This window comes from Dryobates pubescens, chromosome 34 (genome assembly GCF_014839835.1).
Source record: "Dryobates pubescens isolate bDryPub1 chromosome 34, bDryPub1.pri, whole genome shotgun sequence".
Lineage (NCBI taxonomy): Eukaryota > Metazoa > Chordata > Aves > Piciformes > Picidae > Dryobates > Dryobates pubescens.
This window is the reverse complement of record NC_071645.1, coordinates 7,013,415-7,153,113: the sequence shown is the minus strand read 5'-3', so window position 1 is coordinate 7,153,113 and position 139,699 is coordinate 7,013,415. Positions and strand designations below refer to the sequence as shown.

Genomic DNA, 139,699 nt, shown 5'->3' with positions numbered 1-139,699 from the left:
CATCCGGCTTGTAGTACCACTCCACCATCGTGGTGGCTGTGACCTCTTCCCTCTTCATGCAGGAGATGCAGAGCAGCTTCATGTCCTTCCCTTGGACAGCCTCTGTCTCTGAAGGGACTTCAACACATACTGCAGAGCAAAAACCAGCTAGGGGAAAGGAGCAGCAGAGAAGAAGCATAAGACAGAATTAGAGAGCCAGCAGTTACCACATCTCAGCATCCAGGATCACAACACCTTCCCCCTGCCTCCATACAAACCATTTGATTCATCCCTAGCACCCTCTGACAACTCCATCTCCAATGTCAGCTTTCACCAAGCTCCTCTCTCTGAGCTCTAAATGATTCACAATAATTAATAGAGGGTGATCACTCCATGCAGATTCACCTCTCCAGCCTCTGCTTTGCCACAGCAGGAGCAGGGAGGTCATTCTGCCCTGTGCTCAGCATGGCTGAGGCTGCACCTTGAGTCCTGTGTCCAGTTCTGGGACACTCAGGTCAAGAAGGACATTGAGAGACTTGGAGGTGTCCAGAGAAGGGCAAGGAGGCTGGGGAGGGGTCTAAAGCACAGCCCTGGGAGGAGAGGTTGAGGGAGCTGGGGTTGCTTAGCCTGCAGAAGAGGAGGCTCAGGGGAGACTCCCTGAAGGGAGGTTGGAGCCAGGTGGGGGATGGGCTCTTCTCCCAGGCAACCTGTGACAGGACACAGTCTTGAGTTGCTCCAGGGGAGATTCAGGCTGGATGTAAGGAAGAAATTCTTCCCAGCAAGAGGAATTGGCCATTGGGATGTGCTGCCCAGGGAGGTGGTGGAGTCACCATCACCTGAGGTGTTTAAAAAGAGCCTGGATGAGGCACTTGGGGCCATGGTTGAGTTGATTAGATGGTGCTGGGTGAGAGGTTGGACTTGATTATCTCTGAGGTCTTTTCCAACCTGCTTAATTCTGTATTCTGTAGCTTTGGTTTCTCCCCCACCTTAATTAATGGCACTTTAGAGGCACTGTTCATCCTCTCCCCATTCCATGCTGAGCAGTTGTAGGAGCAGTTACAATCTGGTGTGAGAGAAAGCCCAGAGTCAGCGTGGAGGAGCAGCTCACTCTGCTAAGTTAAAAGGCCTGGGAGTTTTACTGGAGCTTTACTCCATCAGTGCATTCAAAGCCAGCTGGGAGGACTCAGCACCCTTCCTGTTTCCTGGTTTCAGAAGCAGTATTGGGAATCTGGGGGCTTGGACTGGAGGAAATTTGGCAGCAGGAGGAGGTATTGATTTTGCATGCATTGCTGTTCAAAATGCTTCCAACCAGGTCTGTGCTAACACTGGCAACTCTGAAATGCTGCTCTCCTCCACGGCAGAAACCATTGCCCACGGAGCTCCACGCTCAGTAAGGACAGGGATGCTTCAGCACGACAGCTCTGACTAAATCCCTGCTGACAGTTGTCCCCTGGGCTAAACAATGCTGGCTTCTGCCTGTCCAAATCTGACTCCAAAGCCTGGAGTGGAGCTCACTGGAGATGCTGACTCTGCTGGCTGCTCCCTGCCCCCCAGCCTCTGAGATACCATTAACCCACTCTCTCGAGCACTGGATCATCATGGAACCACAGGATACTTTCAGCTGGAAAAGACTCCCAAGATCTTCGAGGCCAACCTTCAACAAAACCAACACCGTGGCCACTAAACCATGTCCCAGAGTGCCATGGCCACAGGTTTCCTGAACACCTCCAGGCATGGGGACTCCCTGGGCAGCCTGTTCCCATCCCTGACCACTCTTGCAGCAAAGAAATTGCTCCTCGTCTCCAACCCAAAACTCTCCTGGCACAACCTCAGGCCATTTCTTCTGGTCCTACCACTGGATACTAGTGAGAGGAGACTGACCCCCGCCTCATTCCAACCTCCTCTCAGGGAGCTGTGGAGAGCCATGAGGTCTCCCCTCAGCCTCCTCCTCTCCACACTGAACACCCCCAGTTCCCTCAGCCACTCCCCATAAGTCTTGCATGCCAAGACCTATCCTGGAAAGAGCCGGGTCCAATCCTCCCATGGTACCAAGGCAGCACCGTGGAGCCAGGTCGGATCCCAATCTGTGGGCAGCAGCAGCTTTCCAGGAGAGGGAAGAGAGAAGCTCCTGGATGGAGCTTTACTCCAGTTTAAAGGTAGAGGCAGATGTGCACCCACACAGGGAGCTGTGCTACGTGCACAGCAAACGCAGCTGCAGCAGCAGCAGCACCACCACCACCAACCAGCCTCTTCTTGGTGACGGAGGAAAAGCTGTGCTGCCGGTGGAATGATTTCCTCCAGGTTATCCAGGCTGCAGGGGAAACCAGCTCCAAGGTGCACGGCTCCAGGGCTTGCACGTCCTCCCCCCAGGGCAACCCCACGGTAAATTACATTGCAAATTTCAAGCCGGCAGCGAACAGGAAACAGAGAGGAACTTGCATGCGTATGACAGCACACGCCTGCCGCCCCGACTCTACTTCGAGCTGATCTGTCCTCCCTGCTCCTATTCACTCCATCACGCTCCCACCAACTCCTCACCAACCCCACTCCCTGCTCCTGCTGGAAACAAAGAAGCCCCTCGGAAGGCTTGGCTGCTCCTCACGGCAGCCTTAAAGCAGCCTGGCTAGGGCAAGCAGCGCTTTGTGGGGAAGCATCCCGAAGCGGCTCCCCAAAGAAGCATCCCGCAAGAGGCAAGCGGCTGCCTTGGTGGAGACCCTGGCTGAAGACAAGAGGGAACGGAAACACTTACCCCAGAGCACCAAGGCGGCCGAAGAGGCACCGAGCAGCATTGGCAGCGCAGCCATTGTTCCGGGCGCAGCTCTCAGCCTGGGCAGGAGCTCCTTCGGCTTCTCCTCCCGCTGCTGCCTCTGGACTCAGCGCAACAGGGTGCCCGGGGGCCGCCGGCCGCGCTGCCGGCAGGGCTCCGGGAGCGGCGGGCGGGCGGCGGGCGGCGCTGCGAGGGTGCCGGGCGAGGGCAGGGCAGGGCTGGGCGGCAGCACCAGGGACAGGGCCGCGGACAGCTCCGCGCCCCGCTCCGCGCAGGGAGGAGCCGGCGGCAGCAGCAGGTGGCTGCGGGCAGTGCCGCGGCTCAGCCCGGGGCCGGGAGGCGGCGGCAGGCGGCGGCTGCTCCTCTTTGTTCCGCGGCCCGGCCGGGGGCAGCGCGCATCCTGCGCGGGGGCGCAGCTCCCTGCCGTGCGCGGCCGCCGACGTCTGCGCGGAGCCCAGCCTAGCCCGGGCGGGGGGCACGGCCGGCGGCAGGCATGCGCGGCCACCTCCCTCCCTGCCTTCCTGCCTCCCTCCTTCCCTCCCCTGGCCCCGGCGGCCGCCGAGAAGGTGCCCGGGGCTCGGGGTCCCCGACCCGTGCCCGCCGCTCGGCGAGGTGCTCTGGGGAGCCGCCGGGCATCCGCCCCTCCCGGGCAGCACGGAGCCGGCAGCCGGGCTGGGGGAGGCGGGGAGGGGATGCGGGCATCGCAACTCCGAAATAGGGGCGGGGGGAGAGCAGGGAGAGCTGTGCCTGCGGGGTCACCGAAAGGCCTCTCCTGTAATGAGTTTAATGCCGGCGCTTGCCCTGCTCTGAAGGTCACAGTTGGCGGTACTGGGAAATCCTCTGTCCTCATGTTCCAGCCTGATTCCCCCGAGTTTAATGCCAGCAGCAGGCTGGGCTTCCTCCTCTTGGACTGGGGCCACCGTGCCCACAAGGGCTTCTCCAACTCTGAAGGTCACAGTGGACAGAGAGGGGGAAAAAACGCAGCACTTGGTCCACGTGCTGCCTCTTTTGAAAGCATCTGCTCAGTAACCAGCACAAATCTACCCAGCGGAACCTGCCTGAGCCCACCAGGGAACAGCACCTGAGCCAGAGCACATGCAGGGAGACCCCATCCCCAGAGGGGGGGACCTGCAGACGCCAGAGGAGAGCAGCTTCCAGCCCTTCAGCGCCCAACTCTCAGCTGGGCACAGCACTGCCGGTGGTGGGCACTGCCTTGTGGCCTCCCCAGCACTGCCTGGCATGGGGGGCACCCAAAGGCAGTCAGATCCCTACAGTGCCTAAGCGAAGCAGGACAGAACAAAGACACCCAGCACTTTTCCTAGACATCATCTAATCCTGTCTGCATCAGCGAGCTGCGCTCAGCATCTGCCAGCAGCGACTCGCGGCACAACTGCCTGCGCCTCGCCCTGTGTAGCTCCGGTTCATTCCTAGCTAAGGACACCCTCCCTGTTCCTTGTTCTGCTTTATTTCTCTGACCAGACAGCTGACTCTGCCCTGCTCCAGTCTGGAGGTGACCCCTGAGCCCTTTGCAGAAGCAGGGACTGACCAAAGCACAGCAGCCCCTGCACGCTGGCTGTCAGGCTGTGCTCACTGCCCCCTCTCCTCCTAAGCTCCTCTGGGTGGCTGTGCCTCCTACCAGCACACTACTCGAGGAAACAGCCCTTTCACGAGCCTTCAGGAGCCAGGGGGGATTATGGAGACCAACAGCTTGTGAGTCAGTGGCCTGCACATGCCACAAACACACTTCCAGTTCCCCCCCTTAGAAGCCATCCCTCACAGAGCCATAGAATGGGTTGGGTTGGAAGGGACCTTAAAGATCATCCAATTCCAGCCCCCTGCCATGGGCAGGGACACCTCCCCCCAGAACAGGTTGCTTAAGGCCTCATCCAGCCTGGCCTTGAACACCTCCAGGGAGGGGACATCCACAGCCTCCCTGGGCAACCTGTGCCAGTCTCTCCCCACCCTCTCTGCAAAGAATTTCCTCCTCATCTCCAGTCTCAATCTCCCCTCTCCCAGCTCAAAGCCATTGCCTCTCATCCTGTCACTATAAGCCACTGTCAAAAGTCCCTTCCCAGCTTTCTTGCAGCCCACTTTAGGTTCTGGATCTCTTGGAGAGCCATCTCAAAACCTGACTTTGCTCCACAGGAAGAGGAAATGGCAGCCATGGTACCCAGGGGGGATGGAAGGATGTGGCCTCCCACACCAAGCCATTTGCTTTTCTCCCATTGCCCCTTGCTAGGCTCATAACAACTCAACCAAGGGAAGGGACAGGCCACAGGGTTTGCTCCCAGCTCTTCTGGAACAATCCAGGCTGTGCTGCTGGTGAGTTTTTTATAGACCCAGGAGCCAGTGGACAATGTCCCTGGCTCTCTCATTTGACAACCACCTGTTTCATGAAGGAGAGTGGAAATCACATCTCTGCTCAGGAAGCCAGATTGCTCTGCCAGAACACACAGAGTGTGGATCAGCAGAGCTGTACTCTTTGTGCTGCTCTAATTACATCTATTACAGAGGATCCTGCCAGGGAGGCAGGAGAGGGGCTGACAGGATTAAGCAGTAGCTCTACAACTGTTTTGCTTGGCAGCCACTGACCAACCTTTCCACCTCTTCTACTTCTGCCTTAGCACAGCCCTGCTGTCAGGTGCCTTGGTGCTCCCCCAGGTCCATTTAGGGGTTGAGGGAGGTGATTCTCCCCCTCTACTCTGCTCTGGTGAGACCCCACCCCAGCTCTGGAGCCTCTGTGCCAGGAAGGATCTGGAGGAGCTGGAAGGTGTCCAGAGAAGGACCACGAGGAGGAGCAGAGGGCTGGAGCTGCTCTGCTCTGCAGACAGCCTGAGAGAGTTGGGGTTGTGCAGGCTGGAGAACTGAAAGCTCTGAGGAGACCTTCTGGTGCCCTTCCAGGATCTGCAGGGGGCTGCAAGAAAGCTGGGGAGAGATTTTTGAGGGTGTCAGGGAGGGATAGGACTGGGGGGGATGGAGCAAAAGTAGAAGTGGGGAGACTGAGATTAAATGTTAGGAAGAAGTTGTTGCCCATGAGGGTGGTGAGAGCCTGGCACAGGCTGCCCAGGGAGGTGGTGGAAGCCTCCTGCCTGGAGGTGTTTGCAGCCAGGCTGGAGGTGGCTGTGAGCAACCTGCTGTGGTGTGAGGTGTCCCTGCCCATGGCAGGGGGTTGGGGTTGACTGAGCCTTGAGGTCCCTTCCAACCCTGCCAGTTCTGTGATTCTGTGATTAGGGGACTGGAACATCTGTTTAGAGGGAAGGCTGAGAAGAAGAGCAGCCTGAGGGGGATCTGATCAGTGCTGATCAAGACTTCAGGGGTGGGGGTCAGGAAGATGGGGCCAGGCTGTGTTCAGTGGTGCCCAGTGACAATCAAGGGGCAGTGGGCACAGACTGAACATCAGAAGTTCCATCTAAAGATAAGGAGAAACAGATGGAAGGGTGGCAGAGCCCTGGAGCAGGCTGCCCAGGGAGGTGGTGGAGTCTCCATCCCTGGAGACATCCCAAACCCAGCTGGATGTGTTCCTGGGTGACCTGCTGTGGGTGGCCCTGCCTTAGCAGGGGGGTTGGACTGGATGGTCTCCAGAGGTCCCTTTCCAAGCCCTGCAATGCTATGATTCTGTGAACAGAAGCCTTTTTCTCCTCTAACCCCAGGCACACCAGACCTCTGCTGCCAACCCATTTCACACACAGTGACAAACAAACATCCTAGCAAAGTAATGAGGTGTCCCTCAGAGTCACTCACATGCAGAGCTGTGAGGTGCTCCTCATGCTACATTGCTGTTCTGGCTGCTGTTGGAGGAAGGGAAGCTGGGCCCAGGGGTGAGGAGAATCTCTGCTGAGACTGGGCTGGGGTTGGGGTGGATAGAAACACAAACAGCCACAGGCTGGGGATGCAAATGGAGGTCACAGCCTCTCCCCCCAGCTCTGGAGAGGTTTATTCTTCACCTGGAGCATGCCTTGTACTACAGACTAAACCAAAGGGTGGTTGAAATGAATGCTTGGAGTGAGTCCAGTTCCTCAAACTGCCAGAATTTGGGTTGGGTTTGTGCTTCCTAGGAACTTCTCTGCACTCACTTGGGGCTGCTGTGTGTTGTTCAGAATGGGAGGATAGGATACTTGATTCTTGCTATAGTGCAGGCCTGGCTGGCAACCACTCCAGCCTCTCCACCTGCCTGCTGTGAGCAGGCAGCAAGCACTGCCCTCCTCCAGAAACCTTGCAAACAAAGGGGAGGCCAGGTTGGGACCTGCCTCAGTTTTCAGCCCTGGTGTGCTGGAGAAGAGGTGAGTAGCATCTCTTCAAACCCCATCCCACACACAGGTGCACAGCTGCTCCCTCCTGAACATGAGCCAGCAGTGTGCCCAGCTGGCCAAGAAGCCCAGTGGCATCCTGGCCTGGATCAGGAAGTGTGGCCAGCAGGAGCAGGGAAGTCCTTGTGCCCTGTGCTCAGCACTGCTGAGGCCACCCCTGGAGTCCTGTGTCCAGCTCTGGGCTCCTCAGCTCAAGAAGGACATTGAGAGACTTGAAGGTGTCCAGAGAAGGGCAAGGAGGCTGGGGAGGGGTCTGGAGCACAGCCCTGGGAGGAGAGGCTGAGGGGGCTGGGGTTGCTTAGCCTGCAGAAGAGGAGGCTCAGGGGAGACCTTCTTGCTCTCTGCAACTCCCTGAAGGGAGGTTGGAGCCAGGTGGGGGTTGGGCTCTTCTGCCAGGCAGGCAAGCAGCAGCAGAACAAGAGGACACAGTCTCAAGCTGTGCCAGGGGAGGTTCAGGCTGGAGGTGAGGAGAAAGTTCTTCCCAGCAAGAGGAATTGGCCATTGGGATGTGCTGCCCAGGGAGGTGGTGGAGTCCCCATCCCTGGAGGTGTTCAGGAAAGGCTTGGATGTGGCCCTTGGAGCCATGGTTTAGTTGTCAGGAGCTGTTCAGGATTAGGAGCTAGGTTGGACTTGATGATCTCTGAGGTCTTTTCCAACCTTATTGATTCTATGAGGATTCTATGATGATTCTGTGACTCAGCCCTGATGCCTCCAGTGGACAGGAGGGAGGACAGGAAAGCCCTCAGGCTGCAGGAGGCTCGGCACCAGGAAGCCCTCAGCCATTTCAAGCACTCGCAGGGGAAATGGTGAACGTTGAGGGAGAGGAATCTTGAACGCTGTGAGAAGCAACCCAACTTATCATGTGGGGGTTGCTATGGCAACCCACCCAGTGAATGCTTCACAGGGAAAGGATGGGGAAAAAAAAGAATGAAAAAAATGAAAGGGGGGTGGGAAAAAAAGGAAAAAGAAAGCAAAAAAAACGGCTTCTGCACAGGCACAGAGAGATGAGCAGATAAAAATAGTTCCAGCACCCTGCCCCCACCAATCCCTCACTCCTATGGTCCCCCAGCCAGGCTAGGGGAGTGGGAACACCCAACCTGTGTGCCTGGCCTGCCTGTGGCAGCCTCCTCTGCAATCACAGCAGCTCACTCCGCTGCAGAGGCCTCGCTGGCTGTGGAGCTGAGCACCAGCAAAGCTGCTCCCTCCCACAGCCCCTCCTGCCTGGCAGGAGCCAGCACGCATCCACCCCTGGCATCCACATCCAGCCCAACCTCAAGGCCTCCTCCAGAGCTGTGCAAAACCACCACCCAGCAGCGCTGGAGTCTTCTGTGGAGTCTTCTGTGGAGTCTTCCGCGGAGTCCTCTGCTGCACAGCTGCTGGAAGAAAGAGCATGGAATGGCAGGGAGCAGCCTTCACACTTGCTGACTGCTGCTGCTCCCACCCAGCAGCCCCCAGCCAGAATGAAGGCAGTCTCCAGCCAGAATGAAGGCAGTCTCCAGCCAGAATGAAGGCAGTAAGGGCTTGCAGAAAATCAGGCAGGGAAATGTGGAGCAGTTTTAGAAGTGTTGAATTGAACAGACGCAGGCACCCTGCCCACGCACTGCGAGAGCCACTCCACAGGAATCTGTACCAAGGGAAGGCTTCTCTCAGTCCTTCTGCAGCTGCCTGCAGGGTTATGAGAGCTCATTCACTCTTCTCCTCTTCACATTCAAGTTTTAACATGCATTCTCTGTGCACCTGCCAACATCTGGATTTCCACTGCATGCAGGGACACCTCCCACCAGCCCAGCTTGCTCAAGGCCTCTTCCAGCCTGGCCTTGAACAACTCCAGGGAGAGGTAATCCTCAACCTCCATGGGCAGCCTGTTCCAGAGTCTCCCCACCCTCACTCTCAACAATTTCTTCCTCATCTCCACTCTCAATCTCCCCTCTCCCAGCTCAAAGCCATTGTTCCTCATCCTGGCACCCCCAGTCCTTGTCAAAAGTCCCTGTCCAGCTCTCCTGGAGCCCCTTCAGGTACTGGAAGGCTGCTCTGAGGTCTCCCTAGAGTCTTCTCTTCTCCAGGCTCCCACAACTCTCTCAGCCTGTCCCCACAGGACATCTTCATGGCCTCCTCTGGACCCTTGCCAACAGTTCCATGCTGGGGGCACCAGAACTGGAAGCAGTGCTGCAGATGGGGGCTCAGCAGAGCAGGGCAAAGCAAAGCAGAGCAGAGCAAAGGAGAGCAGAGCAGAGCAAAGCAGAGCATAAGAGAGCAGAGCAAAGCAGAGCATAGGAGAGCAGAGCAAAGCAGAGCAGAGCAGAGCAAAGGAGAGCAGAGCAGAGCAAAGCAGAGCATAGGAGAGCAGAGCAAAGCAGAGCATAGGAGAGCAGAGCAAAGCAGAGCAGAGCAGAGCAAAGGAGAGCAGAGCAGAGCAAAGCAGAGCATAAGAGAACAGAGCAAAGCAGAGCATAGGAGAGCAGAGCAAAGCAGAGCAGAGCAGAGCAAAGGAGAGCAAAGCAGAGCAGAGCAAAGCAGAGCAGAGCAAAGGAGAGCAGAGCAGAGCAGAGCAGAGCAGAGGGGCAGAATCCCTTCCCTGTGCTGCTGCTCACACTTCTCTTGATGCAGCCCAAGGCCTCTCTTCTTCATGGGCAACATTCTGACCCTTTAATGCTGGCTGCTCTCCCTTCCTGCTTTCACTGAGGACCCACAAGGCACAGTCCCTTTGCCATCCTTATCCCCCAGAGGCACCACAGGCTGTTCTGGATGCATTTATTTATCCCTGGCTCTCAGAATTGTTTTCCTTTCAGGACTAAGCATGAGGAGGACTGGATGGGAGCTCGACCAAGCAGTACCTGCCCTGGCAAGCAGGCTGCAGGAGCTGTGTGGGAGCCTTCTGTAGCCCTGTCAGAGAAATGCTCCCCTGAGTAAGCCAAAGCCCTGAGCATGCCTCAGAGACTGGCAGGACCTGGGTCCCTCTGAGCACCAGGGGTGCTCGGGAGGCTGGGTTCAAATCTTCCCCCTTCTCTGTCCTGCACTTTGCTAACACTGTGGTGGCCAGGAACTAAACAAACACCATTTTTGTTTTGCAGGCCTTTACCAGAGGCCATGCTTAGAGGTGTGTTACTGCATGCATCCTGGAAGTTCTAAGCCCTGGTGTTGTTCCAGGTGCTTTGGGGCTGTTGTTTTCTGGGAGTCGATGCCAATTCCATCAAGCAGGGGATGTGCCTAGAGGCAAACCTTTGTGTGCTGGGACTGAAGTGCCTTTTTTTCCTCCTCCTTTATTAATCAGTCTGTGCTCTAATGAGGTGGCACTTTCACAGCTATGCTTTTAGGCCTCTCCCCAGCTCATTCACTTCAGCCCTGGATGAGACTCCATTAGCCTGTCGGAAGGCCGCATGCCCTCATTCACGTTTGCTCACTTAATTTCTCAGCCCTTGCTGTTAGTAAAACACACACACACACACAAGTGCATCAATGATTTTAGCACCACACAATGACTGCATTGCCATAAAGAGAAGCTCCTTCAGCAAGTCTGACCTCAGCTGGAGTGAAGGGCTGGCTGCTGCTGTTCCTCAAGCAGGGAGCCAGGCTGAATCTCCTCCCAGCTGTCAATGAACACCTCTGGGTTGCTTTCCAAGTCCCCCAGAACACAGCTCTGGGCTGCTTCTCAAGGGTGGTTTGTTCTCTACTCTGCCCAGGTGAAACCTCATCTTGAGTGTTGTGTTCAGTTCTGGGCTCCCCAGTTCAAGGGGGACAGGGATCTGCTGGAGAGGCTCCAGCAGAGGGCTGTGAGGATGATTAGGGGACTGCAGCACTGCCTGGGGAGGAGAGGCTGAGGGACCTGGGGCTGTTCAGGCTGGAAAAGAGAAGACTTAGAGGGGGTTTAATAAATGTCTATAAATATCTGAGGGCTGGGGGTCAGGAGGGAGAGGACAGGGACAGGCTCTGCTCAGCTGCACCCTAGGATAGGACAAGGAGCAATGGATGTAAGCTGCAGCACAGGAGGTTCCACCTCAACACAAGGAGGAACTTCTGCACTGTGAGGGTCCCAGAGCCCTGGAGCAGGCTGCCCAGAGAGGTGGTGGAGTGTTTTGATGCAAAAGCCCTCTGAGATCATCAAGTCCACATATCAACCTAAGACCAAAGACCACCATGGCCATTACACCATGTCCTGAAGTGCCATTATCTGCCATAATGGAGTCTTCCACTGTGAAAGAGATTCTTTGTGTGTAGCCTTTGGGTATGTCCTACACTTTCCATTTGTGGGTTTGCAACTCTCTCCTCCTAGCAGCACCATTTTCCTAGCCTTTCATCTGCAAGGCAGATGCACATTGCACATATGCAATGCATTAGACATCAGACAGGTGGGGGGAAAAAAAAACCAGGGAGAAAAAGTGTTCCCAGCTTCAATATGACAGAGTGGAAAAGTTTTATGTCTCCCCCTGATCAAATTCAAAGGTGCTGTGTGAAATAGTGAAAGTTACCTGCAGCTCTGATCTGTAATATGTGACTCTCTCCTTCAAACTCACCATTTTTCAAAGGAAATTCCTCACCATACTCCAACATCTAAGCAGGCAGCTTCAATGGCTGAGGAACTCTGCTGCTGTTTGCTTACTTGGAGTAGTTGTTTTATTAACCTGAAACAAAGAAACAGCTAGGAAAAAAAACCCAAAACCACAAACCCAAGCAAATGTAATTAGATGGAGAGCAGCCCTGCAGAGAAGGCCTTGGGGGTGCTGGTGGGGGAGAAGCTGGACAGGAGCCAGCAATGGGGACTGGCAGCACAGAAAGCCAAGGGAAGCCTGGGCTGCATCCTAAGATGCATGGACAGAGATGGAGAGAGGGATCCTGCCCCTCTGCTCAGCTCTGGGGAGACCTCACCTTCAGGGCTGAGGTTCCATGGAGAGATCCTTGGTTGGAGGAAGGGTATGGGCTGATGGGGAGGAAGGGAGGGAGAGAGAGGGAGAAAGAACACATCTGGGCATGAAGGTCGCTGTCTGAACCATGTGTGCGTTGTGAGCAGGAGGTAAACAGAGAACCACAGAATACATGGGGTTGGAAGGGACCCTCAGAGGTCACCTTGTCCAACCCATCTGAATTGAGCAGGGACACCTCCAACTAGATCAGGTCGCTGGGGGCCCCATGAAGTTTGACCTTGAATGTCTCCAGGGATGGGGCTTCCAGCATCTCTCTGTGAAACCTCTTGCAGGATTTTGGCACCCTGGCTGCGGGGTGCTAGCTGATGCTGTGCAGGGGAGAGGAGAGCTTGCTGGTGTGGTGCTGTGCAGCACTGGAAGTGGCAGCAGGTAGATAGCTCTGGAAGGAACAGCAGATAGTGCTGGAAGCAGCAGCAGGTAGCGCTGGAAGCATCAGCAGGTAGAGCTGGAAGCAGCAGCAGGTAGAGCTGGAAGCATCAGCAGGTAGAGCTGGAAGCATCAGCAGGTAGAGCTGGAAGCATCAGCAGGTAGCGCTGGAAGCATCAGCAGGTAGAGCTGGAAGCATCAGCAGGTAGCGCTGGAAGCATCAGCAGGTAGAGCTGGAAGCGTCAGCAGGTAGAGCTGGAAGCGTCAGCAGGTAGCGCTGGAAGCATCAGCAGGTAGAGCTGGAAGCATCAGCAGGTAGCGCTGGAAGCATCAGCAGGTAGCGCTGGAAGCATCAGCAGGTAGAGCTGGAAGCATCAGCAGGTAGCGCTGGAAGCATCAGCAGGTAGAGCTGGAAGCATCAGCAGGTAGAGCTGGAAGCATCAGCAGGTAGCGCTGGAAGCGTCAGCAGATAGAGCTGGAAGCATCAGCAGGTAGCGCTGGAAGCGTCAGCAGATAGAGCTGGAAGCATCAGCAGGTAGAGCTGGAAGCAGCAGCAGGTAGCGCTGGAAGCATCAGCAGGTAGAGCTGGAAGCATCAGCAGGTAGAGCTGGAAGCATCAGCAGGTAGAGCTGGAAGCAGCAGCAGGTAGAGCTGGAAGCAGCAGCAGGTAGAGCTGGAAGCAGCAGCAGGTAGCGCTGGAAGCAGCAGCAGGTAGCGCTGGAAGCATCAGCAGGTAGCGCTGGAAGCATCAGCAGGTAGCGCTGGAAGCATCAGCAGGTAGAGCTGGAAGCGTCAGCAGGTAGAGCTGGAAGCAGCAGCAGGTAGAGCTGGAAGCATCAGCAGGTAGCGCTGGAAGCATCAGCAGGTAGAGCTGGAAGCATCAGCAGGTAGAGCTGGAAGCATCAGCAGGTAGAGCTGGAAGCATCAGCAGGTAGAGCTGGAAGCAGCAGCAGGTAGAGCTGGAAGCAGCAGCAGGTAGAGCTGGAAGCATCAGCAGATAGAGCTGGAAGCAGCAGCAGGTAGAGCTGGAAGCAGCAGCAGGTAGAGCTGGAAGCGTCAGCAGATAGAGCTGGAAGCATCAGCAGGTAGAGCTGGAGGCAGCAGCAGGTAGAGCTGGAAGCATCAGCAGGTAGAGCTGGAAGCATCAGCAGATAGAGCTGGAAGCAGCAGCAGGTAGAGCTGGAAGCAGCAGCAGGTAGAGCTGGAAGCATCAGCAGGTAGAGCTGGAAGCATCAGCAGGTAGAGCTGGAAGCAGCAGCAGGTAGAGCTGGAAGCAGCAGCAGGTAGAGCTGGAAGCATCAGCAGGTAGAGCTGGAAGCATCAGCAGGTAGCGCTGGAAGCATCAGCAGATAGAGCTGGAAGCAGCAGCAGGTAGAGCTGGAAGCAGCAGCCGATAGCGCTGGAAGCAGCAGCAGGTAGAGCTGGAAGCATCAGCAGATAGAGCTGGAAGCAGCAGCAGGTAGAGCTGGAAGCGTCAGCAGGTAGAGCTGGAAGCATCAGCAGGTAGAGCTGGAAGCAGCAGCAGGTAGAGCTGGAAGCAGCAGCAGATAGCGCTCGAAGCATCAGCAGGTAGAGCTGGAAGCAGCAGCAGGTAGCGCTGGAAGCAGCAGCAGGTAGAGCTGGAAGCAGCAGCAGGTAGAGCTGGAAGCGTCAGCAGGTAGAGCTGGAAGCAGCAGCAGGTAGCGCTGGAAGCGTCAGCAGGTAGAGCTGGAAGCATCAGCAGGTAGAGCTGGAAGCAGCAGCAAGTAGTGCTGGAAGCATCAGCAGGTAGAGCTGGAAGCAGCAGCAGGTAGCGCTGGAAGCAGCAGCAGGTAGCGCTGGAAGCATCAGCAGGTAGAGCTGGAAGCAGCAGCAGGTAGAGCTGGAAGCAGCAGCCGATAGCGCTGGAAGCATCAGCAGGTAGCGCTGGAAGCATCAGCAGATAGAGCTGGAAGCAGCAGCAGGTAGAGCTGGAAGCAGCAGCCGATAGCGCTGGAAGCAGCAGCAGGTAGAGCTGGAAGCATCAGCAGATAGAGCTGGAAGCAGCAGCAGGTAGAGCTGGAAGCGTCAGCAGGTAGAGCTGGAAGCATCAGCAGGTAGAGCTGGAAGCATCAGCAGGTAGAGCTGGAAGCAGCAGCAGGTAGAGCTGGAAGCAGCAGCAGATAGCGCTGGAAGCATCAGCAGGTAGAGCTGGAAGCAGCAGCAGGTAGCGCTGGAAGCAGCAGCAGGTAGAGCTGGAAGCAGCAGCAGGTAGAGCTGGAAGCGTCAGCAGGTAGAGCTGGAAGCAGCAGCAGGTAGCGCTGGAAGCGTCAGCAGGTAGAGCTGGAAGCATCAGCAGGTAGCGCTGGAAGCATCAGCAGGTAGAGCTGGAAGCATCAGCAGATAGAGCTGGAAGCATCAGCAGGTAGAGCTGGAAGCAGCAGCAAGTAGTGCTGGAAGCATCAGCAGGTAGAGCTGGAAGCAGCAGCAGGTAGCGCTGGAAGCAGCAGCAGGTAGAGCTGGAAGCAGCAGCCGATAGCGCTGGAAGCATCAGCAGGTAGCGCTGGAAGCAGCAGCCGATAGCGCCGGAAGCAACAGCAGGTAGCGCTGAAAGCAGCAGCAGGTAGCGCTGGAAGCAGCAGCAGGTAGCGCTGGAAGCAGCAGCAGGTAGCGCTGGAAGCAGCAGCAGGTAGAGCTGGAAGCGTCAGCAGGTAGAGCTGGAAGCATCAGCAGGTAGAGCTGGAAGCAGCAGCAGGTAGAGCTGGAAGCATCAGCAGGTAGAGCTGGAAGCAGCAGCAGGTAGAGCTGGAAGCATCAGCAGGTAGAGCTGGAAGCAGCAGCAGGTAGCGCTGGAAGCAGCAGCAGGTAGCGCTGGAAGCATCAGCAGGTAGCGCTGGAAGCAGCAGCAGGTAGCGCTGGAAGCAGCAGCAGGTAGCGCTGGAAGCATCAGCAGATAGAGCTGGAAGCATCAGCAGGTAGAGCTGGAAGCAGCAGCCGATAGCGCTGGAAGCATCAGCAGATAGAGCTGGAAGCAGCAGCAGGTAGAGCTGGAAGCGTCAGCAGGTAGAGCTGGAAGCATCAGCAGGTAGAGCTGGAAGCATCAGCAGGTAGAGCTGGAAGCAGCAGCAGGTAGAGCTGGAAGCAGCAGCAGATAGCGCTGGAAGCATCAGCAGGTAGAGCTGGAAGCAGCAGCAGGTAGCGCTGGAAGCAGCAGCAGGTAGAGCTGGAAGCAGCAGCAGGTAGAGCTGGAAGCGTCAGCAGGTAGAGCTGGAAGCAGCAGCAGGTAGCGCTGGAAGCGTCAGCAGGTAGAGCTGGAAGCATCAGCAGGTAGCGCTGGAAGCATCAGCAGGTAGAGCTGGAAGCAGCAGCAGGTAGAGCTGGAAGCATCAGCAGGTAGAGCTGGAAGCATCAGCAGGTAGAGCTGGAAGCATCAGCAGGTAGCGCTGGAAGCATCAGCAGGTAGAGCTGGAAGCATCAGCAGGTAGCGCTGGAAGCATCAGCAGGTAGAGCTGGAAGCGTCAGCAGGTAGAGCTGGAAGCGTCAGCAGGTAGCGCTGGAAGCATCAGCAGGTAGAGCTGGAAGCATCAGCAGGTAGCGCTGGAAGCATCAGCAGGTAGCGCTGGAAGCATCAGCAGGTAGAGCTGGAAGCATCAGCAGGTAGCGCTGGAAGCATCAGCAGGTAGAGCTGGAAGCATCAGCAGGTAGAGCTGGAAGCATCAGCAGGTAGCGCTGGAAGCGTCAGCAGATAGAGCTGGAAGCATCAGCAGGTAGCGCTGGAAGCGTCAGCAGATAGAGCTGGAAGCATCAGCAGGTAGAGCTGGAAGCATCAGCAGGTAGCGCTGGAAGCATCAGCAGGTAGAGCTGGAAGCATCAGCAGGTAGAGCTGGAAGCATCAGCAGGTAGAGCTGGAAGCAGCAGCAGGTAGAGCTGGAAGCAGCAGCAGGTAGCGCTGGAAGCAGCAGCAGGTAGCGCTGGAAGCATCAGCAGGTAGCGCTGGAAGCATCAGCAGGTAGCGCTGGAAGCATCAGCAGGTAGAGCTGGAAGCGTCAGCAGGTAGAGCTGGAAGCAGCAGCAGGTAGAGCTGGAAGCATCAGCAGGTAGCGCTGGAAGCATCAGCAGGTAGAGCTGGAAGCAGCAGCAAGTAGTGCTGGAAGCATCAGCAGGTAGAGCTGGAAGCAGCAGCAGGTAGCGCTGGAAGCAGCAGCAGGTAGAGCTGGAAGCAGCAGCCGATAGCGCTGGAAGCATCAGCAGGTAGCGCTGGAAGCAGCAGCCGATAGCGCCGGAAGCAACAGCAGGTAGCGCTGAAAGCAGCAGCAGGTAGCGCTGGAAGCAGCAGCAGGTAGCGCTGGAAGCAGCAGCAGGTAGCGCTGGAAGCAGCAGCAGGTAGAGCTGGAAGCGTCAGCAGGTAGAGCTGGAAGCATCAGCAGGTAGAGCTGGAAGCAGCAGCAGGTAGAGCTGGAAGCATCAGCAGGTAGAGCTGGAAGCAGCAGCAGGTAGAGCTGGAAGCATCAGCAGGTAGAGCTGGAAGCAGCAGCAGGTAGCGCTGGAAGCAGCAGCAGGTAGCGCTGGAAGCATCAGCAGGTAGCGCTGGAAGCAGCAGCAGGTAGCGCTGGAAGCAGCAGCAGGTAGCGCTGGAAGCATCAGCAGGTAGAGCTGGAAGCAGCAGCCAATAGCGCTGGAAGCAGCAGCCGATAGCGCTGGAAGCAGCAGCCGATAGCGCCGGAAGCAACAGCAGGTAGCGCTGGAAGCAACAGCAGGTAGCGCTGGAAGCAGTAGCAGGTAGCGCTGAAAGCAGCAGCCGATAGCGCTGGAAGCATCAGCAGGTAGCGCTGGAAGCAACAGCAGGTAGCGCTGGAAGCAGCAGCCGATAGCGCTGGAAGCAGTAGCAGGTAGCGCTGGAAGCAACAGCAGGTAGCGCTGGAAGCAGTAGCAGGTAGCGCTGAAAGCAGCAGCCGATAGCGCTGGAAGCAACAGCCGATAGCGCTGGAAGCAACAGCAGGTAGCGCTGGAAGCAGCAGCTGATAGCGCTGGAAGCAGTAGCAGGTAGCGCTGAAAGCAGCAGCCGATAGCGCTGGAAGCAACAGCCGATAGCGCTGGAAGCAACAGCAGGTAGCGCTGGAAGCAGCAGCTGATAGCGCTGGAAGCAGTAGCAGGTAGCGCTGGAAGCAACAGCAGGTAGCGCTGGAAGCAGTAGCAGGTAGCGCTGAAAGCAGCAGCCGATAGCGCTGGAAGCAGTAGCAGGTAGCGCTGGAAGCAACAGCAGGTAGCGCTGAAAGCAGCAGCCGATAGCGCTGGAAGCAGTAGCAGGTAGCGCTGGAAGCAACAGCAGGTAGCGCTGGAAGCAGTAGCAGGTAGCGCTGAAAGCAGCAGCCGATAGCGCTGGAAGCAACAGCCGATAGCGCTGGAAGCAACAGCAGGTAGCGCTGGAAGCAGCAGCTGATAGCGCTGGAAGCAACAGCCGATAGCGCTGGAAGCAGCAGCAGGTAGCGCTGGAAGCAGCAGCCGATAGTGCTGGAAGCAGCTGCCGATAGCGCTGGAAGCAACAGCAGGTAGCGCTGTCCCCTCTGTGTCACCGCAGGAGCAGCCGAGCGCCTCTCTCTATCCGGCAGCACAGCTCTCGGCGGTCAGGAGACTGTGTCAGTGTTTTGTGTGCTCTCCTCTCTCACTCCTCTGAGTGTCCCCCGCGCCCGACGCTCCTCCATCAACGCCAGACTAAGAGCTTAGTGTCGCCTTTGTCCCATGGCTTAACGACTTCAGTGTCCCAGCCGGTGGCTGATTGCAGCCATTCCTCGGTGAGATCCCTCTTGAATTTACCTGCCAACAGCCGAAGTGCCTGCAGGGCTTGCACCTTTCCCCCAGTCACTGTCAGACTCCACAGAATTACATCAATTCCTAGGGAAAAAAGAAACCCACCCCAAACCCCAGGGTGCAAACCTACATTGAAGCCTCACTCGGCTCAGCTGCAATCCTTAACCCTTTGTGTGCAAATAACTTCCCTTTCAACCCCGGATTCTGAGGCTCTCTGTTTAGCCAACCCATGGAAAGCCTTCCACAGAAGCTCTTCTGTCGGTGCTGGTCCCCTCCTAAAGGCATTTGCCCCACAGGATGGATGTGGTGCACAGGCTCAGCACAGGCTTCAGGATTAGACCTCTATGACATGGTAAAAGCACAAAGGGTGCAGAAATTCATCTCCAGGCTGAGCCCTGGACTACAGCACCATAGAATCATAGAATTGTTAGGGTTGGAAGGGACCTCAAGGCTCAGCCAGTCCCAACCCCCCTGCCATGGGCAGGGACACCTCACACCACAGCAGGTTGCTCACAGCCACCTCCAGCCTGGCTGCAAACACCTCCAGGCAGGAGGCTTCCACCACCTCCCTGGGCAACCTGGGCCACGCTCTCACCACCCTCATGGGCAACAACTTCTTCCTCACAGCCAATCTCAATCTCCTTACTTCTACTTCTGCTCCATCCCCCCCAGTCCTATCCCTCCCTGGCACCCTCCAAAGTCCCTCCCCAGCTTTCCTGGAGCCCCCTGCAGCTCCTGGAAGGCCACCAGAAGGTCTCCTCAGAGCTTTCACTTCTCCATCCTGCACAACCCCAACTCTCTCAGGCTATCTCCAGAGCAGAGCAGCTCCAGCCCTCTGCTCCTCCTCGTGGTCCTTCTCTGGACACCTTCCAGCTCCCCCAGATCCTTCCTGGAGCAGAGGCTCCAGAACTGGATGCAAGTACTCCAGGTGGGGTCTCACCAGAGTTTAGTAGAGGGGTGCCCCTGGTGCTTGCCTTCCCTCCTTCTCCCTCACCCTTTCTGCTTCACCTCTTGGTGCCCTCTTTGTGTCCTGCCTGACTCCTGCCCCTCCTACAGGACCTTTACTTTCTCCATCTTTCTGCTTTGCCTGTGCCTTGCCAGCTTGTGCAGCATCACCCACAAGCTTTGCCAGCCCTTGGGGCTTCTCACTGCCCACCTGATGGGCACTTAGCCTCTGCTCCGTGGTGGAAGGGTGGTTAGCACCAAGCAGAGAAGACACTACACAAAAATAGCCTCAGTGACTGTCTACAGTGAGTCACTACAGGCTGTATAAGCACTGGCTTGGGCTGTAATTAAAGACCTTTAGGCTCCAAGCAGAATGAATCCACAACTGTTGATACCAGGGACAGATCTGGGTGAGCTCCTGGCAGGTATCAGCCAGCTCATTAAGATAAATAAAATCCAAAGGTGTCTGTGAGGTCAGAGGAGCTGGAAAGCACAGGGAGCACTGCAGTTCCACCATCAGCACAGCACTCTGAGCTCTGCAGCCAGGAGTGCCAGCTGCCCTAGTCATGTAATTGCTGAAAGGTCACAGAGGTTGCTTGTGTCAAGGTCAGCTGAAACTGGGTCATCAGCTCAAGCCTCTGTTTTGGTGAAGACTCAAACCCAGTGCCCAGTGCCAGCAATGCCTGCAGGAGCATTCTTGCTCCTAATGGTCTGGTGCCACTTTTAACCTGCCCATCCTCAAAGCTGACTTTGTGGGTGGTGCTTGCCTTGGAAACAGAATCAGGGTCCTTGTGGTGCTGGAGATGGAGCTGTTCAGCTCCAGAACAGGGTCACAGAATCACAGAGTCCCCTTTCAACCCCAGATTCTGAGGCTCTCTGTTTAGCCAACCCATGGAAAGCCTTCCACAGAAGCTCTTCTGTCGGTGCTGGTCCCCTCCTAAAGGCATTTGCCCCACAGGATGGATGTGGTGCACAGGCTCAGCACAGGCTTCAGGATTAGACCTCTGTGACATGGTAAAAGCACAAAGAGTGCAGAAATTTATCTCCAGGCTGAACCCTGGACTACAGCACCATAGAATCATGGAATTATTAGGGTTGGAAGGGACCTTAAGGCTCATCCAGTTCCAACCCCCCTGCCATGAGCAGGGACACCTCACACCACAGCAGGTTGCTCACAGCCACCTCCAACCTGGCTGCAAACACCTCCAAGGGATGAGGCTTCCACCACCTCCCTGGGCAACCTGTGCCAGGCTCTCACCACCCTCATGAGGAAGAACTTCTTCCTCACATCTAATCTAAATTTAGGGTTCAGTTTATTTAATCAGAAGTGGAGCAAAGGCCACTGCTGATGTAGGCTCCCCAGGCACTCATATCCAGAAGCTGGGCACAGCAGAAGGCTGTTCCTGGGAGCACCACTTCCTCATCAAAGCAAAATCAAAAGGCTGTTTGTTATGGCTGCTGCTTGAGAGAGAAGTTTGCTGAGCTGTTCTGAGAGGAATTTATTTTGCTCTGCAACTTCTGGGACATTTTCCTGGTTGTTACACTTGGGCAAACATTTCAGTCATCCAACCAGGAAACCCCCTGGGCTGTCATCTCTTTTTCTTTCCTATTTGTACAGATTCAGCATCATAGGATCCTTGTCCACCCAGCCACTGAGGTTTGATAAGGAGTCGTGCTGATGGTGTCACCATGCTCATATATTCCACTCAAAGAGGCCCACCCAGAGGCCTCTGTATAAATGTGGTTATCACAGAACCACTGAACTGTTTGGGTTGGAAAAGACCTCCAAGATCATCCCAGTCCAACCATCAACCCAACCCCACCATGGCCATCAAGCCCTGTCCCAAAGTGCCATGGCCACAGGTTTCTGGAACACCTCCAGGGATGGGGACTCCACCACCTCCCTGGGCAGCACATCCCAATCCCTGACCACTCTGGGAGCAAAGAAATTGTTCCTAATGTTGTGCTGGGAGCCATCCACATAGGCACCAATGCTCTGTGTGTTGTCTTATCCTCAAAGCCAAAACGTTGGCTTAGAAGGCTCAGGACTTCCCAGGACTGCCTGCTTGATCTGACTACTGCCATTGTCACCAAGGGGATCTGCTTAGCTCAGGGGCAGCAGGTCCTACTCACATGGGAAGATGACCACAGCTCACCTGGAAGAGCTCACACCAACAGCTCTCAGACAGCCAATTTCTCAAGCCCAGTCTACTCCAGCAGAGCTGGGGCTCAGCAGTGGGAAGCACTGCCTGGCATCTATCAGAGCAGGCAGAGAAGCTCAGAGTCATGGAAGGGGTTGGAAAAGCTCTCTAAGATCATCCAGTTTCAACCACGAGCCCAACACCACCATGGCCTCTAAACCATGTCCCACAGTGCCTTGGCCACAAGTTTCTTGAACACTTCTAGGGATGGGGACTCCACCACCTCCCTGGGCAGCCTGTGCCAATCCCTGACCACTCTTGCAGCAAAGAAATTGTTCCTAATATTATGCTGGAAGCCATCCACATGGTCACAAATGCCCAGTAAGAATGAGGTGAAAGGCTACTGATGTGACCCACTAAGTGGCATGATCATCTGCATTCCAGTGGCACTACACATGGCCACCAGCCCCTAACAGTACAGGAGTCAGTACATTGGGAACACTCAGGATGCTCACAGCACATCCACAGCACTCAGCTAATGCTTTTGTCAGGCAGTGACAACAATCCTTCATTGAAAAGAGTTTTGGAAGCACAGTGTGGGCTGTGAAGCCCCAAAGCATTTGGTTTTATCAAGACAGTCTGGGGGAATTTCTGTGCAGGATCAGCAGAATGAGGGCTGAGAGGCTGAGGGAAGCAGAGGTCCCTCTGAACCCTCTCATGTTTTGAGGAAATGATGTCAGGGATGTCCACTGTCAAAGGCATCTTTGAACAGAGCCTTTGAGGAGGGAGACAAGAAAGAATTTCTTTCTGCAAGACACATCAGCTTTATGTCAGAGATTTCATAGAATCACAGATTTGATTGGGTTGGAAAGGGCCTCCCAAGATCATCCAGGCCAACATCAACCCAGCCCCACCATGGCCACCAAACCATGGCCCCAAGTGCCATGGCTACAGGTTTCTGGAACACCTCCAGGCATGGGGACTCCACCACCTCCCTGGGCAGCCTCTGCCAATCCCTGACCACTCTGGCACCACAGAAATTGTTCCTCATCTCCAACCTAACCCTCCCCTGGCACAGTTTCAGGCCATTGCCTCTCCTATCACCTGAAACTAAGAAGTGCTCAGCCCCCACCTCACTGCAGCCTCCTCTCAGGGAGCTGCAGAGAGCAATGAGGTCTCCCTCAGCCTCCTCTTCTCCAGGCTGAACACCCCCAGCTCCCTCAGCTGCTCCTCCCCAGCCCTCTTCTCCAGACCCTTCCCCAGCTTCCTTGCCTTTCTCTGGACCTGCTCCAACCCCTCGAGGTCCTTGGAGTGAGAGGCCCCAAACTGAACCCAGGATTCCCGGTGCAGCCTCACCCCTGCTGAGCACAGAGGCACCACCACTGCCCTGCTCCTGCTGGCCACACGATCCTCATCCAGGCCAGGCAGTTGGTGGCCTTCCTGGCCACCTGAGCACACTGCTGCCTCATCTTCATCAGCTGTCAGCCAGCACCCCCAGGTCTTTCCACTGCACTCCAAAGCAAAGCTGTGCACTACAAAGCAGAGCCCTGGCAGACGCTCTCATCGGCTGCACTTACACCTACTCCCTGTGCCTGGCAAGGATGATGTTCTCATCTCCTCCATGGAACTGTTCTGCTTGAGCAGCCAGCTCCATGGACAGCCCTGGGGTGCAAGGGGCTCCCTGGGGTTTGGATTTACTGCATCCAGTTCTGGAGCCTCTGCTCCAGGAAGGATCTGGAGATGCTGGAAGGTGTCCAGAGAAGGACCACGAGGAGGAGCAGAGGGCTGGAGCTGCTCTGCTCTGCAGACAGCCTGAGAGAGTTGGGGTTGTGCAGGCTGCAGAGGAGAAGGCTCCCAGGAGACCTTCTGGTGGCCTTCCAGGAGCTGCAGGGGGCTGCAAGCAAGCTGGGGAGGGACTTTGGAGGGTGTCAGGGAGGGGCAGGACTGGGGGGATGAAGCAGAACTAGAAGTGGGGAGCTTGAGATTGGCTGTGAGGAAGAAGTTGTTGCCCAGGAGGGTGGTGAGAGCCTGGCCCAGGCTGCCCAGGGAGGTGGTGGAAGCCTCCTGCCTGGAGGTGTTTGCAGCCAGGCTGGAGGTGGCTGTGAGCAACCTGCTGTGGTGTGAGGTGTCCCTGCCCATGGCAGGGGGGTAGGAGCTGGATGATCTTTGAGGTCCCTTCCAACCCTGACAGTTCTGTGATTGCTCACTGCAGAGGGCAACTTGCTTATGTTTTGACAGAGTCTTTCCTCCTCCACCCATCCTGATGTAAATGATAGCAGGAATGACACTTCCTAAGAGAGAAGTTTGTGCTATAAATAGTCTCTGCCACCTTTCCCAACATGTAAGAGCAGCCACACACAAACAAATATCAACCTTGGCTGTTTCTGCAAGAAATGAAGTGGGGAGAAAAAAATACCCCAAACCATCAACACATCAGTGTGATGTTCTGCAGGCACAAGCAGGAAGCTCTTTCTGAGGCAGAAAAGAAAGTTTCACACATCCTCAACAAAAGCTGGAAGCTTGTTTCAATTTAGAATGAGAGCTGCCTCCTCTAAGCTGCCACAGTGCTGCACTGGAACAGTTTTAGCCATGATTTTTCTCTTCCCAGCTACTGTGGGGTTGGGGAATGTATCTGGGAGATGATGCAGACAAGCAGGGCCAGTTCTGCACCTGCTTCTGATTTTATATCACAGAATGTTGGAAGGGACCTCCAGAGATCATCCATTCCAACCCCCCTGCCAGAGCAGGGGCACCCAGGGGAGGCTGCACAGGAATGCAGCCAGGTGGGGTTGGAATATATCCAGAGGAGACTCCACAACCTCTCTGGGCAGCCTGCTCCAGGGCTCCAGCACCCTCACACCAAGGAAGTTTCTCCTCATGTTGTGGTGAAATGTTCTCTGTTCAAGTTTGCATCCACTGTTCCTTGGCTTATTGCTGTGCACCACCCAAAAGAGCTTGGCCCCCTCCCCTTGTCCCCCAGCCCTCAGCTATTGATAGGCATTGATCAGATCCATCTCAGCCTTCTCCTCTCCAGACTGAACAGCCCCAGGGCTCTCAGTCTCTCTCCACAGGGGAGATGCTCAAGGCCCCTAAGCCTCCTCCTGGCTCTCCCTTGGACTCTCCCCAGCAGGTCTCTGTCTCTCTGGAATTGAGGAGCCCAGCACTGGACACAGGATTGCAGCTGTGGTCTCAGCAGGGCAGAGCAGAGGGGGAGCAGAACCTCCCCAGCCCTGCTGGCCACAAGTACTTGCTACACCCCAGGATGCCACTGGCTGTCTTGGCCACAAGGGCACATCCAGGCACTAATAGAGTCACCAAACATCTGAACCCACCAGGTGTCAAATCCTCCCTCCCAAGAGGAATAGTGGAAACAGAGGGAGATGGAGGTGAAGTGATTTGCCTAAGCCACAGATTAAATCTGGGCTTGAGCTGAGGGCACTTAACTTCCTGTTTCCTGTTGTAATGAGCATGCTGGGGAGCCTCCACCCCGTGGCTGACCCCCATACCTGCATTGCTGCCCCATGATGGCACCTGGCCTCATGGAGCAACATCAGTCTTTCTCCTTACCTTATCCATCTTGCTCAGCAAAACCTCCTCACCTCATTTCCCTTTCTAGGCAAAGCTTTGCAGTCTCTTCCCCATCTTGTGTCATGCTCTTGGAACACAGGAGTGCCAACAGGCAAACAGGAAGCACTTCAGGGCTTGAAAGCCTTTGCCTTTACCTTTTGAGCTTCAGACAGCCCTTGGCTGACTGAGATCCAGTAAAAAGCTAAATAAGTGATGTTTTGTCTTGGTGCTACCTCAGAATTAGCACAGAATCATAGAGTGGCTTGAACTGGAAGGGACCTTAAGGTCATCTAGTTGCAACCCCCTGCTATGGGCAGGGACATCTCCCACCAGCCCAGCTTGCTCAGGGCCTCATCCAGCCTGGCCTTGAACACCTCCAGGCAGGGCACAGCCACAGCCTCCCTGGGCAGCCTGTGCCAGAGTCTCCCCAGCCTCACTCTAAACAATTTCTTCCTCCCCTCCAGTCTCAATCTCCTCTCTCCCAGCTCAAAGCCATTGTTCCTCAGCCTGGCACTGCCAGCCCTTGTCCAAAGTCCCTCCCCAGCTCTCCTGCAGCCCCCTTCAGATCAGCTGCCTCTTCAGCCTGCCAGCTGCTTGGTTATTCCCAGCTGGTTTTACATTTTTCAAAACTCCTCTGCAAAAAATAATACAAATCTCTATGCAGATTCCCTCCTGCCTCTCCCAGCCCAGTGAAGCATTCCTCATTTTGATTCCACCAGCTGCTCTTTCATGGGATGCCATAGAGTCATGGAATTGTTTGGGTTGGAAGAGCCCTCCAAGATCATTGGGCTGCAGCAAGAGAAGTGTGGCCAGCAGGGCCAGGGAGGGGATTCTGTCCCTCTGCTCCACTCTGCTGAGACCACAGCTGCAGCTCTGGGGCCAGCTCTGGAGCCTCTGTGCCAGGAAGGCTCTGGAGGGGCTGGAAGGTGTCCAGAGCAGGGCCAGGAGGAGGAGCAGAGGGCTGGAGCTGCTCTGCAGACAGCCTGAGAGAGTTGGGGTTGTGCAGGCTGCAGAGGAGAAGGCTCCCAGGAGACCTTCTGGTGGCCTTCCAGGAGCTGCAGGGGGCTGCAAGCAAGCTGGGGAGGGACTTTGGAGGGGGTCAGGGAGGGATAGGACTGGGGGGGGATGGAGCAAAACTAGAAGTGGGGAGATTGAGATTGGCTGTGAGGAAGAAGTTGTTGCCCAGGAGGAAGTGGTGTTCCCAGGAACAGCCTTCTGCTGTGCCCAGCTTTTGGATATGAGTGCCTGGGGAGCATACATCAGCAGTGGCCTTTGCTCCACTTCTGATTAAATAAACTGAACCCTAAATTTAGATTAGATGTGAGGAAGAAGTTCTTCCTCATGAGGGTGGTGAGAGCCTGGCACAGGTTGCCCAGGGAGGTGGTGGAAGCCTCCTGCCTGGAGGTGTTTGCAGCCAGGCTGGAGGTGGCTGTGAGCAACCTGCTGTAGTGTGAGGTGTCCCTGCTCATGGCAGGGGGGTTGGGACTGGCTAAGCCTTGAGGCCCCTTCCAACCCTAACAATTCCATGATTCTATAACCACCAGCCCATCCCCACCCTGGCCACCAAACCATGTCCTCAAGTGCCATGGCCACATGGTGGTGGTGATGGTGCTCTGTTGCTGAAAAACCTCCTTGGACACCAAGCTCCAGATTCTTTCCAGCTCAGAATGTAATTAAATGGTGTCCTCATCATCTGTGTGTGTGTGTGTGTCCTACATTGCATCACAGCAGCTGAGCAGCAGCTAAAAGGAAACTTCAGAGGGAAGAATCTTCAGAGAGCAGCAGGCCTGACTGCAGCAGGTTGGAAGAGGTGGCACCAAAATGGTCATCACCAGAGGGGCAATGGTTTGAAACCAGTACAGGGGAGATTCAGGTTGGACACAGGAGAAATTCTTTACTCTGAGGGTGGGGAGGCACTGGAACAGGTTGCCAAGGGAACAGGTTCCCCAGGGAGGTTGGGGATGCATCAAAGAGCAGACCCCAAATACCCACCTCAGCAACAAGGAAGGAATCTTGGGGAGGGAGATGTTTTGCTGCCTGTGTCCTGCTCTAATGAGGCCAACCCAGTCTTGGTTTCAACTGGAATTTCCTACTGCCAGCAGAACAAAGCTTCCCAGCCCTTGCCTGGAGCGCTCTGGAGTGCAGCTCACCTGGGAGAGAGCTGCTGCTGCCTTGGTGCAGCGCTGGGAAGTGGGAAGGAAGCAGCATTCCCCTGCCCTCTGCCCTGCTCCCATGCCCTGCTGGCTGCTGCAGTTCACGTGGCTCAGATGCTTTCCATAAGGAGGCCAGCAAGGGCAAACTGGCAAACAGTGCTGAGGCAGGGCACAAACTCCTGAGAAGCATCGATGTGGAGGTGGCAGAAAACTCCCTGTCAGAGAGGGCTCTGGATACATAAGCTAGGAAGGCCTGGTGCAGTGTGAACATGTAACCCTTCTCATTCCTTCAGTTCTGCAGAGAAATGAATAATTTGGCTTTTCTTCCAGCAAATTGTCACAAGGCATCCTCCTGAGAGGCAGCCTCAGCCACAGGGAGGAAGGGGAGAGTTGGGGCTGGTCAGCCTGGAGAAGAGAACGCTCCAGGGAGACCTCAGAGCAGCCTTCCAGTAGCTGAAGGGGCTCCAGGAGAGCTGGAGCTGGACCTTTGACAAGGGCTGGGAGTGCCAGGATGAGGGACAATGGCTTTGAGCTGGGAGAGGGGAGATTGAGAGTGGAGATAAGGAAGAAATTCTTGAGAGTGAAGGTGGGGAGGCACTGGAACAGGTTGCCCAGGGAGGCTGTGGACTCTCTGTACCTAGAGGTGTTCACAGCCAGGTTGGACGTGGCCTTGAGCAAGCTGGGCTGGTGTGAGGTGTCCCTGCCCATGGCAGGGGGTTGGAACTGGATGATCTTTGAAGTCCCTTCCAGCCCAACCCATTCTGATTCTATGACACCCACCCAGCTCCACTCTTACCAGCCCTGCTTGGCCACCCCATTTCCCATTCCCCAGAGCACTGCTCTCTCTCCCACTGCTTGCAGGCAGGTTTTGCCAGTGTCCTGAACTTGCAGCTGAACCTCTCTACCCTTGGGGCATAACAACCTGTTCAACCCACCTCTTTGTTCAGATCCAGGCTTGTCCTGCAGAGCCAGGAGGAGACAAAAGGGCTGTATGGGAACTCAGTCTGTAGGCATGCCAAGGTCGATGGCAGTGAGACAGTGGCCAGACTGGGGAGGACATAGCCACAGGATTACAGGAGATGTCTGTAAGGCACAGAGGATTCACTGGGAAGCAAACACCTGAGAACTGGGATGGGCTTCCAGGAGGGAGGGAGGTGAGACACTGGAGGAGCACGTCAAAGAATCAGACAGGGAGCTTGACAATTATGAGGTAGCTCGATGGTCTGGGACATGCTCCAAGGCAGTGTCCTGACATGCCCCACGTTGCCAGAAGCCTCTGCTGGAATCAATGCCCAAATCTCCACTCCTCTCACTCCTCAGGAAACAGCCTAGATAAAACCCACAGTGGATGCTTGAGGAGGGAGTCGGCACTGGAGCGCTGAACGGAGCCTGATTGCTGCACTGCCACAGCCCAGGAGGAAGCTCAGCCCAGGAGGAAGCTCAGCCCAGCTGCTGGGAGGCCTGAGGAGCCTCAGGCAGGGAATGATGGCATTTAGTCTTCCCAGACATGCACAGACCAGGAGGCCAAGTTTTGCTGTTCACCACCTTATACTGCAAAGGAGAAAGTAGGTCAGCAAGCAGGATGCCTCCAAAGGGAAGAAAACTACCTTCCAGTCCCTCCTTCCAGGATGGTTTGGAGCAAGGCATGCAGGCATGAGCAGAGCTGAGTTTTACAACCCAGAGCAACTACTTCAGCCCCAAGGCTGCAGTGGACTCCTCCAGACTAAGTCAAGCAGCAGGGCAAGAATTCAGCACTCAGGGAGAGAAGAGGGAGATGCTCACACTTCAGTTCCTGGGGGCCTCAGGCATGTTAGCAGCTCGGAGTGCTGCCACTGCATCAAAAATCAACCCAATGTGCAGCAAAGCAGTGATTAAAACATCAGATTTAGCAGAGGCACACACAGCTTTAAGCTATTCTTCCTTGAGTGTCCTACATAACAAACCCAAACAAATTAAGGCATGAGTAATGAAAAGGTAGGAGGTGGCAAGGCTTGTTTTGGTTCAGGAAAGGATTCCCATCCCTTGCTTGGAATCTAAATTAGATTCAATTGAGATTAGAGTGAGGCAAGGCCAAATTCCCCTGATGAATGAGTTGCTGCAGCAGGTTGCTTGTGTTTTGCAGCCATTCTTGAATCAATGTATTTTTCATCCCCTGCTTCTGCTTTTGCTCCTGGTTTGGGGTTGGTTTCTATTTTTGCCAGCTTCAGGCCATGCCCTCCCCTGTTCCTCTGGCTCAGGGTATCCTTTAGGATCTGTCTTGGTAAGGAAAGGACTAATTTGTTGCCTAGTGAAGAGGGAATGTGTTCTTGGCCTGATAAATGGATTAGCTGCACAAACCTGCTTTCTAATGCAGTGACACTCCCCAGCCTCACAAAAGCAAAGGAATTCATCACAAGGAGTGCTCTGCCAGCCAGAAGTGAAGTCTCCCTCTCCTGCCCAACGTGCTGGAAATTACAGTCAGGGGTTTTGCTAAAGGGGAAAAAATGCAGGGGGAAAAAAGCAGTGTGGCCAGGTGGCCAAGAAGGCCAAGGGCATCCTAGGCTGCATCAGGAAGAGTGTGGCCAGCAGGAGCAAGGAGGTCATTCTGCCCTGTGCTTAGCACTGGTTAGGCCACACCTTGAGTCCTGTGTCCAGTTCTGGGCTCCTCAGCTCAAGAAGGACATTGAGAGACTTGAAGGTGTCCAGAGAAGGACAAGGAGGCTGGGGAGGGGTCTGGAGCACAGCCCTGGGAGGAGAGGCTGAGGGAGCTGGGGTTGCTTAGCCTGCAGAAGACGAGGCTCAGGGGAGACCTTCTTGCTCTCTGCAACTCCCTGAAGGGAGGTTGGAGCCAGGAGAGGGTTGGGATCTTCTGCCAGGCAGACCCCAGCAGCAGAACAAGAGGACACAGTCTCAAGCTGTGCCAGGGGAAGTTTAGGGTGGATGTTAGGAAGAAATTCCCAGACAGAGAGATTGGCCATTGGAATGTGCTGCCCAGGGAGGTGGTGGAGTCCCCATCCCTGGAGGTGTTTAGGAAGAGCCTGGATGAGGCCCTTGGTGCCATGGTTGAGTTGATCAGATGGTGTTGGGTGCCAGGTTGGACTTGATGACCTTGAAGGTCTTTTCCAACCTTATTAATTCTATTCTATTCTATTCCATTCTATTCTATTCCATTCCATTCTATCCTATCCCATCCTATCCTATCCTATCCTATCCTATCCTATCCTATCCTATCCTATCCTATCCTATCCTATTTCTATATAAATGGGTTTCATGCTTGCATTGCCTGCAAAAAGGATCTCTGTGCAGCTAAACAGACTGTGTGGCCACACAGCGCTCACGTGCCCCAGGCAGAGATGGGATTGTGAGCAGCAATTTGTACCCAGGCAGCACTTCCAGGGTTTTGAGAAGCAAATCACACAATATGCAGCTGCAAAGATTCAGAAGCTGCATTCAGAATGTAGCTGACTCCTGCCAGGGCAGTACAGATTGCACTGCACCAGCAGAGCACTTCACAGAATCACAGAATTATTAGGGTTGGAAAGGACCTCAAGGCTCAGCCAGCCCCAACCCCCTGCCATGGGCAGGGACACCTCACACCACAGCAGGTTGCTCACAGCCACCTCCAGCCTGGCTGCAAACACCTCCAGGCAGGAGGCTTCCACCACATCCCTGGGCAGCCTGGGCCAGGCTCTCACCACCCTCCTGGGCAACAACTTCTTCCTCACAGCCAATCTCAAGCTCCCCACTTCTACTTCTGCTCCATCCCCCCCACTCCTATCCCTCCCTGACACCCTCCAAAGTCCCTCCCCAGCTTGCTTGCAGCCCCCTGCAGCTCCTGGAAGGCCACCAGAAGGTCTCCTGGGAGCCTTCTCCTCTGCAGCCTGCACAACCCCAACTCTCTCAGGCTGTCTCCAGAGGAGAGTTGCTCCACCATGATTCCTTGTTGGGATCATGATGTTAATGAGTGCCCTAAATGGTCAACCTCTTCTCCAAGGTCTCTTTCCTTCATGGTATTTCCCATGCAGGTACATCCATCACCCATTTAAACAAGGGCTTTAAATCCAAAGGGATAGTTCCATTTTCACCCCTGTCTTCCATGCATGAACACAGAGGTCCTACAGCACATGCATGGTCCTTGAGTTCCTCAGCTCAGCTCCTCTCCCTGTTGCCCTCTACATCAGAACTATCCACAAACCTATTCTAGAGGTTGTTTACCTAGACAAAATGTCCAGAGATGTAAGTCAAAATGCCTGGTGCTTGAAGGATAAATAAAATAGAATAGAATAGAATGGAATGGAATGGAATGGAATGGAATGGAATAGAATAGAATAGAATGGAATAGAATGGAATGGCTTGGAATGGAATGGAATGGAATGGAATGGAATAGAATAGAATAGAATGGAATGGATTGGAATGGCTTGGAATGGATTGGAATGGAATGGAATGGAATGGAATGGAATGGAATGGAATGGAATGGAATGGAATGGAATAGAATGGAATAGAATAGAATAGAATAGAATGGAATAGAATAGAATGGAATAGATTGGAATGGAATGGAATGGAATAGAATGGAATGGAATGGAATGGAATAGAGTAGAATAGAATGGAATAGAATGGAATAGAATGGAATGGCTTGGAATGGAATGGAATAGAATAGAATGGAATGGAATGGAATAGAATAGAACAGAATGGAATAGATTAGAATGGAATGAAATGGAATGGATTGGAATAGAATAGAATGGAATGGAATGGAATGGAATGGAATAGAATAGAATGGAATGAAATGGAATGGATTGGAATAGAATAGAATGGAATGGAATGGAATGGAATGGAATGGAATAGAATAGAATAGAATGGAATGGAATGGCTTGGAATGGAATGGAATGGATTGGAATGGAATGGAATAGAATAGAATAGAATGGAATGGAATAGAATAGAACAGAATGGAATAGATTAGAATGGAATGGAATGGAATGGATTGGAATAGAATAGAATGGAATGGAATGGAATGGAATAGAATAGAATAGAATAGAATGGAATGGAATGGAATGGAATGGAATAGAATAGAATAGAATAGAATAGAATAGAATAGAATAGAATAGAATAGAATAGAATAGAATGGAATGGAATGGAATGGAATGGAATGGAATGGAATGGAATGGAATAGAATAGAATGGAATGGAATGGAATGGAATGGAATGGAATGGAATGGAATGGAATGGAATAGATTGGAATAGATTGGAATGGAATGGAATAGAATGGAATGGAATAGAATGGAATGGAATGGAATGGAATGGAATGGAATGGAATAGAATTAACCAGGTTGGAAAAGACCTTTGAGATTGAGTCCAACCTATCACCCAGCCCTTCTAACCCACCCCAGGATGCCCTTGGCCTTCTTGGCCACAAGGACACACTGCTGGCTCCTGGGCATCCTTCTATCCACCAGGACCCTGAAGTCCCTTTCCCCTGTGCTGCTCTCCAACAGATCAGCCCCCAGCCTAGACTGGGCCATGGGGCTGATCTTCCCCAGATGCAAGACTCTACCCTTGGCCTTGTTGACCAGCAGCACCTTCGAACCACCAAGAGAGATAAACTCCTGCTGTTCTGCCAGGGTTCATAGAGCCCATGGGGGAAGACAAAACCCTCCAGGGCAATTCAGGGCAGGAGACTGAACTCAGTAGCTGAGATCTCTGTGTAGAGGGGGAGCCTGCAGTAGCAAGGTTCCTTCCTTTCATTACACAGCCAAGTGATTAAAGTAGCTGAGATTACTGGGGGGGAGAGAGAGGGTAGAAGCTTATCTGAGGATAATAAATCTTTCTGATGTGCTTCCAGTTTCCTCTGATGGATTAAAAATGAGACCCTGCTTCATTTCACTGGTCCAGCTTCCTCTGCAAGTATTCTAATCCTTGCCTCTTCCTCAGAGAGCTCAGTTTCACAATGGGTGGCTGCAAAACCACTAAGCTTTCATTTTCAGGGCTCACATTTTGCTTGGACATGCTGCCTTCAGCAGGGCAGGCCCATTAATCATTCCAGGGGGGGGAAGGAAGAGCACAGAACTGCTTTCCAGAGTACAAAACAATCCCCACAGGACTGCTCATGATTTTCCCTGTGATGCAAAACTCTTTCACTCTCCTGTCTCAGCCTTTGTTTCCTACTAGCACAGCACAGAATTCTCTCCTCCTGATGTTTGCTTTCATGTGCAAGAGAAAATTGGCCTCAGAGAATCACAGAATCATGGAGTTGTTTGGGTTGGAAAAGGCCTCTGAGGTCCTTGAGTCCAACCAGCAACCCAACCCCACCATGGCCACCAAACCTTGTCCCAAAGTGCCATGGCCACAGGGTTCTGGAACACCTCCAGGCATGGGGACTCCACCACCTCCCTGGGCAGCCTCTGCCAATCCCTGACCACTCTGGCACCAAAGAAATTGTTCTTCATCTCCAACCTAACCTTCCCCTGGCACAATTTCAGGCCATTTCCTCTCATGCAATCATCTGAGCCTAGGGAGCAGAGCCAAACCCCCACCTGGCTCCAACCTCCTCTCAGGGAGCTGCAATGAGGTCTCCCTCAGCCTCCTCCAGCCTCACCACCCCCAGCTCCCTCAGCTGCTCCTCCCCAGCCCTCTTCTCCAGACCATTCCCCAGCTTCCTTGCCCTTCTCTGGCCCTGCTCCAGCCTCTCAATGTCCTTCTTGGACTGAAGGGCACAAAACTGAACCCAGCACTCAAGGGGTGGCCTCATCAGTGCCCAGCCCAGGGGCACCATCCCTGCCCTGCTCCTGCTGCCCATTGCTGAGCCTGGCCAGGCTGCTGGTGGCCTTCTTGGCCACCTGGGCACCCCGTGGCTTATCTTAAGTCATCTGTCACCCAGCCCCCCCAGGTCCTTTTCTTCCAGGCAGTTAGGCAGTTTCCATCCACTCTGCCCCGATCTGGAGCCTTGCAGGGGGTTGCTTAGGTCAATCCCTTCAGGAGGTGAAGCATTCACTCCCTGCTGCTACTGCAGGAGAGGAGCATTTGAAAGCAGCACTGATTTTGTGCAATAAGCCAGCAACAATAGACATTGATGCAAGGAGCAGTGCCTGCTCTGAACCTCCTGAGGTGGTGAATCTTAAAATACATCATGTTAAAGAGGGATCTATTTCCAAGCAGACGTGCTGGAGGCAAGGATCCATCCAGAGGCACCTGGGCAGGCTGCAGAGCTGAGCCCAGGACAACCTCAGGAGGTTCAACAAGACCAAGGGCAAGGTCCTGCAGCTGGGGCAGGGCAATCCCAGGCACTGCTAGAAGCTGGGCAGGGACTGGCTGGAGAGCAGCCCTGGAGAAAAGGCCTTGGGGGTGCTGGGGGAGGAGAAGCTCAGCAGGAGCCAGCAGGGAGCACTTGCAGCCCAGAGAGCCAAGCAGAGCCTGGGCTGCAGCAAGAGAAGTGTGGCCAGCAGGGCCAGGGAGGGGATTCTGCCCCTCTGCTCCACTCTGCTGAGACCACAGCTGCAGCTCTGGGGCCAGCTCTGGAGCCTCCGTGCCAGGAAGGCTCTGGAGGGGCTGGAAGGTGTCCAGAGCAGGGCCAGGAGGAGGAGCAGAGGGCTGGAGCTGCTCTGCTCTGCAGACAGCCTGAGAGAGTTGGGGTTGTGCAGGCTGCAGAGGAGAAGGCTCCCAGGAGACCTTCTGGTGGCCTCCCAGGATCTGCAGGGGGCTGCAAGCAAGCTGGGGAGGGACTTTGGAGGGTGTCAGGGAGGGATAGGACTGGGGGGGATGGAGCAGAACTAGAAGTGGGGAGCTTGAGATTGGCTGTGAGGAAGAAGTTGTTGCCCAGGAGGGTGGTGAGAGCCTGGCCCAGGCTGCCCAGGGAGGTGGTGGCAGCCTCCTGCCTGGAGGTGTTTGCAGCCAGGCTGGAGGTGGCTGTGAGCAACCTGCTGTGGTGTGAGGTGTCCCTGCCCATGGCAGGGGGTTGGGGCTGGCTGAGCCTTGAGGCCCCTTCCAGCCCTAACAGTTCTATGGTTCTATGAAATGAGGCAGTAGGTTGCACTCTGAATACAAAAGCCTCCCTGTGCCAAGCTGTGAAACAGCTAAGAAAGTATTGTGCATGTGAGGAGTCAGATCTACCCTCACTCCCAAGGCTCCAAGCACTACCTCCTGGATTTTAGTTTGCCATCACTGCAGTTTCCATAGGAGAGAGGAGAAAATAAAGGACTTGGAACTTCCTTACTCATCCCCAAGACATCATCTGTGGGTACTCTGCTGCCTGCCCAAATTGCACTACAATTTAAACCAATTACAGCAGGAGATGGCAGAGTTTACTACTGCTAAAGAGCACATGGCTGGTGGCCAGGCAACCCCCAAGCTACTAACTCAGCTGTGCACAGTTACATTTACATCCACAGCAATAATCATAGAAAGAGCTGCCTTGGAAGGGACCTCAAAGCTCACCCAGCTCCAACCCCCCTGCCATGGGCAGGGACACCTCCCACCAGCCCAGGCTGCTCAAGACCTCCTCCAGCCTGGCCTTGAACACCTCCAGGCAGTGGACAGCCACAGCCTCCCTGGGCAGCCTGTGCCAGAGTCTCCCTACCTTCACTCTCAACAATTCCTTCCTCATCTCCACTCTCAATCTCCTCTCTCCCAGCTCAAAGCCATTGTTCCTCATCCTGGCACTCCCAGCCCTTGTCCAAAGTCCCTCCCCAGCTCTCCTGGAGCCCTTCAGGTACTGAAATGCTGCTCTAAGATCTCCCTGGAGCCTTCTCCTCTCCAGGCTGAACAGCCCCAGCTCTCCCAGCCTGTCCCCACAGGGGAGGTTCTGCAGCCCTCCTCTGGAGCCTCTCCAGCAGCTCCAGGTCCTTCCTGTGCTGAGGGCCCCAGAGCTGGAGGCAGTGCTGCAGGTGAGGTCTGAGCACAGCAGAGCAGAGGGGCAGAATCCCCTCCCTGTGCTGCTGCTCTCCCTGCTCTGGCTGCAGCTCAGCACTCAGCTGCCTGCTGGGCTGCAGTTGCTCATTTCCAGCTCCTGTTGAGTCTTTCATCAACTGGCCCTCCCCAAGTCCTTCTTGGAGGAAGGATGACCACTCTTAAGTGAAGTCAGCCATGTGGTGCTCTCATCACACAACAGCTCACATGAAGCACACCAGAGCACAGCTCTTTCCATGGCTTTTAGGGCACCCTGTGGAATCTAGACCCCCCCCAGAAGGCTGCACATTCCTCTGCTAACAGTTCTCCAAGCTCAGATGGTTCAGAGCTCATCCCCACAGCTGAAAGCCATCCAGTCAGAGCCAAAGTGTAAAGGAAAAAACAGAGATTTGATTCAGTCCTTTATTTTCCACTCATCAAGTGCCTAGCCATCTAATTAGCTGAGAGGGCAAGCTACAGAGGCAGGCTGGGAGCCAACCTCTTCATCATTTGCATTGAAGCAATGCTTCATATTTGCAAAGTGCTGTGCAAATACCAATTAGTGCTGTGCTGCAGCAGAGCTGATTAACACCAGCACGGTGCTGATGTGATTATGCTGCTTCCAGCGCTGGAGCTGGATCCTCTGCCAGCAGCTCAGCACTCTCTGTCCTGCCTGCCTCCTGCTGTGGGCTGCAGCTGGGCTAGGACACCCACATCACCCTCATGCTGGCCTGCAAAGAGTTGAGAATAAGGCACACAACACATCAGAATTGACTTTCAAAGCATGAAGCTCAGGTCCAGTACATCAGAATTGACTTTCAAAGCATGAAGCTCAGGTCCAGCACATCAGAATTGACTTTCAAAGCATGAAGCTCAGGTCCAGTACATCAGAATTGACTTTCAAAGCATGAAGCTCAGGTCCAGTACATCAGGATTGCTTTCTAAAACACAGTGCTCAGATCCAGCACATCAGAATTGACTTCTAAGGCATGAAGCTCATGTACAGAACATCAGAATTGACTTTCAAAGCATGAAGCTCAGGTCCAGCACATCAGAATTGACTTTCAAAGCATGAAGCTCAGGTCCAGCACATCAGAATTGACTTCCAAAGCATGAAGCTCAGGTCCAGTACATCAGGATTGCTTTCTAAAACACAGTGCTCAGATCCAGCACATCAGAATTGACTTCTAAGGCATGAAGCTCATGTACAGAACATCAGAATTGACTTTCAAAGCATGAAGCTCAGGTCCAGCACATCAGAATTGCCTTCTAAAGCATGAAACTCAGGTCCAGTACATCTGAATTGACTTTCAAAGCATGAAGCTCAGGTCCAGTACATCTGAATTGCCTTCTAAAGCATGAAGCTCAGGTCCAGCACATCAGAATTGACTTTCAAGTCATGAAGCTCAGATCCAACACATCAGAATTGCTTTCTATAATATGAAGCTTAGGTCTAACACAACAGAATTGCTTTCTAAAATATGAAGCTCAGCTCCAGCACATCAGAATTGACTTTCAAAGCATAAAGCTCAGGTCCAGCACATCCAGCTTTCCCGTAGCCTCCTGGAAGGCTGCTCTAAGGTCTCCCTGTCCTGAGAGGTGATCTTTTCTCCAGGCTGAACAGCCCCAACTCTCTCAGCCTGGCCCCACAGCAGAGGTTCTCAGCCCTCTGATCATCTCTGTGTCTTTCTCTGGAGCTGCTCCAACAGTTCCAGAGTCTTCCTGTGTTGGGGGGCACCAGAACCGGGCACTGCACTGCAGGTGGGGTCTCACCAGAGCAGGGCAGAGGGGCAGAATCCCCTTCCTCATCCTGATTTCACTCTGATTTGCATGGCACAAGCAGTTGGACTGGTTCTCAGCAGCAGCCAGACTCTATCCAGTGCAAATTGAAGTCAAGGGCATTTTCCCAAGAGGAAAGTAGGTGAAAGGTAGGAGTGGCTTTTCCTCCAGCATTGCCTGCCCCAGGACTGAAGGCTCAAGGTGGAACTGCCCACGTCCAGGGACACACGCAGAGTTGGGGAGGTGCTGCCAGGAGAGGCTTGGGGAAGGCTCTGCAGAGGCTCCTTCCTCTCTTTAGGGCCATTGCTCCCTCCATGCACATGGACCTACGGCATGCCCAGCTTCCTCTGGATGGAGCCAAGTGGCAGAGGAGGGTTTTTCCATCCTGACCCTCTGATTCATGGCAGAAGCACAAGTCAGGCTGCAGCAGCACAACAGCTTGCACCGTGAATTTCTTACACCCAGCGAGCAGCAGCTCTGTGTCATGGCACCAGGGCTTTCTCCACTTCTGCTTTTCCCTCTCAGATTGCTCATCTCCCACCTGCCTGTGTGACAGAACCACCACAGAACTGTCAGGGTTGGAAGGGACCTCAAGGCTCAGCCAGCTCCAACCCCCCTGCCATGGGCAGGGACACCTCACACTACAGCAGGATGCTCACAGCCACCTCCAGCCTGGCCTTAAAAGCCTCCAGGGATGAGGCTTCCACCACCTCTTTGGGTTCCAGTGGCCCTGGAGTGGGAGGCTGGGTTAGAGTGGAGAGGATGGTGCAGGACCAGAGCAGAGGCACTGGTGGTAAGGGCACAGAGGCTTGGCCAAGCCTCTTCTCGTGGCTTTGACAAACATGAAACAAGTTTTTCTTGACCCTAAGTATTTTCTGTGCAAGGCCAAGTGCAAGGTCTGCTTGGGGGAGATTTGACACTGCTCTGGGCTGTGTGCAGAGCCATGTGAGTTCTGGATTCCACAGGTAGAATGCTGTTTGCATCTTCAGAGCACAGCTCAAAGGTCCCTCGTTGTGTAACACCTTGTACTATTTCGAGTCCATTTGCTCTCACCCCCAGAAGCCTTCCCTGGATTATGCTCAAGCAGTATTGCCAGAGAAGAGAGTTTCAGATGGAAATGCAAATGAAATGAAAGGGAAATACAATGAGATGCATCTCTCCAAAGGCCTGATGGATTGAGAATGCTTGCCCTCCTCAAGTTGCCAACACAATTCCACTGCAATGGAAGTGCAGTGAGAAAGAAAAAAGGAAAGAAGGAAAAAGGAAAGAAGAAAAATATAGAAGAAAGAGATGAGAAGAAAGAAGACAGAAGAAGGAGGTGAGGAGAAAGAAGTGGAAGGAAGAAAGAAGAAGGAGGATGAAAGAAGAAAGAAGAAGGAGGATGAAAGAAGAAAGAGGAAGGAGGAAGGAAGAAAGAAGAAGGAGGATGAAAGAAGAAAGAGGAAGGAGGAAGGAAGAAAAAAGAAGGAGGATGAAAGAAGAAAGAAGAAGGAGGAAGGAAGAAAAGGAGGAAGAATGAAAGAATGAGGAAGAAAGAAGAAGAAAGACAGAAAGAAGAAGGAGGAAGACAGAATGAGAAAGAAAGGAAGGAAGGAAGGAAGGAAGGAAGAAAGAAAGAAAGAAAGAAAGAAAGAAAGAAAGAAAGAAAGAAAGAAAGAAAGAAAGAAAGAAAGAGAGAGAAAGAAAGAAAAGGAAAGAAGGAAGGAAGGAAGGAAGGAAGGAAGGAAGGAAGACAGAAGAAGACATAATGAAGAAAGAAAGAAGGAGGAGGAAGAATGAGTGAGAAAGAAAGAAGGAGGAACAGAGGAAGAAGAAGGAGATAGACTGAAGAAAGAAAGGAGGAGGAAGAATGAGGAAGAAAGAAAGAAGGAGGAAGACAGCAAGAAGAAGGAGAAAGGCAGAAGGAGGAAAAAAGAAAGAAGAAGGAGAAAGAATGAGGAAAAAGGAAGGAGAATGAAAGAAGAAGGAGGAAGAAAGAATGAGGCAGAAAGAAGAAGAGAGGAGAAAAGAAAGGACAAAAAATAAAGAAGAAAATAATGAAAAAATGAAGAAGGAAAAAGAAGGGAAGAAAGAAGAAAGAAAACGGAATGATGTCACAGCATCATTCTCTGCTGTGTGCTTCAGCAGGTGCCTGCCTCCTTGCCTGCCCTGGTTGGAGCTGTGTCCGTTCCACCTGCTTTGCAGGGGATGCAGCAATGCCAAGGCAAAGTGCAGCAGCTCCTGAGAGCCAGGCAGTTCTGAGCAGGGCTTTTGCTCTCCTCTTCCAGCGAGCCACTGCAGGCCGCAGCTTTCCAGAGCCTTGTGAAATGCCTGAGCCTTGCTTCCTGCCTGCACATCTGCTGGGTGGGAATTCCAGACCCAGAGGTCAGCCTGTACCAGAGCAATGGTTGCTGGCTGTCAGCTCTTGTAAACCATGAGCCATCACTTTGTCAGTCTCAGCCTTGGGCTCTGCAAGCTGTGACTAAAGATCCTGACTTGCTCTGCTGGCAGCTGTTGCAAGCCGTGAGCCAGCAGCTTGGCATTCTCAGCTGAGCACTCACCGCTCCTCAGCTCACAGAATGTCACTGCCAGCTAGCAGAGCTCTGGGCTGACACAGGCAGCCAGGCAAGGGCACCACAGGCTGCAAGAGGGCGACCCACAGTCAACCAGCAAACTGACTCAGTGTTAATCACTTTCCAATAGAGGTCATCCAGATGGTAAACATCTGGCTGTGACACCCTGCATCCAAGGAGCATTGCCTTGCTGCTCAACAGCTCGTCCCTTGTCTGGTCAACATCAGTGCAGTAAGCTGCTGTGCACCACAGGGCAATCCCCAAAGCCAGGGGACAAATATTTTCTGAAGGAGGCCTAGAAGAAAACTGGGGAAGGGCTTTTGAGAAGGGAGTGCCAGGATGAGGGGCAAGGGCTTTGAGCTGGGACAGGGCAGACTGAGACTGGAGATGAGGAAGAAATTCTTTCCAGTGAGGGTGGGGAGACTCTGGCACAGGTTGCCCAGGGAGGCTGTGGACTCCTTGTCCCTAGAGGTGTTCAAGGCCAGGCTAGATGAGGTCTTGAGGCTTGGGGGAGACCTTCTTGCTCTCTCCACCTCCCTGCAGGGAGGCTGGAGCCAGGTGGGGGTTGGGCTCTTCTGCCAGGCACCCAGCAGCAGAACAAGAGGACACAGTCTCAAGCTCTGCCAGGGGAAGTTCAGGCTGGATGTTAAGAAGAAATGCTTCATAGAAAGAGAGATTGGCCACTGGAATGTGCTGCCCAGGGAGGTGGTGGAGTCCCCATCCCTGGAGGTGTTCAAGAGGGGCTTGGACGTGGCACTTGGATCCATGGTTTAGTTGTCAGGAGGTGCTGAGTATTAGCTCATAGGTTGGACTTGATGATCTCTGAGGTCTTTTCCAACCTTGTTGATTCTATGATTTCAACAGAAGAGAGTTTCTAAGTGATGTTTCCCTCCACCTCCTTCACTGGAAATCTGCAAGGTTTTTTTCCAGTCTCTTTGCACTTTAGGCAGGGAGCAGCCAGCTCAGACACACCTCTGGGGCTCACTGTGGCAGGTAACCCAGGACTACTTCAGATCATCAGTTCCAACCAGCAACCCAACCCCACCGTGGCCACCAAACCATGGTCCCAAGTGCCATGGCCACAGGGTTCTGGAACACCTCCAGGCATGGGGACTCCACCACCTCCCTGGGCAGCCTGTGCCAATGGCTGACAAAAATAATCAGAGATATGTGAGAGGCAGCCCTGACTTCTTGATAATCCATGTGCAACCATTCTGAATGAGGAGTTCTTCACATTGGTAAGCAACAGAGTAGACTTGATGAACCTTGAGGTCTTTTCCAACCTTATTGATTCTATGATTCCAGGACTCTACTGTTCCAGAAGTGTAAGTGGAAACTCTACAAACAAGGACCAGGGATGAAAGGCCAGTCCCTGCCCCCACACCTAATGAGGTGAAGTGAAGACAGAAATGAGATACTGAAATATATGCACAAAAGATTACATTTCATAGATCTTTGATGTGGTTTGGGTTGGAAGGGACCTCCAAGATCATCCAGTTCCAACCCCCTGCCATGGGCAGGGACACCTCCCACCAGCACAGCTTGCTCAGGGCCTCATCCAGCCTGGCCCTGAACACCTCCAGGCAGGGCACAGCCACAGCCTCCCTGGGCAGCCTGTGCCAGAGTCTCCCCAGCCTCACTCTCAACAATTTCTTCCTCATCTCCAGTCTCAATCTCCTCTCTCCCAGCTCAAAGCCATTGTCCCTTGTCCTGGCTCTCCCAGCCCTTGTCCAAAGTCCCTCCCCAGCTCTCCTGGAGCCCTTCAGGTACTGGGAGGCTGCTCTGAGGTCTCCCTGGAGCCTTCTCTTCTCCAGGCTGCACAGCCCCAGCTCTCCCAGCCTGGCCCTGCAGAGGCTGTCTGTGTTCTCTCCTTTTGTGGATACACAACTCAGCAGTGGATGAGCATCAAAAGGGTGAGTGGAGGCCACATCAAAAGCAAACTTTCCCTGAAGCTGACTCCAGCTGTGGTGGCTGTGCCAGAGCCCCCAGGGATGTCAAGTCATGGTATTTATAGTGAGGCACCCTCTACTTCACCTTTCCAAATGCCAGCTTAAAAGCTGGGAGCTAAGCCTCTCTCTCTCCTCCATTTCCTACTCATCTTTGATTAACAAGGAAGGAAAATCCATAGAAAAGCAGAGCAAAGCACCTTCCCATGAACCTTGCACAGTGCTGTGCAAGGCAGGGTGTGCAATTCCCTGCCCAGGGGAAGACAAATGCTGCAGGCACTCAGACAAGGAGTGGTTTGCAGCCAGTGCCTAAATTACCAGTGCCAAAATCCTGCCTGAGCCTTTGTTTTGATTTGCCTGCTGAGAGCTCTCTGCACGTGCTTGGTTCATCACTTGTGGCCTGTGAATTCCAGCTTAGCATCTCTGGGTTGAATTAAGAGGGGGGAAAAAGGATAAAGACTTAGCACTAGGTTTTCCCCTTGGCTCAAAGGGGATTTGCTCCTCTCCACTGGGGAAGGAAACAAGGAATCCTCAGAACTTCCCTACTTGTGCTAATGAATGGACCCAGAAGGCATTCTCAGCCCCTTTCTGCCTCTCTTCACTAACAGGCTGGGGAGGGGCTGTTTCCAAGGGCTTGTGGTGTTAGAATCATAGAATCAGTCAGGGTTGGAAGGGACCACAAGGATCAGCCAGTTCCAACCCCCCTGCCATAGGCAGGAACAACTCACACTACATCAGGCTGGCCAGAGCCTCATCCAGCCTGGTATCATAGTATCATAGTATCAGTCAGGGTTGGAAGGGACCACAAGGATCATCTAATTCCACACCCCCTGCCATGGGCAGGGACACCCCACACCAGAACAAGAGGACACAGTCTCAAGCTGTGCCAGGGGTGGTTCAGGTTGGATGTTAGGAAGAAGTTCTCCATAGAAAGAGAAAGTGGCCACTGGAATGTGCTGCCCAGGGAGGTGGTGGAGTCCCCATCCCTGGAGGTGTTTAGGAAGAGCCTGGATGAGGCACTTGGAGCCATGATTTAGTTGACCAGATGGTGTTGGGTGATAGGTTGGACTCGATGATCTCTGAGGTCAGGGTTGGAAGGGACCACAAGGATCATCTAGTTCCAACCCCCCTGCCATGGGCAGGGACACCCCACACTAGATCAGCCTGGCCAGAGCCTCATCCAGCCTGGGCTTAAACACCTCCCTGGACAACCCATTCCAGGGCTTCACTATTCCCACGGTGAAGAACTTCCTCCTCACCTCCAGCCTGAATCTCCCCACCTCCAGCTTCATTCCATCCCCCCAGTCCTATCACTACCTGAGATGCTGAGCAGTCCCTCCCCAGCCTGCTTGGAGCCCCCTGCAGATCCTGGAAGGCCACAATGAGGTCACCTGGGAGCCTTCTCTTCTCCAGACTGAACAGCCCCAACTCCTTCAGTCTGTCCTCACAGGAGAGGTGCTGCAGCCCTCTGCTCATCCTCCTGGCCCTGCTCTGGACACCTTCCAGCACCTCCAGATCCCTCTTGCAATAGGGGCTCCAGAGCTGGAATGAGGAGCAATGATTTGAAGCTGGAGCAGGGGAGATTTAGGTTGGACAGCAGGAGGAAGTTCTGCACCCTGAGGGTGGTGAAGCACTGAAACAAGTTGCCCAGAGCAGTGATCAAGGCCCCATCCCTGGAGACATTCAAGGTTAAGCTTGATGTGGCCCTCAGCACCCTGCTCTAGTTGGAGATGTCCCTGCTGACTGCAGGGGAATTGGACAAGATGACCTTCAAGGGTCCATTCCAACCCAAGGATTTTGGGCTGCCTGCCAAGCCTTGCTTCCAAGACTAGTCCAAGCCAAGGAAATGACAGAGCTGTGGTGAATACCTGCCAGAACAAGCCCAGCTCATCTGCAGGTCTATCCTACCCTGGAAAGGTGATTTCAGCACCATAAAACTATCACCCGAAGTTCAGGCTTTCTCTTTAGCCTCAAAGGAATCAAACCCCAACACCACCACGCTTGTCTGGCGCTGGAGGCAAGGCTGTGCTGGGGCAGCAGGACAGCCACAGGCTCTGCTCCCTGCAGTGTGAGCTCTGCTGGTGGGAGGGCAGAGAGCAGCCCAGGAAAGCAGCAGGCACAGAGGCTCTGCGCTCCCTCTGCCGGCATGCCTGCAGCAAAGGCAGCAAAGCCCTGGCAGCAGAGGAGCTCAGGAGAGATCCAGCACCCACCCCTGCGCCTGCAGGGACTTGTGGAGCTGCAGGCTGCCGGGTTTGCTGCTGAGGGCCCTGCTGCATGCCAGAGAGCCGGGACAGAAATCACACAGCAAGGGGCAGCAGACACCAAATGCATCAGGTTCTCCTTCTCATGCCAAAAGCCCTCACAAACATCAAGACCTTTGCTTCCCCACCTGGATGTGTTTGAGAACAGGAGCAGAGGTATGGGCAACCTGCAGCCTGCACCCACTGCAAGTTAGGCAATGTCCTCCTTGTGTGTTGAGTCAGAGCAAAGCCTTCTCCTGCTGCCTTGTAGAGGATCAAAATGTGCCAGTCCTGCTGAAGCTGTGTGAGAACCATCATCCTTCAGAAGGGACATAGCTAGGCTGATGTTTGCAAAGCAGAACAACACTAACTCATTTCACCTCCTGAGCAGGGCTCAGCCGTGGCTGTTGAGACACACACAGGAGACACACGTGATGATTGCAGCTCCCTGGCACAGACCCAAGCATATTCCTCTCTCTACAAGCCAGGTCTTGCCAAAGCAGGGCACAAGTGCTTCACTGGCAGCATTCAGCTGTGTGCAAGCACTTGGCCAGAGCTGCAGGTCAGGTTCTCATGAGGGCTCTGTTTCTTGTGCCTTTTCAGCAGGGGCAAATGATAAAACACAAGGCCAGTGGCAAATGATTACTGTTAAGAAGGAGCATAGAATCCTGGAGTGATTGAGCTGGGAGGGACCTTAGAGATCATCCAGTTCCAACCCCCTTGCCATAGGCAAGGGACACCTCCTACTAGACCAGGTTGCTCAAAGCCTTATCCAGCCTGATCTTAAACACTTCCAGGGATGAAGTGTCCACAACTTCTCTGGGCAACCCATTCCAGTGTCTCACCACCCTCATAGTAAAGAACTTCCTCCTAATGTCCAATCTAAATCTGCCCTGCTCTAGTTTCAGTCCATTGTCCCTTGTCCTGTCACCACCTACCCTTATAAATAGTCTCTCTCCTTTCTCCTGCAGCTTTTCTGTAGGCCCTCTATAGGAAAGGATTAATGGATAAAGGAGAATGGATAAAGGAGAATGAGTAAGGCTTCAAGGCCAGTTTGGGTGAGGCTTTGAGCAGCCAAGTCTAGTTCAGAGGCATCCCTGCCCATGGTGGGGAGGTTGGATCTCTGAGGTCCCTTCCAACCTAAGCCATTGTGTGAGAATGGATAGAGGAGGATGGATGAAGGAGGATGGATAAAGGAGGATGGATGAAGGAGGATTGATAAAGGAGGATGGATAAAAGAGGATGGATAAAGGAGAATGAATGAAAGAGAATGGATAAGAGGATGGATAAAAGAAGATGGATAAAAGAGGATGGATAAGAGGATGGATAAAGGAGGATGGATAAAGGAGGATGGATGAAAGAGAATGGATAAGAGGATGGATAAAAGAAGATGGATAAAAGAGGATGGATAAGAGGATGGATAAAGGAGGATGGATAAAGGAGGATGGATGAAAGAGGATGAATAAAAGAGGATGGATAAAGGAGGATGGATGAAAGAGGATGGATAAAGGAGGATGGATAAAGGAGAATGGATAAAGGAGGATGGATAAAGGAGGATGGATGAAAGAGGAAGCCCCCCAGCAGTGGGATATTCTCCTGTTGATCCATAGTCTGCTGGTTCACAGTGAAGAAGAGATTTGGGCATTATTCACAGCACTTCTCACTGCCACTTTGCAGCTCACAGGGAAACGATCCCCCCAGCAGGCAGAACCAAGGACATTTCCACCCCAGAACGTTTTTAACCATCAGTTCTGCACTCGGGGGCTGGCAGCTCAAGACAAGTGGTTTGTCAGCAGCAGCTCTGTGCTCTGTAAATCCTCTGCTGTGGTGCCATCCACAGGGGCTCTCCCAGTGTAATTCATGTGCTACACAGCCCCGAAGACGGACGTGTGGCTGCAAATGCTGCATCCAGAGCAGGGCTGCACCCAGCCCTTCGCAGCCAAACTCTGTAGCCTGGCTGATTTGCATTTCCAACGTTTGCCCCCAGGCAGAAGCAGTCATCATTTGTAGAAGACAGATGCAAAACCTGCCCAAATGACCCAGATAACGTCCAACAATCACAAACCATTGCTGAAAACACCACTCAGGGGTTGTTCTTACAAGTGTGTGCACAGCAGGAGAGAGTCACACACCTTCTTGTTTCCCCCCAACCAGCTGTTCCTCACCTTCAGCTCCCAGTGAACGAAGCAAAGCATCCTGGCCCTGTTTCCACACTTTGTAGCCCACTCTTGACCAACAGAATTGGTCCTGCGCTCCTGAAAGGCATTCCTCTGGTTCTAAATCCATTCTCCCTTTCACAGATCTCCTCTCTTCCAGCCTCAGCAGTCTAGTCTGATGTCAGATACACTCATTTGTAATCACAGACCAATTTAGGTTGGAAGGGACATCATCCAGTCCCAGCTGCTCAAGGCCTCATCCAGCCTGGACTTGAACATCTCCAGGGAGGAGACAGCCACAGCCTCCCTGGGCAACCTGTGCCAGAGTCTCCCCAGCCTCACTCTCAACAATTCCTTCCTCATCTCCAGTCTCAATCTCCTCTCTCCCAGCTCAAAGCCATTGTTCCTCATCCTGGCACTCCCAGCCCCTGTCCAAAGTCCCTCCCCAGCTCTCCTGGAGCCCTTCAGGTACTGGAAGGCTGCTCTGAGGTCTCCCTGAAGCCTTCTCTTCTCCAGGATGATCAGACCCCACTTTTTCAGCCTGTCCCCACAGGGGAGGTTCTCCAGCCCCCTGATCATCTTTGTGGCCTCCTCTGGAACCTTTCCAACAGTTCCATGTCCTTCTTGTGTTGGGGGCACCAGACCTGGTCTTGATTAACTTGCTCTAGTATCTGGTCCAGCAACATAGAACAATCTTTGGTTGGACTTGGTGACCTTGGAGGTCTCTTCCAACCCAGCTGATTCTGTGATTCTGGGCAACAAAGGCACAGGCAGATTGGGTCTGGAAACAGTCAATCTACCACTGCTTGTACCCCTGGCAGAGCTTAATGCTGTCTCCAACTCCCTGAAGGGAGGCTGTAGCCAGGTGGAAGTTGGTCTCTTCCAGGCACCCAGCACCAGAACAAGAGGACACAGTCTCAAGCTGTGCCAGGGGTGGTTCAGGTTGGCTGTTAGGAAGAAGTTCTCCATGGAAAGAGAAAGTGGCCACTGGAATGTGCTGCCCAGGGAGGTGGTGGAGTCCCCATCCCTGGAGGTGTTTAGGAAGAGCCTGGATGAGGCACTTGGAGCCATGGTTTAGTTGATCAGATGGTGTTGGATGAGAGGTTGGACTTGGTGATCTCAGAGGTCTTTTCCAACCTGGTATTTTTTCTTCCCTTCCCTTCCCTTCCCTTCCCTTCCCTTCCCCTTCCCCTTCCCCTTCCCCTTCCCCTTCCCCTTCCCCTTCCCCTTCCCCTTCCCCTTCCCCTCCCCTCCCCTCCCCTCCCCTCCCCTCCCCTCCCCTCCCCTCCCCTCCCCTCCCCTCCCCTCCCCTCCCTTCCCCTCCCCTCCCCTCCTCTCCTGCAAGGGCAGTGATGGAGCCTCTGTACCCAGCAGGGCTGAGGCTGCTCCTGGAATCCTGGGTTCAGTTTCAGGCCTCTCACTCCAAGGACATTGAGGGGCTAGAGCAGGGTGATGGTTGACAGCTGGCCTAAGATAAGCCAGGGGGTGCCCAGGTGGCCAAGAAGGCCACCAGCAGCCTGGCCTGCAGCAGCAATGCTGTGGGCAGCAGGAGCAGGGCAGGGATTGTGCCCCTGGGCTGGGCACTGCTGAGGCCACCCCTGGAGTGCTGCCTTCAGCTCTGGGCTGCTGGCTCCCAGCAGCACCTTGAGAGGCTGCAGCAGGGCCAGGGAAGGGCAAGGAAGCTGGGGAAGGGTCTGGAGAAGAGGACTGGGGAGGAGCAGCTGAGGGAGCTGGGGGTGGTGAGCTGTTGGTCTCTTCTCCCAGGCAGCCAGTACCAGAACAAGAGGACACAGTCTCAGGCTGCACCAGGGGAGGTTCAGGTTGGATGTTAGGAAGAAGTTCTATACAGAGAGAGTGATTGCCCATTGGAATGGGCTGCCTGGGGAGGTGGTGGAGTCCCCATCACTGGAGGTGTTCAGGAGAAGACTTGCTGGGGTGTTTGGTGCCATGGGTTAGTTGTTTAGGTGGTGTTGGATAGGTTGATGGGTTGGACACGATGATCTTGGAGGTCTCTTCCAACCTGGTTTATTCTATGTAAATATCAAGCTAGTTACTGAATTACTGGAGAAGAGGAGGCTGAGGGAGACCTCCTTGCTCTCTGCAGCTCCCTGCAAGGAGGCTGGAGCCAGGTGGGGCTTGGGCTCTGCTCCCTAGTCTCAGGTGAGAGAAGGGGAGGAAATGGCCTGAAATTGTGCCAGGGGAGGCTTAGCTTGGAGATGAGGAACAATTTCTTTGCTGCCAGAGTGGTCAGGGATTGGCAGAGGCTGCCCAGGGAGGTGGTGGAGTCCCCATGCCTGGAGGTGTTCAGGAAACCTGTGGCCATGGCCCTTGGGGCCAGGGTTTGGTGGCCCTGGTGGGGTTGGGTTGCTGGTTGGACTGGGTGATCTTGGAGGCCTTTTCCAACTGGCTTAACTCTATGAGACTATGTTTCCTGGTTGTCTTTCCTGCACTAACAGCTTGTTCATAGGGCTGGAAACAGCCAACATTAGTTATCTCCCTTTGCATGCTGTATCTCACCACAACCTGAGTCACCATCTGCTGGTGCCTGTGGTACCTCACAGCAGCCCAGATGATGCAATTTGAGCCTTATGAATTATATAATGCACAAGACCAACTCCTGGGTCACTGAGGCCAGGTCTGACAGCCAGAGGCCACTTCTGCCAGCCAGTCTTAACCCCCCCAAAATAATCTTAAAGGGTCAAGAATAAACCCTCTGCCATCAGATTTGAGGAAGTTCTCTACAGTGAGGGTTGTGAAATCCTGGAACAGGTTGCCCAGAGATGTGGTGGAGGCTCCATCCCTGGAGACATTCAAGGTCAGCCTTGATGGAACTCTGAGCAGCCTGCTCCAGTTGGAGGTGGCCCTGCTGAGTGCAGTGGGGTTGGACAAGATGACCTTTGAGGTTTCCTTGCAACCCAGCTCAATCTGTGATGCTGTGATACTTGACATAGTTCCTATTCAGCTGAATTTCAGAGGTGAAGAAGGTGTTTACTTTTAAGTGATGAGACAGACCAAAGCTGCCATAAATTTCATTACTGCTATGTTTGGAAGCTGATAACTGCTCAGGTAAGTGCTCTTACTGAGAATGTACCAGGAAGTGCTCCTTTCAGGTAAGCATGAAGGGTAAAAAGATAATAAATGCCATATACCAATTCAAAGTAAAGTCCAAGCGAAGGGGGTCAAGGAGCACTGCTCCACCAAATCCCTGTTGGTACCTAGAACTGGGCAGGGGGTTGACTTTCATGGACTCTGGACAGGTAGACATGGAGAGAGGCAAGTCAAAGTGTGCACAGATTCCCTTTAGCCCACTGTGCATGGCCACAGCAGCTGGGGACCACAAGGGGAGTCATAGAATCATAGCATCATAGAACTGTCAGGGCTGGAAGGGACCTCAAGGCTCAGCCAGCCCCAACCTCCTGCCATGGGCAGGGACACCTCACACCACAGCAGGTTGCTCACAGCCACCTCCAGCCTGGCTGCAAACACCTCCAGCCAGGAGGCTGCCACCACCTCCCTGGGCAGCCTGTGCCAGGCTCTCACCACCCTCCTGGGCAACAACTTCTTCCTCACAGCCAATCTCAATCTCCCCACTTCTGCTTCTGCTCCATCCCCCCCAGTCCTATCCCTCCCTGACACCCTCCAAAGTCCCTCCCCAGCTTGCTTGCAGCCCCCTGCAGCTCCTGGAAGGCCACCAGAAGGTCTCCTGGGAGCCTTCTCCTCTGCAGCCTGCACAAGCCCAACTCTCTCAGGCTGTCTGCAGAGCAGAGCAGCTCCAGCCCTCTGCTCCTCCTCCTGGCCCTGCTCTGGACCCCTTCCAGCCCCTCCAGAACCTTCCTGGCACAGAGGCTCCAGAGCTGGCCCCAGAGCTGCAGCTGTGGTCTCAGCAGAGTGGAGCAGAGGGGCAGAATCCCCTCCCTGGCCCTGCTGGCTGTGCTTCTCTCAATGCAGCCCAGGCTCTGCTTGGCTCTCTGGGCTGCAAGTGCTCCCTGGTTTACACAGAGAAGTTTTTCAGCTGGTTTCCACAGAAAAGGAGCAACCTACCAGAGAGCTCTGCTGTTCTGGGAAAGCCTCTAACACAGTTAGGTCTGCTTGGAGCCTTCTCTTCTCCAGACTGAATAGTCCAGTGCTGGAAAGCCTCTGAAGGAAACTCTTTGCTTCTAGCAAGCTGAATAATCCACCTGCTCCCTAGCTGTGAGCAAACACTACAAAGGACTAATTAGAAACTATCTGACCTGAAACCCACATGCCCATTACTGTGGTATTTTTCCACCTACTACAGGTGAAACAGAAGATGGGCTGGACCTGGAAGGGGAGGGGTGGAGTGCCAGCACAAGATGCTGATTTATAAAGCACCAGCAAACAGAGCTCTTTCTCCACAGGCTCTGGACACCCAACCCGTCCCGCCTGGAGGATGCCGAAGTGCAAGCAGCATTCCAGCTAACCTCTGCTTGCCAGCTGAGGGGGGAACTACAGCTTCTGGTTGTCCTGCACCCCTGCCCTGAGCCACTTCATTCTCCCCTTGGGCTTTGGCTTGTCCTCCAGAGGCTTGAGCTTGGCTGTTTGGCTCCATCAGGAATAAACTCAGCAAGATGGTGAAGGTGAGTGCAGTGTTCACAGAGCTGCTTGTGTGCAGCTTCTTTGGACCCCTGGAGTGGGGGTGGTGGGGTTGGAAGGGACCTCCAGAGATCAGTGGGGCAGGATGACCCCAGGGCAAATCACACAGCAACACATCCAGGTGGGTTTGGAAAGCCTCCAGGGAAGGGTCTTTGAGGTCTTTTCCAAGCATATTGATCGTATGGCTCTGTGATCCTATGGCTCTATGATCCTATGGCTCTAAGATCCTATGGCTCTAAGATCCTATGGCTCTGTGATCCTATGGCTCTAAGATCCTATGGCTCTATGATCCTATGGCTCTGTGATCCTATGGCTCTGTGATCCTATGGCTCTATGATTCCATAGCTCTATGATCCTATGGCTCTATGATCCTATGGCTCTATGATCCTATGGCTCTAAGATCCTATAGCTCTAAGATCCTATAGCTCTATGAGCTTATGGCTCTATGATCTTATGGCTCTATGATCCCATGGCTCTAAGATCCTATGGCTCTAAGATCCTAAGGCTCTGTGATCCTATGGCTCTGTGATCCTGTGGCTCTAAGATCCTGGGGCTCTATGATCCTGTGGCTCTATGATTCTATGATAAGGAGACTCCACAACCTCTCTGGGCAGCCTGCTCCAGGGCTCCAGCACCCTCACAGCAATGAAGTCCCTCCCCAGGCTGAGGTGGAACTTCCTGGGCTGCAGGAGAAGCATTAATTTGAAGTTTGAATGTAAATATGAGCTCTTTGAAGAGGAGCTAAGGGGAAAAATGGAGCTAGCACTGGACACTGTTGGGCACCCAGTGCCATGACTGAGACATGCCCCTCTAACCCTAAAAAGAGAAGAGCTCAGAATGGATGGGGAAGAGTTCTAGGGCTTGGTTGGCTTCCTGCTCAGCAGTTTCCTCCTGCAAATGCCCAAAGCTGAGCTGTGATGAAAACTTGCAAGGTTAGAGAGAGATTGTGCAGAGCAGTGATCAATAGCTTTTACCAGCTCCATTAACTTCATTCTTCTCCTCCATCTGCTAACTTCTCACCATAGTTAGCTGCTTGCTTCCTCTCCTGGGCTCTCTGCTTGAGGGGGATCTGAAAAGCTGAACAGATTTTTTTTGAGTGGGATAGTTCAAGAGAGGAAGAGGAGGAGGAGGAGGAGGAGGAGGAGGAGGGGGAGGAGAAGGAAGAAGGTGAAATGAAAACCCAAATCCCAACAGAGAAAACCAGATTGTGAATCTTTGGCCAAAAAAATAGAACATGCTGCACCAGCCTTCCTTTAGCTGGGACCTCATCAAGCAAATCCAAGTGCTTCAGGAGAAGGATTGCAGACTTTTGACTCCCCAGACAGCTCAGCAGCCCTTAGCTTTTCCTGTCCTCAAGAAACACCATCAAGACTTCACCATTTCTCTAACTGAAGGGCAGCTGAGGGTAGGATGCCACTTTTTAGCTCAAAAGAGTATTATCATAGTTATCAGTCAGGGTTGGAAGGGACCACAAGGATCATCTAGTTCCAACCCCCTGCCATGAGCAGGGTGTCCCAAGCCTTTTATTTCCCCCCCTTATTGCTTCCATTCCCTGAGCTCTCTGCTTTACTCTGTATGTAATTAAGCTGTCCACTCTCACCTCCTCTGAAATACTACCTCTGCAGGAGTCCAAATACCCTGCAGAGTGTGGATGCAGTCACAGAATCATAGAACTCTAAGGGTTGGAAGGGACCTCAAGGCTCAGCCAGCCCCAACCCCCCTGCCATGGGCAGGGACACCTCACACCACAGCAGGTTGCTCACAGCCACCTCCAGCCTGGCTGCAAACACCTCCAGGCAGGAGGCTTCCACCACCTCCCTGGGCAGCCTGTGCCAGGCTCTCACCACCCTCCTGGGCAACAACTTCTTCCTCACAGCCAATCTCAAGCTCCCCACTTCTAGTTCTATTTGTCATCAGACAGCAGCAGCTTAGGAGCTCAGCTGTCCCACCACCTGCAGATGAGACCCAGTGTGACTCTCATGAAGCTCTGATGCTCCATCTCTAAGTGTAAGAAGTCAATAAGGAAGCCTCTGAAATGGGGTCAGCCAATGTTTCTCCCAAGGCCTGGCATGTAGATCCCAAGATAATTAGGATCTGGAACGTTATGATTAGGGAAGGGACCAAATTAGCAACACAGGAAGTCTGCCCTTCAGACCTCAGTATTAAGTTAGGGTTAGGAAACAGCACAACCCCCAACTTATCAATCAAAGCCAAGACCTTGCCAGTGGTTTGGCAGCTTCCCTGGGTTAAGAGTTTGCTGTGCTCAGTGCTAGGCTGGCAAACAGGAGCGAAGAGGCTGCTAACTCCCTGCAGGTTCTGGGCTCTGGGAAAAGCAGCAGACTTGCTTCTCCTTGGCTGCCAGGATGGTGCTTTGCCTCCATTGCCAGTGTCAGGGTGGGAAGGGAAATGTGTGCATGTGTGGTGGGTTGAAAGCACCACAGCATGGAAGCTTTGACTAAAAAGAAGAAGAAAAGTAAGTATTGAAGTCTGGAATTACAGGAAGGATCTGGAAGGGCTGGAAGGTGTCCAGAGCAGGGCCAGGAGGAGGAGCAGAGGGCTGGAGCTGCTCTGCTCTGCAGACAGCCTGAGAGAGTTGGGGTTGTGCAGGCTGCAGAGGAGAAGGCTCCCAGGAGACCTTCTGGTGGCCTTCCAGGAGCTGCAGGGGGCTGCAAGCAAGCTGGGGAGGGACTTTGGAGGGTGTCAGGGAGGGATAGGACTGGGGGGGATGGAGCAGAAGTAGAAGTGGGGAGATTGAGATTGGCTGTGAGGAAGAAGTTGTTGGCCAGGAGGGTGGTGAGAGCCTGGCCCAGGCTGCCCAGGGAGGTGGTGGAAGCCTCCTGCCTGGAGGTGTTTGCAGCCAGGCTGGAGGTGGCTGTGAGCAACCTGCTGTGGTGTGAGGTGTCCCTGCCCATGGCAGGGGGTTGGGGACTGGCTGAGCCTTGAGGTCCCTTCCAGCCCTGACAATTTTGTGATTCTAAGTCAGGTATCTGAAAGGTCTAGGAAGAGGCAAACTGTCAGTGAATGATATTTCTGTCCTTTCCCCTTCTCAAAACCTTTTGCTTTTACACTTCTTGGAGCTGGTATTGGGCTTTGGGGCTTGCCCTGGAAATGCTGAGAACTTTGTGTTAGATGCCCTGGAAATGCTGAGAACTTTGTGTTAGATGATGAAGTGCTCAAAATCTTGCACATCCCTGGAGGGATCTCTGCAATTTCCACCTGGCCATGACTACTGCAGCAGACAGTGGAGAGAGAGAGATCTCAGGAGAAGACAAGAACTTGAAGTTGCCAGGAGAAAGAGCTGGCAGCAAATTGTAGCTTGCCTGAAACAAAACCAACCCCCAAGCAACCCTCAAAAGCAGATCTGTCAGTTTGCCTTCGCGGTGGTATTTTTGTCTTGCTTTCCCCACGTCCCAGCAGCTGTTCCCACCAGTGCCAACTCCTTCTTTCTGTTACAGAAGTCTGAAGTTTACTCAGTTGAGATCTATGGGACAAAAGAGCTGGAGAAAACAGAGGCTGGAGGTGGAGATGAGAAGTACAAAGACATAAAAGGCAAGAAGAAAAAGAAAGCAGAAGAGCTTAAGAAAGAGCTGGACCTGGTGAGTGTTTGCAAGCCCCTAAGCAGGACTCCCTCTGCCCTTGGTCTGAACGAGTCCCCTGGAGTGAGGCACTTGCATCTCACGCTGCACTGGAAATCCCAAGCCAGGGAAGGATTCCCTTCCCCACCTTCTTGAAGTGTGCAGCACTACTGCCTACAATGAAAGAGGGATTCTGGCTGATCTGTGCCACCAGTAGCACAGAACCTCAGCTCCCCTGGGAGCTCTTCCCCCGGTGGAACAACTCTGCTCAGTGTTTCCCCTGCACTGCCACCTGCACAATCAGCCTGGGAGCAGAGGGAAGGGCAGAAGCACAACGTTTTGCTCCAGAGGGTCCCAGGAGATCTAGACACAGAATCCCAGAATCCATTGGGGTGGAAGGGACCCTCAAAGGGCTCCTTGTCCACCCCCCTCTGCTCTGAACAGGGACATCTGCAACTGGATCAGGTTGCTCAGGGCCCTATCAAGGCTGACCTTGACTACCTCCATGGATGGGGTCTGCACCACCTCCCTGGGCAACCTGTGGTGGGAGGATTTAATCTTCACACTACCACAATCTCCAGCATCTGATCAGAGCATAGAGCCTTACACAATTAGCACCAAATAAAGGAGCCTGGCCCCCACTGTTGGTACCAAACATCTCAGCTTTCACCACTGGGGTTTTTTTCCCTCCCCAAGCTCACTGCACTGCACTTCAGGGTTTTATCCCTCCCCAAGCTCACTGCACTGCACTTCAGAGTTTTTTTCCCTCCCCAAGCTCACTGCACTGCACTTCAGGGTTTTATCCCTCCCCAAGCTAACTGCACTGCACTTCAGGGTGTTTTCCCTCCCCAAGCTAACTGCACTGCACTTCAGGGTGTTTTTCCCTCCCCAAGCTCACTGCACTGCACTTCAGGGTGTTTTTCCCTCCCCAAGCTCACTGCACTGCACTTCAGGGTGTTTTTCCCTCCCCAAGCTCACTGCACTGCACTTCAGGGTGTTTTCCCTCCCCAAGCTAACTGCACTGCACTTCAGGGTGTTTTCCCTCCCCAAGCTAACTGCACTGCACTTCAGGGTGTTTTTCCCTCCCCAAGCTAACTGCACTGCACTTCGGGGTGTTTTTCCCTCCCCAAGCTCACTGCACTGCACTTCGGGGTGTTTTTCCCTCCCCAAGCTCACTGCACTGCACTTCAGGGTGTTTTTCCCTCCCCAAGCTCACTGCACTGCACTTCAGGGTGTTTTTCCCTCCCCAAGCTAACTGCACTGCACTTCAGGGTGTTTTTCCCTCCCCAAGCTAACTGCACTGCACTTCAGGGTTTTTTCCCCTCCCCAAGCTAACTGCACTGCACTTCAGGGTGTTTTTCCCTCCCCAAGCTAACTGCACTGCACTTCAGGGTGGTTTTTCCCTCCCCAAGCTAACTGCACTGCACTTCAGGGTTTTTTCCCCTCCCCAAGCTAACTGCACTGCACTTCAGGGCTTTTTCCCCTCCCCAAGCTCACTGCACTGCACTTCAGGGTGTTTTTCCTCCCCAAGCTAACTGCACTGCACTTCAGGGTGTTTTTCCCTCCCCAAGCTAACTGCACTGCACTTCAGGGCTTTTTCCCCTCCCCAAGCTCACTGCACTGCACTTCAGGGTTTTATCCCTCCCCAAGCTAACTGCACTGCACTTCAGGGTGTTTTTCCCTCCCCAAGCTAACTGCACTGCACTTCAGGGTGTTTTTCCCTCCCCAAGCTCACTGCACTGCACTTCAGGGTGTTTTTCCCTCCCCAAGCTCACTGCACTGCACTTCAGGGTTTTATCCCTCCCCAAGCTCACTGCACTGCACTTCAGGGTTTTATCCCTCCCCAAGCTCACTGCACTGCACTTCAGGGTTTTATCCCTCCCCAAGCTAACTGCACTGCACTTCAGGGTGTTTTTCCCTCCCCAAGCTAACTGCACTGCACTTCAGGGTGTTTTTCCCTCCCCAAGCTCACTGCACTGCACTTCAGGGTTTTTTCCCTCCCCAAGCTCACTGCACTGCACTTCAGGGTTTTTTCCCTTCCCAAGCTCACTGCACTGCACTTCAGGGTTTTTTTTCCCTCCCCAGGGTAACTGCACTGCACTTCAGGGTTTTATCCCTCCCCAAGCTAACTGCACTGCACTTCATGGGCAGTGCACCGAGCCCAGGAAGCCTCTGTTGTCCTTCTGGCTTGCTCCTGACCTGCTGGCTGCTCTGGGAGAAGTTGCTTCCTCTCTCTCTCTCTCTCTCTGTTTCAGTTTCCCAATCACAAAAGTGGAGGTAATTACATTGACCTCTTTTCTGAATTGCTTTGAGAGCAGCTGCTAGGAGAGGCTATTTCTGGGCCAGATGGCATTGCAAAGGCAAGGAAGCCCCCAGAACAGCTCACCAGTTTGCCCATCATAGTATCATAGTATCAGTCAGGGTTGGAAGGGACCACAAGGATCATCTAGTTCCAACCCCCCTGCCATGGGCAGGGACACCCCACACTAGATCAGCCTGGCCAGAGCCTCATCCAGCCTGGCCTTAAACACCTCCAGGGATGGGGCCCCAACCACCTCCCTGCACAACCCATCCCAGGGCTTCACCACTCTCATGGGGAAGAACTTCCTCCTCCCCTCCAGCCTGAATCTCCCCACTTCCAGCTTCATTCCATTCCCCCCAGTCCTATCCCTGCCTGAGATCCTGAGCAGTCCCTCCCCAGCCTTCTTGGAGCCCCCTTCAGAGGTCACCTCATGCTCCCAAGTCATGCCCCTTAGTAGCCAAATCACTCTCAGGCAGTTTTCTCTCTGCCAGCTGGGGATGTGACATTCCTCTCCTGTCTGCAAAGGGCAACCAAAGCCCAGACAACTTAATTGGCTCATCCAGTGAATCACTCTGTGAAAACAATTGTCAGATCTCTCCAGTTCCTGGCTTCTGCATCTCACTTTGGCAGGGCAGACAATTAGGTCAGTGATACCACAGAGGTGGCACTGCAGGGGAAGGAGAAAGAGCCTTGAGATTTCCCTCTCCCACACCCTTTTCCAGTGTGGTTAGAACCTGCTGCTGCTTTCTACAAGGCTTGTAAGCTGGTGATTTCACAGAGCCTGCCTTGTTAATCGAGGACAAAGATTGTTGTCACACACCTTCTCCCACCACACCCTTGCCTTCTATGGTCTTGCCTATGGTACTGAATGCTGGAGGCCTGCAAAGAGGAATTCTTTCTCTGAAAGAGGCACAGATCCTTGTGGTGAGCAGCACTGGCATGAAAACATCATCCTGGTCTGGAGCCAGAGCTGCAGGAGGAGGGGGCTGGCTGCAAAAAACAAGTGCTCTCACAATCAAGATGCCACCTGCCAGTGGAAGAGACTTTGGCTTGTTAATGTGCAGATGGCTTGTTGTCTGCTAATGACAGCGCTGCTGAGGCTACCCCTGGAGTCCTGTGTCCAGCTCTGGGCTCCTCAGCTCAAGAAGGACATTGAGAGACTTGAAGGTGTCCAGAGAAGGGCAAGGAGGCTGGGGAGGGGTCTGGAGCACAGCCCTGGGAGGAGAGGCTGAGGGAGCTGGGGTTGCTTAGCCTGCAGAAGAGGAGGCTCAGGGGAGACCTTCTTGCTCTCTGCAGCTCCCTGAAGGGAGGTTGGAGCCAGCTGGGGGTTGGGCTCTTCTCCCAGGCACCCAGAAACAGAACAAGAGGACACAGTCTCAAGCTGTGCCAGGGGAGGTTTAGGCTGGAGGTGAGGAGAAAGTTCTTCCCAGAGAGAGTCGTTTGCCATTGGGATGTGCTGCCCAGGGAGGTGGTGGAGTCCCCATCCCTGGAGGGGTTCAAGAGGGGATTGGATGTGGCACTTGGAGCCATGGTTTAGTCATGAGGTCTGTGGTGACAGGTTGGACTTGATGATCTTCGAAGTTTCTTCCAACCTTGGTGATTCTGTGATCTCCTGCTAGCAACTGGATCCACAGTCCAGGATCCAGGCAGTTCACAACCTATCCAGCTCCTGAAACAACAACTCCCACAGCCTGACATTCTGCTCACTCTCCTTTTCTCTTCCTTTTTGGAATCCAGGAGGACCACAAGCTCAGTGCTTCAGAACTGGAAGGAAAGTATGGAACAAACATCAACAAAGTAAGTCCACAGGGCATCATTAAGAACCTGCCTGAATCAGATGCCTTACTTTGCCTCTGGCTTCCCCCAAAGCTTCCTAGAGGCAGCAGGGAAGCCCTCAAATCACCAGGCTCATGCATAGATGTGTGTGCATGTATCTGATGCCCTAACTCCCAGCAAAGCCTGGTTGATAGTAGGCTGAACATGAGCCAGCAGTGTGCCCAGCTGGCCAAGAAGGCCAAGGGCATCCTGGCCTGCATCAGGCAGAGTGTGGCCAGCAGGAGCAGGGAAGTCCTTGTGCCCTGTGCTCAGCACTGCTGAGGCCACCCCTGGAGTCCTGTGTCCAGCTCTGGGCTCCTCAGCTCAAGAAGGACACTGAGAGACTTGAAGGTGTCCAGAGAAGGGCAAGGAGGCTGGGGAGGGGTCTGGAGCACAGCCCTGGGAGGAGAGGCTGAGGGAGCTGGGGTTGCTTAGCCTGCAGAAGAGGAGGCTCAGGGGAGACCTTCTTGCTCTCTGCAACTCCCTGCAGGGAGGTTGGAGCCAGGTGGGGGTTGGTCTCTTCTGCCAGGCACCCAGCAGCAGAACAAGAGGACACAGTCTCAAGCTGTGCCAGGGGAGGTTTAGGCTGGATGTTAGGAAGAAATTTTTCCCAGCAAGAGGAATTGGCCATGGGGATGTGCTGCCCAGGGAGGTGGTGGAGTCAGCATCCCTGGAGGGGTTTAGGAAGAGCCTGGATGAGGCCCTTGGTGCCATGGTTGAGTTGATCAGATGGTGCTGGGTGCTAGGTTGGACTTGATGATCTCTGAGGTCTTTTCCAACCTGGTTGATTCTATTCTATCCTATTCTATCCTATTCTATTCTATTCTATTCTATTCTATTCTATTCTATTCTATTCTATTCTATTCTATTCTACTCTATTCTATTCTACTCTATTCTACTCTACTCTACTCTACCCTACTCTACTCTACTCTACTCTACTCTATTCTTTTCTATCCTAAACCTGCAAGCCTGTGATTCTAAGTCAGTGTGCAGCTCTGACCTGGATTTAAACTGGAGTTTGTCTGAAGCCTGGGGAAGTCTGGGCTGCTGTTTTGAAATCAAACCCCTGCACAAGACATGACCTCCAAGTCTGCACCAGGACCTCAGCTTCTCTGCAGTTTGGTGTTTTTTTCTCTACCTGGTATTTCCAGTTTGCTGCAACATCCACTTTCCACTGGCAGAGTCTGTAACAGCTGATAGCAAAGGAGTGCACTGGAAATGATTTTATCTTGCAGGATATAAGTTTATCTTGGGTTCAGTCTTGGGCCTCCTCACTCCAAGAAGGACATGTGGGGGGCTGGAGCATGGCCAGAGATTCACAGGGTGGTTTAGATTGGAAGGGTAAGAAATCCTCTCCAGTACCTGAAAGGGACCCTCAAGAAAGCCAGGAAGGGGCTTTTCACCAGGGCTTGTAGTGACAGGATGAAAGGGAATGGGTTGAAGCTGGCAGAGGGGAGGTTTAAGCCTTAGAGATCATCCAGTTCCAGCCCTCTGCCATGGGCAGGGACACCTCCCACCAGCCCAGGCTGCTATGAGATGAGCAAGAAGCTGGTGAAGGACCTTGAACACAAGGCTTGTGAGGAGCAGCTGAGGGAACTGGGGGTGTTCAGTGTGCAGAAGAGAAGAGGAAGCTGAGGGAGACCTCATTGCTCTCTACAGCTCCCTGCAAGGAGGTTGGAGCGAGCTGGGGGTTGGGCTCTGCTCCCATGCAACAAGTGACAGGACAAGGTGAAACAGCCCCAAGGTGTGCCTGGGGGAGGTTCAGGTTTGATCTTAGGAAATACCCCTTCCCAGCAAGCATTCTCAGGCATGGAACAGGCTGCCCAGGGAGGTGGTGGAGTCACCACCCCTGGAGGTATTTCAAAGATGTGTGGATGTGGTGCTGAGGGCTGTGGCTTAGCAGCAGGGGTGGGATTGTGAGCTCTAGGTGAACCACTTGATCTCAAAGGTCTCTTCCAACCTCAACAGTTCTATGGTTCTATGAACCAGCAGATTTGAGGAATTCCACACCTGAGTCCCTCTGGCAGCTCTCACTTGGATACCAAAGCACCACAACATGACCAGGGTACAGACAAGGACAGCAAGGAACCCCTGAACTGCAAATGTCCTAGGGGGAAATGCACAAAGAGCAGCAAAACTGCTGCCTGTGTGCCCCCAGCCTTCCAATCACTGAGTACAGCCAGACTGAGCAGACAGGAGACAGAATGAAAGCTCCCAATGGACACAGCCCCAGGTTCCATGGTCCAGCACCCATCTCTTCACAGCAGCCACTCTGAACTCAGCAAGCTAGGGCCTCAAAAGATGCAGCTCACTGCAGCTGAGGGGTGACACAAAGAACATTTCAGCTCTGAACCAGCATCCCAATTTTGCCCTGAGTTCAGCTGGGACTCTGACTGCCTGTGCCTTCCTTTTCACCTTCTTGTTTACTCCTGCAGGGTCTCTCCAGCGCAAGAGCAGCAGAGCTTTTGGCTCGGGACGGTCTCAACTCCCTCACTCCCCCCAAAGCCACCCCTGAAATTGTTAAGTTCCTCAAGCAGATGGTGGGAGGCTTTTCCATCCTCCTGTGGGTTGGAGCTGTCTTCTCCTGGATTTCTTCTGGCATTCAGATTGCCCAGGGAGCTGACTCACCCTTCGACAATGTAAGTAGCTGGCTAAGCCCCAAGTGAGTATTTGACCCTGTGACAAGCTGAGCAACTTAAATACTACTCCACAGTTACTCAGTAACTCCAAGGAGGCCTTTTAGCCTTCCAGGGCTCTCCCTCCACTACAGAACATTTCTAATGCTCAAGTACCTGGTGTACCACTTGTGTCTACAAGTGCCCAGCCAAAGGTTTTATGACCACTACCCAGCATCACAACACTTGGCTGCTATGAAGAGTAATGCTGAAGTCCACAAAGGGCTCCAGAGTCTGTGCCTGCAGTCCCCTTAGGAGTTACACTCTGCTAGGAACAGCATTTGTTCAGTTTTGCATCAGGTGTAAGTTAGAGAAGGCTTTTAGAGAGATGTGGGGCACTGGAACAGGCTGCCCAGGGAGGTAGATGAGTCACCATGCCTGGAGGTGCTCAAGAAATGTGTGGCCATGGCACTTTGGGACATGGTCAAGTGGTCATGGAGGTGTTGGGCTTGATGGTCATAGAGGTCTTTTGCAACCTTAATAGGCTGGGACATGGTCAAGTGGTCATGGAGGTGTTGGGCTTGATGACTTTAAACGTCTTTGGCAACCTTAATGGTTCTATGATTCTATGAGAAACTTGCCAACAAAGGACCTTTCATACTGCAAAAGCTTTGTTTAGAATCACAGGGTGGTTTTGGTTGGAAAAGAACTCCAAGGTCCTTGAGTTCAACCATCCACCTAACACCATCATGGCCATTGATCAGTAATTAGAATCACAGAGCTGGCAGGGCTGGAAGGGAGCTCAAGGCTCAGCCAGCCCCAACCCCCTGCCATGGGCAGGGACACCTCACACCACAGCAGGTTGCTCACAGCCACCTCCAGCCTGGCTGCAAACACCTCCAGGCAGGAGGCTTCCACCACCTCCCTGGGCAGCCTGTGCCAAGCTCTCACCACCCTCCTGGGCAACAACTTCTTCCTCACAGCCAATCTCAAGCTCCCCACTTCTAGTTCTGCTCCATCCCCCCCAGTCCTATCCCTCCCTGACACCCTCAAAAATCCCTCCCCAGCTTTTTTGTAGCCCCCTTCAGATCCTGGAAGGCCACAATTAGGTCTCTTGGGAGCCTTCTCTTCTCCAGCCTGCACAACCCCAACTCCCTCGGTCTGTCCTCACAGGAGAGGTGCTCCAATTGATCTACCTGATCAATTCCATTGATCATACTCAGTCATTAGCAGGGCAAAACTTAGAACTCCTTTTCTTAAGCTGTCTTTTAACCTGAGCAGGATCTCCTTTCAAGGGGCTGATGGAATACCACAGGGCTGTGATTGATTGTAGCAGAGGAACTGCTGAACACTTGTCTTAAATAAACCACATGATGTCTTTTATTGATCAGCTCTACCTTGGAGTCGTCCTGGCACTGGTTGTCATCCTCACTGGTATCTTTGCTTACTACCAAGAGGCTAAAAGCACAAACATCATGGCCAGCTTCAGCAAAATGGTGCCACAGGTGAGGATTACCAATGCACCTCGTTGGGGAGAAGCTCTCTCTCTCACACTGCACAGAAGCACCAGCAGCCCACCTGGAATGTACCTCCTGGTAGGAGGGCCAGAGGGTGGCACAAAGCTAACTGTGGTCACACTTTGATGTCTTTCAGCAAGCTCTTGTCATCAGAGATGGAGAAAAGAAGGAACTGCCAGCAGAGCAGCTGGTGGTTGGAGACATTGTGGAAATCAAGGGGGGTGACAGGATCCCAGCAGACATCCGGCTGATCGCTGCTCAGGGTTGTAAGGTAAAGAGGGGAAGGAGGGAGAGCATGGTCCAGAGGCTTGAGTTACCTACTAAGGATGTCTTTGCACCCAGTATGAATGATTGGAGCTTTAAATAGCCCTGATCTCCTTAACTCTTGGAGTGCAGAGGTTATATCGTGATGCTTAGCTCATCTAGGACTAACATCTCCACTCCTGCCCATCAAAAGAGGCTCTCAGGCCCAGGCCATAGCAATGCTCTTTGCCAGGACAGAGGCAGAAATACCAACACAGCATTGAGAGTTTCCACAGACCTGCAGGTGGATCTTCAGGTTTTCCTTCAGGCTGCCCACCAGAGACACACAGCACTGGCTGAACTGAGCTGCCACAGAAGGAGATCCTCTCAGTGACCGTGGCAGCTCTCCCAGAGGAAAGGCACTGAGGGATTGTGGCCCTGTCACCAACCATTAAAAGTGCTGCAGCCCTGCCTTCTGGGCTGGACTTAACTGCCTGTTACTAACTTTAATGTGGGCATGTCTCCCTTTCATTAAAGGTGGACAATTCTTCACTCACAGGGGAATCAGAACCACAGCCCCGCTCCTGTGAATTCACCCACGACAACCCCCTGGAGACCAGGAACATTGCATTCTACTCCACCACCTGTGTGGAAGGTGTGTATGGAAGGAGAGAAAGGCCTCCTCAACTGGCAGGGTGCTGATTTGAAGCAATTCTGATGCAAGGGAATCATAGAATTGTCAGGGTTGGAAGGGACCTCAAGGGTCATAGGATCGCAGGACGTTAGGGGTTGGAAGGGACCTCAGGAGATCATCAAGTCCAACCCCCCTGCCACAGCAGGACCATGGAATCCAGCACAAGTCACACAGGAGCACATCCAGACAGGGATGGAAAGGTTCCAGGGAAGGAGACTCCACAACCTCCCTGGGCAGCCTGCTCCAGGGCTCTGGGACCCTCACAGTGCAGAAGGTGGAACCTCCTGTGCTGCAGTTTCCATCCATTGCTCCTTGGCCTATCCCAGGGTGCAGCCTGTCCCTGTGCCCTCCCTCCTGACCCCCAGCCCTCAGCTATTGATAGACATTGATCAGATCCCTCTCAGCCTTCTCCTCTGCAGCCTGAACAGCCCCAGGGCTCTCAGCATCTCCTCCCCAGGCAGTGCTGCAGTCCCTTCAGCATCTTTGGAGCCCTCTCCTGGACTCTCTCCAGCAGCTCCCTGTCCCTCCTGAGCTGGGGAGCCCAGAGCTGGATGCAATCTTCCAGGGCAGAGAAAAAGGGGAGGAAACTGCCAGCGTTAGTGGAGGCAAAACTGAAGGAGGAGCCGGTCCTGGAGCTGACAGTCTCCCTCCTTTGCAGGCACTGCCACGGGCGTCGTGATCAACACCGGCGACCGCACGGTCATCGGCCGCATCGCCTCGCTGGCCTCGGGCGTAGGCAACGAGAAAACGCCCATCGCCATTGAGATCGAGCACTTTGTCTACCTGGTGGCAGGGGTGGCTGTTTCCATCGGCGTTCTCTTCTTCATCATATCTGTTTCGATGAGGTACAAGATCCTGGACTCCATCATCTTCCTCATCGGCATCATCGTGGCCAACGTGCCCGAGGGTCTGCTGGCCACAGTCACGGTGAGTCCCTGCTGCGGCTCCCCGCTTGCCTCCCGCGGCTCCTCAGGCGCTGCCACGGCTCAGTGCAGTGCAGCACTAACCAGCGAGGAGCAGGTGATTTAGGTCATCTACCGAGCCTTGGCTGAGGGCAGTTCGGGGTCTGCTGGAGGGAATCCACAAGGAGACTACAAGGACCATGAAGAGAGTCGCTTGCCATTGGAATGGGCTGCCCGGGGGGGTGGTGGAGTCACCATCCCTGGAGGGGTGCAAGAGGGCATTGGATGTGGCACTTGGTGCCGTGGTTTAGTTGTCATGAGGTCTGTGGTGAGAGGTTGGACTTGGTGATCTTTGAGGTCTCTTCCGACCTGGTTGATTCTATGATTCTAAGAGTGGTCAGGCTCTGGGATGTGCAGCCCAGGGGAGGTGGTGGAGTCCCCATCCCTGGAGGGGTGCAAGAGGGGATTGGATGTGGTGCTTGGAGCCGTGGTCTAGCCATGAGGTCTGTGGTGACAGGTTGGACTTGGTGATCTTTGAGGTCTCTTCCAACCTTGGTGATACTGTGTGTGACTTGAACATCTCTGCTGTGAAGAAAGGCTGAGAGCCCTGGGGCTGTTCAGCCTGGAGAAGAGGAGGCTGAGAGGGGATCTGATCAATGTCTATCAATATCTGAGGGGTGGTTGTCAAGTGGAGGAGGCCAATCCCTTTTCAGTGGGGCACAGTAATTAGTCAAGGAGCAGTTGATACAAACTGGAACATAGAAGGTTCCACCTCATAGTAAGGAGAAACTTCTTTACTGGGAGGGTGCTGGGGCCCTGGAGCAGGCTGCCCAGGGGGGTTGTGGAGTCTCCTTCTGTGGAGCCTTTCAAGCCCCATCTGGATGTGTTCCTGGGTGCCTTGCCCTGGGTGACCCTGCTCTGGCAGGGGGGGTTGGACTGAATGATCTCTGGAGGTCCCTTCCAACCTCTACCATTCTGTGGTGCTGTGATGATTCTGTGGTGTGTTGGGTTTTATTTTATCCTTTTTCTCCCCATGAAAGCACAAACTTTCTATTGGGGAATTCTGGCAAACCTGAGCCACTAATCTACAGCCCAGCAGCCCAGCTTGAAATAAGGTCCTTCAATACCATTCCCCCTCCCCTGGTTGAATGCTGTGACTCATCTCCCCACAGCCTGTTCCTACTTGGAGATGAAGACACTGTACCCTGAAAGTCACATGAGAATTCCACTTGCTAACACATAGCAGGCATCACTAAAGCCCCTGGCTGAGAGGCAGCACAATGGCTGAGCACTGTTAGCTCTAATTTACACCAACAGAGAACAGCCAGCAGCAGTGCAGTGAGGAAGAGCTGATTCGAGCTCCCCCACCTCCACACTCTAGGTCCTTCCATCCAAACCAGTTTATTGACTGGTAGGACATTATTAGGGCTCTTCAGCCTGCAGAAGAGAAGGCTCCAGGGAGACCTCAGAGCAGCCTCACAGTACCTGAAAGGGGCTCCAGGAGAGCTGGGGAGGAACTCTGGACAAGGGCTGGGAGTGCCAGGCTGAGGAACAATGGCTTTGAGCTGGGAGAGGGGAGATTGAGAGTGGAGATGAGGAAGAAATTGTTGAGAGTGAGGCTGGGGAGACTCTGGCACAGGCTGCCCAGGGAGGCTGTGGCTGTGCCCTGCCTGGAGGTGTTCCAGGCCAGGCTGGTCTGAGGCTTTGAGCAACCTGGGCTGGTGGGAGGTGTCCCTGCCCATGGCAGGGGGTTGGAACTGGATGATCTTTGAGGTCCCTTCCAACCCAAACCATTCTGTGATTCCTATCAGCAGGCAAGGAGGTTCCTCTTGTGCTAGCTGCAGTCCATCCCCTGACCTCAATAATCACAGTCTCACGTATCACTAAGGTTGGAAGGGACCTCAAAGATCACCAAGTCCAACCTGTCACCACAGACCTCATGACTAGGCCATGGCACCAAGTGCCACATCCAAGCCCCTCTTGGGACTCCACCACTGCCCTGGGCAGCACATCCCAATGAAGAACGACTCTCAGTGAAGAACTTTCTCCTCACCTCCAGCCTAAACCTCCCCTGGCACAGCTTCACACTGTGTCCTCTTGTTCTGGTGCTGGTTGCTAGAGAGAAGAGACCAACCCCTTCCTGTCTACAATCACCTTTCAGGTAGTTGTAGAGAGCAATGAGGTCTCCCCTGAGCCTCCTCTTCTGCAGGCTAAGCAACCCCAGCTCCTTCAGCCTCTCCTGCCAGGGCTGTGCTCCAGACCCCTCCCCAGCCTCCTTGCCCTTCTCTGGACACCTTCAAGTCTCTCAATGTCCTTCTTGACCTGAGGGACCCAGAACTGGACACAGAAGGAAAAACATTGCACTGCAGCCAACCCAAGCTACATTAATTTAAATGTTCTCTTGCTAAGAAAAACCCAAACCACCACCCAGAAACACTCTACAATAAGCCTCCAGCAGAATGATGCAGCCTCAGTGCACTCTTCTGCAACTGTTCCTCACTAACAGTGAGCTCAACCTCTCCTGCCAGGTGAGTCTGTCCCTGACAGCCAAGAGGATGGCAAAGAAGAACTGCTTGGTGAAGAACTTGGAGGCTGTGGAGACACTTGGTTCTACCTCCATCATCTGCTCTGACAAGACAGGGACCCTCACACAGAACAGGATGACTGTTGCTCACCTCTGGTTCGACAACCAGATCTACTCTGCTGACACCAGCGAGGATCAGACAAGTAAAGATGGCAATGGGGGGGCCTGGGAAGGGGCAGTTCCTGGACTGAGATGGTTCAGACCTTACCAGCAGTCAAATCTCAGTCAGTGGGAGAGCTTTTGGCAGCTAAAGCTGTCAGATCCTCCTTCCACACATAAGTGCAAAGTCTCTTCTTAGCCACACAGAGATGTGAAGAGAATTAGCAGTTGAACTCCACTCACAGAAGTTAACTGAGGAGGAGATCCTTTTGCTGGCAGTGAATTTAGTAGGGGAATGAGGATGAGCAGAGGGCTGGAGCTGCTCTGCTCTGCAGACAGCCTGAGAGAGTTGGGGTTGTGCAGGCTGCAGAGGAGAAGGCTCCCAGGAGACCTAATTGTGACCTTCCAGTGTCTGCAGGGGGCTCCAAGAAAGCTGGGGAGGGACTTTTGAGGGTGTCAGGGAGTGATAGGGCTGGGGGGGATGGAGCAGAAGTAGAAGTGGGGAGATTGAGATTGGATGTTAGGAAGAAGTTGTTCCCCATGAGGGTGGTGAGAGCCTGGCCCAGGTTGCCCAGGGAGGTGGTGGAAGCCTCCTGCCTGGAGGTGTTTGCAGCCAGGCTGGAGGTGGCTGTGAGCAACCTGCTGTGGTGTGAGGTGTCCCTGCCCATGGCAGGGGGTTGGGGCTGGCTGAGCCTTGAGGTCCCTTCCAACCCTGCCAGTTCTCTGATTCTCTAATAAGCAGAGAGCCAGCATTTCAAGGATTTTGCCAGAGATGCTGAGAGATGTAAAGGTCTGTGTCAGATTGGGTCTGTGTCAGATTGGGTTTGTGTCAGATTGGGTCTGTGTCAAGCTGTTGTTCCACAGCAGAACCTCTCAAAAGAAACATTTCATTGCCCCTCTCCCTCCACCCTGCAAATAATTCAACCCTGCTCTTTCAAACTTAAGCTTCCACTCCATCCTGCAATATGCTGAACGTTGCAATGTGTCTTTTGCTTCCTCTCAGCTCAGCCTTTTGACCAAAGCTCTCCCACCTGGACAGCGCTGTCCAAAATTGTAGCTCTCTGCAACCGAGCGGAATTCCGACCCGGACAGGAGGGCATCCCAATCATGAAGGTACTGCCTGCTTCCCCTCACCTTGTTTCTCTTCCCCTGGAACCAAAACCACTCCACAGGAGCTGCTCTGCTTGGCTTTTGTAATCTCTCTCTATTTTGCCACAGCAATCATCCAAGTTACTCTTTGTATTACAGGAAGGCTGCAGAGGGACTTTGCAAGAGGCTGCCTGGAGATAGGACAAGGGGGAATGGTTTGAAGCTGAGGGAGAGCAGGGTTAGACTGGAGCTGAGGAAGAAGGTCTTCAGAGTGAGGGTGGTGAGACTCTGGAATAGGCTGCTCAGGGAGGTTGTGGCTGCCTCCTGCCTGGTGGTGTTCAAGTCCAGGGTGGATGAGGCTTTGAGCAACTAAGTCTAGGGTAGAGGTGTGCCCTGCTCATGGCAGGGAGGTTGAAGTAGATGATCTCTGAGGTCCCTTCCAACCTGAGCATTTCTATGATTGCTGCTGTACAAGCAGAAAAAGTTCAAGACAGGGGGAAAAGAACCCACACTGAGAGAGGAAAAACCCACACAGTCAGGGGGGGAAAAAACCACACTGATGGGGGAAAACCCCCACAGAGAGGGGAAAAAGCCCCAGAGAGTCAGGGGAAAAAAACAACCCAAAAGAGATGGGGGGGGGGGGGGGGGGGAAACCCACAAGAGATGGGGGTGAAAAAAACCCACAAGAGATGGGGGAAAAAAAAACCCACAAGAGATGGGGGGAAAAAAAACCCACAAGAGATGGGGGGAAAAAAAACCCACAAGAGATGGGGGGGGGGGGAAAACCCACAAGAGATGGGGGGAAAAAATACCCACAAGAGATGGGGGGGGAAAAAAACCCACAAGAGATGGGGGGGGAAAAAACCCCACACTGATAGGGGAAGAAAATCCACACAGAGAGGGGGAAAAAACACCCAACAAAGAGAAAGAGGAAAATTCCCCAATCAGACAGGGGAAGAACTGAAAGGGGAAAAGAAACCACACAGTGAGAGGGGGGAAAAAAGCCACAGAGACAGGGGAAAAAAGCCCACACTGAAAGGGGAAAAATTCCCCACACAGACAGGGAGAGAAACCCACAGAGACAGGGAAAAAAATCCCCAGATGGAGAGGGGGAGAGACCCCACAGAGACAGGGAGAAAAACCCAGAGAGAGAGGGGAAAAAAACACCCAGACAGAGAGGGGGTAAAAACCCCACAGAGACAGGGAAAAATCCCCAGAGAGAGAGGGGTAAAAGCCCCACAGAGACAGGGGGAAAACTCCAGACAGAGAGGGGGTAAAAACCCCACAGAGACAGGGAAAAAATCCCCAGATGGAGAGGGGGAAAGACCCCACAGAGACAGGGGAAAAACCCCAGACAGAGAGGGGGGAAAAAAAACCCAGACAGAGAGGGGGAAAAAAACCCCCAGACAGAGAGGGGGGAAAAAAAAACCCAGACAGAGAGGGGGGAAAAACCCCAGACAGAGAGGGGGGAAAAAAACCCCAGACAGAGAGGGGGGAAAAAAACCCCAGACAGAGAGGGGGGAAAAAAACCCCAGACAGAGAGGGGGGAAAAAAACCCCAGACAGAGAGGGGGGAAAAAAACCCCAGACAGAGAGGGGGGAAAAAAACCCCAGACAGAGAGGGGGAAAAAACACCCCAGACAGAGAGGGGGGAAAAACCCCAAAGAGAGAGGGGGAAAAACCCCAAAGAGAGAGGGGGAAAACCCCACAGAGACAGGGGAAAAACCCCACAAAGACAGGGAGAAAAACCCAGACAGAGAGGGGGTAAAAACCCCACAGAGACAGGGAGAAAACCCTGGCAGAGACAGGGGGAAAAACCCCCACAGAGCCAAAAGCAGCTGTCCCCATGCAGGGAAAGGCAACTCAAGCAGCAGGCACTTCTGCACTAGCAGTTGCTGCACTATCCATTTAATACAGCAACAGGCCTTAATTGAGGTAAACACACCTTAATTAAGATCAACATGCCTTAATTAACGTCTTTGCACTGCTGAAGGTAGTAAATTCCGGTGACTAGACTATGCAGACACATCCCTGACTTGCTCTCTTTGCTGCACCAATGCCTTCTCCAAGCCATTTCTGTCTGGGCGTCACTTGGCTGAGCTGTACCTGCCTGCTGCCACCCCAGGAGCTGCAGCACAAAGCCACCAGAGAAACCTGGAGGTGCCCACCAAGGTGGTGCTGCTGCTGGCACCTCCTGGCTGCAGCTGAGCTCTAGCAGCAAGTGCAAGAGAGAGGTCCCAGATTCTTACTTGCCAGGGTGACTTGGATACAGCCACGCAGCATCACTGCTGCTCAAGCCTGCAGCATGTCCTGCAGGCTCTCCTGGGGGAAGTGCAGAAGGTTGGATGTGCCAATGAGCTGTTTCTTCTTCCAGAGAGTTGTGGTGGGTGATGCCTCTGAAACAGCTCTGCTGAAGTTCTCTGAGGTGCTCCTGGGGGATGTCATGAGCATCAGAGCACAGAACAAGAAGGTGGCAGAAATTCCTTTCAACTCCACCAACAAATTCCAGGTGTGTTTCATTGGGGTTTTGGCCAGTTTTGCCTTGGAGTCCTGGTGGGTGATAAGTTATGGGGCAGCAATGTGCCCTTGTGGCCAAGAGAGCCAATGGGATCCTTGGGGGGCATGAAGAAGAGTGTGGCCAGGAGGGCAAGGGAGGTTTCCCAGCCCCTCTGCTCTGCCCTGGTGAGACCACACCTGGAATATCGTGTCCATTTCTGGGCTCCCCAGTTCAAAAGGGACAGGAATAGACTAGAAAGTGTCCAGTGATGGATGATGCTGAAGGGACATAGTGCTCAGCACTGCTGAGGCCACCCCTGGAGTCCTGTGTCCAGTTCTGGGCTCCTCAGCTCAAGAAGGACATTGAGAGACTTGAAGGTGTCCAGAGAAGGGCAAGGAGGCTGGGGAGGGGTCTGGAGCACAGCCCTGGGAGGAGAGGCTGAGGGAGCTGGGGTTGCTTAGCCTGCAGAAGAGGAGGCTCAGGGGAGACCTTCTTGCTCTCTGCAACTCCCTGCAGGGAGGTTGGAGCCAGGTGGGGGTTGGGCTCTTCTCCCAGGCAAGCAGCACCAGAACAAGAGGACACAGTCTCCAGCTGCGCCAGGGGAGGTTCAGGCTGGAGCTGAGGAGAAAGTTCTTCCCAGCAAGAGGAATTGGCCCTTGGGATGTGCTGCCCAGGGAGGTGGTGGAGTCCCCATCCCTGGAGGTGTTCAAGAGGGGCTTGGATGTGGCACTTGGAGCCATGGTTTAGTTGTCAGGAGATGTTAGGTGCCAGGTTGGACTTGATGATCTCTGAGGTCTTTTCCAACCTTATTGATTCTGTGATTCTATGACTGGAACATCTGTCTGATGAGGAAAGGCAGAGAGCCCTGGGGCTGTTCAGCCTGGAGAAGAAAAGGCTGAGAGGAGATCTTATCAATGCTTACAAATATCTGAAGGGTGGGGGGCAAGCAGCAGGGGCCAGGCTCTTTCCCTTGTTGTCCTGTGATAGGACAAAGGGCAATGGACACAAACTGGAACCCAGGAAGTTCCACCTCAACATGAGGAAAAACTTCTTTGCTGTGAGGGTGCTGGAGGCCTGGAGCAGGCTGCCCAGAGAGGTTATGGAGTCTCCTTCTCTGGAGACTTTCCAGCCCTGTCTGGATGTGTTCCTGTGTGACCTGTGCTGGGTGATCCTGCTTTGGAAGCAGGGTTGGACTTGCTCTCTGGAGGTCCCTTCCAACCTCTACCATTATTCTATGTCATGTTGCTTCCAACCATTTCTAACCCTCAACCTAATGCAACTATTCGTGTCTTGGAACTCTTAATGAGGCAATTCCATGGCAGAGGAGATTTTAGTCCCAATGAGGGCACTTCATTCCCTCTGATGGGATGTGCCATATCCTTGTGGAAAAGAATCATAGAATCAACCAGCTGGGAAAAGACCTCAGAGATCAAGTCCAACCTACTACCTAATCCCTAACACCTCCTGACAACTAAACCATGGCTCCAAGTGCCACCTCCAATCCCCTCTTGAACACTCCAGGGATGGGGACTCCACCACCTCCCTGGCAGCACATTCCAATGGCCAATTCCTCTTGCTGGGAAGAACTTTCTCCTCACCTCCAGCCTAAACTTCCCCTGGCACAGCTTGAGACTGTGTCCTCTTGTTCTGCTTGCCTGGGAGAAGAGCCCAACCCCCTCCTGGCTACAGCCTCCCTTTAGGAAGCTGTAGAGAGCATAAGGTCTCCCCTGAGCCTCCTCTTCTCCAGGCTTAAACATTGCTTCCATGCAAAGTGAGCAAGAGAAGGGACAGAGGAGGATCTATGTCCTCTGCTCTTGCCAAGCACCTCCTGTTTGTGGCACACAGCTTTCCATCCATGAGACTGATGATGCCAACGACAAATGCTACCTGCTGGTGATGAAAGGAGCCCCAGAGAGGATCCTGGAGAGGTGCAGCACCATCATGATCAACGGCAAAGAAGAGCCACTGGACAGTGAAAAGGCAGAGGCTTTCCAAACAGCATACATGGAGCTGGGGGGCATGGGAGAGAGAGTGCTGGGTGAGTCCAATGTGGGGACCATCAGAGAGCTGTGGGGTAAAGTGGAGCTTTTGATCTTGGTGCCATCCAGACTCTGGACCTCATCAGCTTGCAGTAAGTAGAGAGGAGAAGAAGGAGGAGCACAATAGAGCTTCCTAAGCAGGGCTGTCCTTACTGCTCTGTGCTGATCTGCCACTCTGAGCAGCCAGAAAAAACCCTCTAAGAAACCCCTCAAAGGCAAACACTCTTCCCTGCTGGCAGTGTCACTGGCACTGCCATGTCAGACACCGACTCCAGATGAGCTCTGCCAGGAGGGTTACAATGGCAGGCTAAAAAACCCCCTCCTTCAAAAGCTCCTGGATCAATGCACCGGACAAAGGCGAAGCCTGACCCTACCCTTCCTCCCACTGCTCCATCACAGCAGCCTGAGTTTCTTTGCAGGTTTCTGCCACTTGTACCTGCCTGAAAACGAGTTTCCAGACACCTACTCATTTGACACTGATGCCATGAACTTCCCAACCTCCAACCTGTGCTTTGTTGGGCTCCTGTCCATGATCGATCCTCCTCGATCCACAGTGCCGGACGCCGTCTCCAAGTGCCGCAGTGCTGGGATCAAGGTAGGGCATTCACAGTGCCCTGCTGAGACACTCGTGGCAGTGTAAAGATGATGATGTGATAGGGCAAGGGGGAATGGATTGAAGCTTGAGGAGGGCAGATTGAGACTGGAGACAAGGAAGAAATTCTTGAGAGTGAGGGTGGGGAGACACTGGCACAGGTTGCCCAGGGGGGCTGTGGATGTCCCCTGCCTGAGGGTGTTCAAGGCCAGGCTGCATGAGACCTTGAACAAGCTGGGCTGGTGGGAGGCCCATGGCAGGGAGGTTGGAACTGGATGATATTTAAGGTCCCTTCCAACACCATTATGTGAATCTATGACTGTAACTTCCAAGCTCTTCCACCACATTGTCTTTGAGAAGCTTTCTAGCAGTGACTGCCAACAATCTCACTGCTCATTAATGCCACTTACAATGACATCGTTGTGCAGATCCACTGCTAGCACATCCTAAACACACACCTGAAGGTCTTGAGAGGCAAACAAATATTCAAGTGAGGGTCAGACAGAAGGTACACAGAAGCCCCAGACTGGAAACCACAATCTGGCAAAGCTCTGATACTGTCTCATCACTTCCAGTTGCAGACCCATGCCAGCTAGAGCTCCTTGCTTGTGAGCAGGATCAGGTAACAAAAGTCTTGAGATTTGCTATTGGAAGCCTGGACCTGCTATGAACTTTTAGGCACAGGAACCACTCATCTCCAATTTGTTCAGCTTGAACCTGAAGCAGAAATCCTTCTGATTTCACTCCCAGGGGAGCCACAGTGCAACTAAATGAAGGAAAATCAGTGTCTGGGTTTGCTGATCTCAGATGACATGAGTCCCAAGTCCCAACCCTGATGGAATTGTCTGTAGTCTGAAGCAAGATCTGGCAGCTGGCAATATTTCTACATGAAGAAACTAACACCCAAGCCATGTCTTCTCTGTCAGGACCCTGAGTTACAAGGATCTGTTTTAAGATCCTAATGAATTCTCACTTTGGGGCATACTTAATATAAATCCTTCCATAAAGCCCTTCTTCATTCTGTACTGTTCTAATCTTGCTGCTTCTGACAAGTCCTTCCTCTCCAGCCCTGACAAAACTGCACCAAGAATGAGAGGTAGAGACCAGATGTCAATAGAGAGCCCAGGCAATGAGCAGCAATAATCAGTCAGTGCTGTGGACACAGCACAGCCTCCCAAGCCCAGGTCCTGAGCTGCTTCCTGGCCTCCCACAGCTGTTCTCTCATCTTACCTCTCTCCAGCCACTGCATGTACATTTGCTGACTGCATGTCCCTTCCTCAGGTTATCATGGTCACTGGTGACCACCCCATCACAGCCAAGGCCATTGCCAGGAGTGTAGGCATCATTTCAGCCACCAGTGAGACTGTGGAGGACATTGCCAAGCGCCTCAACATCCCTGTTGAGCGAGTCAACAGAAGGTAAGAGCCAGCAGGGCTTAGGGGGTACCTGTGGGGGTCACCTTCTGCGAGCCTGCTCCCTCCAAATGCTTTTTGGAGCTTATTTCTGCATCATGGCTGCTCTCTGCACTTCTCCTCCTTGATGTGTTCCTAGCCATTGTGGCTGTCCAAATGCCAGCTCTACCTAAGTAACTCTGTGTCTAGGCTCTCATCTTCACTGGTGGATTACCCTTTCCAGACCATGTTGGACTTTCTGGCATGTAACCATGGAATTGTTTGGGTTGGAAAAGATCTCTAAGATCATCCAGGCCACCCATCAGCCCAACCCCACCATGGCCAAAAAACCACATCCCCCAGTGCCATGGCCACAGGTTTCTTGAACACCTCCAGGGATGGGGACTCCACCACCTCCCTGGGCAGCCTGTGCCAGTCCCTGACCACTCTTGCAGCAAAGAAATTGTTCCTCATGTCCAACTTAACCCTCCCCTGGCACAATTTCAGGCAATTTCTTCTCCTTCTATCACCTGATCCTAAGGAGAAGAGCCCAACCCCCACCTCACTGCGAGCTCCTCTCAGGGAGCTGTAGAGAGCAATGAGGCCTCCCTCAGCCTCCTCTCCTCCAGCTGTTACCCATCTGACAAAACACACAGCTATGAAATGCAGAATCCCATGACCCAAGGACCACCCATCCAAATTCCCTTCACCCACAAGATGTGAAGACAGCATCACATGAGAAAGGGAAGAGCTCTTTACAGGGAGGATGTCTTCCTCCTCCACTGTCCCAATCTCCCACTCAAAGTCCTCTTGAACCCTGCATTTTTTCTGCTGCTGGCTCTGCTCAGGAAGAAGCTTCCTTTCCCCCCTCCTCTGTAGCTAGGTAACCAATTCACTCTGGATTTTCCACAGTGCCTTTCACTCCACACCTGCTGATTAACAACTAATGCTTCTGGAATTAACTCAATTAGCTGCTTCCCTTACTCTTAAGCCTCATGCATTCCACGAGGTTATTTTTACCTAAGCCTGTTGGTGGGGAGAATTCACCCAGCTTTCCCCTGGCTCTTCCAGAGAGGCCACAGCAGCAGTGGTTAATGGGATGGAGCTGAAGGACATGAGCTTGCAGGAGCTGGATGAGATCTTGTGCAACCACTCCGAGATAGTCTTTGCTCGGACGTCGCCCCAGCAGAAACTGATTATAGTTGAAGGCTGCCAGAGGCAGGTGAGTAAGAGGAGCAAAAAGGTGGTGCACAGGTATGGCCACAGGGCATGCATCAGGCAGTAGTTTTCCACAGATAGCACCCCTGAGGTGAGAGGGTGGAAGGCAATTTCCAGGGCTCTCTAAGCTCTGTTTATACTCTTTTCACCGGGCAAGAACATTATCTAACAGATTGGCATAAACACTGCCTGGGCAGGAGCCAAGAGGCTCAGATTCCTGTAACAGGCTCTGCCCTCCTGCTGCCAAAATGAGCTTTCCCCAAATTTGATTGGCATGGAGCTTACCAAGGGCCTGGCTTCTGCACAGGCTTCTGAGAAGCTGCTGCTGGGCAGCCTGATCTAGCAGGAAGTGTCCCTGCTGCCTGCGGGGTGGTGGAGTCCCCGTCCCAGGAGGTGTGCAGACAGGGGTTGGACGTGGCACTCAAAGCCATGGTTTAGCAGTCAGGAGGTCTTGGCTGACAGGTTGCACTTGATGATCTCTGAGGTCTTTTCCAACCTCATTGATTCTATGATTCTATAACAAGATGAGTTTTGGAGGGTCCCTTCCAACCCAGTGCACTCAGTGCATCTGTCCTGCAGCCCCTGGGCAGAGGCTGTGCTCTGTTTGGGAGGGAGCCTCCCCTCAGCAACTCTTTAAACCCAGATAAAAGCAACCTGTTGCCACATCCTCTCCTCTTGTGAGGCTCCTTCCCAACCCAATGCATCCAAGTGGATCTGTGCTGCAGCCCCTGGGCAGAGGCTGTGCTCTGTTTGGGAGGGAGCCTTCCCTCAGCTACTCTTTAAACCCAGATAAAGGCAACCTGTTTCCACATCCTCTCCTCTTGTGAGGCTCCTTCCCAACCCAATGCACCCAGTGGATCTGTGCTGCAGCTCCTGGGCAGAGGCTGTGCTCTGTTTGGGAAGGAACCTTCCCTCAGCTACTCTTTAAACCCAGATAAAGGCAACCTGTTTCCACATCCTCTCCTCTTGTGAGGCTCCTTCCCAACCCAATGCACCCAGTGCATCTGTGCTGCAGCTCCTGGGTAGAGGCTGTGCTCTGTTTGGGAAGGAACCTTCCCTCAGCTACTCTTTAAACCCAGATAAAGGCAACCTGTTACCTCATCCTCTTATCTCTTGTGAGGCTCCTTCCCAACCCAATGCACCCAGTGCATCTGTGCTGCAGCTCCTGGGCAGAGGCTGTGCTCTGTTTGGGAAGGAACCTTCCCTCAGCTACTCTTTAAACCCAGATAAAGGCAACCTGTTACCACATCCTCTTATCTCTTGTGAGGCTCCTTCCCAACCCAATGCATCCAAGTGGATCTATGCTGCAGCCCCTGGGCAGAGGCTGTGCTCTGTTTGGGAAGGAACCTTCCCTCAGCTACTCTTTAAACCCAGATAAAGGCAACCTGTTACCACATCCTCTCCTCTTGTGAGGCTCCTTCCCAACCCAATGCACCCAGTGCATCTGTGCTGCAGCTCCTGGGCAGAGGCTGTGCTCTGTTTGGGAGGGAGCCTTCCCTCAGCTACTCTTTAAACCCAGATAAAGGCAACCTGTTTCCACATCCTCTCCTCTTGTGAGGCTCCTTCCCAACCCAATGCACCCAGTGCATCTGTGCTGCAGCTCCTGGGCAGAGGCTGTGCTCTGTTTGGGAGGGAGCCTTCCCTCAGCTACTCTTTAAACCCAGATAAAGGCAACCTGTTACCACATCCTCTCCTCTTGTGAGGCTCCTTCCCAACCCAATGCATCCAAGTGGATCTATGCTGCAGCTCCTGGGCAGAGGCTGTGCTCTGTTTAGGAGGGAGCCTTCCCTCAGCTACTCTTTAAACCCAGATAAAGGCAACCTGTTTCCACATCCTCTCCTCTTGTGAGGCTCCTTCCCAACCCAATGCATCCAAGTGCATCTGTGCTGCAGCTCCTGGGCAGAGGCTGTGCTCTGGAAGGAGCCTTCCCTCAGCTACTCTTTAAACCCAGATAAAGGCAACCTGTTACCACATCCTCTCCTCTTATCTCTCGTAGCCATTTAGCTGTATGCACTTCCCACCCACAGGAATGTTTAGAGAGGAGATAAGGTATGAATCCCACAAAATATCATAGCATGATTTATGTAGGCCCAAGCCTTATCTCTGTGTGAGTTTCAAAGCCTGCAAAACAACCCACAGAGAGCAGGGTTTTAAGAGGGTTTGTCCACAGGCAATATTATGTAAAGGAGCATGGAGAGCAGCCAGCACAAGGGGCAGAAGGGGGAGAAATGACATATATAGAGCTCTGGCAAAGGGCCAAGCTGCCATCAAAAGATTCTCCCTTCAGATAGGGCATCCTGCAAGGGGATGCTGTGAATTGAAAGCCACATTCCTGCTGTGCCTGCACGCTGGAAAGGAGGAGATGTGGCACAGGACATGATGGTGGGGTTTGCAATTCTGCCAGAGCTCAGCTCTCCAATCAGCAGCAGCAGCTCTTGGGGTTTAAGCCTGAGCTGCTCTCACTACAGGAGAGAGAGAGAGAGAGAGGAAAAAAAAGGGATAAAATCTTCCCATTTCATCTCTTCTTAGTTTTCTTTCTGGATGGCCTTTGGAAGCCAGGGGGGGAAATGTGCCCTGCACTGCTTAGACACCCACAGGCCCAGCAGATCAGGGCCTCTTCAAAGGATGCAGAGGGACACCCTCCCTGCCTCATCTGAAGCCAGCCAGCCTCCATGCTATGTTTAGCACTTGGAGCTGATAAGCTCTTCTGTACAGGGCAGCATTTACAGGCAGTGACACTCTGCTAAATCCCCACAGGGACAGGACATTCAGTATTTGCATTAATCACTTGGGCAGGCTTTTTCCCCACTCAGAGCACTCTGTAGAGCTGTCAAGCCATGAACATTTGCATCAGCTAGAGCAGGACCTTCAGCTGCAGGATAGATGGGAGCTGAGTTGGATAATCAGAGATTTCCTTCTTTGGGGGAATCAGAGTTATCCTTCTTTTGGGTAATCACAGTTGCCCTTCTTTAGGGTGTGCAGAGTTTCCCTTCCTTTGGGGAATCAGAGTTTTCCTCCTTCTGAGTAATCATTTATCCTTCTTTTGGGGTAATCAGTTTTCCTCCTTCTGAGTAATCATTTATCCTTTGGGGTAATCAGTTTTCCTTCTTCTGAGTAATCATTCATCCTTCTTTTGGGGTAATCAGAGATTCCCTTCTTCTGGATAATCAGTTTGCCTTCTTTGAGATGAGCAAAGTTTTCCACAGCAACCCCAGGCAGTGCTGCAGGCTGGGGGGCAGAGTGGCTGAGAGCAGCCAGGCAGAGAGGAGCCTGGGGGGAGTGGTGGAGAGCAGCTGAACAGGAGCCAGAAGTGTGCCCAGGTGGCCAAGAAGGCCAAGGGCATCCTGGCCTGCATCAGGCAGAGTGTGGCCAGCAGGAGCAGGGAAGTCCTTGTGCCCTGTGCTCAGCACTGCTGAGGCCACCCCTTGAGTCCTGTGTCCAGCTCTGGGCTCCTCAGCTCAAGAAGGACATTGAGAGACTTGAAGGTGTCCAGAGAAGGGCAAGGAGGCTGGGGAGGGGTCTGGAGCACAGCCCTGTGAGGAGAGGCTGAGGGAGCTGGGGTTGCTTAGCCTGCAGAAGAGGAGGCTCAGGGGAGACCTTCTTGCTCTCTGCAACTCCCTGAAGGGAGGTTGGAGCCAGCTGGGGGTTGGGCTCTTCTCTCTAGCAATCAGCACCAGCACAAGAGGACACAGTCTCAAGCTGTGCCAACGGAGGCTCAGGCTGCATGTTAGGAAGAAATGCTTCATAGAAAGAGAGATTGGCCATTGGGATGTGCTGCCCAGGGAGGTGGTGGAGTCCCCATGGCTGGAGGAGTTCAAGAAATTCTTGGATGGGGTGCTTGGTGCCATGGTTTAGTTGATTAGATGGTGTTGGGTGATAGGTTGGACTCCATGATCTCTGAGGTCTTTTTCAACCTGGTTAAGTCTACTCCTATTCTATTCTATTCTATTCTATTCTATTCTATTCTATTCTATTCTATTCTATTCTATTCTATTCTATTCTATTCTATTCTATTCTATTCTATTCTATTCTATTCTATTCTATTCTTACAGCCAGATGTCTCCATCTGAAGCTCCCTTATTGCACAGAATGTCAGATTTAATGCATTTAAAGGACATTCAGTGTAGATGTCTGCTCTTTGGGATGTATCAAAACATATTCCTGAATGCCTCTGACTAGAGTTGGGGCTGTTCAGCCAGGAGAAGAGAAGGCTCCAGGGACAACCTAGAGCAACCTTCCAGTACCTGAAGGGCTCCAGGAGAGCTGGGGAGGGACTTTTGACAAGGACTGGGAGTGCCAGGATGAGGAACAATGGCTTTGAGCTGGGAGAGAGGAGATTGAGACTGGAGGGGAGGAAGAAGTTGTTTAGAGTGAGGGTGGGGAGAGCCTGGCACAGGCTGCCCAGGGAGGCTGTGGCTGTGCCCTGCCTGGAGGTGTTCAAGGCCAGGCTGGATGAGGCCTTGAGCAACCTATGCTGGTGGGAGGTGTCCCTGCCCATGGCAATGGGGTTGGAACTGGATGAGCTTTAAGGTCTCTTCCAACTGAAACCAGTCTTTGATTCTGAGTTCCCCATTTCTACCATGAAGGGAGCCTAGATGACAAACTCAGCTACAGACCTCAGTCTGAGGTTGCTGTATTCATCCCACCTAGCATCTTTCTGACCACTAGCTACATATTATATGGCAATAAGGGGGACTCAGAATTTCACCTCAGCATCTTTCTTCTGGAGGTGTAAAGACATGGAGTGTGCTGAGAGCAGCCTGTCCTCAGGGGAAGGCAGCAGCATCTCATCAAAACAACCTCACATCTGGATCCTTTTGTGTGTTCCAGGGAGCAGTCGTGGCCGTGACTGGAGATGGAGTCAATGACTCCCCTGCTCTTAAAAAAGCAGATATTGGAATTGCCATGGGTATTGCTGGCTCTGATGCAGCTAAAAATGCAGCTGACATGGTACTGCTGGATGATAACTTTGCCTCTATTGTCACAGGAGTGGAGGAAGGTAAGAAAATCATCTCACTGACCACACAAAAGCTCCTGCCAGCCACACAGCACTGGCAGGTCCTCCTGATCCTTCCCCTTCTCTGCTCAGCCCTCTTTTTATGCTGAATCTCTGAGTTTGGAAATGTGATTTGGATGTTTGGGAATTCATTCCATTCAGAGACAGATGACAAGCAGGGTGAGGCACTGGCACAGGTTGCCCAGGGAGGTGGGCCACCAGGATGAGCAGAGGGCTGGAGCTGCTCTGCTCTGCAGACAGCCTGAGAGAGTTGGGGTTGTGCAGGCTGCAGAGGAGAAGGCTCCCAGGAGACCTTCTGGTGGCCTTCCAGGAGCTGCAGGGGGCTGCAAGCAAGCTGGGGAGGGACTTTGGAGGGGGTCAGGGAGGGATAGGACTGGGGGGGATGGAAAAAAACCTAGAACTGTGTAGATTGAGATTGGCTGTGAGGAAGAAGTTGTTGCCCAGGAGGGTGGTGAGAGCCTGGCACAGATTGCCCAGGGAGGTGGTGCAAGCCTCCTGCCTGGAGGTGTTTGCAGCCAGGCTGGAGGTGGTTGTGAGCAACCTGCTCTGATGTGAAGTGTCCCTGCCCATGGCAGGGGGGTTGGAGCTGGCTGAGCCTTGAGGTCCCTTCCAACCCTAACAATTCTATGATTCTGTAAGGAAATCACTCTCCTTTCCCACACACAGCATGGCTCTGCCAGCTCAAGCTGCAGACAAAACCCCCTTCCTATCTTGTTCCTATGCAGTTCTGAGCCCCACAAAGCCACAACTGTTTTTCCTCCACCTTCTCACTCTGTTACTTCACTGTGCTCCACCTATGGCAGCAACACACATTCCACTGCTGAGAGCTTGTGGCTTCAGTGTGCTGTGGAATGGGACTTTCCCCTCTGGTTTTCACACTGAAAGAGATTTTTCCTTGTCCCTTGAAGGCTCTCAAGGAAGGCAGTTAAAAAGAAACCAACCAACCGAACAACCACCACATAAAACCCCCCACAAATAAACAAAAAGACAAAAAAAATCCCCAATGCCCAAACAAACAACAAATGAAACCCAGGAACAAATAAAACCCAAACAAAAAGCAGACAAAACCCAGGAACAAACAGAACCCAAGCAAACCAAACCCCAAACAAAACCCAGAAGCAAAGAGAACCCAAACAAACAAAACCCAATCAAAACTCAGAAGCAAAGAGACCCCAAACAAAACCCAAGCACACAAAACCCAGAAGCAAAGAGAACCCAAACAAACAAAACCCCAAACAAAACCCAGGAACAGAAAGAACCCAAACCTGACAACTAAACCATGGCTCCAAGTGCCACATCCAAGCCCCTCTTGAACACCTCCAGGGATGGGGACTCCACCACCTCCCTGGGCAGCACATTCCAATGGCCAATCTCTCTTTCTATGAAACATTTCTTCCTAACCTCCAGCCTGAACCTCCCCTGGCACAGCTTGAGACTGTGTCCTCTTGTTCTGCTGCTGGCTGCCTGGGAGAAGAGCCCAACCCCCAGCTGGCTCCAACCTCCCTTCAGGGAGTTGCAGAGAGCAAGAAGGTCTCCCCTGAGCCTCCTCTTCTGCAGGCTAAGCAACCCCAGCTCCCTCAGCCTCTTCTCCCAGGGCTGTGCTCCAGACCCCTCCCCAGCTTCGTTGCCCTTCTCTGGACACCTTAGAAAGCTGGGTTTTAAAAAGCTGAGCCTTTCTTTACCTGCAAACCCCCCTGCTGACAAACAGCTTTCACAGCAGTGTCTCCTTCCCCTCCAGGCCGCCTGATCTTTGACAACCTGAAGAAAACCATTGCCTACACCCTGACTAAGAACATCGCTGAGCTCTGTCCCTTTCTCATCTACATCATTGCCAGCATCCCCCTGCCCATTGGCACCATCACCATCCTGTTCATCGACCTGGGCACAGACATTGTAAGCTGGAGGGGGGGTTGAAGTGATTTTCTGCTCTAATATTGTGAGGAGTGAGAGGGGCTGGGTGTGGGGAGGGGTCTGGAGCACAGCCCTGGGAGGAGAGGCTGAGGGAGCTGGGGTTGCTTAACCTGCAGAAGAGGAGGCTCAGGGGAGACCTTCTTGCTCTCTGCAACTCCCTGAAGGGAGGTTGGAGCCAGCTGGGGGTTGGGCTCTTCTGCCAGGCAGGCAGCAGCAGAACAAGAGGACACAGTCTCAAGCTGTGCCAGGGGAGGTTTAGGCTGGAGGTGAGGAAGAAGTTCTACAGAGAGTGAGTGATTGCCCATTGGAATGGGCTGCCCAGGGAGGTGGTAGAGTCACTGTCCCTGGAGGTGTTCAAGAGGGGCTTGGATGTGGCACTTGGAGCCATGGTTTAGTTGTCAGGAGGTGTTAGGGATTAGGTGCTAGGGTGGGCTTGATGATCTCTGAGGTCTTTTCCAACCTTATTGATTCTGTGTGTGTAGGGACATGCAGAACACTCACAGGCTTAGCTGCCTTCATCATAAGATCACAGGATGTTAGGGGTTGGAAGGGACCTCAAGGCTCAGCCAGCCCCAACCCCCAGCCATGGGCAGGGACACCTCACACCACAGCAGGTTGCTCACAGCCACCTCCAGCCTGGCTGCAAACACCTCCAGGCAGGAGGCTTCCACCACCTCCCTGGGCAGCCTGGGCCAGGCTCTCACCACCCTCCTGGGCAACAACTTCTTCCTCACAGCCAATCTCAGTCTCCCCACTTCTACTTCTGCTCCATCCCCCCCACTCCTATCCCTCCCTGGCACCCTCCAAAGTCCCTCCCCAGCTTGCTTGCAGCCCCCTGCAGCTCCTGGAAGGCCACCAGAAGGTCTCCTGGGAGCCTTCTCCTCTGCAGCCTGCACAACCCCAACTCTCTCAGGCTGTCTGCAGAGCAGAGCAGCTCCAGCCCTCTGCTCATCCTGGTGGCCCTGAGAACTGTAACTGTCCTGGTAAGCACCAAGTGTTGCCAGCAAGCCTCTGATGGTTTCTTTCCCTTGCAGATCCCCTCCGTGGCATTAGCCTACGAGAAAGCCGAGAGCGATATCATGAACAGGAGGCCTCGGAACAAGCAGAAGGACAGACTGGTGAACCAGCAGCTGGCTGTCTACTCCTACCTGCAGATTGGTAGGTTCCCTGCAACACTGCCTGGGGTCAGCAAGCCCAAGACACAGCCAACTTCATTTGCTTCTTAGAGAAAGGAAAGCTGAAACTCAGCTCCTTCACGGATTCATAGAATGGTTTGGGTTGGAAAGGACCCTAAAGAGCATCCATTTCCAGCCCCCCTGCCATGGGCAGGGACACCTCCCACCAGCACAGCTTGCTCGAGGCCTCAAGCCCAGGTGTTCAGCTCCTGCTGTCTTTGCTTAGCCCCCCTTTCATCCTCACCCTTCTTGCAGGCCTCTTCTTCAACGTCACCACCGACTCTTCTCACCCAGCACAGCTTTGCTCTTCACCATTTCCCTCCCAAACCAAGATGAGGAAACAGAAAAGCTGCTCCAGTTTGTAAGAGCTAAGCAAGGAGGGAGCAAGAGCCCTGATCCCACCCTGCACTGTAGGCATGGAATCGTGGGGTGGGTTGCCTTGGAAGGGACCTCAAAGATCATCCAGTCCCAGCCCCCTGCCATGGGCAGGGACACCTCCCCCCAGCACAGGCTGCTCAGGGCCTCATCCAGCCTGGCCTTCAACACCTCCAGGCAGGGCACAGCCACAGCCTCCCTGGGCAGCCTGTGCCAGAGTCTCCCCAGCCTCACACTAAAGAATTTCTTCCTCATCTCCACTCTCAATCTCCTCTCTCCCAGCTCAAAGCCATTGTTCCTCCTCCTGACACCCTCAGCCCTTGTCCAAAGTCCCTCCCCAGCTCTCCTGGAGCCCTTCAGGTACTGGAAGGCTGCTCTGAGCTCTCCCTGGAGCCTTCTCTTCTCCAGGCTGCACAGCCCCAGCTCTCCCAGCCTGTCCCCACATGGGAGGTTCTCAGCCTTCTGATCATCTTGGTGGCCTCCTCTGGACCTGCTCCAACAGTTCAATGCCCTCTTGCATTGGAGGCACCAGAGCTGGAGGCAGTGCTGCAGGTGGGGGCTGAGCAGAGCAGAGCAGAGGGGCAGAATCCCCTCCCTGTGCTGCTGCTCTCCCTGCTCTGGCTGCAGCTCAGCACACAGCTGCCTGCTGGGCTGCCAGTGACGGTTGCTGGCTCCTGGTGCAGCCTCATCTGCCTCCCCAGGCAAACCTCTGACTCCTTTCTGTTGCTCATTATTCAACAGCACAGGCTGAATGTTGAATATTGCTGAATTATTCAGCACAAGAGGCTTTTGTCTACAGAGGTCAAGAATGTTGGAGCACTACAAGCTCTAAAAGCACCCTGAGACTCACAGCCATGGAGACAGAACCACACCAATCCCCAGCACATGAGCTTCTGCCTCACAGGATCAGAGGATGGTAGGGGCTGGACAGGACCCAAAGAGATCATTGAATCCTACCTCCCTGTCAGAGCAGGACCAGCTCAGGCCACACAGAACACATCCAGACAGGGATGGAAAGGCTCCAGAGAAGGAGACTCCACAACCTCTCTGGGCAGCCTGCTCCAGGGCTCTGGGAGCCTCCCAGTGCAGAAGGTGGAACCTTCTGTGCTGCAGCTTACATCCATTGCTCCTTGTCCTATTCCAGGGAGCAACTGAGTAGAGCCTGTCCCTGTCTCCTCCCTCTTGACCCCCAGCCCTCAGATATTGATAGACATTTATTAAATCCCTTTTAACTCTTCTCTTTTCCAGACTGAACAGCCCCAGGGCTCTCAGCCTTTCCTCCCCAGGCAGTGCTGCAGTCCTTTAATCATCCTCACTTGCAGCCTCACTTCTACCTCGTTGATTTTGCAGGTATCATGCAGTCAGTGGGAGCCTTTGTCACCTATTTCACTGTGTATGCTGAGCAAGGGTTCCTCCCTCTCACACTGCTTGGAGTGAGAGTCGACTGGGAGAACAGTGCCATTAATGACTTTGAGGACTCCTATGGACAGCAATGGGTAAGGGATCACAGAATGATGGAATGCACTGGGTTGGAAGGGACCTTTGAAGATCATCTTCTCATCATAGTATCAGTCAGGGTTGGAAGAGACCCCAAGGATCATCCAGTTCCAACCCCCCTGCCATGGGCAAGGACACCCCACACTAGATCAGTCTGGCCAGAGCCTCATCCAGCCTGGGCTTAAACACCTCCAGGGATGGAGCCTCAACCACCTCCCTGCACAACCCATCCCAGGGCTTCACCACTCTCCTGGTGAAGAACTTCTTCCTCACATCCAGGGAAGGGACCTCAAGGCTCAGGCAGTTCCAAGCCCCCTGCCCTGGGCAGGGACACCTCACACCACAGCAGGTTGCTCACAGCCACCTCCAGCCTGGCTGCAAACACCTCCAGGCAGGAGGCTTCCACCACCTCCCTGGGCAGCCTGGGCCAGGCTCTCACCACCCTCCTGGGCAACAACTTCTTCCTCACAGCCAATCTCAAGCTCCCCACTTCTACTTCTGCTCCATCCCCCGCAGTCCTATCCCTCCCTGACCCCCTCCAAAGTCCCTCCCCAGCTTGCTTGCAGCCCCCTGCAGCTCCTGGAAGGCCACCAGAAGGTCTCCTGGGAGCCTTCTCCTCTGCAGCCTGCACAACCCCAACTCTCTCAGGCTGTCCTCATAGGAGAGGTGCTGCAGCCCTAAGGGGACAGGCTAAGAGAGATCATTAATAAATGAATATTGATATTAATTAATCAATATTCATATTAAATAACCAATGTTGACATTAATAAATTGATACCAACATCAATCAATTGACACTGACACTAATAAGTCAAGATTAACAGTAATAAATAGATGTTAACATTGATGAGTTGACATTAACATTGATGAGTGGATATTAACATCAATAAACCAATATGGACATTAATAAATGAATATTGACATCAGCAAGCCAATATGGACGTTAATAAATGAATATTGGCACCAATAAATCAATATTAAAGTAAATAAATCAATATTAGCAGTAATAGATCAGTATTAGCAATCATAGATCAGTATTAGCAGTAATAAATCAGTATTAGCAGTCTTAGATCAGTATTAGCAGTCATAGATCAGTATTAGCAGTAATAAATCAATATTAGCAGTCATAGATCAGTATTAGCAGTAATAAATCAGTATTAGCAGTCATAGATCAGTATTAGCAGTAATAAATCAACATTAGCAGTCATAGATCAGTATTAGCAGTAATAAATCAACATTTGGAAAGCACTATCAACACCTCCTTGCCCCCAGCTCCTACTTCAGCCTCACCCCCAGCAAGCAGCAGAGCAGAACAAGCGACCACAGTCTGCTCCTTGTTAAATCCACAGCAACTCTGCATTTAAGACTCTGCCACTGGGAAGGTCTGCAGCCCCAGGGGCTGCTGGAAGGGCTCCTCTGATGTCCCTTTGCTTTGCAGACTAAGTACCAGAGGACATACCTGCAGTGGACTGGCTACACTGCCTTCTTTGTCAGCATCACAATCCAGCAGGTTGCTGATTTGATCATCAGGAAAACACGAAGGAATTCCATTTTCCAGCAGGGTCTCTTCAGGTAAGGTTGGGTTGGTTGAGTTGGGTTGGGTTGGGTTGTTTGGTTGGCTTTTGCTTTGGTTTTGGTTTCATTTGGTTTGGTTAGGTTGGGTTGACATTTGCTTTGGTTTTGCTTTGATTTTGGTTTGGGTTTGGTTTTGGTTTGGGTTTTGTTTGGCTTTGGATGAGGTTGGGGTTGGGTTTGGGTTTGGTTAGGTTTGGTTTAGGTTTGGGTTTTGTTTGGCTTTTGTTGGGGTTGGTTTTGGTTAGGTTTGGGTTTGGGTTTGGTTTAGGTTTGGGTTTTGTTTGGCTTTGGTTGGGGTTGGGTTTGGTTAGGTTTGGTTTTGGTTTAGGTTTGGGTTTGGTTTAGGTTTGGGTTTTGTTTGGCTTTTGTTGGGGTTGGGGTTGGGTTTGGTTAGGTTTGGGTTTGGTTTTGGTTTAGGTTTGGCTTTGGTTGGGGTTGGGGTTGGTTTGGGTTTGGTTTTGTTTGGCTTTGGTTGGGGTTGGTTTGGGTTTGGTTAGGTTTGGGTTTGGTTTAGGTTTGGGTTTTGCTTGGCTTTGGTTGGGGTTGGTTTGGGTTTGGTTATGTTTGGGTTTGGTTTAGGTTTGGGTTTTGTTTGGCTTTGGTTTTGGTTTGGTTTTGGCTTGGCTTGGTTTGGTTTGGTTTTGGTTTGAGTTTGGATTGATTTGGTTTGGGTGTGGTTTGGGTTGGGTTTGGTTTTATTTAGTTTGGTTTTGGCTTGATTTGGTTTGGGTTTGGTTTGGGTTGAGTTTGGATGGTTTGAGTTGGGTTTGGTTTTGTTTGGTTTGGTTTGGGTTTAGATGGTTTAGGTTGGTTTTGGTTTTGGTTGGGTTTGGGTTGGGTTTGGTTTTAGTTTGGTTTTGTTTGGTTTTGGTTTGGGATTGGTTTGGTTTAGTTTGGTTTGGTTTGGATTTTGGTTTTGGGTTTGGTTTGGTTGGTTGTTTGGGGTTTTTCTGAGTTATTTTGCAGGTTCTTTAGCTGACACAAGAGGCTAATTCAGTCTTCTGCAGCTCTGGGGAAGAAGGTTAACTCAGGGATTTTGCCCACTCACATTCAGCCTGGGAGCAAAGGCTAAATCTGGCTTCAAGCAATGCCAGATCTCAAACCTTTTAGGATAGAAGCATAGAATTGTTTAAGTTCAAAAGACCTCTGAGATCATCACTCCCTTTCCTACTTCATGATGGTCATAGTTGGACCTGATGATCTTAAATGTCTTTTCCTATTCTATTCTATTCTATTGAAAGAAAGACCTTGTGCTGGTTACTCTGAAAGGGCACCAGCTCAGAGCGGCCTCTCCACTCCTCACAGTCTTTGTTACACATAAAAAAGGAGTTTCCAGATTATTTTCCTCAGTTCTTTCTGTAGTTCATAGAATCACAGAATAGGTTGGGTTGGAAGGGACCTCAAGGATCATCCAGTTCCAACCCCACTGCCATGGGCAGGGACACCTCTCACTAGCCCAGGGTGCTCAAAACCTCATCCAACCTGGACTTGAACATCTCCAGGGAGGGGACATCCACAGCCTCCCTGGGCAACCTGTGCCAGTGTCTTCCCACCCTCACTGGAAGGAATTTCTTCCTCATCTCCAGTCTCAATCTCCTCTCCTCAAACTTCAATCCATTGCTTCTCAATCCATTGCTTCTCATCCTATCACTCCCAGCCCTTGTCCAAAGTCCCTCCCCAGCTCTCCTGTAGCCCACTTCAGGTTCAGGAAGGCTGCTCTGAGGTGTCCCTGGAGCCTTCTCTTCTCCAGGCTGCACAGCCCCAACTCTCCCAGCCTGTTGGACTTTTCTGAGAGGAGCTCAGCCTCTGAGGAGCTCCCAGCTGCTCAGCCTCCCTAAGACAGTGCTGGCTGCCTTCAGGGAGGTAAAAATATGTACTGGGTCAGGGGCCACACATGAAAGCTGGCACTCAGTCAGAGCATTTCTGATAGAAAGCAGAATGTTTTCCTTTCTTTATCTGCTGGTACAGAGCCTACACCTATGTGTATTTCCTTCTGACATGTAGAGTTGAGTCACAGAGCACACAGGCATGGTGCAAGCAGAAGGCATGACTAATGCAGACAGCCCCTGCACTGTGCTGTGCCATCAGGTTTCCATGCAGGGACAGAGCCATCTAACCCTTCCCCTTTGGCTGTCTTGCAGGAACAAGGTCATCTGGGTGGGTATCTTTTCCCAGATAGGAATTGCTCTGATCCTTACCTATGGTCTTGGACATGTGACAGCCCTGAACTTCACACCTCTGAGGTGAGTGTTGATGCTGCTGTCCTTCCCTCACCCATGTGCAGACAGGCATGGAGCTACCACCCTGCCAGAAGCCTCAGATGGGAGCAGGATGTGTGTGCAGCACAGCTCAAGGATAACTCTTTGAGGTTATTCATTATGAACCACAGAAACACCTGGCTGGAAAAGACCTTGAGATCATCAAACCCAGCCACAACCTAACATCTTCCTGTACACAGCTCTTAGACCATGTGCCTGAGCTCCTCATCCAAACACTTCTCAGAATCATAGAAGCACAGAATTGTTAGGGTTGGAAAGGGGCCTCAAGGACCATCCAGTTCCAACCCCGTGCCATGGGCAGGGACACCTTACACTAGATCACAGCCACATCCAGCCTGGACTTAGAAACCACCAGGGATGGAGCTTCCACCACCTCCCTGGGCAACCTGTGCCAGTGTCTAACCAAGACCTCCAGGGATGGAGCTTCCATCACCTCCCTGGGCAACCTGTGCCAGTGTCTAACCAACACCTCCAGGCATGGAGCTTCCATCACCTCCCTGGGTAAACCTGTGCCAGTGTCTAACCAACACCTCCAGGCATGGAGCTTCCACCACCTCCCTGGGCAACCTGTGCCTGTGTCTAACCAACACCTCCAGGGATGGAGCTTCCACCACCTCCCTGGGCAACCTGTGCAGTGTCTAACCAACACTTCCAGGGATGGAGCTTCCATCACCTCCCTGGGCAACCTGTGCAGTGTCTAACCAACACCTCCAGGGATGGAGCTTCCACCACCTCCCTGGGTAAACCTGTGCCAGTGTCTAACCAACACCTCCAGGGATGGAGCTTCCACCACCTCCCTGGGCACCCTGTGCAGTGTCTAACCAACACCTCCAGGGATGGAGCTTCCACCACCTCCCTGGGCACCCTGTGCAGTGTCTAACCAACACCTCCAGGGATGGTGACACCCCCACCTCCCTGGGCAGCCTGGTCCAATGCCTGAGAACCCTTTGAGTGAAGAAACATTCCCTAATAGAAGAGGGAGGACAATTTCTTGGCCAAGAGGGGGCTTCATTTTGACCCTTTTCACACAACCCCCCCCCTACTATTTCACCCACTATTTTTACTCCCAAGTACCCAGAACTTACCATGAGTACAACAAACATTTCAATACTGTAATATTAATATTGTAATATTACTGTTTTAGTATCAATAACTCAATCTTACTGTTTCACTATGAATAGTGCAAGAGGAATATTTTAATGGTGATATTTAATATCAATATTGTAATGGTAATATTTTAATGGTAATACTTGAATATGATTTTCTCCCCCCCCAAGGTTCCCCAACACTTTGGGGAGTTAGGAGAGCATTTTAGAATGGAATAGGATAGGATAGGATAGGATAGGATAGGATAGGATAGGATGAAATGGAATGGAATGGAATGCAAGGTGCAGAAGGGCTACCTGGAAAGGTTTCCTTCTTGTTCAGTTTCTCTCTGTTGTACTGAGGACTGGATTGTGTCCTGGGGCTGGAATCTCAACCTTTTCACATCTGTATAAGGGTTGGAGATAGAATTGGAATGGAATGGAATGGAATAGAATAGAATTAACCAGGTTGGAAGAGACCTCAGAGATCATCAAGTCCAACCTATCACCCAGCACCATCTGATCAACTAAACCATGGCACCAAGTGCCTCATCCAGGCTTTTCCTAAACACCTCCAGGGACAGGGCACCACATTCCAGTGGCCAATCTCTCTTGCTGAGAAGAGTTTCTTCCTAACATCCAGCCTGAACCTCCCCTGGCACAGCTTGGGACTGTGTCCTCTTGTTCTGGTGCTGCTTGCCTGGGAGAAGAGCCCACCTCCCACCTGGCTCCAACCTCCCTTCAGGGAGATGGAGAGAGCAAGAAGGTCTCCCCTGAGCCTCCTCTTCCCCAGGCTAAGTAAATTCAGCCAGGAAACTTCTATTTTAAATCTATCACTGCCAGCCCTGTTCCATCTTTCTGCCACCTCCAGAGACTGCAACACCACCTGGCAATGTTTCTCCCTGGAAAGTGTCTGGAATCAATTCCCTCAACAGCCACTAAAGCCTGGGAGGTCTCCATGAGCACCACCCAGCTTCTAACCATCAGACTGAGGAGAAAAGCCCTGGAAAGGCCAGATTTTTGGTAACACCAAATAGCAGAGAGAGAGAGAGGGCTCTCAGGAGTTCAGATGAGTGGTTGGATGCTTGTGACTGAGCAATTCTTCTCTCCCCCACCCCAGGTTTCAGTACTGGTTTGTGGCTGTGCCGTTTGCAGTCTTGATCTGGGTCTACGATGAAGTCCGCAAGCTGCTCATCAGGAGATACCCAGGAAGTAAGAGAGCTTTTCTGCTTGGGTGTTTTGACAGAAGGTTCACAGAGTCACAGAGTGCAGCAAAGGGCATCTTCTCCACCCCTCCTTGCAGGCAGCAGGGACACCTCTTGCTGGATCAGGCTGCTCAGGGCCCCGTCAAGTCTGAACCTGAATGTCTCCTCAACCACGTCCCTGGGCAACCTGTTCCAGTGTCTCCCTGCTCTCACTGTGAAGAGCTTCCTCCTAATGTCCAACCCAGATCTACCCTGCTCCAAATTCAAACCATTTCCCCTCATCCAAACCAAGCCCTTCTAGACAGCCATCCTGTAGGTCCCCTTCAGATACTGCAATGCAGCTCCAAAGTCTCCCTGGAGCCCCGACTCTTTCAGTCTGTCCCCACAGCAGAGGTGCTTCAGCCCTCTGATCATCCTTGTGGCCTCCTCTGGACCCACTCCATCAGGGTGAGTAGGGTATTGGGGGCTCCATATCTGGACACAGCCCTGCAGGTGAGGTCTCCCCAGGGCAGAGCAGAGGGGCAGGATCCAGCTCTGGCCACACTGCTCTGGATGCAGCCCAGGCTGCTCTTGGCCTCCTGCGCTGCCAGTGCCCACTGCTGACTCCTGTCAGCTTCTCCCCTCCCAGCACCCCCAAGTCCTTCTCTGCTGGGCTGCTCTCCATCTCACATCCCCCAGGTGGGCTGACATTGAGGATTGCCCTGACCAAGTTGCATAACCTTACTGAACCTCCTGTGGTTCTCCTCAGACCAGCTCTGCAGGTGTCCTCTCCTACCCTTTCATTCACACATCTGCCTCAGCTGCTGCTTCAAAAGGGACCATTTCTTGCCAGTGACTACTTCTCCTTTCTGAAGAAGAAGAGTAGCTGAGTTTTGTTTTTCCCCCTTCTTCTCCTGCAGGCTGGTGGGACAAGAACATGTACTACTGAACCCCTGCTGTGCTTCCTGCTCCTCGGAGACCTCCTTCCCCTCCTGACCCAGCCTCTGCTGCTTCCATGTCCTGTCTGTGCAATACCAAGCTGAGTTCACCTCCTGAAGAAGGGAGGGATGAGATTTCATGAGTTTTAATGAAGAAATAAGGACTTTAGAGGCTGGCAAACGACCTCCCACTGTACTGTAAAGCTGACACGTGGCTCCATATGGAAATGCTACCTATTGTTTGGGCTTTTTTGGGGTAACAAGCACAGTTTTTTCCCCTCATTCAAAGATGAACTTGGGAAAGAGAGAGAGAGAGAGAAAACTCTGAGAGGAAAGAAAAGATGCACAAGGAAAAAGCCAAAGCCAGAAACCCCACACAACCTAAGGCATTCATTTGCACTAAAGGTGTTTGCTGATGATCTATTGTTGGTGGAACTGAATTGCAAGGCAGTGCAGGCAGAGCTCTGTGTTACCTCACCAAGGTGGCAAATGCTGTATAAGAATAATTTCATAATAAAACTTGGGGTTGTTTTTTTTTCCCCCCCAGAAAACAGTTCTGCATCTTCTTTTCTTACTGAAGGTTAACAGGAGCTGGGGGGAACAGCAAAAAGATCTAAGCTCTGCCAGCTGAAGAGGCAAAGGTGGTGGTTCGTGCACCATGAACAGATTAACATCCTCCAGCCTGGATAAATACAGCCTGAAAACCAAGGCACAACCCCTCAGCTGGATCATAGAATCAATAAGGTTGGAAAAGACCTCAGAGATCAGCAAGTCCAAGCTGGCACCCAACACCTCCTGACAACTAAACCATGGCTCCAAGTGCCACATCCAAGCCCCTCTTGAACACCTCCAGGGATGGGGACTCCACCACCTCCCTGGGCAGCACATCCCAAGGCCAATCTCTCTTGCTGGGAAGAATTTCTTCCTAACATCCAGCCTAAACCTCCCCTGGCACAGATTGAGACTGTGTCCTCTTGTTCTGGTGCAGCTTGCCTGGGAGAAGAGACCAACCCCCACCTGGCTCCATCCTCCCTTCAGGGAGTTGCAGAGAGCAAGAAGGTCTTCCCTGAGCCTCCTCTTCTGCAGGCTAAGCAACCCCAGCTCCCTCAGCCTCTCCTCCCAGGGCTGTGCTCCAGACCCCTCCCCAGCCTCCTTGCCCTTCTCTGGACACCTTCAAGTCTCTCAATGTCCTTCTTGAGCTGAGGAGCCCAGAACTGGACACAGGACTCAAGGTTTGGACTAACCAGTCCCACTAACCAGCTGGAACAATTTCATAGCATCAGAGTGTTGTTTGGGTTGGAATAGGCCTCTAAGGTCATTCAGTCCAACCAGCAACCCAGCCCCACCATGGACACCAAACCCTGGCCCCAAGTGCCATGGCCACAGGTTTCCTGAACACTTCAGGCATGGGGACTCCACCACCTCCCTGGGCAGCCTCTGCCAATCCCTGACCACTCTGGCAGCAAAGAAATTGTTCCTAATACTAAATTCAATCCTCACTTTCCAAAGGCCAGACCTCTATGGCAAAATAGACCTCAGTATGGACTAGGTAGGTACAGATGCAGCCCTGTTTGAAACCAAGTCTTTCATATGGGCATTCTGGCAAGAAGCAGTAGGTGCCACATGTGGTTTAGACCCAGGCTTGACCAGTTTTAAACCAAGCAATATATAATGTATGCCACTGGATTCTGTGGCACTGCTGAGCCCACACCTCAAAGCCTGGGGTCAGTTTTGGGCCCCTCAGCCCAAAGGAGCTGGAGCAGGGCCAGAGAAGGGCAGCAAAGCTGGGGAAGGGTCTGGAGAAGAGGGCTGGGGAGGAGCAGCTGAGGGAGCTGGGGGTGGTGAGGCTGGAGCAGAGGAGGCTGAGGGAGACCTCCTTGCTCTCTGCAGCTCCCTGCAAGGAGGTTGCAGTGAGCTGGGGGTTGGGCTCTGCTCCTTAGGATCACTTAGGAGGAGAGGCAATGGCCTGAAATTGTGCCAGGGGAGGCTTAGGTTGGAGCTGAGGAACAATTTGTTTGCTGCCAGAGTGGTCAGGGACTGGCAGAGGCTGCCCAGGGAGGTGGTGGAGTCCCCATGCCTGGAGGTGTTCAGGAACCCTGTGGCCTTGGCACCTGGGGCCAGGGTTTGGTGGCCCTGGTGGTATTTTATGGTTGGCCTGGATGATCTTAGAGGTCATTTGCAACCAGAGTAACTCTGAGATTCTGTGTTGATAGTGCAATTTGAATACAAGTCTAGAAAACCCTTAGAGGAGAAGCAGGGTCAGAAGGAGGACTCCTGTCACAGTAAATGGCAAGAGAGATTGCCAACGAGAGGGAACTGAGGGAAGGGGAACAGCAGAGTGTTTTTCATCCTGAAGTCTTCCTGTTCCCCAAAAGTCCACACCCTACTGTGCCTTTTGTAAGCTCCCCTCCTCAAAGCTCCTGGCCTTAATCCCTGGGTGGGTATTAGAGCAGCTATCAGTTCTCAGCTCCAGGGATATCTGTGGCTTACACAGAGAGACAGGAAGAAGAAGAATTGCAAAGGAAGGAGGAAGAGTGACAAAGAAAGAAGAGGAAGAAGTATGTGAACAGTGGGTGAGTCCACACTGCAGATAGCTGTGCTCCTTATCACTTGGTAATGCAAGCCTGCAACACCCCAGCAAGTCTGCTTGGTGCCAGGCTGACTCACTTCAGCACCCTGCCATTTGTCAGCAGTCACGACTGAGGAATTTTTAATTCCACTTAGAGGACAGGAAAAGCCTTGAGGAGGAGCTGCAGAGGTGAGCAGCACAACCTGCCCTCCACCACCTGGAGCCTGGCAGTGGCTGTGGGGCTCTGACAGAGGATGGGACAGCAGCAAACCACTGAGGCCTCTGCAAATCAGGATGTGCTGGGGAGGACAGCAAAAGGAGAAGGAAGGAGGCTCTGAGAGGAAGACTTAATAGGTGGATGTGGTGCAGCCATTTGAGCATCAGCTAAGAGGAAAAGATTGCTGCCAGAGTAGCAGCTGGAAAGCTAACAAAGTGATGTCTCCCTGTCCCCTTGTCCAAAAGCAGTGGGAGGTGTCCCTCCCCATGGCAAGGGGTTGGAACTAGAGGCTCTTTAAGCTCCCTTCCAACTGAAGCCATTCATTGCTATCCTGCAGCCAGGATTTCCTTCCATCACAGGGGAAAAGCCACCTGAATGATCAGTGACAGCAGAGGCAAAACCCAAACCCAGCCGATCAAAGGAAAGAAGCAGCAGCTGCTGGTCTGGAGCAAACCTCTCAGAGCCAGCAAAGAAAGAGCAGCCCTGGACGTTGCTCAGTGTGACTGGCAGTGCTGCCTGGCCACCCACAGAGGTGGCAGATTCCCCACCCCAGGAAACATTTCAGGTCAGATTGGATGAGGCTTGGAGCAACCTGCTCAGGCTGCAGCTGCCCCTGCTGACTGAAGGGGGCTTGGACTAGATGGCTTTTAAAGGTTCCTTCCAACCCAACCCATTCTGTGATTCTGTTATTCCATGATTCCATCATTCTGTGATTCTATGACTCTATGGTTCCATGATTCTATGATTCCATATCCCATGGTTCTATGATTCCATGACTCTATGATTCCATGATTCTATGATTCCATGATTCTGATTCCATGATTCCATGGTTCTATGATTCCATGATTATATGTTTCCATGATTCCATGGTTCTATGATTCTATGATTCCATGATTCTAGGTTTCCATGATTCCATGGTTCTATGATTCTATGATTCCATGATTCTATGATTCCATGATTCCATGATTCCATGGTTCTATGATTCCATGGTTCCATGATTCCATGGCTCCATGATTCCATGGCTCCATGATTCTATGATTCCATGATTCTATGATTCCATGATTCCATGGTTCTATGATTCCATGGTTCCATGATTCCATGGCTCCATGATTCTATGATTCCATGATTCCATGATTCTAGGTTTCCATGATTCCATGGTTCTATGATTCTATGATTCCATGATTCTATGGTTCCATGATTCCATGATGTCATGATTACATGGTTCCATGATTCCATGATTCCATGATTCCATGATTCCATGATTCCATGGTTCTATGATTCCATGGTTCCATGATTCCATGATTCCATGATTCCATGGTTCTATGATTCTATGATTCCATGATTCCATGGTTCCATGATTCCATGATGTCATGATTACATGGTTCTATGATTCCATGATTCTAGGTTTCCATGATTCCATGATTCTATGATTCCATGATTCCATGATTCTAGGTTTCCATGATTCCATGATTCTATGATTCCATGATTCCATGGTTCTATGATTCCATGATTCCATGATTCTATGATTCCATGGTTCCATGATTCTATGCTTCCATGATTCCATGATTCTAGGTTTCCATGATTCCATGATTCTATGATTCCATGATTCCATGATTCTAGATTTCCATGATTCCATGATTCTATGCTTCCATGATTCCATGGTTCCATGATTCCATGATTTCATGATTCTATGATTCCATGATTCCATGATTCTATGCTTCCATGATTCCATGATGCCATGATGTCATGATTCCATGATTCTATGATTCCATGATTCCATGATTCTATGATTCCATGATGTCATGATTCCATAGTTCCATGATTCCATGATTCCATGGCTCCCTGACTCCCTGACACAGTCAGGTTCTAGCACCTGTGGAGTCCGTTTGCCTTCCCACAAGAGCTGCCAAGGAAAGCTCCTCTGCGTTTCCAAGGCTGCTTCAGTCCAAAGCCCTCTGCAGGAGCTGAGCAGTGGCCCAGCCTCCCAGCTCTGGGGTTTGGCTGCCTGGGACTCCCTCACACCACCATCATTCCTGAGAGGACCTCCTGTACCTTGCCAACTCTTTTACTGTAGCCAGTGCCTGAAGGGAGGGCTACAAGCAAGCCAGGAAGGGACTTCTGACAAGGGGTGGGAGTGATAGGAACATGGCTCCTGGGGCCATGGTTTGGTGGCCATGGTGGTGTTGGGTTGAAGCTTGGACTGGATGACCTCAGAGGGCTTTTCCAACCCAAACAATTCTGTGATCCTGTGAACTGCTTTTTCCAAGCTTTACATGGTCTCCAGCACAAGGAGCCTTCAATCCTACCTAGGTTCCTTAAGGGGGAGAAAACAGACAGGGACCATAGACACAGAGCAGGGAAAAAGTCATAGAATGGTTTGGGTTGGAAGAGACCTCTAAAGCTCATCCAGTCCAACCCCTCTGCACTCACCAGGGACATCCTCCACTGCATCAGGTTGCCCAGAGCCCTCTCCAGCCTCCAGGGATGGAGCCTCAGCCACCTCCCTGGGCAACCTGCTGCAGTGTTTCACCACCCTCCTGGTGCAGAACTTGTTCCTCACATCCAACCTCAACCTGCTTTGCTCTAGTTTGAAGCCATTGCCCCTGGTGCTGTCCCTGCAGGCCTTTGCCAACAGCCTCTCTCCATCCTTCTTCCAAGTGCAACTTCTCCATTCAGTTCTTCCTTGTGAATTGCTTTGGTCAGATCTGCAGCCTCAAGAGGAATGAACATTCCTCTCCCCCAGTCAAGTAAGCAGCAATAACTCAGGTATGCAGTGCAGAGAAGCAGATTTGGAACTCCAAGCTCATATACCTTGGGCTTTTTCCACCCCCCCTGCCTCCACCTATGTTGCAAGCATGCCAAGAGTTAATTTACTACCTCATAAAGCAAGAAATCTTCCTCTAACACAAAACTCTGCTTTCTTGCTCCAGCCTCAGCCAGACCAGACAGGTCAGATGTCCCTGCTGATTACACTTGAACTTCACAGCTTTCCTTTACCTCCTCTTGGGCTTCTTTTAACAGCAGCTTCTTTGCACAGTTTTCTCTAGTTGAAACTAGCTCTCACCATCTCCTCCCCCCCCACCTCCCAAAGGACCCAGATACCTTTCCCCTTTCACCTGCTCTCCTACCAGGCAATCCCTGCCTTCTGCTCCAGCAAGATGGACAGGGAGAGGTGGCTTGAGGCAAAGAGCTACCCTGCAGCAAAGGAGAAAGGGATTTCAGCATGGCAAACGCTGCTGGTGCAGTGCAGTATGCAAAGAGCCATGCAGGCAGGCAACCTCTGCTGGCATCTCCGTCCTGAGGCTCTTGGCTCTGTCAGTGGGCTGCTCCAAAATGGATTCATAGCCATGGTTCATAAGCAGGGTTAGACAGTGGGATTTTACATTCTGCTTCCTGATTTTTCATGGAGTGGGTTGGGTTGGAAGGGATCTTAAAGCTCTTCCAGTTCCAATCCCCCTGCCATGGGCAGGGACACCTCCCACCAGCCCAGGTTGCTCAAAATCTCATCCAGCCTGGCCTTGAACTCCTCCAGGGAGAGGACAGCCACAGCCTCCCTGTGCCAGTGTCTCCCCACCCTCACTGGAAAGATTTTCTTCCTAATCTCCAGCTTAAATCTCCTCTCCTTAAGCTTCAATCCTTTGCTTCTCATCCTATCACTCCCAGCCCTTGCCAAAAGTCCCTCCCTAGTTCTTCTCTAGACCCTTTCAGATACTGAAATGCTGCTCTAAGCTCTCCCTGGAGCCTGAACAGCCTCAGCTCTCCCAGTCTGTCCCCCTAGGGTTCTCAACCCTCTGATCATCTTTGTGGCCTCCTCTGGACCCTCTCCAACAGTTCCAGGTCCTTATGCAGAGGGCAGCAGAACTGGAGGCAGTGCTGCAGGTGGGGTCTGAGCAGAGCAGAGCAAGGAGGGAGAATCCCCTCCCTGCCTCCTTGGCAGCTCACACTTCTCTCGATGCAGCCCAGGAGTTGATTAGGGTTAGCCCAGAGATTGAAGCAGGCAGATAAGTGCTGGGGGCAAATGCCTTGGCATGAAGCATTGCTGTGCTTGTTTGCTTGTCATTTATAGCCTCCAGTGTGGCACCTGGGAAACCAAACTCCACTTTTAGCTTCAGCTTCCCAGTGAGGAGCTGAAGGGAACTCGGTTCAGGGTCTGAGCAAGGGACTGAATGTGATTAGGAATGCAAAGCACACTCTGCTTTCTGCTGCTGTGACCTGCAATTAGATCCACTGGCTGATTGCAGAGCATGCTCTTGGCTGCCACAAAATACCTCCTCCCAGGGAGGTCCTGCACACTGGTGGGTCTGGACCAGTTTTAGCCTCGTTGCAAAATCATGTTTTGGAAAACTGAGAGTTCATGAACTGCCCTGGACAAAGCAGGGCAAGCAAGGCCTGACCCAGGAGAAGGTGCTTTCCCTGCAGGGAAATCTCTAGCATGAAGAAGAAATGAATGCAGGCAGCCTGGCAGTGGCTGTGGGGCTCTGGCAGAGGATGGGACTGCAGCAAACCGCTGAGGCCTCTGCAAATCAGGATGTGCTGGGGGGGCCACGAGAAGGAGCAGGGGGCTGGAGCTGCTCTGCCATGAAGACAGCCTGATAGAGTTGGGGTTGTGCAGGCTGGAGAGGAGAAGGCTTTGAGAAGACCTAATTGTGGCCTTCCAGGATCTGAAGGGGGCTACAGGAAAGCTGGGGAGGGACTTGTGAGGGTGTCAGGGAGGGATAGGACTGGGGGGGATGGATCGAAGCTAGAGGAGGGTAGAGTTGGATCAGACATTAGGAAGAAGTTGTTGCCCAGGAGGGTGGTGAGAGCCTGGCACAGGCTGCCCAGGGAGGTGGTGGAAGCCTCCTGCCTGGAGGTGTTTGCAGCCAGGCTGGAAGTGGCTGTGAGCAACCTGCTGTAGTGTGAGGTGTCCCTGCCCATGGCAGGGGGGTTGGGGCTGGCTGAGCCTTGAGGTCCCTTCCAACCCTGACAATTCTGTGCTTCTAAGTCAGGCATCCAAAAGGTCCAGGAAGAGGCAGATTGTCAGTGAATGACATCTCTGTCCTCCTTTCCCCTTCTCAAGACCTTTTGCTTTTACACTGCTTGGAGCTTCCAGCCCTGACAGTTGTGTGGCTCTGGGTAATGCCAAAGATATTTGTGAGGCTGTGCCAGGGCACCACACTCCTGCTCTGTACGTGCAGTGCTGGCCCTGGCCTCATGGCCTGCTGACATGGATTTATTTTGCTGCCTCACTGAGTAAGCAGCCCAGAGGTCTCTGTGCAGCAGCAGTAATCTCTTGGGTTACAAGAAGCCCTGGACTGTGAGTTGGGTGTGCCTTGCTAGCATCCTTGTAAGCATTTCTATTTTCAGTAAGTGTTGACACTGTAGGCACAACAGCAATTGGCTGCAAGTGCTGGCAGAGGAAGAGCAGCTTCTGTCTTTCCCTTCCTCCTCTAGTGGAGCTAAAGCTTGGCCAGCAGTGCCATGGTGCCTGCTCAAGAGGTTGCTTCAATTAGAGGCAATGCCACCAGCAGAAGGTGAAGCCAACAATGCTTTTGTTTCAGGACACTGAAGGTGCTCTTCACCTTCACTGGCCCCCTCCAGGCTCTACTGAAATCCCAACAGCTCAACCTCCCTCCAACTGTTGATGGAATCAGAGCATTGATCATCCAGTCCAACCTTCAACCCAACCCCACCATGGCCACTAAAAGAGGCCCCCCAGAGCCATGGCTGGGAAGCCAAGCATCCCCTTCCCCCTTGGGCTCCTGTTCTCACTTCGCTCCCTGGTGCTGAGGGGGAGCAGGGGCACTGCTCCTGCACCCATTGGCCTGCCCTGCTGGGGACCCTGCAAGGAAAGCTCAGTCACAGCTGGCCAGCTGGGCAGGGGCAGGAACTGCCTTGGGAGCACTCTCTGTTGGGGATGTAATGGACTCTTAGAATCAGAGAATTGTTTGCCTTGGCAAAGCCCTCCAAGATCATCCAGGCCAACAGCAACCCAACCCCACCATGGCCACCAAACCATGGCCCCCAGTGCCATGGCCACAGGTTCCCTGAGCACCTCCAGGCATGGGGACTCCACCACCTCCCTGGGCAGCCTCTGCCAGTCCCTGACCACTCTGGCAGCAAACAAATTCTTCCTCATCTCCAAACTAAGCCTCCCCTGGCACAATTCCAGGCCATTGCCTCTCCTTCTCTCACCTGATGCTCGGGAGAAGAGCCCAACCCTAAATTCTTCCTCTCTTGCCTCATATTATGGGATGAAAAGTGTAAATTCCTGGTTGGTAATGATTTGGAGAGGGGAAGAGGACCCTACAGCAGGGCTGCACACCTGGTTTGCAGGGAAGGGCATGTGCTCTGGGGAGAGTTTGCACTGGAAGGGCTGCAGCCTGGCTGTAGATGCTCTGTGTCCCTGCTGCTGCTGCCACAGTCAAGTTTGTTTGAGCACCAGGGAAACTTCAGAGCTGCCACACATGGGAGCTTCAGCCCTTGCACAGTCGTGGTGGAAGGAAGGTATCTTAGCATCTTGAGGCTTGACTGGCACCAAGCTGAATGGCTCTGCCTGCTTGGGGACCTGAAGGGGGCCTACAAGAAAGCTGCTGCTAACAAGTGCTGCTGAGCACTGGGAGCTCTAACTCACCCCAACAGAGAACAGCCAGCAGCAGTGCAGTGAGGAAGAGCTGATTCGAGCTCCCCCACCTCCACACTCTAGGTCCTTCCATCCAAACCAGTTTATTGACTGGTAGGACATTATTAGGGCTCTTCAGCCTGCAGAAGAGAAGGCTCCAGGGAGAGCTCAGAGCAGCCTCACAGTACCTGAAAGGGGCTGCAGGAGAGCTGGGGAGGGACTTTGGAGAAGGGCTAGGAGTGCCAGGCTGAGGAACAATGGCTTTGAGCTGGGAGAGGGGAGGCTGAGACTGGAGGTGAGGGAGAAATTGTTGAGAGTGAGGGAGGTTTGAGAGGAGCAGAGGTGGGGTCTCAGGGTAAAGGTGGTGGAACAGCAGCAAATGCTTTGGAGGAACCTGGCCCAGTGGGAGGTGTCCCTGCTCAGAGCAGGGGTTGGCACTGGATGATCCTCGAGGTCTCTTCCAACCCAAACCATTCTATGACTCTATGAGAAGGTCATCGAGGGGGGGCTCCAGGAGAGCTGAGGAGGAACTTCTGAGCAGGCCTTGGGGTGACAGGAGGAGGGACAATGGCTTTGAGCTGGGAGAGGGAAGACTGAGACTGTCCCTGCCCATGGGAGGGGGCTGGAACTGGATGATCCTTAAGGCCCCTTCCAACCCAACCAATTGCATGATTCTATGAGATCCCAGAGTGTAACTCAGCTCTCTCCTTCCTTCCTTCCTTGACTTTCCCCCCACGTTCCTGCAGCTGACTTCACTCTCTATGTGTTTGTGCCCCTTCCCTGGACACACTCCAGTCCCTCAATGAAGCCCTTCTCCAAAGTAGCTCATCCCCAGCTGTTCCAGATGGAAATCCAGAGCAGCTGGAGCCTGCTCTGGCAGAGCTGGCCTGAGCCCCCTGGGAATCTAAACCAAGAAACCTTTCAGCCACATCAGAGAGAGAGGCCTGGGTCTGGGCAGGGTTGTGCTGTCCCCAGCATGGCAAAGGAGTGGAGGGAGTTAAGACAGAGGAAGCCTTACACATATCCCAGCACAGCTGCCCTGAAATGAAACAGCAAGCCCACAGCATTGTCCTCCTGCCCTCCCCAGAGGAAGGACTTGCAGAGGTCAATAGGGAAGCTGATAGCAGCAGCAGCTTTCTCCAGCTCTGCTGGTAAATGGTTCAGGGTAAATCCCTTCATGTTTGTGCTTTGGGAGTCTTTCACACCTTGGTGGAGAACTGGAGCTGAGGTTGTTTGGACTCTTAGCATAGGTTGGTGTTTTCCTTCCTTGCCAGGTGATGAATGGAGCCAGCTGCCAGCTTTACATCTGGTTGTTTGTCCAAGCCCTGGAGGAGTCCTGTTCCAGAATCTCTCTCTTTAGTATCAGTCACCACCTCCCTGGGCATCCTGTTTCAGTCCCTGACCACTCTTCCTCATCTCCAAGCTAAACCTCTGCTGGCATAGCTTGAGACCATTTCCTCTTGGCCTGTTATTAGTTACTTAAGAAAAGAGCCCAACCCCCACCTGGCTTCAGGATCCTTGCAGGGAGCTGTAGACAGCAATGAGGTCTCCCTCAGCCTCCTCTTCTCCACTCTAAACACCCCCAGCTCCCTAGTAGTAGAGAGAATAGACCAACCCCAGCTCACTGCAGCCTCCTGTCAGGCAGTTATGGAGAGCAATGAGGTCTTTAAAGAGGAGAAGGCTCCAGGAGCTGGCCTGGGAGGCATCTTTTAGGTTAAAAATAGCTGCATGTATGTTTTGTCTTTCCTTCTGTCACATAACTGCAGTGCTCCTGCGTGGCTGAGTCTTCCTCCCAGCCCTCCCTGAGGAAGGTGGCAGAACCAAGCTGAATACCATAGAATCACAGAGTCACTAAGGTGGGAAAAGACCTCAGAGACCATCAAGTCCAAGCTGTCACCCAACACCTCCTGACAGCTAAACCATGGCTCCAAGTGCCACATCCAAGCCCCTCTTGAACACCTCCAGGGATGGGGACATCAACCAAATGCAAAGCACTGCTGTGTGTGCTAAGGGAGTTTGAAGCCTTGCCCTGCCCTGACTCTCTGGCACCACTTTTTCCCCCAGCAAAGGTAATGTCTCCAGGCTATTGGACTTTCAGCTCTGGGGGAATTCCCTGAGCTCTGTCTTGTGGTCTTATCTGCCCTCTTACTCAATCTATTCCATTTTTCATTTGGCCACAACTTCTGAGGCACTGCTGAGCTGGTTCCTGTAGTGCACCCATCCAGCACCCCTTTGCATTCCTCCCTCTGTCCATCCTCCTCTCCTTCCTTATTGACTCTGCTCACTGCATTTCCACACTGCTGCTGAGGCAGGGGTCAGCCTCTACTCCCTAGGATCAGGTGACAGAAGGAGGGGAGCTGGCCTGAAATGGTGCCAGGGAAGGCTTAGGTTGGAGATGAGGAACAATTTCTGTGCTGCCAGAGTGGTCAGGGACTGGCAGAGGCTGCCCAGGGAGGTGGTGGAGTCCCCATGCCTGGGGGTGTCCAAGAAACCTGTGGCCATGGCTCTTGGGGCCCTGGTTTGGTGGCCATGGTGGGGTTGGGTTGATGTTGGGCTGGATGATCTTGGAGGCCATTCCCAACCCAAACAATCCTATGATTCCATGATTTCTATTAAATTGAGTTGCTGGCTGGACAGGAGGCTCTTGGAAGCCTTTTCTATCCCAAACAATTGTATGAACTGTATGAAAATGTATGGATTGTATGAAAGTATCCAGTGAGAACACAGAACTCTCTAGGAGGAGGCAGCAGGACCCCAACTCCCACTCCCAGCTGCCAGTAAGAAGGCAGCAAGATGAGCAAATGTCACAGGGATGGGCAGGGAGCAAATGCAGCCTCCAGTTCTGTGGGGAAGTGCTTAACTCCTTAACTCCCTGAAGGGAGGTCATAGCCAGGTGGGGGTTGGGTTCTTCTCCCAAGCACCCAGCACCAGAACAAGAGGACACAGTCTCAAGCTGTGCCAGGGGAGGTTTAGGCTGGAGGTGAGGAGAAAGTTCTTCCCAGCAAGAGGAATTGGCCATTGGGATGTGCTGCCCAGGGAGGTGGTGGAGTCCCCATCCCTGGAGGTGTTTAGGAAGAGCCTGGATGAGGCACTTGGTGCCATGGTTTAGTTGCTCAGATGGTGCTGGGTGAGAGGTTGGACTGGATGATCTGTGAGGTCTTTTCCAACCTGGTTAATCCTATCCTATCCTATCCTATCCTATCCTATCCTATCCTATCCTATCCTATCCTATCCTATCCTACTCTACTCTACTCTACTCTACTCTAAGGTCTGGTCACACTCCCAGAATCACAGAGGACTGGAACAGATCTCTGGGGATCACCTAATCCAACCCCTCTGCCAGAGCAGGAGCACCTAGAGCAGGTTACACAGCCAATCCTCTTTCAGACACCAAGCAAAGAAAGGATCCATTGCAGAATACAGAATTATCATCAAGTCCAACCTCTCACCCAGCACCATCTGATCAACTCAACCACGGCACCAAGCACCCCATCAAGTCTCCTCTTAAACACCTCCAGGGATGGGGACTCCACCACCTCCCTGGGCAGCACATCCCAAGGGCCAATTCCTCTTGCTGGGAAGAATTTCTTCCTAACCTCCAGCCTAAACCTCCCCTGGCACAGCTTGAGACTGTGTCCTCTTGTTCTGCTGCTGGCTGCCTGGGAGAAAAGACCAACCCCCACCTGGCTCCAGCCTCCCTTCAGGCAGTTGCAGAGAGCAAGAAGGTCTCCCCTGAGCCTCCTCTTCTGCAGGCTAAGCAACCCCAGCTCCCTCAGCCTCTCCTCCCAGGGCTGTGCCCCAGACCCCTCCCCAGCCTCCTTGCCCTTCTCTGGACACCTTCCAGCAGCTCAAGATCTTTCCTAACCTGAGGAGCCCAGAACTGGACACAACTTTCTTACAACTAAGAGACCAACACCATAACCTTGAAGCCTCACACACAGCTCCACTGCTTCCAAGCTTCTTTTGCTCCTGATTTCACCCCCACAAAGAGTCTGTAGCTGACCCTGTTGTGCATTGGTGTGGAACCTTCCTGCTTGTTTAATCATTATTTGACCCAATTTCATTCCAGCCTCCGTGGGAAAAAGCAAAGGGCACTTTAGCAGGCAGCCAGAAGAAATGTCCCAACCTAAAATTATTTTGACAAGAAAAACCTTGGGAGGGATTGCATCACTTCTTTTCTTCCCCCCCACCCCCCAACCTCTGCATTCTTCACTCATTCAGCACTCATCATAGAATAGAATCATAGAATCAATAAGGTTGGAAAAGACCTCAGAGATCATCAAGTCCAACCTAGCACCCAAGACCTCCTGACAACTCAACCATGGCTCCAAGTGTCACATCCAAGCCCCTCTTGAACACCTCCAGGCACAGGGACTCCACCACCTCCCTGGGCAGCACATCCCAATGGCCAATCTCTCTTGCTGGGAAGAACTTTCTCCTCACCTCCAGCCTGAACCTCCCCTGGCACAGCTTGAGACTGTGTCCTCTTGTTCTGGTGCTGGCTGCCTGGCAGAAGAGACCAACCCCCACCTGGCTCCAACCTCCCTTCAGGCAGTTGCAGAGAGCAAGAAGGTCTCCCCTGAGCCTCCTCTTCTGCAGGCTAAACAACCCCAGCTCCCTCAGCCTCTCCTCCCAGGGCTGTGCTCCAGACCCCTCCCCAGCCTCCTTGCCCTTCTCTGGACACCTTCAAGTCTCTCAATGTCCTTCTTGAGCTGAGGAGCCCAGAGCTGGACACAGGACTCCAGGGGTGGCCTCAGCAGTGCTGAGCACAGGGCACAAGGACTTCCCTGCTCCTGCTGGCCACACTCTGCCTGATGCAAGCCAGGATGCCCTTGGCCTTCTTGCCCTCCTGGGCACACTGCTGGCTCATGTTCAGCTGGCTCTCTATCACTATCCCCAGGTCCCTTTCTGTTTGGCTGCTCCCCAACCACTCTCTCTGACTTCTGCCCTGCTCCACTCCTCCAGCCCTCACATAGTCTCCATCCTTCTCCAGCCACCACTCTTGTGAAACTGGGAAACAGACAACTTTTGGGGCTCTGCAACTGAGAAGCTACAAGAAAAGCCTGATTGCTGTGTGTGAGCCCTGGCCTCCTGGGCAGTCAGTGAAGTGATTCTGCTCTGCCCTCATGAGACCCCCACCTGCAGCACTGCATTAGGTTCTGAGGTCCCCAGCACAAGAAGGACCTGGAGCTGCTGGAGAGGGTCCAGAGGAGGCCATGAAGATGAGCAAAGGCTGCAGAACCTCACCTGTGGGGAGGCTGGGAGAGTTGGGGCTGTGCAGCCTGGAGAAAAGAAGGCTCCAGGGAGAGCTCAGAGCAGCCTTCCAGGACCTGAAGGACTCCAGGAAAGCTGTGGAGGGACTTTTGATGAGGGCTGGGAGTGCTAGGATGATGGGGACTGGCTTTGAGCTGGGAGGGAGGAGATGGAGACTGGAGATGAGGAAGAAATGCTTTCCAGTGAGGGTGGGGAGAGACTGGCACAGGTTGCCCAGGGAGGCTGTGGCTGTCCCCTCCCTGGAGGTGTTCAAGGCCAGGCTGGATGAGGTGTCCCTGCCCATGGCAGGGGGCTGGAACTAGATGATCTTTGAGGTTTAAATCTCCCCTCTGCCTCCTTCAACCCATTCCCTCTCATCCTGTCACTTGTGAGAAGTCCCTTCCTACCTTTCTTGTGGGTGCCTTTCAGGTACTGGAGAGGCTCTCTCAGCTCTTTTTCCCTGGCTGCATTGGCCCAAGCCTGCAAACAGGTGAGGCAGGGTGGTCTCAGCAGCACTCTGGCCAACACCACATTGCAAGTCTGCCCTGTAGCTGCCCCTTCTGGCCTTTGTGTGCCAGGGACAGAAAGGGGACACAGCCCAGAGCCATGCCTTGGGAGAAGCTCCCACTGAGAGGTGTGCCTCAGCTCTGAGAGCTGCTGTGACCTTGTTTTAACTGTAGGGGGGAAAAAAAGAGAAGTCTTTTTCTATGCAAGCAGAAATAACTTCATTTAAATCCAGACTGCTGGCACCAGCTTGCCCCTGAGGAAGGAGAATGCAGTGGTAGCAGCAGGGAAGGGGGGAGAGCACAGACTGGCTGGGAGATCCTCTCACCTCCCTGCCCCACTGCTGCCCCAGGCTGTGGCCTCTCTGGTCCCTCCCTGGCTGAGTCAGCAGAGGTGAAGTTCCAGCAGCACAGAAGGATCCTCCTCAGCTCCAGCTGGCAGGCAGGGGGGCTGTGTGCACTTGGAACAAGTCAGTGTATCGGGAAGGCAGCGAAGCAAAGCAGCTGAGAGAAGTCTGTGTCACTGAGCTGCCTGCCTCCTACTCTGCAGCACCCAGGGGGAGCAGGCACCGAGCGTGGAACATCAGTTTTCCCCCACCAAACTGAAGCTACTGCTTCACAGATGGGAAATGTCAGAGAGAGTCTGTCAGGAACAAGCAGAATTGCAATAAAGCTGAGAAACAGGACAAAGGATGGAGGCACAAACACATGGAGAGTGAAGTGAGCTGCAGGAACGGGGAGGGGGAAGTCAAGGAAGGAAGGACAGAGCTGAGTTACACTCTGGGATCTCATAGAATCATGCAATGGGTTGGGTTGGAAGGGGCCTTAAGGATCATCCAGCTCCAGCCCCCTCCCATGGGCAGGGACAGTCACAATCTCCCCTCTCCCAGCTCAAAGCCATTGTCCCTCCTCCTGTCACCCCAAGGCCTGCTCAGAAGTTCCTCATCAGCTCTCCTGGAGCCCCCCCTCGATGACCTTCTCATAGAGTCATAGAATGGTTTGGGTTGGAAGGGACCTTGAGGATCATCCAGTGCCAACCCCTGCTCTGAGCTATCAGCTTCCCTATTGACCTCTGCAAGTCCTTCCTCCTGGGAGGGCAGGAGGACAATGCTGTGGGCTTGCTGTTTCATTTCAGGGCAGCTGTGCTGGGAAATGTGTAAGGCTTCCTCTGTCTTAACTCTCTCCACTCCTTTGCCATGCTGGGGACAGCACAACCCTGCCCAGACCCAGGCCTCTCTCTCTGATGTGGCTGAAAGGTTTCTTGGTTTAGATTCCCAGGGGGCTCAGGCCAGCTCTGCCAGAGCAGGCTCCAGCTGCTCTGGATTTCATCTGGAACAGCTGGGGATGAGCTACTTTGGAGAAGGGCTTCATTGAGGGACTGGAGCGTGTCCAGAGAAGGGCAACAAAGCTCTCCTGGAGCCCCCCCTCGATGACCTTCTCATAGAGTCATAGAATGGTTTGGGTTGGAAGGGACCTCGAGGATCATCCAGTGCCAACCCCTGCTCTGAGCAGGGACACCTCCCACTGGGCCAGGTTCCTCCAAAGCATTTGCTGCTGTTCCACCACCTTTACCCTGAGACCCCACCTCTGCTCCACTCAAACCACCCTCACTCTCAACAATTTCTCCCTCACCTCCAGTCTCAGTCTCCCCTCTCCCAGCTCAAAGCCATTGTTCCTCAGCCTGGCACTCCCAGCCCTTCTCCAAAGTCCCTCCCCAGCTCTTCTGCAGCCCCTTTCAGGTACTGTGAGGCTGCTCTGAGCTCTCCCTGGAGCCTTCTCTTCTGCAGGCTGAAGAGCCCTAATAATGTCCTACCAGTCAATAAACTGGTTTGGATGGAAGGACCTAGAGTGTGGAGGTGGGGGAGCTCGAATCAGCTCTTCCTCACTGCACTGCTGCTGGCTGTTCTCTGCTGGGGTGAGTTAGAGCTCCCAGTGCTCAGCAGCACTTGTTAGCAGCAGCTTTCTTGTAGGCCCCCTTCAGGTCCCCAAGCAGGCAGAGCCATTCAGCTTGGTGCCAGTCAAGCCTCAAGATGCTAAGATACCTTCCTTCCACCACGACTGTGCAAGGGCTGAAGCTCCCATGTGTGGCAGCTCTGAAGTTTCCCTGGTGCTCAAACAAACTTGACTGTGGCAGCAGCAGCAGGGACACAGAGCATCTACAGCCAGGCTGCAGCCCTTCCAGTGCAAACTCTCCCCAGAGCACATGCCCTTCCCTGCAAACCAGGTGTGCAGCCCTGCTGTAGGGTCCTCTTCCCCTCTCCAAATCATTACCAACCAGGAATTTACACTTTTCATCCCATAATATGAGGCAAGAGAGGAAGAATTTGGGGTTGGGCTCTTCTCCCGAGCATTAGGTGAGAGAAGGAGAGGCAATGGCCTGGAATTGTGCCAGGGGAGGCTTAGGTTGGAGATGAGGAAGAATTTGTTTGCTGCCAGAGTGGTCAGGGACTGGCAGAGGCTGCCCAGGGAGGTGGTGGAGTCCCCATGCCTGGAGGTGCTCAGGAAACCTGTGGCCATGGCACTGGGGGCCATGGTTTGGTGGCCATGGTGGGGCTGGGCTGATGTTGGCCTGGATGATCTTGGAGGGCTTTGCCAAGCCAAACAATTCTCTAAGAGTCCATTACATCCCCAACAGAGAGTGTTCCCAAGGCAGTTCCTGCCCCTGCCCAGCTGGCCAGCTGTGAGTGAGCTTTCCTTGCAGGGTCCCCAGCAGGGCAGGCCAATGGGTGCAGGAGCAGTGCCCCTGCTCCCCCTCAGCACCAGGGAGTGAAGTGAGAACAGGAGCCCAAGGGGGAAGGGGATGCTTGGCTTCCCAACCTCCTCCTGACATTGCAGCTGGATCCAGCCTGCTTGGTGCTGAGTTTCCACTCTTCCACAAGGTGAAATTCTCCTTGAGGCCAGGAGCTACACAACCCAGTCTCAAATTTCCTCTCAGCCCAGGAGGTGAACGCCTGGGGAAGGAAGAGAAGCATTAAAACCCCAACAAAAACAACCCCCACCAAATCCTCAGCCATGAAATCACAGAAACCCAAAGGGAGTGATCCCTGCTGGGTGAATATTTCCCTCCTGAGCTCAGCTAAGGGTTTGGGAACTGCAGTTTGCTGAGAGAGGGTGGAGAAGCCAAGGTAAGCAGAGGGTTTATAACACTACAAAGTCTCCCTTGTTCTAGGTTACTGCTGAGCTACAAAGCACAGGCACTGCAGGAAAGCTCCTTGGGGTGGTAAATCATTGATGGGGGACACTTGCTGAGGGACTCAGCGTGGCTCAGACCAGATTTACATCTTACCCTTCAAGTCATTTCTCCAGGAGAGAGTTGAAGGGCTCCTCACCTCCTGTCCAGCAGGGCTGTTGCTAGCAGAGAGGAAACTTAACCCTGAGGTGGACTTGATGACCTTAGAAACCTCTTCATGGATTCCTGGAGTGGTTTGGGTTGAAAGGGACCTCAAAGATCATCCAGTTCCAACAGCTCTGCATGAGCAGAGACACCTTCCACTAGACCAAGTTGTTTCAAAGCTCTTCTACTGCCTTTAGCCTGAGGTCCCTCTTCTCCCTCACTCAAACCACCCTCACTCTAAAGGATTTCTTCCTCATCTCCAGTCTCAGTCTCCTCTCTCCCAGCTCAAAGCCATTGTTCCTCATCCTGGCACTCCCAGCCCTTGTCAAATGTCCCTCCCCAGCTCTCCTGCAGCCCTTCAGGTACTGGAAGGTTGCTGTAAGGTCTTCATGGAGGCTTCTCTTCTCCAGGCTAAACAACCCCAACTCTCCCAGCCTAGCCCCATAGCAGAGGTTCTGCAGCCTCTGATCATCTTTGTGGCCTCCTCTGGAGCCTCTCCAGCAGCTCCAGGTCCCTCTTATGCTGGGGGCAGTGCTGCAGGTGGGCTCTGAGCAGAGCAGAGGGGCAGAATCCCCTCCCTGTGCTGCTGCTCTCCCTGCTCTGGCTGCAGCTCAGCTCATGGTTGGGCTTTCGAATGCATCACACACTGAAGTCGTTGACTCCTCACTTCCCATCTCTCCTCAGAGATCACAAATATCACAGTCCTGTGATTCTCTGACAAGACCAAACAATCCCCACAGCTCCTGACCTCTTTCAGGGCAGAACAGATCAAAACTGCATCTCAGTGGAGTCAGTCCAAGAGCACAGCAGCACAGGCAGGACGAGAGCCTCACAGCTTCTGCTAGTTCCAGGTCCCAATTCCTGCAGCGGTGCTGTAATGTAAATCCAAACCACCAACATCCACTTCTCCCCTCTAATCTCTCCCCTGCTATCACTTGGGAGCACACTCACTGCCTGGCCCTTCTCCAAACAGCTCTCAGCCCAGGAGCTCCACGCAGGGCTGTGGCCATTCACCCTGCTGGCCCTGCTGCACAGCTGGGGACTTCAGGCTGCCTTTGGGAGCACTGCTCCTGCCACCTGCCACCAAGTGACTGCCCCCATCAGCCAACCTCACAACAGGGCTTCCTTCTGCACCACTACCCAGCTAGCAGCCTGTACCTCCAAGGACTGCTTACAAAGGCCAGCCTGGCACAATGACTCTCCAGCAGGGGCTGGGAAGAGCTGGGGCAGCTGCAGACCACCAGCAGGGTTCAGTAAGAGCTGGGGCAGCTGCAGACCACCAGCAGGGGTTAGTAAAAGCTGGGGCAGCTGCAGACCACCAGCAGGGTTCAGTAAGAGCTGGGGCAGCTGCAGACCACCAGCAGGGTTCAGTAAGAGCTGGGGCAGCTGCAGACCACCAGCAGGGTTCAGTAAGAGCTGGGGCAGCTGCAGACCACCAGCAGGGTTCAGTAAGAGCTGGGGCAGCTGCAGACCACCAGCAGGGTTCAGTAAGAGCTGGGACAGCTGCAGACCACCAGCAGGGTTCAGTAAGAGCTGGGGCAGCTGCAGACCCCCAGCAGGGGTCAGTAAGAGCTGGGGCAGCTGCAGACCACCAGCAGGGGTTAGTAAGAGCTGGGGCAGCTGCAGACCACCAGCAGGGGTCAGTAAGAGCTGGGGCAGCTGCAGACCACCAGCAGGGTTCAGTAAGAGCTGGGGCAGCTGCAGACCACCAGCAGGGTTCAGTAAGAGCTGGGGCAGCTGCAGACCACCAGCAGGGGTCAGTAAGAGCTGGGGCAGCTGGAGACTACCAGCAGGGTTCAGTAAGAGCTGGGGCAGCTGCAGACCACCAGCAGGGGTTAGTAAGAGCTGGGGCAGCTGCAGACCACCAGCAGGGTTCAGTAAGAGCTGGGGCAGCTGCAGACCACCAGCAGGGGTCAGTAAGAGCTGGGGCAGCTGCAGACCACCAGCAGAGGTCAGTAAGAGCTGGGGCAGCTGCAGACCACCAGCAGGGTTCAGTAAGAGCTGGGGCAGCTGCAGACCACCAGCAGGGGTCAGTAAGAGCTGGGGCAGCTGCAGACCACCAGCAGAGGTCAGTAAGAGCTGGGGCAGCTGCAGACCACCAGCAGGGGTTAGTAAGAGCTGGGGCAGCTGCAGACCACCAGCAGGGGTCAGTAAGAGCTGGGGCAGCTGCAGACCACCAGCAGAGGTCAGTAAGAGCTGGGGCAGCTGCAGACCACCAGCAGGGGTTAGTAAGAGCTGGGGCAGCTGCAGACCACCAGCAGGGTTCAGTAAGAGCTGGGGCAGCTGTAGATCCCCAGCAGGGGTTGGTAAGAGCTGGGGCAGCTGCAGACCACCAGCAGGGGTTGGTAAAGCTGGGGCAGCTGCAGACCACCAGCAGGGTTCAGTAAGAGCTGGGGCAGCTGCAGACCACCAGCAGGGGTTGGTAAAGCTGGGGCAGCTGCAGACCACCAGCAGGGTTCAGTAAGAGCTGGGGCAGCTGCAGACCACCAGCAGGGTTCAGTAAGAGCTGGGGCAGCTGGAGACTACCAGCAGGGTTCAGTAAGAGCTGGGGCAGCTGCAGACCACCAGCAGGGGTCAGTAAGAGCTGGGGCAGCTGCAGACCACCAGCAGGGTTCAGTAAGAGCTGGGGCAGCTGCAGACCCCCAGCAGGGTTCAGTAAGAGCTGGGGCAGCTGCAGACCCCCAGCAAGGGGTTAGTAAGAGCTGGGGCAGCTGCAGACCACCAGCAGGGTTCAGTAAGAGCTGGGGCAGCTGCAGACCACCAGCAGGGTTCAGTAAGAGCTGGGGCAGCTGCAAACCACCAGCAGGGGTTGGTAAAGCTGGGGCAGCTGCCATCCCCCAGCAGCTTTTTCCCCACCCCCCCTCCATGTTCTTCACTTTATCTCTGTTTGGCTTGGCAAATCTGCTCTCAGAAATAAGCTTATTAGTGGCTTTTCTGCCAACAGAAACACCCCAGGTGTACACTTGGTGTGGTTTATTGGAACCACCAGCTCCTGGAGTTGTTTGCTTTGTTGCTCAGAGCTGGGGGAGTGATGGGCTACAGCAGATTTCTCACAGGGAACATTTGCTGCTATTTTGGGCTTGGGCTTGTCAGAGCTTGCAGTGGCTAACAGATGGGTGAGGGGGAGATGGGGAGTTGGTGCCTGTTGCTTTGGGTATCACAGAACATTAGAGGTTGGAAGGGACCTCCAGAGATCATCCAGTCCAATCCAGAGCAGCATCACCCAGGGCAGGGCACACAGCAACACATCCAGGTGGGGCTGGAAAGGCTCCAGAGCAGGAGACTCCACAACCTCTCTGGGCAGCCTGCTCCAGGGCTCTGTCAACCTCACAGTAAAGAAGCTTCTCCTCATGTTGAGGTGAAATCTTCTGTGCTCAAGTTCATATCAATTGCTCCTTGGCTTATTGCTGTGCACCAACCAAAAGAGCCTGGCCCCCTCCCCTTGCCCCCAGCCCTCAGCTATTGATAGGCATTGATCAGATCCCTCTCAGCCTTCTCCTCTCCAGACTCAACAGCCCCAGGGCTCTCAGTCTCTCTCCACAGGGGAGATGCTCAAGTCCCCGGAGCATCCTCCTGGCTCTCCCTTGGACTCCCTCCAACAGGTAGATAAAAGCAGATATTCCAGGTCTGTCTTTTGTAAGGGCCACTCAGTGACAGGTTTCCTCTTCCCCAGTTCAAATCCAAGTGCCAGATCCTGCACATTGGCCACAGCAACCCCAGGCAGTGCTGCCCAACCCCCAGCTGGCTCCAACCTCCCTGCAGGGAGTTGCAGAGAGCAAGAAGGTCTCCGCTGAGCCTCCTCTTCTGCAGGCTAAGCAACCCCAGCTCCCTCAGCCTCTCCTCCCAGGGCTGTGCTCCAGACCCCTCCCCAGCCTCCTTGCCCTTCTCTGGACACCTTCAAGTCTCTCAATGTCCTTCTTGAGCTGAGGAGCCCAGAGCTGGACACAGGACTCCAGGGGTGGCCTCAGCAGTGCTGAGCACAGGGCAGAATGATCTCCCTTCTCCTGCTGGCCACCCAGGTCTCCCCTGAGCCTCCTTTTCTCCAGGCTAATCCTACAGCTTTCCCAGTTCCCAGGCTCCCTTCTTCCCACTGACCATGGGACTCTGGAGCTGCTGCCTGATCCCATTGTAGCTCACCAGGACATCCCTTCATTGTTTTACCCCAGGGGGAGGGATCACTGTTAATCAAAAGCAACCAAATAATCCCCTGGGGAGCTCTTTCTGTGGCATTGGAAACCCTTTCAGCAGCTGAGGAGCTGCACCAGCCCCAGGGCTGCAAGTGGCACCTGGTTTGTGACCCTGTCTGAGATCAAGGTACCAAGAGGGTGTTGCAGCAGGAAGTTCTGCTCTCAGTCATTAGGTTTTACAGCCTTGGGGGTTTTTAAGAGGTGCCCTCCAAGCAGCAAGGTTTACCTGCAGGCTTTTACAAGTTGGTCCCAGGTGTTTATCTCTGCAGCTCCTCTTCGTCCTGCAGACACCCCAGGACTTAGCACAGAGCAGCACTGCTGATGTCAACCAGGAAGGATGGGACAGGGTCCATTGGGTGGAAGCTGAGGGATCTGAAGGGGGCCATAAAGTTATTTCTAGAGACTTGTAAACCCAAAGGGGAGATAAAATTACGAGGAAGCTGTTAATTGAACACCTCAGAAATGAAGCTGCTGAGTTAAAGATGAACCAGCCTGGGGCTGCAGCTTGCCCTCCAGCCCATGGCCCTGATTCACCACAGCAGCCCTGCTGTCTGCAAGGATCAAGGCTTCACTTGGCAAGGTTAGGAAGGAAGTGCCTGGAATCAGAGCAAGTCACTGATGGGCTCAGCTCAGCCAGGCTGCTCTGCTCTGCTCTCCTACAAGTGAGGGATTTACTGGCTCAGGCTTTTGGAAACAACCCAGCAGACTGTTTCATCACAAAGCATAAAGGTTCAGGGGTTCACAGAAGGAGGCCACAAAGCTCAGCCACTTCCAACCCCCCTGCCATGGGCAGGGACACCTCCCACCAGCACAGCTTGCTCAAAGCCTTTTCCAGCCTGGCCTTCAACACCTCCAGGGAGGAGGCAGCCACAGCCTCCCTGGGCAGCCTGTGACAGTTTCTCCCCAGCCTCACTCTCAGGAATTTCTTCCTCATCTCCAGTCTCAATCTCCTCTCTCCCAGCTCAAAGCCATTGTTCCTCATCCTTTGTCCCCTCCCAGCCCTTGTCCAGAGTCCCTCCCCAGCTCTCCTGGAGCCCCTTCAGGCAGCTCTGAGGTCTCCCTGGAGCCATCTCCTCTGCAGGCTGCACAGCCCCAGCTCCCTCAGCCTGTCCCCACAGCAGAGCTGCTGCAGCCCCTGGCATCATCTTTATGGCCTCGTCTGGACTCCCTCCAGCAGCTCTGTGTCCTTCTCCTGCTGGGGACACCAGAACTGGAGGCAGGATGGGAGGTGAGGTCTGAGCAGAGCAGAGCCAAAGGGCAGAACCCCCTCTCCCGCCCTGCTGCCCACACTCCCCTGGCTGCAGCCCAGCACACAGCTGCCTGCTGGGCTGCCTGAGGGCACTGCTGGCTCCTGGGGAGCTTCTTATCACCCAACACCCCCAAGCCTCATTCTTCAGAGCTGCTCTCAACCCACTCTGCACTCAGGCTCCTTTCCTTCCCACAGCCACAGCAGCATTTGATGCTCTCCAAGAGAGGCTGAACTTTACACTCAAGGTTGAAAAGGACCTTTCCACTCTCTGTTGAGAGAGGCAGAAGTCAAAGCACCACAAGGAAAACCAACAGTCCTGTGACCCTTCTCCAAATGCCAAGAGGTGACCCTGCACTCCATCACTCTTAGCAGGCTCAGGGGAGCAGCTTCCTTCCAAGGGGAGGGGATTTCACAGCTCCTCCAGGCAGTGCTGGACTCTCAGAGGGCTCCACAGACCTCTAGGGGGGGGAGAAAAAGGCAGCAAGCTCTCAACAGCAAACACTTCAGCAGCAGAACAAAGCCAAGGCTTGCACCACTTCTCTTTTGATTTGTTCTTGCCTTGCTAAGGATCTCTTAACACAGCATGAAAAGAAAGAGGGTGAGAAAGCCTCAGCTTCCCATTGATGGTCTCTGGGGGTGTGGAGGGGGAACAAAAACCAAACCCAACAAAACCACCTGAAATGATTTGAAACTCAAAAGTGTTTACCTATAGCTGATGGGGAACTTGCAAAGAGAGCCAGAATGGGGGGGAGAGGAAAGGGGGAAGAAGAGAGGGAGAGGAAGGGGGGAAGAAGAGAGGGAGAAGAAGGAGGAAGGGGGGGAAGAAAAGAGGGAGAAGAAGGAGGAAGGGGGGAAGAAGAGAGGGAGAAGTAGGAGGAAGGGGGGGAAGAAGAGAGGGAGAAGAAGGAGAAGGGGGGGAAGAAGAGAGGGAGAAGTAGGAGGAAGGGGGGAAGAAGAGAGGGAGAAGTAGGAGGAAGGGGGGGAAGAAGAGAGGGAGAAGAAGGAGAAGGGGGGAAGAAGAGAGGGAGAAGTAGGAGGAAGGGGGGAAGAAGAGAGGGAGAAGTAGGAGGAAGGGGGGGAAGAAGAGAGGGAGAAGAAGGAGAAGGGGGGAAGAAGAGAGGGAGAAGTAGGGGGGGAAGAAGAGAGGGAGAAGTAGGAGGAAGGGGGAGAAGAAAGGGATAAGGAGAAGGGGGGAAGAAGAGAGGGAGAAGTAGAAGGAAGGAGGAGAAGAAAGGGAGGAGAAGGAGAAGGGGGAAGAAGATAGGGAGAAGTAGGAGGAAGGAGGGGAAGAAGAGAAGGAGAAGTAGAAGGAAGGAGGAGAAGAAAGGGAGAAAGAGAAGAAAGGGAGAAGGAGAAGGGGAGAAGAAGAGAGGGAGAAGTAGGAAAGGGGAAAGAAGAGAAGCAGGAATAGGAAGGGGGAAAGAGAAGGGGAAATAGGAAGGGGGAAAGAGAAGTAGGAAGGGGGGGAAGAGAAGTAGACAAAGTGAGAGAAAGCCCTTACAGGGATCTTCCACACTCAAATCTTTGTTGTGATCTAAAACTGAACCAAAATCAATCCAATGGCTCTTGTGGTCACTGTGGCACTGTTAGAGTGACAAACTGGACAACTTGTGTTGACTGTTGCCTTCCACCCTGCCTTTTACAAACATAACCTGGAACCACAAAGTCAGGGAGATAAGTTTATCACCTGCCCCTAGATAAGAGAGCAATCACTGGAGGCTGTCAGCTCCACCTAGCACTGCTGGCAAGAGATCTGCTGAGCAGCTGCAGAGAGACCAGGAGCAGAGCAGAGCAGAGCTTTGCCACCCATATGCTCCAGAGAGGCCATCACAGAGTGCCCTCCAGGGGTTCTTTGTAGTGTGTCATGGAACCAACCCTGATTCCATGATTTCTAGGGAACTCAAGGAGGAAAGCTGTGGCCCTGGCCCCCTGGTAATCCCCTGCCTCAGCTGCCTTCAGTGTAACACCTGCCCTCTGGGTGTCATTCACTCTGGGATACTTCAGTGCATTCTTGGGGTCCAGCAGCAGGCAGCATCTCTGTTCTGGGAGATCTGCAGAAGTCCTAAGCCATGTAACACTTAGAGTCATAGAATCAATGAGGTTGGAAAAGACCTCAGAGATCACCAAGTCCAAGCTGTCACCCAACACCTCCTGACAACTCAACCATGGCTCCAAGTGCCACATCCAAGCCCCTCTTGAACACCTCCAGGCACAGGGACTCCACCACCTCCCTGGGCAGCACATCCCAATGGCCAATTCCTCTTGCTGGGAAGAACTTTTTCCTCACCTCCAGCCTGAACCTCCCCTGGCACAGCTTGAGACTGTGTCCTCTTGTTCTGCTGCTGGGTGCCTGGAGAAGAGCCCAACCCCCACCTGGCTCCAGCCTCCCTTCAGGGAGTTGCAGAGAGCAAGAAGGTCTCCCCTGAGCCTCCTCTTCTGCAGGCTAAGCAACCCCAGCTCCCTCAGCCTCTCCTCCCAGGGCTGTGCTCCAGACCCCTCCCCAGCCTCCTTGCCCTTCTCTGGACACCTTCAAGTCTCTCAATGTCCTTCTTAAAGACAAAACCTTTGGCCAGACAGGAATGGTCACCATGCAGCCTGTTTCTGACTCTGCATTGGTGCAAAGGGCAGGAAGCAATGGGGCTACAAAATGAGAGGTTGCTGACACCAGAGGAGCAAAAGTGAAGTCTGCTGTGGATTGGTGGAGGTCTAAAACATGTTGGGACACAGCTTTAGAAGAGCAGCTCAGTGGGAAGTCTCTGCCTGCTCCTGAACTGACAGAGCTCAGAGCTCAGCTGAGGAGATGAAAATCAGATGAAAGCTGTAGGGATGCTTTGCTTCCTAAAATCCTCCCTTGCTCTGGAAGCTCCTCCAAGGTGTCACTGAGTCCCTAAAGTCTCCCAAAGGGAAGTTGTAAAGCAACTCAAGCAAACTGTTGTGCTTTTCTTGGGGGGGAGGAAGCTCAGAGTTGGTAGAATCACCAAGATGAGTAGCTGAGGGCAAAAGACTTTGTAGCTCCCCTGGATCACACACAATGGCTGAGGTTGGAAAGGACCTCAGAGATCATCTACTCCAACCCCCCTGCCATGGCCAGGGATGCTGGATGTAAGGCCTCATCCAACCTGGCCTTCAACACCTCCAGGAGGAAGCCATCCCTGGGCAGCCTGTGCCAGAGTCTCACCACCCTCCTACTGAAGAGCTTCTTCCTCAGCCCCACTCTAACCCTGCTCTGCCTCAGGGTTAAACCATTCCCCCTTGCTCTGTCTCCAGACAGCCTCAGGAAAAGTCCCTCTGCAGCCTTCCTGCAGGATCCCTTCAGGTGTTGTAAGATCACTGCATGCTTCAGGCTACAGAATCACAGCATCACCAAGAGACCTCCAAGATCACCCAGGCCAACCTGGCACCACAGAGCTCATGACTAAACCATGGCTCCAAGTGCCACATCCAACCCCTCTTGAACACCTCCAGGGATGGGGACTCCACCACCTCCCAGGGCAGAAAGTTCCAGCAGGGCTGGGACTCATCTAGGATTCATCTCATCTGAGAGCAGCAATTCCAAACACTGCTTCTCCTTCCTTGCTTTGCACCTTGTGGTTCCCCTGGGAGTGAAATCAGGAGAATGATTGCTTCAGGTACTGCCTGAACAAACTGGAGAGGGGTGGTTCCTGTGCAGAAAAGTTCATACCAGGTCACAGCTCACAGGGTGTTAGGGGTTGGAAGGGACCCAAAGAGATCTCCCAGTCCAACCCCCTGCCAGAGCAGGAGCACAGCACAGGACACAGAACACATCCAGACAGGGCTGGGAAGGCTCCAGAGCAGGAGACTCCACAACCTCTCTGGGCAGCCTGCTGCAGGGCTCTGGGAGCCTCCCAGGGCAGAAGTTCCTCCTCCTGCTGAGCTGCAACCTCCTGGGCTGCAGTTTCCATCCCTTGCTCCTTGGCCTATGCCAGGGTGCAGCTGAGCAGAGCCTGGCCCTGTGCCCTCCCTCCTGACCCCCAGCCCTCAGCTCTTGAGAGACATTGATCAGATCCCTCTCAGCCTTCTCCTCTGCAGCCTGAGCAGCCCCAGGGCTCTCAGCCTCTCCTCCCCAGACAGTGCTGCAGTCCCTTCAGCATCCTTGCAGCCCTGCCTTGGCCTCTCTGCAGCAGATCCCTGTCCCTCCTGAGCTGGGGAGCCCAGAGCTGGAGGCAATCTTGCAGGGCAGAGAAAAAGGGGGAGGAAACTGCCAGAGTTAGTGGAGGCAAAACTGAAGGCTTCTGTCTTGGCTCTTGGGCACTGAAGTCTCACCCTCTTAACACCCTCTGTGGTTATGTAAAAGCATGAGGAGTAAACACAGATTTGTGTCTAGGAACAGGGAAGAGGTGGCTTCAGCTCAGTAAATATTGTGAAGAGAAGAGAAAAGGCTTTGCTGTTGGAGACACTTGGCTGAAGCCTACCTGTGGGGGTTGCCAAGGTGCTGTGCTGGCTCACAGCCAGAAAACATCACAGTGCTGTGCTCCATGTGGAGCTAAGGAGCTCTGTGCAGAAAGAGATGGAAGCAGGGGCTCTGATTCTCTCCCTGCTCCACAGAACCACAGAACTGTCAGGGTTGGAAGGGAGCTCAAGGCTCAGCCAGTCCCAACCCCCCTGCCATGGGCAGGGACACCTCACACCACAGCAGGTTGCTCACAGCCACCTCCAGCCTGGCTGCAAACACCTCCAGGCAGGAGGCTTCCACCACCTCCCTGGGCAGCCTGGGCCAGGCTCTCACCACCCTCCTGAGCAACAACTTCTTCCTCACAGCCAATCTCAATCTCAAGCTCCCCACTCCTACTTCTGCTCCATCCCCCCCACTCCTATCCCTCCCTCACACCCTCCAAAGTCCCTCCCCAGCTTGCTTGCAGCCCCCTGCAGATCCTGGGAGGCCACCAGAAGGTCTCCTGGGAGCCTTCTCCTCTGCAGCCTGCACAACCCCAACTCTCTCAGGCTGTCTGCAGAGCAGAGCAGCTCCAGCCCTCTGCTCCTCCTCCTGGCCCTGCTCTGGACACCTTCCAGCCCCTCCAGAGCCTTCCTGGCACAGAGGCTCCAGAGCTGGCCCCAGAGCTGCAGCTGTGGGCTCAGCAGAGTGGAGCAGAGGGGCAGAATCCCCTCCCTGGCCCTGCTGGCCACACTTCTCTTGCTGCAGCCCAGGCTCTGCTTGGCTCTCTGGGCTGCAAGTGCTCCCTGCTGGCTCCTGCTGAGCTTCTCCTCCCCCAGAAGCAAAGCCCCCATCAGAGAGAGGCTCTCTTGGCTCCAGAAAGTAGCTAGGAGAGAGATTTCCAGTTTAAAGATCAGGCTGCCAGAGCATTGGACACCAGCAGCTACCCTGACCCTGCACTCACCAGCAGGGGAAGGAGCAGTAACACTTTGCTCATATAAATAAATGAATGAAATCCCATCTTTAGAGACCTTCAAGGACCCTGCAGCAGACCTTGTCCTGAGATCTACATGAGGATGTTGAAAGCATGCAGAAGAGGAGGCTCAGGGGAGACCTCATTGCTCTTTCCAACTCCCTGAAGGGAGGTTGGAGCCAGGTGGGGGTTGGGCTCTTCTCTCAGGCAAGCAGCAGCAGAACAAGAGGACACAGTCTCAAGCTGAGCCAGGGGAGGTTCAGGCTGGAGCTGAGGACAAAGTTCTTCACACAGAGAGTTGTTAGCCATTGGGATGTGCTGCCCAGGGAGTCCCCATCCCTGGAGGTGTTCAAGAGGGGCTTGGATGTGGCACTTGGAGCCATGGTTTAGTTGTCAGGAGGTGTTGGGTGACAGCTTGGACTTGCTGATCTCTGAGGTCTTTCCCAACCTCATTGATTCTATGATTCTGCTCTATGATTTTATGATTCTAGGAGAGGTAGAGCTGTCCCTGCCCATGGCAGGGGGGTTGGAACTGGATGATCTTTGAGGTCCCCTTCCAACCCAACCCATTCTATGAGTCTGTGAGATGCAAGGCTTAGACTCACAGAATGTTAGGGGTGGAAGGGACCTGAAGAGATCATCCAAGTCCACCCCTCCTGCCAGAGCAGGGCCACCTAGAGCAGATCACACAGGAGAAGTGTGGCCCTGAGCTCTACTTGAGAAACCCTCCCAAGCATCTTGTGCATGAGAGATGACAAAGGCTGTAGAGAATGCACTGACAGAGCAGGGGCTCCCCAGGCCTCTCCTCTTTGCTACTTTATTGACTTAAAGGAAATTCTACAATTAGTAAACAGTGGCAGGGCCTCAGCTTCCTTCCCAAGCCTGCAAATCTCATTTCTAATCAGAGGCAAGTGTGAAAGTACATCAGCCAGGTCAAGCAAACACAGCATGGATTATTCATGCCATGCTTGACCAAGCTCATGTCTAACTAAACAGAGCCTTTCTGAGACTTCAGGCCCTGCAGCTCCATCTGCAGACACTCCTAAGCCACCTTTAGCCACTGCCAAGGCTCCTCAAGGAACTTGGTTCCTCAAGGGCTGGTGCCCATTTCACTCTGCACAGGATGAAATCCTTCTGCTTCTGTCTCTTCAAACCCTCTGAGCCAGGCAGCTCCTCTCCAGCAGCAGAGCTTCATCCCTCTTCATCCCAGCACTCCAGCAGCTCAGAAGAGGGCTGAGCTCCCCAGGCTTGCTTGGTGCTTGGTGCCTGTTGGAGAGATCCAGAAGAAAAGCAGAGTGCACATTCAGGGGGCAGCATCAAGGGGCTGCTGTGTCACCACTGTGGCAGCCTAGCCCAGTGGGCATGAACCCAGGGCAGGGGCTGCTGCCAGCACTGAGCACTGACTGGAGGCTGTGGCAGGCTGCAGAGAGCAGGCTGATGGCACAGCCAGGCCTCTCTGCAGAGCTCTCTCGATCTGAATTGCAAACTAATGCAAATGATCCATCCATAATTACACCCAGACCACACCATTAATAATTTCAGACTTGAAGCATCTACAAACTCAGCAGCAGCTTGAGGCAAAACATTCAGTTCAGGAGGCAGCCTGGCTGCTCTCAACTCTGTTCATTTGCTGCTGGAAATCACAGAATGGCTTCTGTTGGAAGGGACCTCAGAGATCAGCTGCTCCAACCTCCCTGCCACCTCACACCACAGCAGGTTGCTCACAGCCACCTCCAGCCTGGCTGCAAACACCTCCAGGCAGGAGGCTTCCACCACCTCCCTGGGCAGCCTGGGCCAGGCTCTCACCACCCCCATGGGCAACAACTTCTTCCTCACAGCCAATCTCAATCTCCCCACTTCTACTTCTGCTCCATCCCCCCCAGTCCTGTCCCTCCCTCACCCTCTCCAAAGTCCCTCCCCAGCTTGCTTGCAGCCCCCTGCAGCTCCTGGAAGGCCACCACAAGGTCTCCTGGGAGCCTTCTCCTCTGCAGCCTGCACAACCCCAACTCTCTCAGGCTGTCTGCAGAGCAGAGCAGCTCCAGCCCTCTGCTCCTCCTCCTGGCCCTGCTCTGGACACCTTCCAGCCCCTCCAGATCCTTCCTGGCACAGAGGCTGCAGAGCTGGCCCCAGAGCTGCAGCTGTGGTCTCAGCAGAGTGGAGCAGAGGGGCAGAATCCTCTCCCTGGCCCTGCTGGCCACACTTCTCTTGCTGCAGCCCAGGCTCTGCTTGGCTCTCTGGGCTGCAAGTGCTCCCTGCTGGCTCCTGCTGAGCTTCTCCTCCCCCAGAAGCAAAGCCCCCATCAGAGAGAGGCTCTGTTGGAAGGGTCCTCAGAGATCAGCTACTCCAACCTCCCTGCCATGGGCAGGGACACCTTGCAAGCAGATCATCTTTGTGGCCCACCACCACCCCTGGAGGTGCTCAAGAAACCTGTGGATGTGGCACCTGGGGACAGGGTTTAGTGGCTGTGGTGGGGTTGGGTTGCTGGATGAGACTGGATGATCTCAGAGGGCTTTTCCAACCCAAGCAATTCTATGATCCCTCTTACAGAGGAATAAAGGAGGCAGAAGCAGCTTGCCTGGCCTGGAGAAAATGCAGTTGTCCACATAACCACCCCCCCTGCCCCCCAAACCCTCTCCCCTCTCCCCCCCCAGGAATTCTGTGAAAGAAAGAAAGCACAGAAATGGCAGAAAGCAATCAGGCTTTCTCTGCTAACACTCACACCTGCTCCCTCCTAACCTAGACTCCACTGAAACAGTCTTCTGCTGCCCCCATGGCACCCCCAAGCCAGTCACTGCCCTCACCACGTTCTTCCTGCCCAGGGAAGCTGCAGGAAGCATCGCTCCTACTGCCCAGCTCACGCTGCTGAGGCTGCTGCTGACCCTGTGGGACAGAAAAAACCCAAGAGTTACAGAGGGAAAACTAACAGAAAGGGGGAGAGATGGCCCAGGAACAGCCACCTGCAGCTCACCTGCTCTTCCACTGCTTCTGACTGCCTTTCACTGCCCAGTGAGGGAACCTCTGCCACCACAGCCTGACCGTGGCCCTCCTGCTCCATGCCTGGCCTCACAGCCTCCTTCTTACACAGAGCACTCCCAAGCAGCGTCTCCAGAGCCTTCATGAGCTGTGTTGCCTCTTGCCAGGGAGGATCTGGTGAGCCCAACAAGCAATTCCACAGGTCAGAACCAGAGCACAACCAAGAGAGGGAAGCCTGCTTAGGGAATTGCCCCAGCGTGGCTCCAAGCTGCCTCATGCTGTAAGGTTGCCACACAGCTCCATGCTCCCAAGCTGACCCACAGCTGTCTCCTCCCTCAGCTCACATGAAGGCAGCTGCCAGCTCTTGCAGACCCACAACACTTGAAGACACTATGATAAAATCATGGAATCCTAGGATTGGTTGGGTTGGAAAAGGCCTCTGAGGTCATCCAGTCCAACCAGCAGCCCAACAGCACCATGGCCATCAAACCCTCTCCCCACAGTGCCATGGCCACAGAGTTATTGAGCACCTCCAGGGCTGGTGGAGTTAGAGAGAGCAATAAGGTCTCCCCTCAGCCTCCTCTGCTCCAGCCTCACCACCCCCAGCTCCCTCAGCTGCTCCTCCCCAGCCCTCTTCTCCAGACCCTTCCCCAGCTTCCTTGCCCTTCCCTGGCCCTGCTCCAGCCTCTCAATGTCCTGCTGGGAGAGAGAGACCCAAAACTGAGCCCTGGACTCAAGGTGTGGCCTCCCCAGTGCCCAGTCCAGGGGCACTATCACATCCCTGCTCCTGCTGCCCACACCATTGCTGATCCAGGCCAGGCTGCTGGTGGCCTTGTGGGATCTCTTCTCGTGGGTCTGAGCCAGGCTGTTTTTAAGCAGGCTCCTGAGGTGACCCTTCCACTCTGCCTCCCTCTTGCTCTGCACCCTGGTTCTCTCACCTGCTTGGCAGTGGTTGCTGCAGTGTTCATCACACTCTTCAACACCCACTGCTGCCCAGCTGCTCTCTGCAGGTTTATTCTCACAGGTCCTTTGCCTGGCAAAGCTTTTCAGGCCTTCAGAGTCCAGTGCTTGCACCAGGCCCTGTGTCCAGAAAGCAGCAAGGTTGGACTCTGAATGCCTCACAATGCACTCATTGCACACCCTGCCTCTCTCACCACAATAGAACCACAGAGTGGGCTGGGTTGGAAGGGACCTTAAAGACCATCCAGTGCCATTGTTCCTCATCCTGGCACTCCCAGCCCTTGTCCAAAGTCCCTCCCCAGTCTCTCCTGGAGCCCTATAGGTACTGGAAGGTTGCTCTGAGGTCTCCCTGGAGCCTTCTCTTCTCCAGGCTGAGCAGCCCCAGCTCTCCCAGCCTGTCCCCACAGGGGAGGTTCTCAGCCCTCTGATCATCTCTGTGGCCTCCTCTGGACCTGCTCCAGCAGCTCCAGGTCCTTCTTGTGCCGGGGGCCCCAGAGCTGGAGGCAGTGCTGCAGGTGGGGGCTGAGCAGAGCAGAGCAGAGGGGCAGAATCCCCTCCCTGTGCTGCTGCTCTCCCTGCTCTGGCTGCAGCTCAGCACTCAGCTGGCTCTGGGCTGCCAGGGACCACTGCTGGCTCCTGGGGAGGTTGTCACCAACTGACACCCCCAAGGCCTTCTCTTCAGGACTGCTGTCAAGGCAATCTCTACCCAGCCCATATTTGGAATAGAGCTTGCTCAAAGTGTTTTATGCCAGAGTAAGGTGCCTGAAACTGCCACTTCAGTCCCATTCACAGAATCAACCAGGTTGGAAAAGACCTCAGAGGACATCAAGTCCAACCTGTTACCTATCCCCCAACACCTCCTGACAACTCAACCATGGCTCCAAGTGCCACATCCAAGCCCCTCTTGAACACCTCCAGGGATGAGGACTCCACCACCTCCCTGGGCAGCACATCCCAATGGCCAATTCCTCTTGCTGGGAAGAATTTTCTCCTCAGCCCCAGCCTAAACCTCCCCTGGCACAGCTTGAGACTGTGGCCTCTTGTTCTGCTGCTGGGTGCCTGGAGAAGAGCCCAACCCCCACCTGGCTCCAACCTCCCTTCAGGCAGTTGCAGAGAGCAAGAAGGTCTCCCCTGAGCTTCCTCTTCTCCAGGCTAAGCAACCCCAGCTCCCTCAGCCTCTCCTCCCAGGACTGTGCTCCAGACCTCTCCCCAGCCTCCTTGCCCTTCTCTGGACACCTTCAAGTCTCTCAATGTCCTTCTTGAGCTGAGGAGCCCAGAGCTGGACACAGGACTCCAGGGGTGGCCTCAGCAGTGCTGAGCACAGGGCAGAATGACTTCCCTGCTCCTGCTGGCCACCCAGGTCTCCCCTGAGCCTCCTTTTCTCCAGGCTAATCTTATGGATTTCCCAGTTCCCAGACTCCCTTCTTCCCACTGACCATGAGACTCTGGAGCTGCTGGCTGATCCCATTGTAGAACACCAGGACATCCCTCCTGTGCTTTGCCAGCTGAGCTGCCAGGTGCAGGTTCTGGTCCTCCAGCTTGTCGTACAGGGTGCGGACGCTGAAATCCTCCAGGAGCCTCAGCACAAAGCACTCTCCTGGAACACAAGGGGCAGGGCCCACACTCCACCACTGCCCTCCAGCCCATCCTCATTTCATGCCCACAGCAAACAGCACTTTGTGCTCTCTGGGGAAGGAGAAAGGCAGGAGAAGGCCTGCCTTGCCGGTGAGGGGGAGGGTGACAGAGTGTTACTAGCAGCTCCCAACTTGCCCAGCAAGCTGCCAGGGTGCTGCTTCCCCAGGAGCTCTGCCCAGCAGCACTGGATGGTGCCATCTGCTGGGCTCTGGACCTGCTGCACTTGGAGAGCATCTTGGAGTTCCCCAGGTGAGGTTGTGGCCTCACCAGTGCCCAGTCCAAGGGCACAATCACTTCCCTACTCCTGCTGGCCACCCTATTCCCAGTCCTGGCCAGGAGGTGTGTGTACTCCATGCTGCAGCAGGCAGGAGGAAGTCCTTTAGCCCCCAGAAGAGGGCAAGAGTGCTGTGCCTTCAGTGAACAATGACCAACATGGGAACCCAAGGAAATACCTGCAGAGATCTTTATTTTCCTCCCAGAACCCCAGGTTGGAAGGCCCCCCAAGGGCCATCTGCTCCAACCTTTCTAGCTGATAGTGGAGCTGAAATGAGCTGGTCCAGCACCCTGGCAGCTGAGTCTTCAAAGTGTCCAGTGCAGGGGACTCCACTGCTCCCTGGGGAGATGATTCCAATGTCTGACTGTTCTCATGGGGAGAAACTGGCTCCTGGAGCCCAGTGGGAATCTCCCCAGCAGCAACTTGTCCCCATCACCCCTTGTCTTTTCTTCCTGATCAAAAGGGAGTCTCCACCCCCCTGGTAGCCACCCTTTGTCTACACCTCCACAGTAATAAGGTCTCCCCTCAGCCTTTCCTCCTCCTTTTGAATCTGTTGTTGTTTTGAAGGACTTTCAGGGCTGGTCATTTGCCCTCTTAAGCCCTAAGAAAACACTACTCCATTCCAAGGACAGGAGGCTGTTCTGCCCAGCTGTGGCTGTCAGATGAACCCAGGCTGGAAGTGTGTGTGTGTGTGAATGTGCACTAAGATGCAAGTGCAGAGCAGCCAGGGCAGAAGCAGCAGCCTGGGTGATGAATGTGAAAGCTGCTGACTGTTGGGTTTGTGTGGCAGGGAGGGCGTTTGGGGAAGGGTAAAGGGGGGATGGTGCTGTTGATGCACACAGCTTCCTGTGCTCTCATGCTGTGTCCAGCAGGAGCAGGGAGGGGATTGTCCCCCTGCCACTCACCTCGAGTGCTGTGTCCAGTTTGGGGCACCTCAGTGCAAGAGAGCTGTGGAGGTGCTGGAGCCAGGGCAGAGGAGGGCAAGGAAGCTGGGAAAGGCCTGGAGAATAAATCTGATGCAGAGAGACTGAGGGAGCTGGGGATGGTTACTTTGAAAAGGGGGAGGCTGAGGGGAGACCTCCTGGCTGTCTACAGCTACCTGAAAGGAGGCTGTGGAGAGGTTGGTGCTGGTCTCTTCTCACAGGTGATTAGTGACAGAACCCCTAAGGAGACACTAATCCATTCCAGTGAGAGGAGGTTGTTCTGTCCAGCTGTGGATATCAAATGAACCCAGGATGGAAGTGTGTGTGTGGGGTGTGTGTGTAAATGTGCAGAGCAGCCAGAGGGCCTGTGTCACCTCACATGTCTGCACAAGCCTCTGGAGGAGTGAGGAGGCATCACAACGAGAGAGCTAAGAGGAGACAACAGAGTGGGGACCAAGAGGGGAGAAGCCAGAGGGAGAACACCTGGGGGTGGCAGAGCACTTCACCTGCATTAGGTGCAGCTCCTTTCTCTCCACAATCAGCATCTGCTCCAGAACCACGAGGACCAACTGTCTGATAGAACTGAAGGCTGGAGGGAATGAGAGAAGAGGGTGAAGAGGATTTAATTCCTCCCAGCAAAATCAAGCCCTGCAGTGCCACCAGCCCAGCTCCAGCAGGAGGAGAGCTCTCCTGTCTAGATTTTGGAGCCAGGACATGCAGAGGAAGGCCAGGCCAGTTCATGCAGGCAATAGAAATGGAGCTACTCCGCTCTACCCTAGAAGAGAGCTGGGGTGTCACAGGACATTAGAGGTTGGAAGGGACCTCAGGAGATCATCCAGTCCAACCCCCCTGCCAGAGCAGCATCACCCAGGGTAGTCCACACAGGAATGAATCCAGATGGGGTTGGAAAGTCTCCAGAGAAGGAGACTCCACAACCTCTCAGGGCAGCCTGCTCCAGGCCTCCAGCACCCTCATACCAAAGAGGTTTCTCCTCAGTATGAGCTGAAACCTTCTTGATTCAAGTTTGTATCCATTGTTCCTTGGCTTATTGCTGTGCACCACCCAAAAGAGCCTGGCCCCCTCCCCTTGTCCCCACTCATCAGCTATTGATAGGCATTGATCAGATCCCTCTCAGCCTTCTCCTTTCCAGACTGAGCAGACCCAGGGCTCTCAGTCTCTCTCCACAGGGGAGATGCTCAAGTCCCCTAAGCCTCCTCCTGGCTCTCCCTTGGACTCTCCCCAGCAGGTCTCTCTCTCTCTGGAACTGGGGAGCCCAGCACTGGACACAGGATTGCAGCTGTGGTCTCAGCAGGGCAGAGCAGAAGGGGAGCAGAACCTCCCCAGCCCTGCTGGCCACACTTTTCTTGCTGCACCCCAGGACCCCATTGGCTCTCTTGGCCACCAGGGCACATTGCTGCCCCGTGCAGAACTTGCTGTCCACCAGCACTCCAAGGTCTTTCTCCGTGGAGCTGCTGTCCAGCAGGGCAGCTCCTAACTGCTGCCTGCAGCCATGAGGAACTCCTGGGTACTACCAAGAAACTCCCTGTGCAGGTAGAAACTCAGTGGACTGTAAAGCTGGCAGGAAGCACCACAGCAGGAGATGGGTGTCTAGGTGTGAGCAGCTGCTGCCTGCCAGAGGCACGTTACCTGTCCTTGAGGAGGATGTACTCTGCTGGGATGTGTGGCTCCCCCAGGCTCCTCCAGCGTGGCTTCCAGCTCTTCAGGGGGCTGACGATGGGGACAGCAGGCTGGAGCACTATAGCCAGAGCTGCCAGCATCACAACCAGGAAGCCCAGAACAAAGAGAACCGCTGGGGAAGGCAAGAAGTCACAGGATCACAGAAACATTCAGGCCCTCAGGATCACCAAGTCCAGCCCAGAGCCCTGATCTAAACCAGAGCCCCAAGCACCACATCCAAACCACCTTGAAACACAGCCAGGGTTGGGGACTGCACCATGTCCCTGGGCAGCACATTCCAACCCCTGACCACTCTTGCCATGAGAAAATGTTTCCTACAGTCCAGTCTAAACCAACCCAGTGGCAGCCTGAGGCCATTGCCTCTTGTTCTGTCACTAATTACCTGTGAGAAGAGACCAGCAGCAGCCTCTCCACAGCCTCCTTTCAGGTGGTTGTAGACAGCAATGAGGTCTCCCCTCAGCCTCCTCCAACCTATCACTCAACACCATCTAATCAACCCAACCATGGCACTGAGTGCCTCATCCAGGCTCTTTCTAAACACTTCCAGGGATGGGGACTCCACCACCTCCCTGGGCAGCACATCCCAAGGGCCAACGTCTCTTGCTGGGAAGAACTTTCTCCTCACCTCCAGCCTAAACCTCCCCTGGCACAGCTTGAGACTGTGTCCTCTTGTTCTGCTGCTGCTTGCCTGGCAGAAGAGCCCAACTCCCACCTGGCCACAACCTCCCTTCAGGGAGTTGCAGAGAGCAAGAAGGTCTCCCCTGAGCCTCCTCTTCTGCAGGCTAAGCAACCCCAGCTCCCTCAGCCTCTCCTCCCAGGGCTGTGCTCCAGACCCCTCCCCAGCCTCCTTGCCCTTCTCTGGACACCTTCAAGTCTCTTCACCTGAGGAGCCCAGAGCTGGCCACAGTTTTGCCTGTAAATACAGCTTCCATTTGCTTCCAGCTGAGCTGGTCTGGCAAAATGAATGGAGGGGGACGAAATTTCAACCCACCACACTGCTATGCAGTCTTGATCTCTCCTGGGAGGCAGAGAGCAGGGACAGACCATCCTAGCTGACATCACTGCTAGCTCAACTGAGTATCTGTGGGATGGAGGGGCATGAGGAGAGTAGGAATCACCTGTGATGGCAGCCCAGTTAGGAGCCAAGTTGAGGTCCTGGTGCTTCAAAACCCCATGTCTGGCCAGCTGGAACAGAGAAGAGGGCTGGAAGGCCACGGCTCCGGGGTCACAGCCCACGTGTGCTTCGTTCACAGTCACGATCAAGAAGTGCTCCTGAACGGTTCTGTCCCTGAAAACGTACGTGCCAGCCTCCAGGAAAACGTGGGCAAACCTGGAAGGGAAGAGGAAGGATGATACAAGGTGCCTCTAGGGCTGGCCTGCTGAAGGCTGCCCTGAGCCTCCACCTGGCTGCCCCGAGCTTCCAACTGACTGCCCCCAGCCTCCCGCTGGCTGCCCCAAGCCTCCTGCAGGCCACCCTGAGCCTCCACCTGGCCACCTCAAGCTTCCCGCAGGCAGCCCCGAGCCTCCACCTGGCTGTTCTGAGACCCCTGCAGACAGCCCTGAACCCCCTGCAGGCCACCCCGAGCCTCCCACTGGCTGCCCCGAGCCTCCACTTGGCTGCCCTGAGCCCCCCGCAGGCTGCCCTGAACCTCCACCTGGCTGTCCTGAGCCTCCACCTGGCCGTCCTGAGCCTGCACCTGGCCGCCCCGAGCCTGCACCTGGCCACCCCGAGCCTCCACCTGGCCGCCCCGAGCCTCCACCTGGCCACCCCGAGCCTGCACCTGGCCACCCCGAGCCTCCACCTGGCCGCCCCGAGCCTCCACCTGGCCGCCCCGAGCCTGCACCTGGCCACCCCGAGCCTCCACCTGGCCACCCTGAGCCTGCACCTGGCCACCCCGAGCCTCCACCTGGCCACCCTGAGCCTGCACCTGGCCACCCCGAGCCTCCACCTGGCCGCCCCGAGCCTGCACCTGGCCGCCCCGAGCCTGCACCTGGCCGCCCCGAGCCTGCACCTGGCCACCCTGAGCCTGCACCTGGCCACCCCGAGCCTCCACCTGGCCGCCCCGAGCCTGCACCTGGCCGCCCCGAGCCTCCACCTGGCCGCCCCGAGCCTGCACCTGGCCGCCCCGAGCCTCCACCTGGCCGCCCCGAGCCTCCCGCAGGCTGCCCCAAGCCTCCACCTGGCTGCCCCGAGCCTCCACCTGGCTGCCCTGAGCCCCCTGCAGGCTGCCCCAAGGCTCTTGCTGGCCACCCCGAGCCCCCTGCAGGCCTCCCCGAGCCTCCACCTGGCTGCCCTGAGCCCCCCGCAGGCTGCCCCAAGCCTCCGGCTGGCTGCCCCGAGCCTCCCGCAGGATGCCCCGAGCCTCCACCTGGCCGCCCCAAGCCTGCACCTGGCCACCTCGAGCTTCCCGCAGGCAGCCCTGAGCCTCCACCTGGCTGCCCTGAGCCCCCTGCAGGCTGCCCCAAGCCTCTCACTGGCTGCCCCAAGCCTCTCACTGGCTGCCCCGAGCCCCCCACAGGCTGCCCCAAGCCCCCTGCTGTGATGATGCTTCAGTACATGGACCTGAATACCCCAAGCTTTGGAGTATTCATGCAGAGGCCAGTGCCAAGCTGGTTGTGTGAAAGGCTCAGTGTAGCAGCACAGTGCCTGCACTGCTCCTCACACCAGGCATTACCAGGAGATGTTGAGCTGAGTCTCCTGGATGAGGTGGTTCAGCCTTCGGAAGGGCCCAAAATCCCAGCTGGGGTTGCTGTTGTAGAGGTGCTGCTTCTGGTACACAGGGTAGTGGCTGGAGGCACGGTCTGGGGGCAGTGCAGCTCAGGGTCAGTCACTCTGACCCACTGCAGCTGGGAGAGCTGGTGCTGCTCTGCCCAAGAGTTATGCAAGTGCAGGTGTTGACTGGGGCCAGGCAGTGTCAGCTCAGCCAGATGAGGTGTGCATCTGCCCAGCAACGACTTCTGCTTTCTAGCAGAGAACACTTTTGATCCAAATCCCAGAATGAGATCCCAGAATCCAATCCCAGAATCCATCCCCAGAGTGGTCTGGGTTGGAAGGGACCTCCAAAGGTCATCCAGTCCAACCTCTCCTGCAGCAGCAGGGACATCCTCCACTAGATCAGCTTGACCAGAGCCCTGTCCAGCCTCACCTTCAATATCTCCAGGGATGGGGCCCCAACCACCTCCCTGGGCAACCTGTTCCAGTGTTCCACTGTCCACATCCCACAGAAATCCAGCCAAAAAGTAAGAACCAGCAGGTGGGGCAGTGGCAGAACCTACAGTGCTGCAGTCCCCAGGTACAGGACTGTGCTCCTACAGGCACTGCTACCAAAGGAGGTCATTGCTCTAAAGGGGTCTGGACACATCGATCTGCAAAGAGCACACAGAGCAACTCACTGTGAGAACTGATGGTCAGCTGGAAAAGGATTGTGTCTCCTGCCTCCAAACACACTATTGGGTTAGGAACCAGGGGCAGGGCATGGATGGCTTTGGAGGAACTCCTCTGGACTTGACGACCTTTCTGCAGCAGATCTGATGCAAAATCTCCTGCCACAGGCAACAGAACAAACCAGGATGAACTCCACACATGGGAACACCTCCCCCTGGGCATTCAGCAACTACTTGTTTTGTATCTGCGAGCAATTACAGCTCCCAAGGCCAAATTCTGCTCTCAGTCCTGCAGCTGCAAAGGAGGAGGTAGCCGGCAGCAGCTGGGCTGAGGAGGAGGCAGCAGGGAGCAGCTGGGCTGAGGAGGAGGCAGCAGGGAGCAGCTGGGCTGAGGAGGAGGCAGCTGGCAGCAGCTGGGCTGAGGGGGAGGCAGCAGGGAGCAGCTGGGCTGAGGAGGAGGCAGCTGGCAGCAGCTGGGCTGAGGGGGAGGCAGCAGGCAGCAGCTGGGCTGAGGAGGAGGCAGCAGGGAGCAGCTGGGCTGAGGGGGAGGCAGCAGGCAGCAGCTGGGCTGAGGTGGAGGCAGCAGGCAGCAGCTGGGCTGAGGAGGAGGCAGCAGGGAGCAGCTGGGCTGAGGGGGAGGCAGCTGGCAGCAGCTGGGCTGAGGGGGAGGCAGCTGGCAGCAGCTGGGCTGAGGGGGAGGCAGCAGGGAGCAGCTGGGCTGAGGGGGAGGCAGCTGGCAGCAGCTGGGCTGAGGGGGAGGCAGCAGGCAGCAGCTGGGCTGAGGAGGAGGCAGCAGGGAGCAGCTGGGCTGAGGGGGAGGCAGCAGGGAGCAGCTGGGCTGAGGGGGAGGCAGCTGGCAGCAGCTGGGCTGAGGGGGAGGCAGCAGGGAGCAGCTGGGCTGAGGGGGAGGCAGCTGGCAGCAGCTGGGCTGAGGGGGAGGCAGCTGGCAGCAGCTGGGCTGAGGTGGAGGCAGCAGGGAGCAGCTGGGCTGAGGGGGAGGCAGCTGGCAGCAGCTGGGCTGAGGGGGAGGCAGCAGGGAGCAGCTGGGCTGAGGAGGAGGCAGCAGGGAGCAGCTGGGCTGAGGGGGAGGCAGCTGGCAGCAGCTGGGCTGAGGGGGAGGCAGCTGGCAGCAGCTGGGCTGAGGGGGAGGCAGCTGGCAGCAGCTGGGCTGAGGAGGAGGCAGCAGGGAGCAGCTGGGCTGAGGAGGAGGCAGCAGGGAGCAGCTGGGCTGAGGCTGGGCTGAAGAGCCAGCACAGACTTGCCAACAGGTTTGCCTCCAAATGGAGTTTCCTTCTGACTCCCTGGAAAGCAAAAATCATCCCACAGCCTTTACTGGACCTGTTGTCAGGGAGCTAACCACGCAGCCAGGGCAGGTCCCCAGTGTTAACTCCCAGAAAGAATGAGACCTCCTCCTGCTTTGTGAACAGCTTGCAGTGGCTGACAGTAAACTCCCTCAGTGCCCACTCACTGCCCACCTGCTGTGCCACCCTGAAAGGCAACCTCAGGCAGGCTGGAAGCTAGGTTTACTCTGGTGGGCTCTCAAGCCTTACCTGTGAGAAAAGCATCCAGAACATCTGTGCTGGAGACAATGAAGCCCAGAACTCCACTGGGACTAAAGAGAACCAAGTGCACCCTCTGGCTTTTCTGCACGTGTTCATCTGGGCCCAGGACATCTGGCACCTCCTAGGAGAAGCAGAGGGGACACTGATTGCTGATACAGGCAGCCCTGGACTCAGAGCCTGGGCTGTGAGCAGCCTTCCCTTCAGTTGTGCAAGACTGCTCTGAAAGCCAAACCTCAATGTCCTGGGTTCACTTTTGGGCCCCTCAGTCCAGGAAGGACATTGAGTGGATGGAGTGGGTCCAGAGAAGGGCAACAAAGCTGGGGAAGGGTCTGGAGGAGAGGGCTGGGGAGGAGCAGCTGAGGGAGCTGGGGGTGGTGAGGCTGGAGCAGAGGAGGCTGAGGGAGACCTCCTTGCTCTCTGCAGCTCCCTGAATGGAAGCTGCAGCCAGGTGGGGGTTGGGCTCTGCTCCCTAGTCTCAGGTGATAGAAGGAGAGGAAATGATCTGAAATTCTTCCAGGGGAGGCTGAGGTTGGAGATGAGGAACAATTTCTTCGCTGCAAGAGTGGTCAGGGACTGGCACAGGCTGCCCAGGGAGATGGTGGAGGCCCCATCCCAGGAAGTGATCAAGAAAGCTGTGGCCATGGGACTTGGGGACATGGTTTAGAGGCCATGGTGGGGTTGGGCTGATGTTGGACTGGATGACCTTGGAGGTCTTTTCCAACCCAAACTGTTCTGTGATTCCTCACTAATGCACTAACCTGCAGCCTGCTCAGTGCTTCTGAGTCTCACAGCTTCACAACCTTCTGTTACCTCAGCCCCCCAGGGGTCCTTTCTCTAGCTGTAGTCTCTAAGGTGTTTCTCCCCAGACACGCACATGGAGAAAGCTTTCTGTACTCACCCTCACTTCCCCATCATTCATCCTCAGAAGCAGCTCTCTGTTGATGCCAAACCCCAGGGAGATCAGTGGAGCTCTCAGCAAACACAGCTGGTCACAGAGCTCCTCAGCAGAGACATACTGCTTGCAGTGACATCTGGAAAGCAGCCAAGAGGTCTTGATCACTTGTGCTCCTTCAGCAAAGGGCCACAACATAGACTCATAGAACAGGTCCCACCCAGGGAGGCTGTGGAGGTCCCCTGCCTGGAGGTGTCCAAGGCCAGGCTGGATGAGGCCTTGAGCATCCTGGGCTGGTGGGAGGTGTCCTGCCCATGGCAGGGGGGGTGGAACTGGCTGATCTTGAAGGTCCCTTCCAACCCAAAGCATTCCATGAGTCCATGCAAGCTGTTCAGAAACACTTCCCACAGCCCTGTCCTGGCATGACCTGATGGCATCAGGAAACTCAGCCAGTCAGAACTAATTGTGAACTGCTTCTTGATGAGCAGCTGGGCTTAATGAGTCTTAATGAGAGACTTACATGCCCAGCTCTGCATTGATCTCTCCACCTGCAGGTCCACAGGAAGGGGAGCAGTCAAAGTGCTCAGGGGACACACACTGGCGCGTGGCTGCCAGGCGAACCTCTCCCGGGGCACACAGCTCATCCACCTGCAACAGCAAGGCTCAGACAAGGTCCAGCACTGCCACCAGGATGCAGCACCCCTAGGATGCTCTGCATCCATTTGGTGAGAGCCTGGCACAGGCTGCCCAGGGAGGTGGTGGAAGCCTCCTGCCTGGAGATGTTTGCAGCCAGGCTGGAGGTGGCTGTGAGCAACCTGCTGTGGTGTGAGGTGTCCCTGCCCATGGCAGGGGGTTGGGGCTGGCTGAGCCTTGAGGTCCCTTCCAGCCCTGACAGCTCTGTGGTTCCATATAACTGGTTGCCATCTCTCCTCAGATGTATTTCATGTAGCTTTGTTCCTTGCAGTGTCAGAGCAGTGACTGCCCTGCTCTGTTTCTTCACTGAATGTGTTGGAAGGGAACTCTTGAGATCAAGTCCAACCCCCATGCCAAGGCAGGGTCACCTAGGGAGCATCACAGAGGAACTCTCCAGGTGGGTTTTGAAAGTCTTTAGAGATGGTGTCCCTGAGGTGTGCCTGGCCATGGCAGGGGGGGTGGGACTGGCTGAGCCTTGAGGTCCCTTCCAAGCCTGACAGTTCTGTGATTCCCCACCATAAAGGTAATCACAGAAGGGAAGGACCTCTGGAGAATGAGTCCAACCCCCCTGCCAGAGCAGGATCACTGAGGAGATCATCCAGATGGGCTTTGAAAGTCTCCAGAGAAGGAGACTCCACAACCTCTCTGGGCAGCCTGCTCCAGGCCTCCAGCACCCTCACACCAATGAAGTTTCTCCCCAGTGTGAGGGTAACTTGGAAGGTGTGGAAGCAAGGTGACAATTTCACTCCCCACACAACTTCTTCAGGCAGGTCCTATGAAGAGCTCAATAATAACAGTGTGGAGACAAACTCCTGCAGGTGTGGTGAGACAAGACACTGTGCTGCTCCCACTGCCCTACAATGGACTCTTCTTTGCCTCCATCCCCTGTGAATTCAGCATCATGAGGTTCTGGTGAAGAAGACAAGTGCCATTATCATACAGGGAAAGGGACAAGGGTCTCAAGCAAACAGGTAAAGGATGTGCTCATGTTTGCAGCAGCCCTTGGGCTGCACACACATCCTGGCCTGGATCAGCAGTAGTGCAGCCAGCAGGAGCAGGGATGTGATTACATCCCTGTACTGGGCACTGCTGAGGGCACACCTCAAATCCTGGGTTCAGGTTTGGGCCCTCCCCTCCAAGGAGGACATTGAGAGGCTGGAGCAGGTCCAGAGAAAGGCAACAAAGCTGGGGAAGGGTCTGGAAAACAGGGCTGGGGATTAGCAGCTGAGGGAGCTGGGGGTGTTGAGCCTGGAGAAGAGGAAGCTGAGGGAGACCTCATTGCTCTCTCCAGCTCCCTGAGTGAAGAGTTGGAGCCAATCAGTTGATTGAAGAGAAGGAAATGGCCTGAAATGGTGCCAGGGGAGGCTTAGGTTGGAGATGAGGAACAATTTCTTTGCTGCAGGAGAGATCAGGGGTTGGAAGAGGCTGCCCAGGGAGGTGGTGGAGTCCCCATCCCTGGGGGTGTTCAAGAAACCTGTGGCCATGGCACTGGGGGCCATGGTTTGGTGGCTGTGGTGGGCTTGGGTTGCTGGTTGGACTGGATGCTCCCAGAGGCCTTTTCCAACCCAAACAATTGTTTGATTCTGAGACAGGACCTAAGGCACTGAGCAAGTCCCCCTCTGCTGCATGCCACACAGAAGTGTTTGAGGCCAGACTGTACCTGAGCTCTGCAGTCCTGGTCACTGTTGCTGTCAGGATCTTTCCTGCCCCTCTCATCATAGTAGATGTATCCTGCCTGGCAGATGCAGGAGGCATCTGATGGCTGGAAGGCACGGTGCAGCCCATGGCAGGTACAGCTGGTAGCACCTTGGGGAAGAGGCTGGACTTAGAGTGGCAGTCAGGGCAAGGGATACACCTTGTCAAACCTGTGCTCACCACAAAGGAGCAGCTCCTGTGCTGAATGCCCTTTGCCAAATGGGGTGGGTTGAAATTTCCCCCCTCCAACATTAACTTTGCCAGCCCAGCCCAGCTGGAAGCAAATGCAAGCTGCATTTACAGGCAACACCACAGTCTGCAATGGAATGCAAGGGAAATGTACAAAACACCCAGGGTTTAGAGGATTTGCAGTTAATAAACAACACAAGAAGCCCCTGGTCAAAGACCAAGGAGAAGCTACTAGCTTCTCCTTTTCTGCCCTCCCCTCCCACCCAGAAGGGAGAAAGGAGCAGAG

The 139,699-nt window shown here is 53.9% G+C and overlaps 2 protein-coding genes across 2 annotated transcripts in view; one reads left to right on the top strand and one right to left on the bottom strand.

Annotated features, from left to right (window-relative positions):
* The window catches only part of SCN3B (sodium voltage-gated channel beta subunit 3), a 13,621-nt gene extending 10,412 nt beyond the window's left edge, over nucleotides 1–3,209 (bottom strand). The window contains exons 1-2 of the mRNA XM_009901331.2: nucleotides 2,729–3,209; nucleotides 1–147 (exon numbers count right to left, since the gene is read on the bottom strand). The exon at nucleotides 1–147 is cut by the window's left edge and continues 17 nt beyond it. Coding sequence (XP_009899633.2) covers nucleotides 1–147; nucleotides 2,729–2,783 — 202 coding nt within the window. The 5' untranslated portion in view covers nucleotides 2,784–3,209. The remainder of the gene's footprint in view (nucleotides 148–2,728) is intronic.
* A 50,282-nt stretch (nucleotides 3,210–53,491) lies between these two features.
* ATP12A (ATPase H+/K+ transporting non-gastric alpha2 subunit) lies at nucleotides 53,492–93,477 on the top strand. Its single transcript, XM_009901343.2, has 23 exons — nucleotides 53,492–53,522; nucleotides 54,467–54,645; nucleotides 58,664–58,723; nucleotides 61,177–61,380; nucleotides 62,748–62,861; nucleotides 63,010–63,144; nucleotides 63,654–63,771; nucleotides 64,469–64,737; nucleotides 67,241–67,439; nucleotides 68,399–68,508; nucleotides 70,858–70,992; nucleotides 72,826–73,018; nucleotides 73,439–73,614; nucleotides 74,893–75,029; nucleotides 76,074–76,224; nucleotides 81,051–81,219; nucleotides 82,976–83,130; nucleotides 84,183–84,306; nucleotides 86,049–86,194; nucleotides 87,634–87,767; nucleotides 89,912–90,013; nucleotides 92,255–92,346; nucleotides 93,239–93,477. The coding sequence occupies exons 1-23, from the start codon at nucleotides 53,492–53,494 to the stop codon at nucleotides 93,265–93,267; spliced, it is 3,162 nt and encodes a 1,053-aa protein (XP_009899645.2). The 3' UTR covers nucleotides 93,268–93,477.
* Nucleotides 93,478–139,699: the final 46,222 nt, after the last annotated feature.

Excerpts from the sequence above, each read along its gene's own strand:
- ATP12A (XM_009901343.2), top strand. The coding sequence starts at position 53,492 with ATGGAAGCTTTGACTAAAAAGAAGAAGAAAA. Across the intron at positions 87,768-89,911 it reads TTCCAGCAGGGTCTCTTCAG|GAACAAGGTCATCTGGGTGG; the intron begins GTAAGGTTGGGT and ends GCTGTCTTGCAG. Across the intron at positions 90,014-92,254 it reads CTGAACTTCACACCTCTGAG|GTTTCAGTACTGGTTTGTGG; the intron begins GTGAGTGTTGAT and ends CCCCCACCCCAG.